Source organism: Mustela nivalis (assembly GCF_964662115.1).
Source record: "Mustela nivalis genome assembly, chromosome: 1".
NCBI lineage: Eukaryota > Metazoa > Chordata > Mammalia > Carnivora > Mustelidae > Mustela > Mustela nivalis.
The window spans coordinates 170,469,623-170,613,801 of record NC_139020.1 but is presented as its reverse complement, the minus strand read 5'-3'; the positions used below and the strand labels follow the sequence as shown (position 1 = coordinate 170,613,801).

Sequence of the window (144,179 nt, the reverse complement as noted above, 5' to 3'; positions counted from 1 at the left end):
TTGAGATTTTATTTATCCATTCATGAGAGACAGAGAAAGAGGTAGAAGCAGAGGGAGAAACAGGCTCCCCGCCAAGCAGGGACTCAATCCCAGGACCCTGGGATCATAACCTGAGCCAAAGACAGGCTCTTAACTGACTGAGCCATCCAGGTGCCCAACACAGATGCGAGTTCTAATGATGGGGATTACAGGCCTCGAAATCAGACACTGGGGAAGGTCTTTTTGGAGAAAAAGAATACCACAATATTCCTCAATTCATACCTAAAAATCACCTACTCGCAGCGATGACCTTGATTTTAATGCACTAACATTTACTGAGATGATGAAAAAACAGCTTTTTCCACTGTAGAATTCATTTCACAATTTTTTCCTTTTTGGAACATCTAAAAATAAGTATAAATTATCAACATTTTTCCAGAGATACTTTAATCAAGTTAGCTTGGGCATTTGAGTAGAATTCTTTGCATCAGTCTTTGTTTCTTTGGTTTCATTTCCCTTCTTCCAAGTAACCAGAATTGGAGCTGGGAAGCTAACAGAGTGAAGATGCTGACAGAGGTCTGACAGAAAGTTGCAGTAACACAGAATTAAAGGAAGCTGAAATTTAATACAATTCCTAAGAAAAATCCTGGTGTCAGAGGATACTTGAGGTCATCTGGTGGAAATTATCTTGTAGACTCTTGCAGATGTGGGCTTAAGTGTTCTAGGTAGATTTCTCTGCAACAAGACATCTGCAGCACTAAACTTCAAAGGTATCTTTGCTTTCAAAACTAGGAGTAGAAGAGGCTGGTCCTTGTTCCTTATTATAAATGAGCAGAAAGTAGATCTAGTACTTTTTTAAAAATCATGATGTCCTGCTTATGGGTGGCATCCTTCTAAGTTATATGTAAAGCTACGTTCCCAAGTCAAAATGAAAATGTGTGAACTTAACTCCTTGAAAGGCTGTTGCAAACAAGTTGCAAACAGAGCAATCTGTTCTCACAGACTTGGTAATAGTATTTGAATATACCTGGTAATAAATTTGGTCATATATCTTCGACAAGTGAAATTAATTCCCTGCTGGTGACTTTCAGGTTAAACAAATACATAATTCTCTTCTTTCACTTCTTTATCTATTATCAAACAATCCCCATTTGACTGCATATCATTATGAGTTATTATTCTGTAATAATCTATCCTGGATATTTACAACTAAAGTACTTAACAATAACAATACTCTGATTGTGATTATATCTTGCTGCTTTTTGTTGTCATGTCAATGAGGTAAGTTATGGATTTCATTAAACTACAATGATAAAAATATAGAACATGATGCAAGTTTTTTATTCTCCTAAACTATATATTTACTAGCTGTCTAATCAAAAAAACATGAGCTACTGTCTTTTAAAAAGCACAAATAACACATGGCCATAATTTTGTAAACTACTGCTCTCAAGTTATTTTAATCAATAGCCATATTTTTTCTTGCTGCAGAATGATCCATATGCCATCCATTTTGACATACAATTTCAGCAACTAAGAAGACACATTTTCTGAATAATTTCCTTCCTCTTCTGCTACCTTTTTACAATATTGGGCACATATTATGTATGCTATGACTCATATATAAATTATATGGTTTTTTTACTATTTTTGATATAAATTTCTATTCATATTATCTTGGGGAGGCATTCTTTAGTGTAAAACACATCAGAAAAGCAAAGTGTTAAAAACAAAAATCATAACTTACCAACTTATAAAATAAACAAAAATTCATAGATATCAAGTAACTGCTATACAGAGCAGAGTAGTTGATTATCCAGCCCACAGTAATAATAATGGTAAAAAATAATGGTATGAATAGTACCATCCCTTTCACTGGTCTAAATTCTTTGACTACAGTAACAGACACCACACTGACTTAACCTAAACCTAAAGGAAGAATTTGTTATAGGAATACAAATATGTTGTGTGAATTAAAAAGGAATCAGAACCAGAAATGGCCAGGTGACAGGAACAAAAAAATCCTCTCACCTCACTTACTTGCCTTGTTCTCCTCTTCGAAGACTTACTTATCTCTGCCTCTCCAACAATATACTGAATAAAACTAACTCTTGCTCCCAAAAAATATATAGAGTTTTAGATGAGTTTGGGGTGGGTTAAGCCTCTACCTTTGGCTCAGGTCATGATCTCAGGGTCCTGGGATGAGGCTCACATCGGGCTCTCTGTTCAGCAAGGAGACTGCTTCCCCCTCTCTCAGCAGGGAGCCTGCTTCTCTGCCTGCCTCTTTGCCTACTTGTTATCACTCTTTCAAATAAATAAATAAAAATCTTTAAACTTTTTTTTTTTTTTTTAAGTCAAAAGCATGAGTCAAGGCTTAGGGGTTATGTAATAGAAACAGGATTATCAGCAAGCCTACCCCACGGGATGGACTGGGGCAAGGGGAGTGGCATATTCTTAGAAGGGAAAGAGTTAGTGAGTTGTAACAGAAAAGCCCCAGAAATCTCAACTACTATGCTTTGTTCTCCTCTAAATGATTTCATTTACACAATCTTATTTGATATGAGATCCAAGTGCTACTTAATTTCTAGTAGTGATAGTTATAACTGGTGCTAAGATTTCCAAACTATTCTATTCAAGCTGTCATTAACACCAACAAATACGTAACTTGTGCCTACTTTAGGCCTGTCATTACTGGCTATAAAGTATACCCCCAGATTAAACTCAGATAACACTAGTAAGATGAAAAAATGGCTTCTTCATACAAAATCATGCAGAACTTCATTAAAGCACTAGCAAAAAAAAAAAAAAAAAAAAGATAAAACTATCTTAGTTACAGTCTATTTTGTTAAAAAATAGAAAGGTTCATATAGTTACACTCCATAATTTAGGCAAAGATAATTCAACCTACATAATACTGGAGTTTTACTATATTGCATTATTTTTTTATTACTAATCAGATTCGTTTTCTTCTGCCAATGAAAAAGCCACAAGAAATTTGAATAATCGGTGTAATATTCATATTCAAGTCTTATTTATAGCAGTCAGTGTGTGGACAATTAATTAATGTCCAGGAATACATTTTTTCCCACCATCTAGCTAAAATAGTTTTCAGAACAAATTCTGAAAATCCAGGTTTCCAGTAGTGAAGAGCAACTGTCTAGAGAAAATAAGATAGATTTTTAGACCTGGCAATGATGAAAGGCTAACTGCTTGGTACTTTGAAGATGTATCAGACTGCAAACCTCCTCTCATTATTTTAATCTCACACTATATAAAATACTTCTGTATCCTTTGCAAGCAAGATAAAAACAAATTAAACTGAAGGGCTGACATGAACTGAATATCTTATTCAGGAAGCACCTTCACTGACAACTTCAGGAAAAAAATAAAACAGATCCTTCGAAATATTATTCCAAAGAGCAGGCAATACTACCAAGAAAGAGTAAAAAAAATAAAAACAGCATGATAATCTCAAATACAGCAGAGTGGTTCTTCTCATTGCTCCTATAATCATTTATTCATAGCATTCCCAGGTCTCAATAATTTTGGGGTTTATGTAATTATTTGTTTGCTGGAATGGAACTCTCCTGGGGCATCATGTCTTCTTCATGAGTACATTCCCCAAACTGGTAAACACAGCGCTGTGGATATAAACGTAGAATTTAAAACAACGTAACCATGGGATGTGCACCCTCAAAGACTACAGAAGCAGCATAAAGGTGGTGTGAAATCTTAGACTTGAAAAAAATTACTTCAAGAATCCGAAGAAGAAATCAGAGCCTGAGACTAAGTACAAAGGAATGAAAATGAAAACATTACAAAAGTAGAATCAACAAGATTTTGCCAGGAAGCTTGTAGTTACAGAGGTCTAAGGCGAGGGAGAAATACAGGGAAATGCTTTGGTTTGTTGCTTTAGTAACTCTGGCGATCATGGACAAGTTTTTCTCCCAGGTTTGTTTGCGGGAGGGGGGGGGGGTTATTTTTGTTTTTGAGAGAGAGACAGAGAGGGAGGGAGAGAGAAATAAACGAACAATCAGGGAGGAGGGTCAGAGAGGGAGAAGCAGACTCTGCGGAGCAGGGAGCCTGATGCGAGGCTCTATCCCAGGACCATGACAGCAGGATCTGAGCCCAAGCCAGACGCTTAACCAACTGAGCCACTCAGGCGCCCCCATCTTCCAGTTTATTTTAAAGGAGAAAAGGAAGATGTGCATTAGAATTAGTCCACTCAGGTCATTGTGAGCTCGTGGCGTCCGTAAGACAGAAAGGAGAAATGTGCAGTCCTCAGTCGGCAATCCGCAACCCCTGCGAAGCGGGTACCTGCGACGTCTGAGCCGGAAGCAGAAGGCCTGATACTTTGTAACAGTATCTGAAGCCCGTTCGCGAGATGCTATTACTGAGGAAGCCCGGACACTGCGACACAACAGCCTGGGGCAGAAACCTCTGTGACACCCACCAACATTTCAGCCAGGAGGGCGGAGGACGGGCGGCCCGAAGGCCGTGCCTCCCGCCCGGTGCCGCAGAGGCTGCAAGGACACAGGCTTTCGAGTGGAAGCGGCAGGACAATCGGGACAGAGACCTTTGAGAGTATTCATTCCACTGGATTCGGCAATTTTGAGGCTATCAGAATCCTTTGGCGGGGCCGGGTTTTCTTCTTTTCTAAGAAAGGGGAAGCTGATAGATAATCCCGGAGTGGGCGTCCCCACACCTGCCTTAGAGCGCCCTACGCCGCTCTTCTGCCGCCTGAGAGCAAACCCTGTCACGTGCCACCCAACTTCTACGCAGGTCCCGGGACTTTGGAAACCCTGGTGTGAATTCCCCCCCCTCAGCTTGGGGCGCGCCCTTGCCCTCACTCCGGCCATCTTCCCGGGCCCTCTGAAACCTGGACAAATGACCTCACCTCACAAACCCTTCCTGAGGCTCACAGGAAAAATTAAAGCACTTCATTTTGTATTTCCATATGTCCGTACCTTCCAAAGCTTTGTATTATTTGTTGTGCATCTGGCTTAGAAAGGAGTGAGCCAGACCAAAAAGTCAAGGAAAGCTGAGGGTCGAGGATGGAGACGCCTCACAGGCCACGTGTGAAAGGAGAGAGAAAAACTACGACTCCCGGGAGGCGGCGGGGCCGCGAGACCGGCGATTCCCAGCATCCTTTGCGAGGCCCCAAATCGTCTAGGTGGCACGCTCATAGAGATGGCGCGAAATGTCCAGGAAAGCTGTAGAGAGGTGGCCGTGCGAGATGGCAGCGACTGAGGCCCCTATCGAGCGGCTAGATGTCGCGTGCGGCTTGGAGAACGTGCCTGTGAGCGCGTGGCCCCCGGGGGCGGAGCCAGAACCCTTCCAGGTAGGAGGCGGGGCTCGACCGCCGAGAGTGCGGCGCGCGGCGGAACCGGCGCCCGTCTGTCCGGGGGGAGCCATGCTCTGCCCGCGCACTGCGCGCGCAACCACTGGGGTGGAGCTGGCGCCCGGCCAGGTAGGGGGCGGAGATGGATGGCGGCGAGGATCCGGTACGCGGTTCCCCGATCTTGCAGCAATTCTGTGGATGACTCTCGTATCCCAAGTTGTGTCCGTATTCTCGACTTAGATTTTTCTTACCCTGTCGGAGAGCTGTTTCGCGCAGGAATAGCTCTTAAATACACAGGTTTTAGTCTTGTTCTTTTAACCCTCCCTATTGACCTTAACAAGAGTGACGGGATTGCTCTTTTCTCCCCACAGACGGGCAGGTCCAAACCAGGTGTTTCGTGAGGTCCCTTGGAAAAAGCCCTGAGAACCTAACTTTTTTCCCCTGGCTCTGTTCTCAGAATTCACTGGGGGGGGGGGGGGGGGGAGGGCAAATCATTTTACCTTTCCGGTTGCCGGTGCCTCCTGCGTAAGATAAGGCATGGGCCCTATTCATGGATCTCAGCCTAGTGTTAGGGTTAAAAACTTAGACCCTAGAATGAGACTTGGCTGCTGTGAGCTTTTGGGCAAATGACAGACTAGCCTCAGCTAAGCCTTCCGTGCGCGGTTAAAATAATAGTGCCTATCTCCCAGATTGCTTTGAGATTTGCAAGTAAAACACACTTCTTGGTTTGCTGAGAGAACCCAGTAAGTGTTCACTGCTTTTACCACATCAAAACCCACTCCACTCTACCTTTCCCACCCTCTGACCTTGGCCTCCTCCTTGTCTATGGAATATGGCCGAAAAAACAATGATGTTGGAGTGAAAGGAGCACTTGGCCTTGGAGGTAGGAGAGCGAGGTGCAGGGCTGAGCCATCTTGACTATTTCTTGGAGTCTGAGCTTCTTCATCTGCAAAATGAAAATAATTAAAAATTTATAACCTTGGTCACATACACCAAGAACACCCAGCTATCTGTGTCCATCCTTCCTTGGGTTGTTGTGAAAATCAAAAAACATAGTAGATTCAATAGTTTCAAAGAGTAAAGCAGGATATTAATGTCAGGAAAGGTTATTTTTCCTCAAACTACCTTAGGGCTGTTTTATGGTTAATAATACAGTTGACGAGGGGTACCTGCGCAGCATAGTCCATTAAGTGTCTGCCCTTGGCTCAGGTCATGATCCCAGGGTGGTGAGATCAAGCCCTCTGTAGGGCTCCCTGCTCAGTAGGAGGTGAGAAGTCTGCTTCTCCCTCTACCCCTGCTCCTTCCCCCCTGCTCATGCGTTCTCACTCTGCTCTCTCTCAAATTAATAAATAAAATCTAAAAATAATAATAATAACACAGTTGGCTAGCACCATATTAAACACTAGTCCCTAAAAGCTTATTTAACACCAAATATCGCTGAATGTCTGGTCAAAAACACTGATAAATGTTTTCTTTATTCAGCAAGTAATTACTCAATTACTTGTGTGTATAATGTGCTAGGCATTAAGCTAGACATAGAAGATAAAATAGTGACAACTTTGCCTTTGAGCTTACAAGACCATATAGAAAGCAACTTAGTTGCTGTGGGGGCCTGGAGAGGGGAAAGAGGAAGCCTTATGATTGATATTTACATGTACAGTTGATAGACATAAGTGAAAATCTCGAGACTAATACTCAGTCCCTCAGTATTCTAGCTGCCTGGCTGGCTATATGCATAGCTCTGGGTAGAGTTAGAATTACAGAAAGAAGGTAAGATCCTTCCTCAAGGAGCTTATAGTCTAACCAAGAAGATAAAACATGCTTGAAACGTATTTATGATAAGCCTTAAAGTGTCTTTAACTAGTTTGCTTTCCTATATTCATGCGGCACACAAAACCTGCCTTATAAAAGGTCAAAATAGCTTTCTTACCCCAAGCCCTGCCTTCACAAGCATATGCACACATAAGAATTAAGGCATGAAAAACTCAAGGTAAAAATAACTTTGTGTCTACTTTGCTTTTGAGTACTGTGTGAAAAGGCAAAAAGAACATTCACATGTTCACATTGGAAACAAGCCTATCATAAAGCCATCTGTGTTGAAAGCCAAGTAGAAAATAAACTAATTGATTTTCTTGAACGGAGAGTTGAATCTAGCCTTTTTTCAGGTTTCTGAAACCAGCCTTAACATATTTTTTTAAGATTTCAACTTGGCCTTGACAAGAATTATCTGGCTCACAGGCTCTTAATAGCTGCTTGGAGCAAAAACAAACTCATGGGGTAGAGGCCAAGTACAAAGATTCATGTAGCTGGTGTTTCAAAACAACCAAAAAAGGAATGAAGATTTTCACAGCACTTCCTTTAAATTCAGAATCAAGGCCTAGGTTTTAAGCCCAAAATACAACGCGGTGTCATACTTAAGTTCCTGGGGCTTTGATACAGAATTTGACTTAGAAAAGTCAGACTTTTGGTAAGAAGTTAGCAAGAGCTGCAATCAAGCAGTCAAAAAATATTTCCTAAGCCAGCTGCTCTGTCCCCAGTACTGTGGAAAGTAATCCAGCCCCCATTACCATGTCATACCCCAAACCACATGACCATTTCCTTGACACATGTATTTGCTAGAAAGACAAGACTTGCAATTTAGATCCCAAAGTTCATGCTATTAATACGTGCAAATCTAGTTCCGAAAAGAGAGAAATTATGTAAGAATATAGCCAAGGAGGTATATTTGCTTTTCAACATGCTGTCGCCTGGTTTCCATTTCAGCTTCTTGAGTGACCATGGTTTATTAAAAAAAAAAAAAAAAAAAAAGGTTTTAAGTTTTCTGTCAAAAAACTTGAAATCTCCACCCAGTTCTTCAAGGGTCTGGTTTCTGTTATATTGTTTTGCACTGGTCTTTTTGCATTTATTCCTAGCTCTTGTGTGATCAGTGTTTGCATTTTGATATATACCAGGCAAAGGTCATTTATGTTATTATGATACAAAAAAATGATAAAAATCCCACTAACTGGTTCTTTCTAAATCCCAGAAAGATTTATTTAAATGCATCTAAGAAGCAATCAGGCAGTATATGTGGATGAATGAAAGAAGTCTGTGCTGGATCAATTTTTAGTCGTCCCCCCGCCCCCCTGCCCGAGATGGATAAGTAATGGAAAATAGAAATATATTCATATTGTCTCCTAGACAAAATTTTGGTTTAACTGTATTTGAACTTGGAAAGTTTTAACTTCAGAATCTGTTGTTTTCATCACTCTGCCAGATAGCCTACATAATTTATATTGAACGCCTATGTGCTAGCCACTAGAGTAAGCTTTTTACATGTATTCTCTCTTTTTTTTTCCTTCATAGCCACCTGTGACATAGATAGAAAGGAGATATTTAAGGAAATGAAGTAATGTGCCAGAAATATATGATGTTGTAAATATAAAATCTAGAAATAATATCTAGACGCATTTAAGGAAGCTACTGTTCCAAAAGTATAAACTGCCTGGCACACAGTACAGTGTTAGTTATTTAAATTTAATAATACCTGGGGTTGGGGGGCAGATACAGGTATTATTCCTGTTTTATAGGTATAAACCCAAAACTTAGAAGGTAACTTGCCCTAAGTCACAATGCTAACAAGAGCCTAGTTCTGGGGCGCCTGGGTGGCTCAGTTGGTTGGACGACTGCCTTCAGCTCAGGTCATGATCCTGGAGTCCCAGGATCGAGTCCCACATCAGGCTCCCAGCTCCATGGGGAGTCTGCTTCTCCCTCTGACCTTCTCCTCGCTCATGTTCTCTCTCACTGTCTCTCTCTCAAATAAATAAATAAAATCTTAAAAAAAAAAAAAGAGCCTAGTTCTGTATGTGTCTCCTTTAGAACATTCTGTGTCCTACATTAAGAAGTTCCCCATAGGGGTGCCTGGGTGGCTCAGTCGGTTAAGCAGCTGCCTTCTACTCAGGTCATGATCCCGGTGTCCTGGGATGGAGCCCCACATCAGACTCCTTGCTCAGCTTCTCCTCCCTCTCCCTCTGCTTGCAGCTCCCCCTGCTTGTGCTCTTCTCTTTCACTACCTCTTTCTCTCTGTCAAATAAATAAAGTCTTTTTTTTTTTAATAAAATAAAATAATAAAAAAAATTTCTTTTTAAAGTTCTCCATTGGTTGTCCAGTGTTCATGCCTGTCACAGGTCTGTCTGGCCTCCTGCACACTTTGTGTTAGCCTCAGTTGAAGACCTGAATCTTCATTAGCTATTTATATCTTTGACTCAATTTTCTAGCCATTTCCTGGAACAACTTTCAGCCTTCCACTGTGGACATATCAATCAACAACAGTTGTTTGCAAGAAATAGAAATACAATACAAACTAACTCAAGCAAAAAAAAAACCAGAACGAATTGCCTTATAACAGCAAAATCCAAGAGTGGTTAACTATAGGCAGAGTATAGCCAAAAATGGCTATACTAGGGAATAATCTTTTGAAAACTATGGTCTAAATTAAGATATGATTATGTAATTATTCAGCTTTTCAGGTATTTTTCTAAGTGAGGTAAAATATCTTTCTAGAGTGGCATTTTACTGACTTAATGGAGGAGAAAATGGAAATATATGGAGATAATATAATTTGTGATAAGTATTGGTATCAGGGCTAAGTATTACATCCATCAAGGGAAAACAAATATTCTCTTTAAACAGGAAGTTTATCCAGAGGTCTCTATTATCGTTTGGAAAGTGTTTGCCGCTCATTTGGAATTAGATACTCTTTATAATCTATGTCTCTAAAAGATCTTAGATTGTGCATCAAGTTTAAATTCCAGAATCATTAAAAATGCTATCACTAGATTTTCCAATGTCTTTTTTTTTAATGTTTAAATAAAAATAAGCAAATAACAGTATTTTTCCAAACCTATCCATAGCCAAATAAGTTCAACAGAATAATATGCTCTTCTGGGTAGCAAAATACAGTAAGTCAGACTTGATTTCAAAAGGAGTTATGTGTGTCCAAAAAAAAATCACTTTGCAGTTTAGTGATTTATATAGTATATCAAAAATGCGTATGCTTTTAAGAAGAAATCAATTTAAAAGAATTCTTCATGAAAAGTTTAAAAAAGAGATTGTAAAATCTTCATTTTACAAGTGCTTTTTAAAATGTCTCAGTGACCATTTCATTTCAACCTTGACTCTTAAAAGCTGGAAGTAGATTCTGTCTCAGACAGCAGTCATTGAATTTGACTGATAGGGCATCCTTTTCTAAGCCATTCTTTATCCCTTTAGGACATCTTCACTAAGCTAAAGCTGTAAGAAACGACAGAAACCAGAGAAGCTATTTCCGCTCTCCACCCCCAAATCACTTTTAAGCAGAGTGTTGGCCTTTCCCCGCTGGTACTCCCACTCATCCTCCTCCTCATCTTTCACAAGAGGATGTCAGTCCTTCCCCCAGCTCAGCGTTGTTTAAAATAGAGGGTTTTGAGCCTAACTGCACAGTCCCACCGAGGCCTCCACAGGGAGTGGAACCACACGTTGTTTAATGCTTTCTCCAGCTCTTGGCCCAGAGATGCAGTATGAATGGATAATCGACTGACGGCTACTCGGTTCAGGCTTTCCTCTAGATACTCTAAACTCTCTCCCTGAATTAAAGCTTGTGCACCTGGTCCTGTGTAGTACGGCTCTTAGGGACTGCGCTGTGCCAGCAGGCCAATACCTTTATTGAGAGTGAGAATGAAAAACAGCCCATGAAACTGTTTTCTGGAAAAGAATGGTTTAGACAGACACATTGGTGAAATTCCTCTCCAGCCTCCATATCGGAAAAAGTCAGTGCTGCTCCTGAGCAGGGAGATTATCCCTATGGATAGTGCAAGCCCTACATCTGATCGTATTTCCCTCTTGGCAGTGGCTGTGCTCGGGCAGAACCAGACGTCCAGTTTACTTCTACACACTGTGCGTCTAAGCTCACTCAACTGGCTCCTGTGTTTCTCTTCAGCTTACATTTCTTATGTATTGTTCATTTATCCGAACTCTTTGTATGTCTCATTAAATCCTCTTAGGAACAAAGCAGATGTGATACTGTGATTTATTTAAAGAAATCTATATTTGGTCTCTGTCCCCATTTCTGGCACAGAGCTCCTAAAACCCCTGTTATTTACTAAGTGATGAGAGCAGCAAAAAGGTATCTTTTGTTATGTTAATGAGGCGAGTTTTGATGAGATCTGGTTGCCCCTGGAGTCAACCATTTGATTAGAGTGTTGGAACTTTCAGTACCCTCACCACTTCAATTGGGAGAGGGGCCGAGAGGTTGGAACATATGCAAATAGTAGCCAGCGATTTAATCAGTCCTGGCTAAGCCTTCGCAAAAACCTGAGAAAACAGGGTTTAGAGAGCTTCTGGGTTGGTGAATGTGGAGGTCCTGGGAGTGTGGCATGCCTGGAAACAGTGTGGAAGCTCTTCTACATTTCTCCAAACCTTACTCAATGCATCTCTTCCATCTGGCTGTTCCTGAGTTGTATTCTTTTATAATAAGCTGGTGAGCAATTCTCTCAAATTAATCAAACCCAAGGAAGGGATTTTGAGAACCTCTGATTTACACCCTGTTGGCCACAAGTTCAAGTAACAACCTGGACTTGTGACTAATGTCTGAAATCCAAGGAAGAGGTCATGGGAACTTCCGGTAGGTATATAGCCCATCAGTCAGTAGCACAAATGACTGGTGTCCAAAGGAGGGTGGGGGGAGCAGTCTTAGGACTGACCCATTAAACTGTAGGGTGTGATGGTATTGGATAAGGTCAGAACTGAGCTGAGTTGTAGAATACTCACCTGGGAGCATTGCTCGTTAGAGGTGTGGGGAAACCCTCTAACCCCACCACCACATTGAAACTGGGTCCAAGAACACTAATAGCAGGTATAAATAAATGAGTTAGGTTCTGTGTAAGCAAGAATTATTCTGTGCATAAAGACATATGCTGGGTTCATGAGAGATACTTTAATTTTCAAGGTTTAGAAATACGCTTCATTATGCTAAGTGAAGAAATAACCAGACATCAGGTTTCACAAAGAGATTTTAGACTTGGGACTTTCTTCATTTTCTCTAATGTGAAAAACTTTCTCCGTATTATCTCTTTATCATCTAAAAAAGTGGGATTTCTTTACATATATGTAGTACATCTACATTTATTAGTATCTGTATAACAAATATGATTTTTGGAATTCTGTCCACAGTTTCTTGGCTAAGGCCTATTCTTAACATTATGAAAACTAAAAACTCTAAAGTAATAGTGTCTTTTTTTTTTAATAAGGTCGCTTTGATTCTTTTTTTTTTTTTTTAAAGATTTTATTTATTTATTTGACAGAGATCACAAGTAGGCAGAGGCAGGCAGAGAGAGAGGAGGAAGCAGGCTCCCCGTGGAACAGAAAGCCCAATGTGGAACTTGATCCCAAAACCCCAGGATCACGACCTGAGCCTAAGGCAGAGGCTTAACCCACTGAGCCACCCAGGCGCCCCAATAGTGTCTTTTTTAAACATCAAAATATATTTAGGAATTTAGGTAATCTTCAAATTAAAAATTCCTTAAATTAGTGGAAGACTGTCTTACAAAGGCCATTTTTTATTAATTTACTTATCATTTGTTACTTTTTCTGCAGTGACTCATAATAAAATAGACACAGGCATTTATATTGTCAGATCAATGTGAAAAGATCAAGAGCCAAAGATAAAATACTTGACTGCATTCAAAAACTAAACTCAGCACTGATTTTTCTGATATCCAAAGCTAAGAGAAAAATGAAATTAATTGTAAATCTTTCAGTTTCTGATAAGAGAAAATCCTTTTTTTTTTCCTTTCGTGACCCCATACCTAAAATGAAACCACAGAATTTTCATCCAAAAATTAACCTTATTTTTTAAATTGAAGAGGTGTGTTTTCAAACAATAGTATATAGTGTTTTGTCAGTTTCGTTTTAATCTATTTTTATATATGTTGCAATTAGGAAGTGTCTCATCCAAAAGCTGCCTGGAATATATGTGAAATACATAACAGACCATGCTGACTGAGAGTATTTCTGTTTTTTACAGTATACTCCTGACCATGTAGCCGGACCTGGAACAGACGTTGATCCCACACAAATAACCTTTCCTGGATGCATTTGCCTCAAAACTCCCTGCCTCCCTGGTACTTGCTCCTGTCTCCGTCGTGGGGAGAACTATGACGATGAGTCACGCCTTATAGATATAGGATCTGAAGGAAAGTGTGCCAAGCCAGTTTTTGAATGCAACATCCTGTGCCCGTGCAGTGACCACTGCAGGAACAGAGTGGTCCAGCGGGGTCTGCAGTTCCAACTCCAGGTGTTCAAAACGGACAGAAAAGGCTGGGGACTTCGTACCTTGGAATTGATACCAAAAGGACGGTTTGTCTGTGAATATGCTGGTGAAGTTTTGGGATATTCTGAAGTACAGAGAAGAATTCAGTTACAGACAATACACGATCCAAATTACATTATAGCTATCAGAGAACATGTTCACAATGGGCAGGTCCTAGAAACATTTGTCGATCCTGCCCACATAGGAAATATTGGAAGATTTCTCAACCATTCTTGTGAGCCAAACCTGCTGATGATTCCTGTCCGAATTGACTCAATGGTACCAAAGTTGGCACTTTTTGCAGCCAAAGACATTTTGCCCGAAGAAGAACTCTCTTATGACTATTCAGGCAGATTTCTTAATCTAATGGACAGTGAAGACAAAGAAAGGCTAGATCCCGGGAAAAGAAGAAAACCTTGTTATTGTGATGCCAAATCATGTTCTGCTTTCCTGCCTTACGACAGTTCACTGTTCTGCCCCTTAGAAAAGCCAAACATCGGTTAGAAGCAAAAGGCATGGGAGGAACGCATTAAGCCTCTTCCGGTGGGTGACAGTGAGAAGGAACTGAACGGGTTTGGCTCAGCCCCTTCCCAGATCCTCTCTTACAAGCACTGTAGCCTCTGGGTAAGGCTCTGCTCTGTTAAGCGCTTGTGTTTCATTTTAGGGGAGGGTGGTGGTTGTCAGGTTCCACCTCTGGCTGCAGAAGTTTAACTCAGGAATATAGCACAGACTATAAATTGCCTAGCAATATCTATTCTCCCTTTCTATAGTGGAATTCTCAGTTTTTAGCTAGGTACTTTTCCTAGTTAGATGTGGCTAAGTGACTATGTACTAGCTAATGAGATAGCAGCAAAAAATGGTGTGTCTTTAAATGGAGACATGTTTCCTTATCCCACTCTTCCTGTTGGCTAGAGCGTCTGCATATAGCTGGAGCTGGGGCATCTATCCCAAACCCCAAAATTACCTTAGAAAAGGAGGCCATTCATAAGTAATGAACAAACTTAACAGGAGACTGAGTGCCAAATACTCTGGAACTCTGTCATTCCTGATCTGATACCTCTGGACTTTTAGGTGAAAGTCCCTTCTTTATGCCACTATTGTCAGTTTTCTAGCACTAGCACCAAACCTCATAATGATTCAAGGAAATCCTGTGGCTATATACCGAAGCCTTGCTTTCCAATTAATTTAATCAGTATTAAAGATGATGTTTTCATTTTCATTTCTGTGACTCCTGCATCTTATTTCTCATCTGCATAGAAACACAAATCAAGGAAAAGGGCCTGATTGATTATCACCTGCTAAAATTCTGTAATTACCACCAATAGTGAAAAATAGAACCAGGATGCTGACTTCCATGAACCTAACCAAAAAAGTCCTAACCAAACAAATTAAAAAATTTTTGCCATATATGGGCTATATTCCAAGTCTTTGAAGTTGTGCTTCAAAACTTTAAACAGCTTCAATTCTTCATGTGTTAGTAATATGAAAATCACCCTATCAATACCACAAAAAGGGATGGGGGTTTTATAGCTCCATTCAAACTTCTGGAGAAGCAAACATCTTTAACTTCCTTCCTTAAAGCAAGGATGTCGAAAAACAAAGTTAATATGGAGATTTATCAGATATTTTGAAAGCTAAAATAATCATTTGGCTCCTATAGTATTATTTAATAAATTCTTCAATTTCTTCTCTACCACATTTAAATCCAACCACCAGGAGGTCCTACATTTTATAAATTAAAGGGATCCATATTATACCTATTTCTGTATGATATCATAAGTGAGATAGTTGTATACTTTAAATGAATGAAATGTATGGCATATGAACTATATCTCTATAAGCCATTCAATAATGAGTATATTAGGGTTTGCATGTTTGAATTATATATTTTCCAAAATGATGCCATGCGAACAGGGGATAATATAGGGTACTCGTGAAATATTCTATTGTCTAAAACAACAAATTTTTCCTCCAATCAAATCATTTCTCCCTGCCAACCTTCCTCTAGAACTTTGCTTTCTCTGAAGGGGTCCTGCTTTTGGTAAAGCAGTTTGTACCACTCATTTCAAGACGGCCCTACTTCTCCTCACAAGCACTAAGATACTTATGAAGCAGTAAGGAAGTAGCCAGAAGGAAAATGTTTGGCTCACTGTTTAACTCTACAGATACCTTTCCTACTTCCTTCAGCCCTTTCTCTATTTAATGTCACCATCTGTGAGTCAGAGATACCCACAGAGGACAATCTTCAGTTCAAAGACATGAGCAGCATCTTCCTCTTCGTGCCTCTGCCAAAGACAGAACTCACTGAACATAGACCCTTGGAATTTTCTGTACTCATGCCCAAGTTTATTCTTAAATAGCACATAAACTATTCTTAAATAGTTTATTCTTAAATAGTCCTGGAAATCAGATTCCTCATGTAAGAGTCAAAATAGTCTATTCTGAGTTTTTTTTGTAAACACTGAGCTAACTGCATTTACTTTATTGCCATGTTTTTTTTTAATGGTGACACTTCTAATTTTGAGAACAAACTTTAAAAGATATACTTCTGTTTAACTATTATCTTAATAAAAATATATACATTTTATAGTTATAAATTACTGCAAATTAAGAGAGTAAAATGTGGCATATACCTTCTTGGAATATATAAAAAATTATCTTGGAAAAAAAAATTGTCTTTGAAGTCAATTTCCACTGACTTCATTAAGAATGTAGAAATGTGGGGTGCCTGGGTGGCTCAGTGGGTTAAAGCCTCTGCCTTCAGCTCAAGTCATGATCCCAGGGTCCAGAGCCCCTCATCAGGCTCTCTGCTCCACAGGGAGCCTGCTTCCCCTCCTCTCTCTGCCTGCCTCTCTGCCTACTTGTGATCTGTCAAACAAATAAATAAAATCTTTTAAAAAAATGTAGAAATGTATATCTTGGAAACAATTTTGCCTCAGAATAATAAAGATCATACTTGGAAAATAAAGCTTTCCAATGTCTTTAAAATGATTTTTTACATTCCTAATTATTTACAAATTATCAGTGGTTAAATGGAAAATTCTGATTTAATTGAAAAGATTCCTTTCTCCCTTTTGTTCTCAGTATTAATACCAGTACCAGTTAGCTCTGCAGCATAAGGGAGGAGGGGATTCAGGACATCCACAGAAGACTAACTGGGATAAAACAGAAGATTTTAAACTCAGTCTTGTTAAAAAGTGGGGAGGGAGGTAGAATTTGCCCTCATTCTTTTGAGGTTTTCAAAGAGTCTTACTTGTGTAGAGTATTTCTAATTACAGCTTTGGCACTGTTCAGTTTATTAGTGTTGAGCAAGTTACTGAATCTCTCGAAGCCTACTTCCCTTTTCTGGAGAGCAATATTGGGAAGATCAAATGAGTGAAGGGTTTAGCACAACAACTCAGTACAAGGATAGCTACAATAAAAAAGACAGAATTACAAGTGTTAACAAAGATGTGAAGAAATCCGAACTTTGATATGTTGCTGGTGGAATCATAAAACTGCGCAACTATTCCTCTCTCTCTCTCTGCCTGCCTCTCTGCCTACTTGTGATCTCTCTCTGTCAAATAAATAAATAAAATCTTTAAAAAAAAAAAAAAAGAAAGAAAGAAAGAAAAGAAAAAGAAAAAAAAAAAGGGCGCCTAGGTGGCTCAGTGGGTTAAGCCGCTGCCTTCGGCTCAGGTCATGATCTCAGGGTCCTGGGATCAAGTCCTGAATTGGGCTCTCTGCTCAGCAGGGAGTCTGCTTCCTCCTCTCTCTCTCTGCCTGCCTCTCTGCCTACTTGTGATCTCTCTCTGTCAAATAAATAAATAAAATCTTTAAAAAAAAAAAAACTGGACAACTATTTTGTAAAGCCTTTGGGTTAATTTCTTAAAACATTAGATACAAGGTAACCACATGTTCCAGTAACTCCATTCCTAGGTATAGATCCAAGAGAAATGAAAACATGTCCACAGAAAAACTTGTGCACCAATGTTCATAGTGGCATCATTCATAATAGCAAAAAAGTTGGCATGCCCCAAATGTCCATTGACTGAGGAATAAGTAAACAAAATGTGGTATCCTTACTGTGGAATATAATTCAGCCATCAAAAGGAATGAATACTGACATATGCCCCAACATGGATGAACCTTGACAATATTATGCTAAGTAAAGGAAATCCTACACAAAAAGCTACATATTGTATGACTCTATTGAAATGAAATGGGTGGCTCAGTCGGTTAAACATCTGTCTTCAACTCAGGTCATAATCTTAGAGTCCTGGAATCAAGTCCTGAGATGGAACAGGGAGCCTGCTTCTCCCTCTCCTATGTATACCCACCTAGCCTTGTATACATTCTATCTCTCTCTGTCAAATAAATAAATAAAATCTTTAAAAATAAATAAATAGGGTGCCTGGGTGGCTCAGTGGGTTAAGCCTCTGCCTTCGGCTCAGGTCATGATCTCAGGGTCCTGGGATCAAGCCCAGCATCGGGCTCTCTGCTCAGTGGTTAGCCGCTTCCCCTGCTCCCACCTGCCTCTCTGCCTTCTTGTGATCTCTGTCTGTCAAATAAATAAATAAAATTTTTAAAATAAATAAATAAATAATATATATGAAATATCCAGAATATGCAATTCCATAGAGATATAAAGTAGATTAGTATTTGCCAGTGGCTGGTAGGGAGGGAGGTATAGGAAGTGATTGCTCATAGGTACAGGGTTTCTTTTCAGGGTAAGCATACTAAAAAGCCCTCTCCGGGGTGAATTTTATGTTACATGACTTATACCTCCATTAAGCCGTTACAAGAAAAGGAAAAAAGACGCGGGTGCCTCTCCCTTGGAAACTGGTCGCAGATAATGGCTGAACACTGCTATAGGGAAGAACTCAGAGAGACACTTCTCCACTCACCATATGTCCTCAAAACAAAACACAAGTGTGCTAAATCCTGTGATCGTGGCCATTACCACTAACAGAGATGTGCACTGCTTCAGGGTGTGGTGAAACTACGAAGAACGGAAGCAAATGCTTAGTAAGAACAGAAATGAATCAATTAGCTTGCCAGATCGTTCCTCTCAGATGGCATGAAGGCAATTCTTGAATAACAAAATGTGGCTCCCTTGTAGGGTTGAATGTCAATTTTCTTGCTTCTCTGTTTGGAGTTCCAGAGGTACTCACACGTCACAGGAAAGCACACTGTTGTCATTACAGTTGCACATGGAAACAGGAATATTTTGCAACATTAACCAAGCCATACCACTTTTCATCTTGCAGATGTGTGGTTCTAGAAGTTTGATATTGGTTCTGCACGCTATTTCATACTAGTTGGTTCTCATTACATTAAGAAATAGTTAAAACGGCAATTTAAGTGATAGTTGTTTATTGATGAAATTAAAATGGGTTCTGCAATAATAATTCATTAAATGAGATCTCATTATGGCGTTTGAACAGGATAAGTAAATTTCATGGTTTATTTTCAACTCTGTGTTTGCAGAATGAAGCTTTTTCAAATTGAAATTAATAATAATAATAAAAAACTACCAAACAGCTATACTGACTCAAGAAAGATGGTCTCATTTGATATCATTGTTAAGAGAACACCAACTATGTGAAAATCTTGCTAATAACAACACAATTTATAATTTTACTAAAAAGGAAATAAAAAATCAATTTTTTGAAATAAATATGTAATGATTTATGACTCAGGTCATAATTTTATTATCCATTTAAACATTGCCAGCTCGGTTGGATGCCCAGGCATGAACAAGGATAATTAAATTTAGTCATATTTGATATTTTGCCAATTTTCAGTCATATAAAAAATACAACTTTATACATGCTTTCCATTCTTGTGGTGATGAAGATATTTTTGTCAAAGTTAGGAAGATAACTTGGTCTGTAACTTTTAAGTATCTTTGCATAGCACCAGTGGCTCTCCCACAAGCTGTCCCAGCCCTCACACTTAGAAGGGAGGGGAGAAACGGTGTTCTCTGGCAAGGTTCACATGAAATAATGGAGGCAGATAGGCTACTAAGTACCATATAAATTTAGATATCATTTCAGACACATTTCTGGGTTAACAGTTTGCTATGCAGAACACTAAAGACAATATATTATCATAGACATCTTTGGTTACCTCAAGATTCATTTAGCTTCAATGTAACAGTAGGTCTGTTTTGGTGGTATAGGTTATAGACACATTAGAATGCACTCCCAAAAGAATCTGGTATTTATTTAAATAAAAGGATACCTGTCTTTGGTCATTTAAGTAGAGCTAAAATTATAAACAAAATCTGAAGTTGGAGTTCCCTTTTGCTTCATAACTATTAGAGATTTCCCTGGGATACTAAAAATCCCCTCTATTCTTGTGTATGTTGTTATTTACCGTTAGTTTTCACGTCATTGCCCAAAGCTACAAGTCATCCTCCTCCTCTGAACAGGTAATCAACCACTAAACCCTATAAATTCCCCACGCAACACATGTCTAAAATGTGTTTTATTCACTCTATTATTGTTTTATGCCATGCATCCATTATTTCTTCCCTCAACAGTCCCTCTGCCTCCAGCCTGGTCATCTCTATGCAGTCTCCCCAGGTCTAAACACTTCCATGACTCCTCAGCACACTCAGGAGGCAGCCCAACCTTCTCAACATGACGAGAGGACCCTTGACGGCCTTTCCACCTCATCTCTCACTTTTATTTCTCTGAGGCCCTCTTTGAAAAGCCATGCCCTCTGTCATCCCTCACCTTGACAATTGCTATTCCCTTCTGGAAGAAGCTTAAGGAAGGAAGTTGATTACCTTTGTTGCAGAGGGAATTAGAAGAGGGGCATGGGTGTGTGTGTGGGGGGGTGTGTTTATGTGTGTGTGTGTATGAGAGAGAGAGAGAGAGAATTTACATTATTCTTACCCTTGCCTTCTTTGTAGAGAATACTCTGGATTTTCTTTATCCTGAAATCTTTTTCAGGTATTGCTAGAATTTCTTACTCTCCATTTCCTATGTTGGTTTTTCACATGCACACTAGGTAACTAAAATAACAAGAGGGCCCGCAATATATTCTATTTCCCCTTCACTTTGCTCTTTCTTCCCTCCTTCTCCTGTTTGTGTTTGCGGCTAGCTATTCACCACTTCCATCAGCCTGCTCTCTCCTTATCATTCATCGTCCTCCATCACCTGCCCTAGCCTTGTCTTCAATGCCACATTCCCATGGTTGAACTGGGGAAAATACAAATTACTTGATTTATCGTATAACTATCCCTGCTGTGTACTGCTTTGCTAACTTTGTTAATTCTCTGGTCCAGGCAGATTCAATGCTTTTAAGGGCAGTCAGTTACAGAGTACTGATGCCACTAAATGCAACACAAATGTCCCAGGGCCTTGGGTCACCATGCCCCACCTCTAACCAGCCCCCACTCCACCCTCCCTCCACCCCTTGTCCACTTCTGTCTTCTTTTCCTAAACTTCTGCCACCTCAAAGCATTTGTGCATAGAAGGTGAACAAAGAAAAGTACTTCCAGACAAATCAGAGACCAATTTCTCCTAGCCTATATTTCAACATAATTGATTCCTCTCAATTAGGGCTCCTTTTGCCCTCAAGAAGTTTTACAAAGTGCATTTGTTTATGCTGTTTATATTAGAGGTGTTTGCTTTGTTATCCATCTGTTCTTCCTATCTTCCCCAACTCATGAAAATAACCCCGTCCCCCCTTCCTCACCTCCTTCTACCCGACCCCCAATTATAGACTCATTGGTATACAACCTTGGCTCTTTCAAGGGTGGTAGTTAAAGCCAGCTCAAAGATTAATCCTTGACCTTCAACAAACACTAAAACTTCCCACTATCCTAGCTAGCCCTATAGAAATTGCTCCCAAAATTCTGACTAGTTTAAGACAATTTTATCTACTAAATTATTGACTTTATTTTGTAGTGAGAGTATTTCACTGATATTGACTATCACTGTCCTTCCAGAAAGAAGTCATTGTAACACAGGGAAAAGGGGTACTTAATCACTTGAAATCTCCTTGCCAAGACCAGCACCTGGGAAGTAGTTCTGGCTGAACTGCCTAGTCCTCTAAACAATTCTGTTATTCATTCACTCATTCAATTCATTCATTCTTTCACTCGCAAACAATTGTCAAATGTCTAGTTTGTGCTATGTGGTGTGAAGTCAACTTTCTGAGCTCATAATTCATTCAGCAAATGTTTCTGAGTACCTAATATGCTAAGTTCTGGAAATTGGGACAAAAAGCAATCTTCATTCTCAAAGTATTCACAATCCAATTGGAAAAAACAGGAACAAAAATTAGAGTGAGAGGGTCTCAATTCAGGATCAACATATTATGTCTATACTTCATAGGTCTTTGAAACATTTAATTTGGGGTGTGGGTGTGTGTGTTTGTGTGTGTGTGCAAATTTGACATTTGTGCACTGGTGTATGTCTAGCTCCCCAAGAGACTATGAGCTCCGTGAGGACTGGGACCAGGTCTGTTTTTGCTCACTACTATCTCTGCAGCACTTACTGGCCATTGTTGAGTGAACAAACTAATAAATATTAGTGTGATGAATCTGACATTATCTTTAGGATAATGTCCAAATTTCCTACCAAGGCACCTTAATTCTTCCACAATCTACTCTTTGAGCAAAGCCTCACAACTCCCTTCTCATTTTATAATCTAGCCCATCTGGGTAGCTCTACATTTTCTAAACAGGCCTGAGGATAAATTTGGCTCACACTGCTTTCCTCCCTTGGGACATCTCCCATCTCAGATCCTTCCACTCCCCTTCATTGTGTATTGACTTCTTTCCCAACCTTCTTTATTTTTTTAAAAAGATTTTATTTATTTATTTGACAGAGAGAGCAACAGCGAGAGAGGGAACACAAGCAGGGGGAGGGAGAAGCAGACTCCCCGCTGAGCAGGGAGCCGACGTGGGGCTCTATCCTAGGACTTTGGGACCATGACCTGAGCCAAAGGCAGACTTTCAATCAACTGAGCCACTCAGGTGCCCCTCCCACCCTTCTTTCTTTCTTCCTTCCTACCTTCCTTTCCTTTCTGGAATTCTATTTTTAATTTTTTAAATTTAAACTTAATTAATTAATATATGATGTATTATTGGTTTCAGAGTTAGAGGTCAGTGATTCCTCATTTATATAATCACATTGCTCATTACATCATGTGCCCCCTCCCCTCACCACCCTCCCCTCCGGCAACCCTCAGTTTCAACCCTCAGTTTCCCAGTTTCTTTCAAGTCTCAACTCAAATCCTATCTCTGTGAAGCATATGTTTGAGTTCCTTGGGAAGGAGACTCTGAGAGGAAGGTGGGAGTGTGGGGAGATTACGAGTGGGTGCTGTTGAGCATAGCACCTGTGGAATAGAAGGAAAGGAAATAGACTGGGCAAAGAAGAAGTTGCTCTGCTATGAAATCTCAACAAAGACCACAGCCTACCCAAGGAGCTCTGAAGCTTCGATGGCCTTTCAGGGTTGCCTCTCATCCTAGTGCACTGTAGTGTGGACTTTTTTTTTTTTTTTTTAAAGATGGGTTTATTTATATGAGAGAGAACACAAGTGTGCACATGCGAGTGGGGGGAGGGGCAGAGAGAGAAGGAAAGAGAAGCTCAAGCAGACTCCCTGATGAGCGTACAACCCCATGCGGGGCTCAATCCCAGGACCCTAAGATTATGACCTGAGCTGAAATCAAGAGTCAGTCACTTAACCAACTGAGCCACCTAGGCACCCCAAAGTGGGGCCTTTAAATTCCTGTATCAGCAGGTCACCTGATGCAGACTGTCTTTGGAAAGGGGTATGGTCTTGGGTGAGATGACTGACAGCACTCTTAGCAGCTAGGGAAATAAATCCTTCTGTCCCTCAGGGGGTAGTGGGCACAGCACACAGCATTCACTATACCAATATTCTCAAGTTTCAGCACCCATCAAAATCACCCAGAGGGCTCCAAATCCTAGAGTTCCTGATTTAGTAGATCTGGAGTAGGACCTGAGAACTTGCATTCTAGAAATTTCCAGGTGATGCTGATGCCACTGAACTGCAGACAACACACTGTGACCACAGAAAGCCTCAACCCATTCATTTCTGACCTTTTACATTGCTCTCACCCCTTGCTGCCTTGTGCCATGTAATTTGGGTGTATCATCTTTTTCTGAGTCTCATCCTCTTAAGAATGCAAAGCTCTATATGCCATGTTATGGTTGATGTTTGTTATGGACTGAATATTTGTATTCCTCGAAGTTCATATAGCCAAGCCTTAACCCCCAATGTGAAGGTATTACCTCCTGGCAGAGAGTAATTAGGTTTCAATAAGGGCCTAAAGATGGGGCCCTCATGATGAGATCAGCACCCTTATAAGAAAAGGAAGAGATACCTATGTCTATCTGTGGGGTCTCTCTGTCTCTCTTTTTCTCCAAAAGCACACACCAAGGAAAGGCAATGTGAACACACAGACAGAAGACAGCTGTTTATAAGCCCCAGGGGGAGAGCCTCGCCAGACACTGAACCGGCCGGCTACTCAGCTCAGACTACTCAGACCCCAGAACTTCAAGAAATAAATATCTGTTGTTTAACCCATCCAGTCTATGGCATTTTGTCAGAGCAGCCCAAGCCCACTAAGATAATATTCTTCCTGAAAGTACATGGAGCTGGAGTGGAGCAAAATGGGGACGTGACCGCATTTGTATCTCTAAAAGAAATGGCCCTAGGGAGAAGAACAGACTTGGGGTGGAGGACAGAGGGTTTGCCCAAGAGGATCCAGGGATATGGATTAAGGGATTGTTTACAGTAGTCCGAGGGAGATCCGCAGCTTGACTCTGGAAGGCGGAGAAAAACAGATCGAAAAATGTATTTAGGAAGCAGCAGCGCCCAGCCCTGCTGAGGGACGGGATGTGGGAGATGACAGAGAGGGAGAGGTCAAGAATGACGCTGCAGGTTCTGGCGCGAGCACCTGGGGGTACTGAGGAGCATTTCCTGAACACTGGCAGAGAATCAGTTCACAGGGTCTCAGGTACGGGGCTTTGACAAAGTTGGGAGGTTTGTTAAATACCCAAAGCATACAATTACGCATACTTTCAAAAAAATTAACTCATTAACTTGCTTCATTTTTCTTCTCCATAAACCGGATTTTTCCACATAATATTCCCAGTGTAAGGAGATGTATGTGATTTGGCTTTTGTCTTCAGGAATGCTTCTTTGCATATTTGACCACCAACAACCAGTTTAAACCCTCATAAGAGAACATCTTGTTCTGAACGGGCTGTACCCAAAAGAAGGACAAAGAACATCACATGGTCTGGCATTATTGCCAGAAAGCATCAGCATCTTACCAAATTTGTTCTCCCATCTCAGATACAAGCTCTGGCTAGTCCGGTAACAAGAGAAAAAGGAGAACAATGGGAAGGATGACCTAAAGCAGAATATTACCAGGGTAGATACCAGGGATTCAGTTCAAGCAGACCTCCACCATGAAGCAGAGGTGTTTAGAATAATGATACATTTGGGATACTAAGGGCATTTTGTTTTTTCAGAAGGAATTTTTTTTCCCATTTAAATCACTTTGTATTATTTTTTCCATTTATATCAATCTGTATTATTATTATTCTTTGTATCATATATCTTTAATGGTTTTAATATTCAATACTTTAATATTTAATATTTTGTGGAATACATATACTTTAAAGACTTTATTTATTTATTTGACAGAGAGAGACACAAGCAGGGGTAGTGGCAGGCAGAGTGAGAGGGCGAAGCAGTATCCCTGCTAAGCAAGGAGCCCAATGCAGGGACCCTGGGTCCAATCCCAGGACCCTGGAATCATGACCTGAGCCAAAGGCAAGACACTTAACTGATTGAGCCACCAGGTGTCCCTTGTGGAATATATTTTAACATGACAAGGTGGGAGAAAATAAATATGCCTTCACTAGTCATTTCAAAAACATGGGTAACATTCTGCCGTATTTTTTAAATCTACGCTTTTATCCCTCTTCCTGGGTTTTTTTTTCCTTCACTGAGATACAATTCATGTATAACATTGTGTAAATTCGATGTGTACAACTGTGGTAATTTGAAATATGTGGATAACATGTTATAGATTGCAATATGATCACCACCCTCCTGCTGCCTAACACCTCCATCAAGTCACATGATTACCACTTCTTTTTTTGTGGTGAAAACACTTAAGCTCAAGTCTCTTAGCAACTTTAAAGTATACAATACAATATTGCTGATAATAACCACAACGCTGAGCATTAGATCCCAGAAGGAACTCATCTTTTAACCTAAGCTTTAACCTTTAAGATTTAGGAGTCTCTTTATCATCCTGCTATAAATAAATATTAAACAAATACATAGCTTTTCTCTTTTTTTTATTATAATACCAGATAAAATTAGGTTTTAAATTTTCAAAAGATCAGGAGACTTACAAGGCTACAAGCCAGGGAGATTTTTTTAGAAGCTATTATTTGAAATAGTTTAAGGTACAACAAGCATTCCTTAAGCAGAGATTCCTGGGCAGAGATCAAATGGGTTCACTAACATTTTTTTTTCCCCTAGAAAAAGACTCTATTTTTTTACCAACACACCTTTTTTGTGTGTGTCTGATTAGGCACAATGTCCACCTCCCCCACCACTGCCACAAAATATCAAAGGTGATGACAAATGCTATTCTCACTTTTTTTTTTTTTTAACAAGAAGAAATTCAGTTGGAATTCTCCAGTTGCAGTTCCGGTTTATTCTTTTATAAATAGTGCCACTTGGAGGATCCACAAGGCAATAAATAATAGTTGATCCTCTATCACGAAGCCAACTTGGTTATTAGGAGTGTTGCAGACATTCTAGGACATGAAAGGTCTAAGCTCCAAGTTTAAATGGCCAAATCCACAGGTCCCAACAAAGCACATGCACCGGGGAATCAAAAGGCCACGCACCACTGAGAAGCTGCTAGAGGGCTGACTTTAGGTCCTCACTTCTCACGCACATCCAAAGCTCAGGTCATTTAGCGAAACTTTTTGAAGCAACCATACATACCAGCTGTTGTTTCTGTGCTTCAAGACTACATTAAGCTTTTTCTTGTTTTTGCTTGTTCTGTTTGAAGATTTTACTAAGTCATCTCTATACTCAATACGGGACCCACACTAACAACCCAGAGATCAAGAGTTGCATGCTTTCCTGAGCCAGCCAGTCACCCCACTTTTGTTTTTTTTAAGCTACCATAAAGCAAAAGCTACTCCTTAGTTTTATGCAGCTGATTTTACCTTGGTTTTCACTTCACCCAGGAATTCCCATCACAAAATTCCAGAATGGAATTTCACAATTCCTAGAAGATTGTGAAATGAGGGATGCCTGGTTGAACCACCAGCTAGCTCTTGGTTTCGGCTTAGGTCATGATCTCAGCATCCTGGAGTCTACAGCAGGTCTATGTGAAGGGAGGCGCATACATTTTTTCTGTCTTACCTTCCTCCCAAATGGTTTACTATTATTCCAGAAGAGTCAAGAAATAGAGCCTAAAGCATCAGTGTCTCGGGAACAGGGCCACCAGATGGACACACCAGTCACTTCCAGGAGCAATTGTCCTAATCTAACGCTTCCAGGCAGAATTTTCCTGACAACCCTTTTCTCCTTTCTCCTACAGAAGAGCTCAAATAATTAAGTCCCTTGTTTTATAGATAATGCAACTAAAGTTCCTAAGGGGACTAAGGTTTAGGGGGTGAGAATGGGGACTTGGAAAAGTATCTAATCCCAGGACTCAATTAATCCCTATTCACTTCTTGGGGAGGGCTTGGGAAAGCGCGTTTTTGTTTTTGTTTTAAACAATCTCCCCCAAGTAAGTCTCTTTTATTTTTTTCTTCCTTTCTTCCTTCCTTCCTTTCTTTCTTTTTCTTTCTTTCTTTTTTAAGATTTTATTTATTTGACAGAGAGAGAGCACAAGCAAGGGGAGAGGCAGAAGGAGAGAGAGAAGCAGGCTCCCACCAAGTAGGGAATTAGATGGGGGACTCAATCCTAGGACCCCAGGATCATGACCTGAGCTGCAGGCAGCTGCTTAACCGATTAAACCACCCGGGTGCCTCCTCCCCCCAAGTACTTCTAATGTAACAAGCCAGGTAAGGCCCAGAGACCCACTCAGAGGCCATCAGATGGAGAAAGGAAATGGGTGAGAAGAGGCTGGAGAGATTAGCTAACATGTAAGGTTCCTGACCTTCAGACTCTGATTTTTTTATCTTTCTGGGGCACATGAGGTCAGAAGCATCCCCAACCACATTATGCTTAGGAAAAGTCAGAATTACTAACTCAGAGGGGCTCCAGATCACCAAATAACTAGGAGAAAAATGACATGGTAATTAGAAGCAGTGAAGAGATCACTGTGGATTATGGGCAGGGGTGAGGAGTGGAAGCAAGTTACTCCTGAAAACTGATTTCATTAACAGTCACTTTTTGCAGACCAGAGTCATTTGCCACCAAGATTGGACCAATCAGCACACGCCAGGGTGTATTTCAGCAACGGACAGCCAGGAATGCTATAATGCTGAAGCCCATAAAGACCTCCTTGATTTTATTCGTCTCCGCTGACAACTATTTTTGAATCCTACAGATGAATTTCCCCTATGCTGAACTACCTTGGTTGTTCTCAGATTCATTTTCGGATAAAAAACCACTAAAAAGCTGCAGATTCACTGTGCGTGGGACTATAAACTGGTACAACCATTTTTTTAAGCTGTCAATCAGTATCCATCACAATTTAAAATAACCATGTGCCTTGATACAGGATTTAGAATCCTAAGAATTTATCCTACAGAACTATCTGTACAAATTGGCAAAAATGCACATAAGTACAAATAGGTTTACTGAAACATTTTTAAACAATGAAAACTGAAAATAACCCAAATATTCATCAATAGTGGAATGCTAAAATTAATTTAGTTAATTCATCTATTTTAAGATTTTATTTATTTGAGAGAGCAAGCACACACAAGCAAGGGGGAGAGGCAGAGGGAGAGGGAGAAGCAGGCTCCCCTTTGAGCAGGGAGCCTGATGCAGGACTAAATGCCAGGACCCAGAGATCATGAACTGAGCTGAGGACAGAAGATTAACTGACTGAGCCACCCATGTGCCCCTAATTCAGCTATTTTAAAAAGATCTAGACCTATATAGTACTTTCTTAAAATGTACAAAATAGATTAAATGAATAGTGTTTATAGTATGAATCCATTTTTTAATAAAAACCAAATATAAGTTGTATATACTGTGCCTGATTTCTGTATATATATGTATATATTTATAAATTGTTTATGTTATATATATATCAATATCAATGCATACATGTATAATATATGTTTTCAAATGCAAACAAACAAACCAAAAATCCGGGAAGATACAGTGACTGTTGATAGTAGTTACCTGCTGGCCCAGGTTCAGGAAAACAGAACTCACATGAAGGGCTTCTAAGGACACTTTTTGTGTATTTTTGAGATTTTCTAGGTTTACCCTATGTATTTTACTGATCTTAAAACTAAAGATATACTAATGAGTTTTCTTTTTTTTTTTTTTAAGATTTTATTTATTTATTTGTGAGAGAGAGAGAGAGTGAGAGCGAGCACAGGCAGACAGAGTGGAAGGCAGAGTCAGAGGGAGAAGCAGGCTCCCTGCGGAGCAAGGAGCCCGATGTGGGACTCGATCCCAGGACGCTGGGATCATGACCTGAGCCGAAGGCAGCTGCTTAACCAACTGAGCCACCCAGGCGTCCCACTAATGAGTTTTCTAATGAAACTTGATGGGTCGTTATTAATAATATAATTGTGAATAAAGGCAGTAGAAATTCAGAACCTCCTGCAGGTCGCGTTCATCATCTCCATCTCCTCTAACAAGCTAGCCCGATTGGGAAACCTGGCTGGCTCAGTCAGTGTAGCGTGTGACTTTTAATCTTGGAGTTGTAAATTTGAGTCCCGTGTTAGATGCAGAGATTACTTAAAAAAAATTTTTTTTAAGATTTTATTTATTTATTTGACAGAGATCACAGGTAGGCAGAGAGGCAGGCAGAGAGAGAGAGGAGGAAGCAGGCTCCCCACTGAGCAGAGAGCCCAATGCAGGGCTGTATCCCAGGCCTTGAGATCATGACCTGAGCTGAAAGCAGAGGCTTAACCCACTGAGCCACTCAGGCGCCCTTAAAAAAAATTTTTTTTTACTTAAAAAAATATAAAGCTAGAGACTGAGATGGACAAACATTTTAGAACATTTTTTTCTTATGGAAAAGAGGTTTGCAGGGTGCCTGGTGGCTGAGTCCTTCAGCTCAGGTCATGATCCTGGGGTCATGGGATTGAGCCCCGCATGAGGCTCCCTGCTCGGCAGGAACTTCCTGCTTCTCCCTCTCCCTCTGCTGCCTCCCCCTTCTTGTGCTCTTCACCTCCCTTTTCTGTCCCCTTTCTCTAGCCTTCCCAAATCCAGAGTACCCCTAAAGTAAAAAGGTGTCCAACTCGAGAGCGTTTGTATGAAAACAGCAAAATCAAAACAGAGTCTGGCCACTAGAGGGGGAACACTACACATAAAACTAGTTTAAGTTGCCACCTCACATAACAACATTCCCACAGAGGGAGGTACAGGGCTGGCTCCAAAAGGGATTGTCCAAAGCTAATAGGCCACAAGCAATAATCAATGTGACTCAGCCTTTGGCTTGCCTAGTATGTCTTGGGGGGGTGGAGGGGGAGGTTTTGCTAATAAATTAAACAATGTGAATGTGAATGTGGTTCCCATATTAGTGAGGTTTTCTTCCCGCCCCCGCAGAACTGAATATTTACAAATGCTCTGGAATGGAGGTAAATGTTGAGTTGGAAGCTACGTGCAGTTTTGAGCCCAGCAGCGAGTTAGGAGAGAGTGAGGAACTTGAGCTTAGTTTTCACAAGGACAAGGGGATTTCATCTTCTCAAGGAAGCCCTCTCCTGCTTTTTCACGGGGCCATTTAACCAGCCTGGAGCCAGACACTTTTCCTTTCATTCTTCACACATGATCTCAGTGGTCTTTATCAGCTGTATTCTTTTCATGGATTTGAGCCTAGTACAAATGAGCTGATAATGCACCTTTGATCATTATTTCCAGACGATCAGTGTTTTCCCAAACCCCTGGTCTCCTCCCGCCCCCCTCCACCCCACCAAATCCACCTCTTTATGGAGACATAATCATTTTACAAAAAGAAGTGGCATATTCTCTGGCGGGGAGGATATGATGAAAACTTGCCTTTTGAAAACGTGTAGCTTTAACCTCGGATAACTCATTACCATATGGAGAATGGTGACTGCATCAACCTTCCAAGTCTGGAACGGACGTAAGACAGGTCAAAGGTTTACAGACAGATAACCTTCTTCTCACTCTGAAGCCTTACTGCCTCCACTTCTACCTCTTCTAGAAGTACTTCCACTTAATTTTGAAATCTGAAAGGCAACTAGGTTTAGAAACCTGCCCAAAGTCACAATACCAGCAAGTGGTAGGACCAGAATTTAAACTAGACAGTCTGCCTCCAGAGTCCATGTTCTTTTTTTTTTTTTTAAAGATTTTATTTATTTATTTGACAGAGAGATCACAAGTAGGCAGAGAGAGAGAGAGGAGGAAACAGGCTCCCTGCTGAGCAGAGAGTCCGATGCGGGACTCGATCCCAGGACCCTGAGATCATGACCCGAGCCGAAGGCAGTGGCTTAACCCACTGAGCCACCCAGGCGCCCCCAGAGTCCATGTTCTTAACCACGAATCCATTTCACCTCCTTGCTCAGGGCTTTTTTTCTCCCTGAGGCCACTGCCTGCCCCAGTATTCTCCCTTCTTCACACCCACCCGGCACTCACAATAAAACCCATGATTTAATGGTGCGGTGCCGAGAACCCAAGTCTCAAAGCTGGTATGAGGGCTGGGTCGGCCTCATGCAGCTGTTGTTTCCTGGGCACCTTGCAAATACTGCAAGTCCTACTTTCCCAAGTGCACACTGGAAATACCCAAAAATAACTGGTTCCTCCCAAGACTGCCTGCAGATTAAATTAGCCCGTGTACAGAATGCACTGAGCACAGTGCCCAGCAAAGGGGTGCCTGAAATTGTTGGCCAGGAAGACAAACCGGCCAAGAAAAGAGGCAGAACAATCACAGTTTATGCCAAAATGAAGACAAAATCCACCAGGAGAAAGTGCGCTGTTCCATGAAAGTGAAACTTTGATCTTTCTCACTGGCTTTATGGTACAACTGCCCTCTGAGGGGGTGGACATGGGTGACATGGAGGGTCCCACCACCCTGTCACCTTGAGCAGAGACTGCACTAGTGGGGGCGGCGGGGGAATCTTACACTACAAGTACCTAAACTTGTGAGGCCCTTTTGGGGAGTCCTAGATCAAAATGATTCCAAGGACAGGACTGTTCGGGTAGTCCACACAGAATTGTTTTTCGAAAGACCTGAGTCCATCTCACCTGTGCATTTCATAGATCTTCCAAAATGAATACACATGCTCCTGAACAGCTAATCTTACTTTCTTTAGTGGTCGTTTAAACTCAGTTCTTCTTGACTGTCGGAGAAAGGCTGGTCATTATTCCCATAACAAATTCAGACACTATCAGACCTTGCCTTTCTCCTAGAGCGGCAGCTCCCAAACTTTCTGCTCTCAGGACACTTTGACATGCCTACAAATTATTGAAGACCCCAAAGAGGATTCTTCATCATGTGGGTTGTTGTATCTAGAGACATTTAGCTTATTAAAAATTAAGACTGGGACTTTTTTAAAACATAAGAAAGTATACAAGCTTATGTTTTATGTAGTCCTTAGAAAATCCTACCATACACTCAGGAAATCATGAAAATTAAAAAGGCAAATAACATCTTAATACTAGTATGAGGATAGTTTTGACTCAACCCCTTGCAAGGAAGTTGGGGATCTCCAGGGGTCCACAGACCATTATTTGGAGAACTGCCCACTACACTAATGCCTACAAGTGCTGTCTGCCAAATCCTCAACTAGTCTCCTTTGGACATCACATTGATTTTTAAATCCAATAATTTATGAAGTGAACATCTAGATCCTGGACCAAAACCTCAGAGAAGGATTCAATGAGACAGAAGAATTTTAATGACTAAGTAGAATTTCCTAAACTATTATTATCTAAAACTGAAACGTAAGTTGTTTTCTATAGCATTGAAAACAACTTAAAAAATGTTAATAGGCTGATCAACATATTATGGGCCAACAAACTGCCCTCCCTTTTCTATTTTCCTTTTATTATTATTATTTAGGGAGGCACGAAGCACAGGGGTGGGGCAGGGGTTAGAGAGCATCCCAAGCAAACCCTGCCCTGCATGGAGTAACGCCGGGCTCAATCCTACCACCCTGAGATCCTGATCCGATCTGAAATCAAGAGTCAGACATTTCATCAACTGAGCCACACAGGCGTCCCTCCTTTTTAAGCATTGTCAAGAATAATTATGGAGTTATATGATATCCAAGAATGCTATTTTCATTAATATTAAACCTAGCAGAGGTTCTTTGTGAGGTGGATTCAAGATAAAAAGCTTAAGAATTATATAGTTTATGTCACAATAACCAGATCTCCTTTAATGAGAACTTTATAGGACAGATGGACCATGTAGTTTTAGTTATTTTCAAATTCAAGTATTAACAGAGATTTGGGGATCAATCACAACAGCTTTTTTTTTTTTTAATGTTTAAGATAGAGGTCAATTTCATGCTTTTATATTCAGCTTCTTCATTCTTTGTTATTGCTGGCCCATTATGCTCTCTGTCCTACGGCAGTAACCCCTGGCTGACCAGAACCCTCTGATAGTACTTTCTTGCTCCTCCACCTTTAATAATCATATTGATAATAGGAACAAGTACCTAGTAAACACTTATCCAAGTACTTTGTGCTAAACTTAATTTTCACAGTATTCCATATCTTTACACAACCCCAAGAAGTAGGTACTCTTACTACCTCCATTTTACCTCAGAGGACATTGCTTATCTTTAGGTCACACAGTTAGGTATGTGGAGGGGTATGGGGATACGATCCCAGACAATCTTATTCCAATGTTCTCCTCACATGATGCTCAACTGCCTTATAGTCAATAAAGAGATTGAAGAGATTCTTCCATGTCACTTAAAAGTATATAACCACAATTTGATTTGGAATGTCTGAACCAGAGAAAAATTGTGGCCTTCAAAAAAGCAACCACACAGGGTCCTTCCTCATTAGCACCAAACTAAATGCAGGTGAACCTTTTATCAGTGCCACCTGGCAAGGCTCGGCTTATCTCCTTTCCCCATAGTCTGCTAGCTGGTTTCACTTTCCCCAAAGCGTTGACACAGAGCTTTTAACATTACCCCGTTAAGGTGCCAAACTGACATGTTGGAAAAGAGTTGCTCTGATCAGTCTCCCATTTCCTCAGCAAAGAAAACAGGAGTTTGTCAAACACGGCCCAGATCGGGGAGCAGGGGAGCAATCCTATCTGACCTTCAATTACTCTGAAATGGGATCGCCTTCTCGCCTGACCACTGTGACTAATTCCAAAGGCCCAACCAGGCTTCTCATCATGATGACTTGGGCGCCAATTACCATTTGGGGGCAGATTAGAATCTGAGCTGAAAAATTCCACCCCTTAATGCTAATCCCCTGAACTTTCCAATCCTAAATAGGGCAAGCTTCAGAAAAGAGCAATTCTCACTTTGTATCCTACCTGAATATGATCTGTAATGATTTCGGTTAATCAAAAAAATTAAACTCCTGCTCTCATGGTCGAACTAAACACAAGAGTCAGAGGAAGGAAGAAGTTCGGGCCAGCTGCCAAGGCTCCATCTGAGGCTCTGGGAGTTAATAATTTCCATGGTGTTTCAAGCCTTTGAAACAACAAAGGCCAGCTTTCACTAATAGCACAACTGACTCCAGCAAATCTATAAATACGAGGCCTCTTCTAGGGTAGTTTGTATTACAGAGAATTAAGTTTCAATAAATGAAGTGAAAACCAAAGGTGAGAAAGAGACATTTCTGCTATTTTCAGATAGGAATCTGCAAACTCGGTAGTAAGCGAAAGCTAATGGGAACAGACTGTCGGGGGGGGGCACAGAATTTCAGGTGGGATGGGGTGGGGACGGAGGAGAGGAGTCACATGAGGAGCTCCTGGGTAACATGTCCTTAGGTCCAAGCACTGCCCTTTCTAATGCTTGGACATTTCATCCGTATTTTTCAGATAGAAATACATGAGATTTTGTGTTCCATGAAATGAATCCAATTTTCATAATTTAGGTTGAAAAGTGGCACCCCACAGTCCAAATCTGGCTACAGAAACAATTTAGTAGGTCTTTGCTGTATACTTTCTTTTTTTTTTTTTTTCATTTGAGTTGGTTGGCAACATAACTCAAAGAAGACTTCACATGATAATGAAGGTATCCAGCTACCCTCGGAAACGGGACAAGTGAGCCACTCTGGACTCCTATTTCCAACATGGCAGCCTCTTTAAAAAGGGCATCACTCACACTCAGCCTGCATCTTGCCTATGGTCCGAGTCCCACAACAGCCCTGCGCCGTACCTCCTGTTTTCCTCCAAAGAGCCAGCCCCCTTGTAAGAAATATTGCTAATGGTATGGTTAGTATTTGCTGGAATGAGAGAGGAAGAAATGCATGCAAAATGTCATGTAAACAAAACAAAAACAAAAACAAAACCCTACCAGTTTCTTTAATTCCTAAAGTCTCAGAAAACACCATATTTCCATGTGTTTTTCAAAATACTCCTTTCACTGTTAGCTACTACATGCAACAATTCCATGTGTAGCTTGATTTTTGCTGAAGAAGTGATTAGCAAGAGGACTAGAACGCTGAGATTCTCACGGATCCCAGGCCCACTCCCTTATTTTATGTCAACAACAGATTTGTCAGTAAAGAAAATCTGGGAAAATAGTATTTACCAATACACTAGCTTGGAGCCACAACTCCACCAGGCCCCAAATCAGTACTTACTAAAATAACTGGCACCTTCCATTTCTTCAGTGTCACAGTGACAACAGAGAGGCTTTGTACCGCACCCCCCCCCGCCTCCAAAAAAAGCAGGAGGGAGAAGAGAGGAAGAAAAGAAATGTCTAAACTAATGGAGATCTCTATTTCATTTTAAGCTACAGGCTGAACCACACAAAGTCTGAGGCATCCATGTAATTGGACATTTTCCACAAAGGAAATACCACAGTTGATCACCACTACCATCACTGTCCATCCCCTACCCCCTTCTAATCATGTTTACAGACTTTTTAAGACTTTATTTATTTATTTAGAGAGAGTTTGAAGGGTGCGGGGGAGGAGGGAGGTAAGAGGAGGAGAGGGAGAGGGAGACAGAAACTCTCAAGTGGACGCCATGCTGAGTGCGGAGTCTGATGCAGGGCTCAATTTCATGACCCTGACTTCATGACTTGAGCTGAAATCAAGAGACGGGTGCTTAACCGACTGGGCCATCCGGGCACTCCTAATGATGTTTACAAAGCTTTAAATAAAGAAGACATGACTTTTTTTCCCACTCAGCTCATCTGGTAATAGTCCTGAAAACCAATTAAGATTGTCCAGGCAGGGGGACCAAAGCCAATTTAAGCACAAACCTCAAATTCCCTCCATCCTTCGATGGGGCAAGAAATAGGGAGTTAGAAGCACAGACCTACTATACCAGCTCTTTCAAAGCAGACAAACAAACCCCAGATTTTCAGTATTGGTACCAGCACATCACCCACATGGTCTGTACTGCTACAGTCAATATTTCTGTAGTGAGAATAAGTGGCTGGTAGGCAGACGATGGAAGACAGTAGAATGTGGCAGTCATGTTGGGGCAGGTGCCATTCCAAATCTGTTTTGTGATAGCCAGGGGTAAACTTCCTTGTAGTTTAAGAGAAAACTTAGCAATATTTGAAAACTTCAGAAAAAAGCAATTAAAAATCTCATGAGGTGCAAGCAGTGGTCTATTTGGTGGCTGTAAGAATTGCCACACCTCCTTGGGCACCTGGCTGGCTCAGTGGGTTAAAGCCTCTGCCTTCAGCTCAGGTCATGATCTCAGGGTCCTGGGATTGAGCCCCGTATCGGGCTCTTTGCTCAGCGGGGAGCCTTGCTTCCCTTCCTCTCTCTGCCTGCCTCTCTGCCTACTTTGATCTCTGTCTGTCAAATAAATAAATAAAGTCTTTAAAAAAAAAGAAAAAGAATTGCCACACCTTCCACCACATTAAGCAAGCTCTCTGAAAAGCTGAGAGTGCAGATAAAGATGTTATGAAGACACTGCCCACACCTCTTAAAAGAGGAGCAATGAAGAAGTACACACCCCAGTCAGATTTTGACTTTTAAGATTTCCTTATTTAAGAGAGAGAGAGAGGGAGTGAGAGAGAGCAGGGGGAGGGGCACAGGGAGAGGGAGACAATCAGACTCCCTGCTGAGCAGGGAGCCTGACCCCAGAACCCTGAGATCATGACCTGAGCCTAAACCAAGAGTCCCATGTTCAACTGACTAAGTTCCAGATTTTGACTTTTGAAGGGGCCTCCATGAAAAGCAAATGTCTTTCAGGACTTGTATCTCGGAGAACGAAGTAGGAACCCCAAAGGTGTAAGTCTGCAAAGAGCTGACTGGCTGGGAGGCTGGCTGTAAGTGCCATTGGAGATTTAAGGTCATAGGATAGTCATTACTTTTGTTAATGCTCTAGTTACAAAATTCTGTAAGTTTCGAGCGCTCTGCCAATCACTCTCTTGTTCCCTTATGTCCCCTATGTTTTGCGTGGAGTCTGGCAGAAGTTGAGGTCTTTCCGGACTGCGTGGACCACCTTAAAGCTCAACTTACTCCACTGCCATCTTGCCGGTCTGCTCACATGTCAAGAGGCAACAGTATTCAAGTGTAGCAGTCATGGCTGTCTGGAGTTCCCTACTCTTGTTGTCTGGTAACTTAGAAATGCGGTTCTTAAATGAAAGCTTGTTAGGATTTCATCTCAAATGCTTTCCAATATTATGCTGCTGCTAAAAAAGCAATTCTGAAGACTAAGCCAAAACACACCCCAAAATATTTATGCTATATCACATTCATTAACAAGAGAAGAATCTAAACATACACACTAAAAATATAACCATGTTAAAAAAAAAATACAAGCAGGTGGGAGGTAACAAGTAAAAACAAAAACTGCATTAAGAATAAAATACCTTAGTTTTTACACTTAGCTTTTTCAATTAAGCAAATGAAATTTTTGTTTGTTTTGCCTGGAATTTATTATCAGTTGGTAAAAGTTTGCAGGGAAACATTTTGTATCCACAAAATGACAGATTAACAAATGTAGCTGAACGCCCCAGCAACACCACTGGTTTTTTTTTTTTTTTCCAAGAGAAATATTTTAATGTTAGCAGGCCATGCACAAAAGTAGCAATCAAGTGTTGGCTGAATACTCATGAATATTATCTGACTTAATTTTTGAACAACCAACATAAAATGAGCAATTTGTTTCAAACGATGTGCTAGAAATGTCTCAGGGGTCTTCAAGGACCAGGGAATCATGCTGGGCTCCTAATGACAGGGGCATCTGGTTAAAAGCCATCGCTCTACAACAAGGTGCTCTCCTACACGTGAAGCAGCTGTCAGGCTTTACCGGGCCACCAACCAAGGTCAAGCCCTTGCCTCTGCCTCATCTACTGAGGCACAAAGAAGCAGGGTTATAATAAGGTTCCTGGCCAAATAGGCTGGCTTGCTGGAATAAAAGTTCCCACAAACTGCTCACACATCAAAGTTATCAAGTAGCTAATGGACATGAAAGCTTTATAGCAAATAAAACACATACGCATCACAGACTTTTCCTTAAAACAAAACAACACAGTGGAGAGGAACAAAAGGAGAGTGAAGCCTGCTTGAGCAGATACCAGTTTATTCGACATAGTGCATGATTCAGAGCATCTGATATTCCACAATCAACAAGATTTCCTACTTCCCTATTATAAAATACTGGACACCCTGAATAGAGTTCATTCAAGGTTCTTGTTCCTCTTCTCCATCTAGAATTAAACAGGTTTCTGTGTAGTACACATTTCACATTCACCGAAGGCTTTGGGGAGAGGGGGGTGAAGGGCTTCTAACCACCCCCCCAGACCAAAGGCACTTAATGTTAAAAGATAAAGCACGGTAGAGTCACCCCACAGACATTCCTGCGTGTTCAGTGCTGAACTTGAGCACACCACCAGGGGCCCATGTGGGATTCATCCTGACAATGTAAAAGACACCGATTTCCTTGAAAACACAAAGTGCAGTATGAATATAAAGACTCATCACCACCACCTCTTCCACCATCCCATCCTTTTCTCAAAATAATACATAAGGGACCTCTTATTTTACATGATTAGTATCACCCAAGTTCACACATGGAAAAAAATAGCTAAAAAAATCATCTGTCATAAACTCTTACTATGAAACCACAATAGACTCTGATATATGCATAAACTCTGTGAGCGGGAGAAGGCCTCAGAGGTCATGCCACGCATCCCCTCACTGGACAGAGGAGGTCACCGAGGCTCCGGAAGGTCAAGTGTGGGACCCTGAGGTCTAGCCCCAGTGGCATAGCCAGGGAAGAACACATGCCTTCCAAAGTTTCACTCAGGGTCTCCTCCACCCACATCCCCTTTCAAAGACTCTCCAAAGTAAGCACAGCAATGATCCCCAGAAATGCGCCACACAATAAAGCACGTGGGCTGACGCAGGTCAGCGATTTGGTCTCCCAAAGCGGTTCCTTTGGCCACTGGGCGGGTATGAAACCCAGAGTGGGAATTCTTCACTCGAGGCCGTTCAACATTCTGAGGAAAGCCGAGGGCAGGTCAGACACAACATCTTGGATTTGGGAAGGCTCATCTCGGCTCTTAGCCCGTGGTGGGCTGACGGTCAGCAGCACAGCGGAACCCCAGGTTGGAAGCCGAGCTGTCCGGCGTGTTCTGGCTCCGAGCAGCACAGCGGTACCTGTAGCAGTAGGACTGGCCAGAGACAGAGAGAAAGGTGAGTGTTCTCAGATTCATGAAAGGGTCTCAACTGTCAGATTCATGCTATACCCAAGCAGAAGCTCTAGGGAAGGCATGACCACCAGAGACAGCACCCTCCCCAGCCACACACACAAAACACCCAGTCAGCACATATGTTTTGGAAAGGGCCGCACATTCAGAGTTCACCACATAAAATCCAATGTTCACCTTAGAAACTATGGTGTAAAGATGTTAGTGCCAGCATTATTTAGAACACTAAAGAAAACCCATGTAACAAGCAATGACTACAGAAGTTATGCTCATCCACATGTGAGATTACTAAGCAACCCTTAAAAGCCATGTTTTTATGTAATACTTAATGACACAGGAAATTCTCATGATTCACTGTTAAATGAAAAGTCAGAATACAAAACTGTGTGTGGTGTGATCGCAAGCTATATAATTACATCTGTCAAAGAAAAAAAGACTGCAGATTCAAAATGCACAATGCAAACAATAGTTATATCTGAGCAATGGAGTTTCAAATTTCCTATGATAAGTATATATTACTTTCCTAATTTGAAAAGTTATTTTTACATTTAGAGTACATGACATTAAACCAAATAATAAAGCTAAATAGCAATTGAGAAAATATTAATTATGAACAAAATTAAGATATTATTTAATATTCAACAGAGGAGCAAAAATTAAACAGCAAGCCTAGGAAGATAAAGAGTAGAAAAGGCTGTGAAAATCATTTTTTGAAATATGTTAGTTTGAGGGGAGGGCGCCTGGATGGCTCAGTCGGTTAAGCATCTGACTCTCACTCAGGTCATGATCTCAGGGTCCTGGGATCAAGCCCCACATGGGGCTCCTGGCTCAGCGCGGAGTCTACTTCTCCCTTTCCAGCTGCCCCTCCCCTTCTTTATAGACTCTCCCTCAAATAAATAAAATCTTAAAAAAAAAATACATTGCTCTTGGATTAGCTATAAAGCTATACATTACTGTATGAGAGATGTTTTATTATCTAGGAGCAGAGAACCTATACATACCTGAGCACAAACACACACAGACATTGAGCGCCTAGCACATGCCAGGGATGCGAGGCACTGCAGGTGTCATTTCATTGAATCAGAACAACCCAGATAAATTAAATGGGTTATCCAAGATGACATAGTTGTTGAGGTAAGTGGAATTTGAGCCCAGCTCTGTCTGGCAGAGCGCTTGCCTCTGTAGCAAAATTCTATACTCCTAGACGGAAAGACAGCACATCTCATGCTTCTTTCCCAACCCCAATACATCTGTCCTGCAGGGACATATCTACTTGCCCGGGTAAGAAAGCAAGACTCACCACCGGCCCCCGAAGTAGATAGTCAGTGAATAACCACAGATTACTGAATTTACATCAAAACTTGCCATATTCCCAAAACTCTTCTATCCTAGGATGGTACTTTGACACAAAATAACAGAGAATGAGAATAAAGTAGTTACCCACTGTAGCATGAGCATTAATGTTGAGATGACCCAGTGAAACTAAAGTCCCTGTTAAGGCGGCTAAAGAAACTGCACAAAGAATCACGTAGAGTAACTTTGGGACTCATGAAGGAGAGATCCTTTGTGGAGGGGAAAATAGGTCTGTCTGAAAGAGGCTGTTTTTATTTTTTCCTTAATTCTTATTCTTTTTCTCATAGAAGTTGAGTGTTTCTTATCTTCATAGAAATTATCTCTAAAACTGCCACAGAAATTGTCTGTGACAATTTCTATGTCAAAGACATAGTGGTTTGTCTTCTACAGATAGTGAAACAATAGCAACCAATTTTCTCATTTTCCCTGTGGCCAGTGAGGATTATAACATATTATCACTATTCAGGCAGAGGAAGATGAATACAAAGTAGGCCTGAAATAATGAAAAAACTGATGGTATCTGCTACACGGCCGGTGCCTGCCATGCAATGGAAGCCCTAAAATGACTAGCGGTCATCCCATAGGAGGACGTAGCAGCCTCATCCCAGAGGCGCCTGGGTGGCACAGTTGGTTAAGCATCCAGCTCTTGGTTTCAGGGCAGATCAAGATCTCATGGGTTGGGGGATCCACCCTTACATCAGCCTCCATGCTCAGCAGGGAGTCTGCTTGAGATTCTCGCCCTCTGCCCCTCCTCCAACTCATGTACTCACACATTCTCTCTCAAATAAATAAATCTTAAAAAAAAAGAAAAGAAAAGCAGCAGCAGCAGCAGCCACCTCATCCCACATAGACCCCACTCACCCAGATGCTGTGAAGCAATAGTGCTTTGGTATTTCCAGCCTAGAATGCCAGTGGATAATTCAGGGCCCCATGGTACCAAGTGTGCATAGTGAATTCTACACTGGAGCAAAAATTGAGTTCACGGGCAGGCAAGCATCCAGACATGGACATTCTTGTTCCATAACTGTACCACACATGACAAAAAACAAACAAGCATCTCCTGATTGCCTGCTGTGCACTCCCATAGAGGAAGCCTGACTGTGGGCATGGTCCTGTCCCGCTGGACATCACAGGCTGGCTGATGAAACAATGACAACACATCAGACAGCTACAAAACATGCTAGGGTTAAAAGATTCTGAGGTTTTTATTAACTCAGGTAAAGGAATGGTCCCTTGTAGAAGGCCAAAGTCTTTAGGAAAGACTTTGGAAAGACTTAGAGAAGGCAAACCTTGGCCATAGCTGGATTTACAGGATTATGGCAGTGGTCTTCGGACTTGAATAGCCTGAACAGCTTAAGAACCTATTCCTAGGCCACACACCCAAGGATTCTGACTCAGTCAACCTGGTGTGCAGTCCAAGAATTCACATGTCTGACAAGCTTCTAGGTGCTGCTGATGCTATGGGACCCAAGAGCTGCAGTTTGGGTAGAACTCATTTATAGAATTTAGAAAGGAGGAAAGAAGGTATATTAAGTAGAGAAAACAATGACATCAGAGGCATGAAAATGGAAAAACTCAGGCAAGTTAAGGGGATAGGAAGGCCATAGCCTGATCATGTCAGAGCCCAGTTTATTTATTCATTAAATATTTGAGATGTTACAACATGCTAGATGCTATTCTGGGCATGAGGGATGAAAGGTAGAACAAGACAGAAAATCCACCTGCCATCAGAAAGCTTACATTCAACAGGGATTAGTCAGAGAACAAATAAACTGATAAATTCAAGACTGTTCCTAGGAGCGGTCAGCTTGGAAGAAAGTAAAATAGGGAGAGAGGAGTGGGAGTGAGTATGTGGCTACTTTAGACAAGGCAGCCTTGAAAGGCCTCTCTGAGGTGGTGCCAGGTGAGTTGCCCAAAGATTTAGAGAACAGTAATTCCAGGCAAAAGTAATCACTGTACAAAGACAGTAAATGATAAAAAGCAGGAAACATGGGTAGATAAAACAGGATGGTGTTACATTACAGGCAATCTTCTCAACAGAAAGAATTTGGGCTTGATACAAATGGAAATCGTGACAACCATTGTGCTAATTTACTCAGCAGAAAGAGAAAAATCCAGCTATTTAACCTCCAGCAAAGCCTTTCTGAATCTATTCCCCTGTTGATGAAATGGGGCTATTAATGAAATAATGTCAAAGTGCTTTATCTCATCTTTACATAAAAAAAGTAAAGCACTGGCTACGTGGAAGTTTTTGTAACTGTTACTTTATAATGAACACAACAGGGGCAACTGGGTAGCTCAGTCAGTTAAGCTTCTGTCTTCAGTTCAGGTCATGATCTCAAGGTCCTGGGATCAAGCCCCACATCGGGCTCCCTGATCAGTGGGGACTCTGCTTTTCCCCCTCCCTCTGCCCTTCTCCTTGCTTGTGTGCTCTGTCTCTCTGTCAAATAAATAAAAGGAATCTTCAAAAAATATATAATGAACACAACACTCTTAATTATAGAAACTAACGCTGACTGTCTTATTGACATTTTGGGGTTAATCTGCTTCCTCACTAAAACAAAAGCATTAGCCAGCTTCCCCACAGGTCTTAACTAGCTTCTGTTGGAAAGAGAACACTGCCAGTATCTGAATGTGGATTTACAGTTGACCCTTGAACAACATGGGTTCGAACTGCACTAGGTCCATTTACATGCATTTTTTAAAAAAAGATACAGTAAAGCACTGTAAAGGTATTTCCTCTTCTCCTTATAATTTTAACATTTTCTTTTCTCTAGCTTACTTTATTATAAGAATACAGTATATAATACATATACAAAATACGTGTTAATCAGCTGTTTACATTATCGATAAGGTTTACAGTATACAGAAGGTTATCAGAAAAGTTTTGGGGGAGTTAAAGTTTTATGTGGATTTCTGATTGAATGGGGAGGTGGTGCCCCAGCTACTGCAATGTTCAAGGGCTACCTACACACAGAAGTTATTTGCTACATAAATGGGAAAGATGAGGACTATCTCTGGTAACTAAGGCATAGGACTAAGGTCTTTGTTGGATGGCATATTTCTTATGCAACTTATCTCTCAAATTAAATTAAAAAAAGATTTTAAAATAAGATGCTGCTCATATGCCACAACATTCAGGCCATAACAACTCAGAAAAATGGTGCCCGACTGGAGGACCATATTCAGAAGGATTGTGAGACAGCTGTGACGTAAGACAGTAGGAAAGAGACCCATAACATAAAAAAGATTTTTGCCATAGCCATATTTGAATACCTTGGCACACAGAAAATAATTCCATCTAGGAGGAGAAAAGAAACAAGAATGCACTAATAAATGTGGGCAAAAAACTAAGGACAGTTTACTTAGGAAGCAGGATAAGTGGTTTTTATTGTCATTTTTATGTTTATTATTTACTTTCTGATTTTTACACATTGAATTTTTTTTTTGGTAAAATAATAAAAGCTTAAAATCAGTGACAACAAAAACAGCTATTACTTTATGAGATCACAGCAGACCCTAAAACCTTCCATTAGCATAAACAACTGTGTAGAACTAAACCCTAAAAAGCAAGTCCCATCATGAGTTAAAAGGTGGGAGGTCAGGACCACCGTAAGAGAGTCAATTCACATCGTCATTCCATTTCAAATGAACTCTTTGACTCAGCAAACACTTATTAATAAGTAGTTCATTTTCAATTCCAATAATGGGCAACTAATAGAACACATAATTAAAAGGGAAAATGGCCTGATTTTAAATGTCCTCATTGCTTTTTCTTTTTTTCCAGCTCTACTTTTAGTACCCAAAATGGTTGCTAATGATGTTAGGTCTTTGAGTGGCTAAAATATGGGTCATTTTACTAATTAAGAACATGGATAGTGGGAAGGGCCCATTTTAGCCCTTTTTCATCAAAATGGATAATTACTATATGAAACTGATCTCAATAACTTCACTAAGAAAGTGATCCTGGACTCAGCAACAATCCATTTAAGATAATGACTTACCAGCCTTGGGGCTCTGAAGTCAAGAGGGACAGCGAGATGGTTTTTATGAGATGAAGACTTCCAGGGATAAAGGAAAGTATAGCTCATTGTGAAAAAAATCATTATGTAAAATCACACAGCAGAAGCCGGGGTTCTCAATTTCACATCCATTGCTCTTGCTACTGACACTACATCAACTCCTTTCTTAGTAATCTTGATGTAAAATGGAAGGAAGGTGAGGATTTCCTTCATGTTATAGGTTGGGTTAAAGATCCCACAGGGATTAGTCTAACAGTATTCAAGAACAACAGCTAGTATTTCTTGAGTACTTACTGTATGAAATGTTCTAAGAAATTCACATGTATTGGCTCACTTCATCCTCCCAATAATCATCTGAGGTAAGTATTAGCATTTGCACTGTATACATACAAAAACCTGAGGCACAGAGATGATGCTAACAGTGTGCCTAGGGTCACCTTCTATTGGCAGTGGATCCACGATTACAACTTTTTTGATCCCATTTCAGAGTCTGGGCTCTTAACCCAATGCTATGTTGTCGCCAGTTTTTCTTCCTGTGCTCTCTTCTCATTATCGAAGCTGTACTTGGGATAGACTTTAAACAAGTTACAAGTAACCATCAGAGCTTATGTTAGTCATGCAAGCTAGCCCTGGTCCATGATCAAAAGTTAAGTCACCTTTCAAGCAAGGTGATTCTTTTCAAAATGAATTACATTTTTTCCTTTATATAGATTTCCTTTCTTTTACTGTTTTTACCTATGCTACAAAAATCATTTCAAGGATTCTGCCTCTCTAGTTAGCTCATTAGTTGACTCCTTATTAAAAAAAACAAAACAGGGGCGCCTGGGTGGCTCAGTGGGTTAAAGCCTCTGCCTTCGGCTCAGGTCATGATCTCAGGGTCCTGGGATCGAGCCCCGCATCGGGCTCTCTGCTCTGCGGGGAGCCTGCTTCCTCCTATCTCTCTGCCTGCCTCTCTGCCTAATTGTGATCTCTGTCAAATAAATAAAATCTTTAAAAAACAAACAAACAAACAAAAACAAAAACAAAAACCTGAAATACCAGCCTGATGTTAAATACCTACATCATCTGCAACTAGCTTGATGAAGATCCTAGAGCTAATGTTCTTTTCTGGAAAATCCTATGGATCCCACAGTTTTATTACTCTGCTATTCTTTCTTCTGGAATACTCTCTTTATCACTCTGGGCATGACTAAATGTTTTAATTTAGCAGATTAAGAAAAGCTAAAGATGCGTAATATAAGCTCTAAATGAACCCTGAAAATTTTAAAACAAAGAGTTTTAGGTAATAAGCCAAAGGACAGAAAATGGAGTGATAAAAGATGCTTAACTAAAGAAGTGAGAGAAAAGGAAACAAAGAACAGATGAGACAAAAACGACTACAAATATCAAGATGTCAAATTTAAACTCAGCAATATCAACAACCACATTAAGTGTATATGGTACAAACAGCCAATGGAAAGGCAGCGATTATGCCAATAAATTCAACAACACAGTTGAAATGAACAAATTCCTTAAAAGACACAAACTCCCAGAGCTTAATCAAGAAGAAAGAGATATTTGCATAACCCTGTTAACTAAATTAAACTTATGGTTACCACTCTACTCCTAAATGGTTTCCTTGGGAGAATTCTACCAAGCATTTAAGTAAGAAATACTGCTAATTCTACATGAACTGTTCCAGAAAATTCAAGATGAGGGAATATTTCCCAATTCAATATCTAAACACAGCAATACAATGATACCAAAACTAGATAAGAAAACAACAGACCAATATCCATCATGAGTGTATATGCAAAAATGCACAATATTTTAACAAACTGAATCCAAAACATATAAAAAGGTTAATACATAATAACTAAACAAGCACAGTCTTGGAAGGCAAAAATGGTTTAACATTTGAAAACTGAAAATCTATGAGTGTAATTTACCATATTGAAAGACTGAAAAAGAAAAACCATACAAACATCTCAACAGCTGCAGAAAAGGCATCCAGCAAATTTACATCCATTTCTGATAAAAATCACAAAAAGCTAGGAATAGAAGGAAACTTCCTTGGACTTACAAAGAACATCTCCAAGAACACTACAGCTAATATACCTGATTTTTTAAAAATGTTTAACCCCTTATGATCAAAAATGAGGTAAGAATGTCTGTTCTTACCATTCATATTCAATACTATATTAGACATTCTAGCCAATGCAACAGAGCAAGAAAAAGTAGTTAAAAATATTTTAAAGGAAGTAGAATTGTCTATATTCACAGATGCTATAACCACCAATGTAGAAAACCCAAAAGAAGTTACAAAAACATTACTAGTATAGCTGAATTTACAAAGGTCACAGAACACAAGATAAGCCAATTAGATCATGTAAATGTATTTATTAATAACATATATTAGGTTAAAAGATATTTTAAAAGAATAAGCTGGGAAGCTTATGAAAATACAGATTCAAAATAAGCAAAAAATATGAAATGTTAAGGTAAACACGTTCATATGCACAACAATGGAATACTTTTAGTGTTCATGCTAAAAATGTTTTTTATAAGCATCATTTTCTCTATTTTCTTGGGGAAAACTCTTCTGGTCCTCAAATCTTACAGAGTAGGGGCACCTGGGTGGCTTAGTGGGTAAAGCCGCTGCCTTCGGCTCAGGTCATGGTCTCGGGGTCCCAGGATCGAGTCCCGCATCGGGCTCTCTGCTCAGCGGGGAGCCTGCTTCCTACTCTCTCTCTCTCTGCCTGCCTCTCTGCCTACTTGTGATCTCTCTCTGTCAAATAAATAAATAAAATCTTTTAAAAAAAATAATCTTACAGAGTAAATGGATTCTCAATTTTTTTTTAAAGATTTTATTTATTTATTTGACAGAGAGAGAAATTACAAGTAGGCAGAGAGGCAGGCATAGAGAGAGAGAGAGGGAGAAACAGGCTCCCCGCTGAGCAGAGAGGCCAATGCGGGGCTCGATCCCAGGACCCTGAGATCATGACCTGAGCTGAAGGCAGATGCTTAACCCACTGAGCCACCCAGGCGCCCCTGGATTCTCAATTTTTAAAAGTGTCATATGTCAGAAACACAACTGGTGGTAATTAAAGTTGTGATATACTATTCTGCAAAAAGAAATTTACCTGTTTTTCATGGAAGTCTATTTCCCTAGCAAAAGTCTATTTCCCTAGCTAAAGACTGATATGTATGTGAACATTTAAAAGTGCTGGGATGGGACACCTGGATGGCTCAGTCATTAAGTGTCTGCCTGGTCCTGGGATCGAGGCCCACATCAAACTCCCTGCTCGTGGGAGGCCTGTTTCTCCCTCTCTCACTCCCCCTGCTTGTGTTCCTTCTCTCTCTGTCAAATAAATTAAAAAATCTTAAAAAAAAAAAAAAAAACTTTAAAAGTACCAGGATGACCTAGGGCAATGCTTTTAATTTCAAATTAAAATTAGAATTGTAAAGATAAATTTGCCTACATCTTATCATAAATGTGGATGTAAAGCATAAAGTAAACTCAAATATAAACTTCCACTTAAATAACTGGATTTAAAAATTTTTAAAAAATATTTTATTTATTGGGGTGCCTGGGTGGCTCAGTGGGTTAATGCCTCTGCCTTACCTCAGGTCATGATCCCAGGATCCTGGGATGGAGCCCCGCATCGGGCTCTCTGCTCAGCAGGGAGCCTGCTTCCCCCTCCCCTCGCTCTGCCTGCCTCTCTGCCTACTTGTGATCTCTGTCTGTCTTTTTTATTTATTTGACAGACAGAGATCACAAGTAGGCAGAGAGGCAGGCAGAGCGAGGGGGGGGGGGGGAAGCAGGCTCCCTGCTGAGCAGAGAGCCCGATGCGGGGCTCCATCCCAGGACCATAGGATCAAGACCTGAGCTCAAGGCAGAGGCGTTAACCCACTGAGCCACCCAGGCACCCCGGGATTGAAATTTTTAAGAAATACAGAAGACACACACGTTCTCTACAAAGATTCTCTTTAGACCAGTGGTTTCCAATTTTTGCAGTATATTTTCATCCCCGAGACCCTTAATATCCTGATGCCCAGGCCATACTCCAGAGAAATCAAAATGAGATGAGGGGAGAATAGGCACTGGTCTTTTATACAGATCCCAGATGATTCTAATGTGCAATAAAGTTTGAAAACCACTGTCTTAATGTAAAATTTGATAACACACCCACTGTCAAATTAGTCACTTAATTTGAAGCTCCTATAGGTTGTTTTAAGTCTCTAACTGCCTGGTCTAACTGAATTACCATGGAAAACTTCTCGTAATAACCATCTGCAAAATGCCATCTTTGCATAGGGATAGAAAGAAGCTGAAGTGTTGAAGATACTAAAAATACATGATTTAAAGAAAAAAGGGAGAGGTGGTACTCAATTTCCAAACTCCTCAAAAATTTTACTCATGAAACACCAACTCACACTGATTACCCAAGAACAACCAGTTCTGACACTGAAATCAACCCAAAGAGCAGACACACTTTGAGACTGATGCTTATTTCATAAACCACATACATTATACCTAGAACATTCGTGATGTTTCCATCCTAGTATACCGTAATCCACCCTCCTCTTCCAACTCTCATCTTAACCTCAACAGAGGAGCCGAAATTTACAGAAATCTCAAATAAATGAAGGGTGTACTTCCAGACAGACATGCTGGAAAGAGTACACAGCCACCCTGGTTTATGGGACAACAAAGGTCTCTCAAAGGGTCAAGATTTAACAGATGGAAATTGGTTAACAAGAGATCATTCACAACCTCTGCTTCTTTTCCCCATGCCCCATATCCAAATCTGAAAAGAAGTCTTTTGTTTTGTTTTGTTTTGCTTTGTTTTACTTTGATGAGGGTAGGTATGTATTAGCAGAAGTGAATGAGGGGTATTTTAGGGCTAATGTTTACACTGGAGTTTAATGACTTGACTTACCTTATGGCACATGTAGGATCCACCTTTCTTTACCCGGTCTTTTCCAGAAGGGGGGCCTTTCTGTGGATGAAGAGGATGCATCAGTCCAGAAAGCACAGATGTTCCTCATCAATTGGCAGAGAGTTCATTTTAGTCCAACTAGTTCTTTCATATCTGCCTTTACTCTCTCCATGTTTTTCTGCCCCTGGGCCCTGAATCTGCACCCGTACACCCTTCCAAATGCCCACCTCTCCAAATCTTACCCAGGCTATATACGGTCCGCCTCAGGTTTCCACTTTGGTGAAATCTTTCAGACTACAGCAACAATCCCCCTTCTAAACCTGGTAATAGCATTTCTCACCTAGATGACTAATAAGCAGCTTGGCAGCACTCTGATATCACCTTCTCACACTGATAAGCAAGTTTATGCTGCATAACAACTGGCTTGTTTAAGTGGACTGGCTCACCTTCTGAATTATGTTTTTGTAATCCCACTGCTTTGTATCTTTAAAAAAAATGGGGGTCAGGTTGATGGAGGTATAATTTACATACAATGAACTTTAATCTTTTTAATGCTTTGTAAATACACACATTTGATGAGTTTTGACAAATGTATAGGCCTGTAAGCACTACCACAATCAAGATACAGAATACAGTTCATCCTTTTCAAAACAAGTTACATAGTGCTGCTATGAACCAAGCGTGGATGCGAATATTAACCCATGTAATCTCCATAACTTCCTTTTTTTTCTTTAAGAATTTATTTTACTTTTAAGATTTTATTTATTTATTTGACAGACAGAGAACACAAGTAGGCAGAGAGGCAGGCAGAGGAGGGGGGGAAGCAGGCTCCCTGCTGAGCAGAAAGCCCGATGCGGGGCTCGATCCCAGGACCCTGGGATCATGACCTGAGCCGAAAGAAGAGGCTTTCACCCACTGAGCCACCCAGGCACTCCTAACATTTTATTTTTAAGTAATCTCTACATCCAGCATGCGGCCTGAACTCACAGCCCCGAGGTCAAGAGTCACGTGCTCCACCCACTGAGACAGCCAGGCACCCCTCTCCATTCCAAGTTCTGAGGTAAGATAAGCAAGTGGCAGAATAAGGATTCACACCCAGGCAGTCTGGCTCTAGTCCATTATGCTACCCATTTAGAGATCAGGAATGTAGAAAATTGGGCAATGCCGACAAGGGGACAAGAAGCAACTGTGGCTACCACCATAACGGAAACTGAAGCCTGAAACAGGCAGCCAAGACGCAACTCTTTTTTCTAGGGAGGGCTTTCGATAAAAGTGTACTGGAAATGAACATCCTAAAACTTTAGTTACCAGCATAAGGGCCTCAACATCAGATGAGTCATGCAAAGAACATCTGAGAAATACCAATAGCCTCCTACAAACCAGAACCACATATGGCAAGTTTGGGGGCTTACAAGGACCTTTTTTTTTTTTTTTTTTTTTTTGCTTTTCCTTTGTTAGGCAAAAAGTCAATTAATCATGCAGCTGCCTGCTTTTTGTCTCCTGAAAATGAGACAAGTTCGAACAATGACGCCTATCTTAGTTTTCTTTTTCTTGTCAACTACCTAGAGTCAAGGGCTCAGACTAAGTGGCAGAGCCATGTTTTCTCCAAGCCTGGCGAACACACTGACCTGCAAATGTCAACTATGTGGGCAGAAGTTCATGCTTTCTAAGCACTTCCAGGTCTTTAGAAAGGGTCACAGGCCACGCCACTGACTATTCTTCATTCCACGGCAGGGCCCCCGTATTTCCATGGCCTTAAATGCTTAATGCTATGCTAATAAACTTTCCGCGGTTAGAAATGGGCAAACTATAAGTGAGAAAAGCTACCTGCGGGAATAATGAGGGCCAGCGCAGCCTTCTTCCCAGGTGTGTCTGGAACCTGGCAGACACTGCATTACAATCTTCTCTATTATTCTAGAGAAGTCTGGAGCTGAAAGGAACACACTGCGGTCTGTGGAGCTACCCTACATAATGGCCACTGTCTCCTACCCGAACTTTCTCGCTGAGGAGGTTTTGCCGCACACTCACTGCTTCCTTCAGGTGGCTCTCGGTGCGCTGGGTTACAATGACCCAAATGACAGCTTAAACTCTGACCGGAGTATCTGATATCATGCAAGATTAAATTCTTTTGTTAGGTTACATCTAAGGACAAGAAGGAGCAGACTTGCCAATAAGAATGAGTGAGAACAAAATCAGTCCCTTTCATCACCATCTCCAAGGAAGTGAGCCTGTAGTCAATAAATACGACAGCCATCAAAGGGACATGACCACTAATAACAGTCATCCTGTATCAACATAACTACAACAATGAATGCCGGCCTCAACTGAGGTGACTGCTCAGATGATTCTTGTAAATAAAACTGTTTTTGCCAAAAAACAACACAATGTAGGATTAGCTATGACTGTTTGAAATGCTTACCACTTTGCAAAACCAACCAACCAAAACCAAAACAAAACCAAAAAAACAGACCCAAAACACAGAAAAATTACTAGGGAGGGTGTAGCAGTTTGAATAGTGTCCCCCCAGAATTGACACTCACTTAGGGCCTCAGAAGGTGAACTTATTTAGAAACAGGGACTTTGGAGATTGGTAATTTTCATAATTTAGGGTAAGGTCGTACAATATCATGGTGAGCCCTAAATGCAATGACTGGCGCCCTTGTCACAGGAGGAGAGGACACAAAGAGACACCTAGAGGAGGCCATGTGAGGATGGAGACAGAGACTGGTGTGACACAGCTACCAGGCGAGGGTTCCCAGGACCTGCCAGAAGTTGGGTTCTCCCCTAGAGATGCAAGTGGGAGGATGGTCCTGTTGGAACCTTGATTTCAGCCTTGACTCCAGAATTGTGAGAATAAATGTCTGTTGTTTCAACCACCAAGTGTGTGGTGATTTGTTATAGTAGCCCTAGGACACCAGTACAAAGAGGAAATGTCCTCCTTTCTATTTGATAAAGAAAGGATCGATACATCAATATTTAAACTGTCTCTCATGATCAAGTTTGTGAATGCAGGTTAAAACCACTTAGGAAACTACCAACACTAGTGCCCGAGTGCCTCGTATTTCTGCCTCTTACCCTCACAAGAATAGAGGCTGCCGTGTCCCATCACTTATACTGCCTACATTAAGAATCTAAGTAAAAAACCACACACAGGGACTCCACCCAGAAACTGACAAGGACTCAAGTGACTGTTATCTCCCAAGGGACTATCACCCAGACCTGCTCTCCTCCCAGATACCAAAATTTTAACGCCTCTAATGCTTGCAAAGAACAGAAAAAACAAACAAACAAAATATGCAAGTTTCTAAATGTCTGCCCCAATAATCTCAAAAGGCCAGGAAGCAGCTAAGGTTCTCAGGAAAACAGATAAAGAAGCAATGCTCTGAGTGTTAGTGCAGGGAAATACACCCCCATTTAAAACACGTGGAAAGGCATAAAAGTTGTCAACAATGAATAACCCACACAAGACACCACAGAACCCTCATCAGTAAGACTGGCTTGTTGAATGAGAAATAAGTCTGCAGGAAGGACAGTGGCCAGCCTGTTCAAAGCTGCAAGGATATATTTCACAGGAGCATTAACAATAACATTTTGTGTAGTTAAGAGAGATACTACCCTTCCTCTCCTTTGCACACCCAACATGATGACAAGGAAAGCAACAGAAGGGAGAGAGAATCTGACTCTTCCTCAGTCAGCAAAAAGTAAAAAAGCACCTGTTAAACATATTGCTTGATAACATTCCACAGTGTGGAATACTACGTGGCTGTTAAAAAGAATGAGGTACATTGAAGAAAATATAAGGCACTTCTGTCAGAATATACTGCACTATCATTTTTGCTTAGACAATAATATGGAATCAAGCATTTACTCTGCTTTTCTTATACACTGAGTCCCAGTGGGGAGTTAGTTGCCTGGAACGAGCGGCTGGCCCTGGGGAACAGGAGGGCGCCACCAAGGGCTGCTCCTCACGGGTAATGCACTCATCCAATTTTCTTTCTCATTCTATTTGATGCACTGTTTGATTTACCTCGGGGCTTGCCTTGTGACCTAGGGATTATTTAGCAGTATGCTGTTAGTTTCCAAGTGTTCGGAGACTTTCCTATTTTATTTCTATTCTTGATTTCTAGTATGATTCCATTGTGGTTGGAGAGCATACTGTGTACAACTATAACTTTTAAAAATGTACTGAGGTTTATTTAATGGCCTCAGATATGTTCTCCTTTGGTATACATTCCATGAGTTCTCGAAGGGATATTCTGCTGCTGTTGGAACAGGACCTGATTAGGTCCTGTTCATTGGTGGTATCATGGAGTTCTCTTAGATCCCTACTGATTGTCTATGTAATTAATTATACTTTCAGTTGTTGATGAGGTGTGAAAGTTTCCAACTACAATTGTGGATTGGTCTATTTCTCCTTTGAATTCTTTGTTTTGTTTTGTTTTGTTTTTAAAGATTTTATTTATTTATTTGACAGAGAGAGATTACAAGTAGGCAGAGAGAGAGAGGAGGAAGCAGGCCCCCTGCTGAGCAGAGAGCCCGATGCGGGGCTCGATCCCAGGACCCTGAGATCATGACCTGAGCCGAAGGCAGCGGCTTAACCCACTGAGCCACCCAGGCGCCCTTGAATTCTTTGTTAAATTAGTTTTTGCTTCATATGTCTTTGCTTCATATGTATTCATTGGTGCATGCATATTTAGCATTAATATGTCCTTTTGTTGGTTTACCCATTCTATCATTACAGAATGTCCTTTGCTGACTCTGGCAAATTGCTTTGCTTTGAGGTCTACTTTAATATGTGATATTAATACAGCCATGCCTGCTTTCTTTTGATTAATGTTCGTACATCTCTTTTCCCATCATTTTGTTTTCAATCCTCTTATTTCATTATATTTGAAATGAGTATATTTTGTAGACCGTCTATAGTTAGGTTTTATTTTCAATTTACATGGCCAATCTAACTTTTAATTGATATACTTAGAGCATGTGCTTTTAATGAAATCATTGATAAGTTGGGACTTAAATCTGTCATTTTCTTGTTTTCTGTCTATTCTCTTTGATTTTGTTTCTGTTTGCTTTTTTCTCCCTTCCTGGGGATTACCCAAACATTTTTGTTAAGAAATCCATTTTTATTTACCTATAGAGTCTGAAGTTTACACTTATATATATGTATGTATATTCCCACAGTTTTATACAGAGATCACAGTTTCTTATATATAGATCACAGTTTTATATGTAGATCACAGTTTATATATTCTCACCTATATCTATATTATATATAGATATATAATATAGAAACATTAATATATATAATTGTGATGATAAAACATCAGAGTCTACTGGTGTTATTTTACCAGTTCTAGCGTGGTACAGAACACTTATCTCCTTTTATATCCCTTAAGGCTCCCAGGTTTATAATGTAATTGGAGGAAAGACATCCTCTAAATATATTTAGAAACACATCAGACAATGTTATAATTTCTGCTTCAACCATCAAACAAAATTTTTTAAAAATTGAGAGATAACATTTAAAGATATCATGCCATTTCTTCTGGCCTTTATTAGTGTCCATTGTCATTCATACTGGTTTTTTCTCTATAGCCAAGATGTTCTTTTCTCTGCCTTAAGATTTGTCTGTCTTTTATTTTCAGAAGTTTAATTATGATGTCTTGGTATGGATTTCAATGGGACAGTGCTGTCTGGGGTTCACTTAACCTCTTGAAGTTATAGGATTAAGTCTTTCTCCAAATCTGGGACTGGTCAGCCATTACTCCTTTGGGTATCCCCCTTAGACAGCCCCCTTCTCTCCTCCTCCAGGGCTCCCAGAACACAAATGTTATGGTCAGATGGGTCCCTGAGGCTCTATTCATTCATTCATTTATTTTCTATTTTTTCCTCTGTTGTTCACATGGGATCATTTCTTTTGTTCTAGTTTCCAGTTCACTGATTTGTTGTTGTTGTTCAGTCCTTTCCATTCTACTTTTGAGCCCATTCCCAAAGCATTTATTTTAGTTATTCTATTTTTCATTTGGTTCTCATCTATATCTCATTTCTTTTCTGAAACTTTCCTTTGTTTTTTTTTTTTTTTCCATTTGTTCCAAACATATTCATAATTGCTGGCTGGAGAATCTTTATCATAGCTGCATTAAAATCTTGGGTGGATAATTCTAATACCTCTGTCATCTCAGTGTTAGCATCCATTGTTCCTTTCATTTTGTTTGCTAACTTCCTGGTTCTTGGTATGATAAGTGATCATTCAATTGAAACCTGAATACATTTTTATTATGTTACAAGACTCTGGATCTCATTTAACCCTGTTTTAGCTGGCTTTCTGTGACCTCGATGGCAGGGGAAGAGAGGGAGCTATCTTCTTACCAGGTGAAAGCAGTAATCCAGGTTCCCCACTTGGCCTCCCCTGACACCTCAGGAGGGACTCTTGTTACTTGCTCCTGCATGGAGGTGAGAGCTCTGGCTCCCCACACAGACTCCACTTACACCCCTGCTGTCATAACTGCTTAGCAGTGATGAAAGGCCTTGCTCCCTACTTTACCTTCTCTGCTACCACCCTGGCAGGGGTATTATGGCACCTCAAACACAGCTTCATGAGGGTGCAAATCTAGGCTCCCCACTTGGCCTTTGCAGGCTTGGTTGAGGACATAGTTTTTTCAGTACTTTGGATATATCAGTCTAGCATCTTCTGGCTTCCATTGTTTCTGATGAGAAATCAACCATAATCACATTATTGTTGCCCATGTGTGATAAGATGTTTTTCTCTGTTTCTCAACAGTATGACTACGAATTGTCTTGGTGTGTTCTTCTATTTATCCTATTTGAAGTTATTTGAACTTTTTAGATGTCTGTAGATAACTTTCATTAAATCTGGTATTTAAATAATTTCTTCAAAAATGTTTTTCCCTTGGGGTGCCTGGGTGACTCAATCAGTTAAGTGTTTGACTCCTTCTTGATCTCAGCTCAGGTCTTATTGATTTGCCTTCAAGTTCACTGATTCCTTCTTCTATTTCTAATCTATTAAGTTATCTGGGGGAATCTTTTCTTTCTTATTTTTTTTTTTAAGATTTATTTTATTTATTTATTTGACAGAGGAGAGAGATCAAAAGTAAGCAGAGAGGCAGGCAGAGAGAGACGGGGAAGTAGGCTCCCTGCTGAGCAGAGACCCCCCCCAATGTGGGGCTCAATCCCAGGACCCTGAGATCATGACCTGAGCCGAAGGCAGAGGCTTAAGCCACTGAGCCACCCAGGCACCCCAATCTGGGGGAATCTTATTTCACTTGTTATATCTTTCACTTCTAGAAGTTTCACTCGATTCTTTTTTTATCATTTTAATCTGTTTATTAGGATTCTCTGTTGACAGACATCATATTTCCTACTATTTCTTTGAATATATTTTCCTTTATTTCTTTAAATATAATAGCTGTTTTAAAGTCTTTGTTAAATCCAACACGTGGACCTACTCAGAGTCAGTTTCTGTTTAACTAATCTTTTTCCTTGTATGGGTCACACTTTATTTCATTTGCATGTTTAATCCTTTTTAGGTAAAAAATAGACATTTAACTTATTTGCTCACATATGCACACAGCTAGTTGCTCTACATTTGATTGAACCATGACTGGCAAGTGTTAACAGATGCTGAAGCTGAGTTATGGGTACATTCTCTCTGCTCTACTTATTACCATTTCCATAATAAAGTCCTTAAAACCCCCATATATTCATATATGCTAACATAGACTCCCTTTATAAAGAGAGTCATTAAAGAACTATTAATGTTGCCTGAGAGGAAAAAAGCATTTGGGACACAAGGATAGAAGTTGTATAACTTCTGAAATCCACATTCACAAATTATTCATTTTTTAATGAGAAAAAAAAGGGGGGAACATTTAGTACAATAATAAATAAGATGCTCTGGCAGATATTGGTTCCATTTCACTGACAGAGAACACTGATTATTAAAGCCTAAAAGTACCTTTTATTTTGTATCCACCATCTCCTCATTATAATCAATTTTTAATACTAAATAGCACAATACATTTTTTAAAGCAGGACTAAGAGTTAGCCTCTGAAAAAGGCTTACCCACCTTATCAGAGACTTTCCTTTTTACAATCATCATCCTTTTAGGAACCAAATGAGTTAGGTACCACTCCCATGGTATTCAGATGCTAGCTGACTGTTAGCCTTTCAACTATTGTCAGAGTGTGGGCACATTTGGAAAGACCTTTCAGTTTAAAACTAACAAGCCTCTTCTTTTTAACACTGAAGGTAATCAGAGCTGAGCAGAAAAGTTGGGAGCAGTGGATTTACTCTTGGCTGGCAAAATCTACTTGTTCAAAATCAGAAAACGCTTTTGAGATCATCTAGTTCAGAAGCTCCCTGTCTGAGCCCTTTGGAACTGAGAAAACAGAAATGGGATCTCTTGATCAAGTCGAGATTTCAAGAAGACTCTTTAGAGACCTCATAAAATTATCAATGAAAAAACTGGTCTGGATAACCCAAACAGGTATTTTTTAAGGCCCTCTCTCTTTCTGGTCTTACCAGCACTATCAACATTATTTCCCATCACCACCCCCCAGAACAATGAGGTTCTCATGTTCCCTGAAATGACACTAGATTCTTTTTGCAGAATATGCCATTAAACTTCTATTTATCTTGTAAGATCCACCTCAAATATTATCTCTTAATGAAGAGCATTAGATATGCAGTCAGACAACCTGCCTGGGTCTAAGTCACAGCTCTGACCTTGACTGTGAAACTAGTTTAAGTCTGGTAAGGCAACCCTTCTACATCCCAGGTTCTTCCCCAGCAAAATGGAGATGATAGAGATGATAACAGTATCTATTTCACTGAATTGATGTGGGGATTAAATAAGATAATGCACAAAAAGTACTTAGCAAGTAATAAATGACAAATGTGCAGTTGTTGTTATAACTATTATACAGTATTAGTTCATGACTAACTCAGGTTTCCCAAAAGTACCCATAAACTTGATAATCCAGGGGGAATGTAATTTCTAAAGAAATTCCAAAATCAAGGAGATCACTTGACCCAATTTTTCAAAGGTCAAACCCCCAAAGGGAGTCCAACTTCTAATAAAATAGCTGACATGTTAATAACCATGTAGAAGGAAAACAGACTATCCTATTTTACAATGAGATTTGCACAACGAGTCACTGTGTGCAGAAGTCACCGCAGCATTACACTCAGCAGAATGTGAACACTTTCAAATGGCAAAACCAACACAAAAACATTTTGGGAGCCACAGAAGGAGTGGAGTGAACGTCACCTCAAAAAGTATTTAAAATTGGGCGCCTGGGTGGCTCAGTGGGTTAAGCCGCTGCCTTCGGCTCAGGTCATGATCTCAGGGTCCTGGGATTGAGTCCCGCATCGGGCTCTCTGCTCAGTAGGGAGCCTGCTTCCTCCTCTCTCTCTCTCTGCCTGCGTCTCTGCCTACTTGTGATCTCTCTCTGTCAAATAAATAAATTTAAAAAATCTTAAAAAAAAAAAAAAGTATTTAAAATTAGCTTTTGAAAACGTGATTTGCCTCTGCACTACTTTCTCTCCCCCTGCCTGGCCCAAAGGATACTATAAATACCTGAGTAGAAAACTGAAATTCATTATTTTCAATTTGACAACAGCAGCTAGCCTGTACTTAATATCATTCCTGAGAAGACCCAGTAACACTAAATATCTTAAAGTGCTTTATATACTGTGTTTTTGTCTGCAGATTAAATCCTGCTTCAAACCAACCAATGATACTGACAGCTTTGAAAAAGCAATGGACATCCAGTGAAGGAATGAATCAGAAAAGGTCATACATAACTACTCCTCAGTGAGTCTCCTCCATTTTACCATACTCTCCCCCTGTGCTCATGCTAGACTCCTCAGGAGTAATTCTGGATTCCTAGCTCTCCCTAAACCCCACCCCCAGCTGATCTGATTAGCTCTATCTCCAAAGCAGGTCTCTCACTGATATTAGCTATGATCTCCATGGTAACCAGTCTGGTCCCAACCACCATTTCTCACCTGGACCACTACAATGGCCTCCTAATGGGTCTTGCAGTTTCCTACATGGTATCTAATTAGAGCGAAATAATATTGGTAGAATAGGGGCGCTTGGGTGGCTCAGCTGGTTAACTGGCTGCCTTCAGCTCAGGTCATGATCCCATCCTGGGATCGAGACCTTTATTGGGCTCCCAGCTCAGCAGAGAGTCTGCTTCTTCCTCTCCCTCTGTTTGCTGCTCTGTCTACTTGTGCTCTCTCTGTATCTCTCTGTCAAATTAATAAATAAAATCCTAAAAAAAAATAATATTGGTAGAATTGATAAAAGACTATGCCATGGTGAAAGAAACTGGAACCCCCCCCCCAAAAAAGTATGTACTTTATTATCCCATTCACCTAAAACTCTAAAAAATACCAACTAATATGCAGACACAGAAAGCAGATAATTGCTTGGGCAGGGGAGGCAGAGAGGGGCAGGATGAAGGGATTACCAAGGCACACAAGGAAACTTTTGGGTGATGGATATGTTCATTGTCTAGACTGGTGATATCATGGATATATGTGTGGCACATACTTTCTGATCTGTGTTTGTATACACACATACACACGGATGTATAAACTTATCAACTGGTACATTTTAGCTTTGTGCAATTTATGCCAATTGGACTACAGTAAAACTGTTCTTTAAAAATAAAAACAAACCAAATTATATTCCTAACATAAAGTGTGGGATTTCTTCAAATAATCCAGAAAAAGAGGGGAGCAAGGATTAGTGGGTAGAAATACAGGTGAAACAATATTAGACATGAACTGAAAATTATTAAAACTAGGAACTAAGGACATGGGGGTATCATATACTAGTCTCTTAACTTTTGCATATTTGAAATTTTCTATGATAAAAACTTTTTTTTAAAATATTCTATTTATTTATTCGACAGACAGAGATCACAAGTAGGCAGAGAGGCAGGCAGAGAGAGAGGGAGGAAGCAGGCTCCCAGGTGAACAGAGAGCCTGATGCGGGGCCTGAGATCATGAGCTGAGCCAAAGGTAGAGGCTTTAATCCACTGAGCCACCCAGGCACCTCAATAAAAACAACTTTTAAGTTAAAGGAGAGAAAATCATAAACCAGGATAAACTAAAAGAAGAAAAATACTACGCCTTACAGAGCCCCAGACTGCTAGGAGTCCAAGACTTCCTTAGAAGTTTAAGCACAGGCAAATGTGGAGTTTAAAAGGACAGATTTTAGGGGCACCTGGATGGCTTAGTGGATTAAGCCTCTGGCTTTGGTTTAGGTCATGATCTCAGGGTCCTGGAATCAACATCTGCTGAGCAGAGAGCCTGCTTCCCCCACCCCACTCTATCAAATAAATAAATAAAATCTTAAAAAAAAAAAAGAGGACAAATTTTAGTCTCCATTCTATAAGCCTGAGAAGTGGCACATTCCTTTGAGAGCTAAGTCCTCCTTTCCCTGGTTGGCTTAAAGCTAGGCTCTCTTGCACACTTGACTTCTAGTTGAGCCTTCAAGCTGGATATATGTGTGGCACATACATCCCACAGATAGGGTTCCCACAGATAGGCTCCCACAGATAGGGTTCCAGCAGCCTGAAGTTTAGGAAGAAAGACAAATCAGCCAGCCCCCCATCTGAAGGACCTCCTACATGCTGAAGCAAAACCCTGATAAAAACCAAGCACCTGCCTCAACAGGCAGCTCAGAAGCACACAAACATGAGCAACATGTTTATCTTCCTTTTTTCCTGACACCTCCACTCACAGATCTTCTAAAAGGAGTCTCAATCACCTCCACCAATGCTTAGAGAAAGGAACTCCCCAGCCAACATCTGCTCAGAGCATGTTAACTCACCATCTCATCTGAGCCCTACAGGAAGCTTGGGAAGCAGCAAGTGTTGTAATCCCCATTTTAAACCCAAGAAATATAGAAACTCAGATACATGGAGCACCCAAGGTCCCACAACCAGCAAGTGATGGGGCCAGGAGTTGAGATCCATCCCACCTCTGTGCCTGTCCAGCTTGATTGTCCTCTAGGCTCAGCAACTCTGCCCAAAATGCATGTATGAAGGAAAGTCAAATCCCAATAACTCACTCTTTCTATCCAATGTCAAACATGTCAAAGGATTTTAAGAGTAGGCAGATGAAACCATTCCTTCAAATAAAGCTTTCTCAGGTATAATTTTTTTATCCCTTAGCACAAGGACCTATGAAGACGGGACTGCAATTAGCTTTAGTTAGACATTGCATGAGGAGAGGAAAGTCATGATGTCCAAAGAAAGGTCAAAGAAAGAAAACTTGGCATCAGACTGGAAAGAACAGCACATTAAACACAAAAACCAAATTAACAACTTCCACAGTATTTTGTCTTTCAAACCAGCATGCCTCGGGTGGTGATTAGCCTGTTAGTGAAATGAATGAAAACAGCCATTTCTTCCATGCTATTTGTTTCACCCACACTAGGTTAAAATCGAAGAGAATTTTCAAAACTCTATTAAATTTGCACAGATGGTGGTGATGTCTCCATTTTCCAATAAAAAATGTCACTTCAAAGCCCAAGGTCTACAGTAACAATTCTTACTTCTGGGGTAATACATAAAACCGGTATTTAAAACACTGATTCTAGGTATAGCAGCTAATAATAGCAACTAGGACTTAACTGAGCACATATTATAAGCAGATATTTTTTCTAATGTTTGTAATCTTTAAAATGATATTCTGATATAGGTTTGATTATTGGTAGGGCAGCCATATAATTTATAGTCCAAGGAAAGATACTTCAGGGAACAAAGTAGGAAAGCTATTAACAATTGCTCTGGGCACAGCCACAGACCACAATGTTTAGACACCTAATCATTAGCCTCATTTGATACAAGGAGATGTAAGGAGCAGAAAGGTTAAACACCTAGTCCAAGGTCACATATCTAGTAAGCCAGGGTTCGACCCAGGTCATCTGGCTTGTGCCCCTTGTGAGCTGACACAGTATCAGATTTTTTTAAATAAATCATTTCACTGTTCAGTTTGAAGAACACAAACCTCTCCATATTTCACAAGTTCACTGGATGAAATGACCAAAACCCCAGGAGAACGATGACTCTGTGGAGTTTATATATTTAAAAAATGAAGACACTCATTCAATCTTGGATATGCAGGTAAAACATGTCCCTTCTCAGATATGCTTCTCTCACCATAGACTATGTGCTTATTTCACTCAGGAATAAATCCACACCTACCACAAATCCACAGCTACCACAGCAGCACCTACCACTTGAACACACATACCACAGATGCTTTTAGTGGCTTCACTGACTCAAACCACCCTGGGTTTGGGGGTTTTAACCTTATACATAGAAGCAACCGTTCCATTTCACAGACCCACTGTGTAAAATCTCACCTTCCCTTCTGTATTATTGGAAAGGGTTTCAAAAACTTCCAAGGAAAAAATCATGTCACAGAAATAAGGTGTGAGATGAGGAACAACATGGCAGAGGAGTAGAAGACTTAAATATAATAAGGTCCCAGGAGTTCGGCTAGATAGTTATCAAACCATTTTGAACACCTACAAACTCAACAGGAGACCACAGGGAAGAAGAGCAGCAATTCTAGGAACAGACAAATGACCAAGTTCTGGAAGGAAGGAAATGTGGAGAAGGGAATCCAAAGGGATGGGAAAGATAGACCATTGGGGGAGGGGCCGGCTCCTGCCAAGTGGTAGAACAGCGGAGCACAAAATCAGAACTTTTAGAAGTCTGCTCCACTGAGGGACATCACTGCAGAGGATAAGAGGTGGGTAGAGCCCTCGTGGGAACAGTGTGGTCTCAGGACCAGCACGGTCACAGAAAGACCAGGTGTGTCTGGGTGTGGCAGAGCTGCCAAGTATTGGAGCAGGGAAGCCAACTACAGAGACAGAGCTGAGGAGTGGGCTTTCAGCTCAGGGTTACCTTAAACTGTGATCTGAGGCACAGTTGGGCCACTGCTCTTCAAGTAGGGACCCCACAGGTGGCAGATCTGGGGAGACCCCTCTTTCCTCCTCTGGAAGGAATGGCGCAGGAGTGCGCTGCAGGAATCTGTGGGGTTTGGAAAGTCCGCATGGGGCCAAGCGTCAGAAATAGAAACGCTCGGTCACAGGCTGGTTGAGCACAGAGTGCGGCTGGAGACCAGGAAGATATAAGGATTGACTGCTTTTCTCTGAGGGCGCACTGGGGCATGGGGCCCCGAGCTCTCAGCTCCTCTGGGCCGGAGATGGGATTTCATTCCCATCCTCCAGAGCTCTATGGAAAGTGTTCAGGGAACAAAAGCTACCGAGAGCAAACCCGAGCACATTACTTAGCCTGGTGCCTGGCAAGGGCAGTGCAATTCCACCACGGGAAAAGACATTTGATACTCACTGAAACAGGCCCCTACCCTAGAAGATCAGCAAGAACAACCAGCCAAGACCAAGTTCACCAATCAAAGAGAACTCCAAAACGTAAGAGCTATGGGAATACAGCACATAGAATTCATGGATTTTTCCCCATGATTTCTTAGTCTTTCAAAGTTAAATTTTTAAAATTTTTTTCTAATTCTATTTTTTAACTTTTCTCCTTCCTATTTTAATGTTTTTTTTTTTTTAAAGATTTTATTTATTTATTTGACAGACAGAGATCACAAGCAGGCAGAGAGGCAGAGAGAAAGGAGGAAGCAGGCTCCCTGCTGAGCAGAGAGCCCGATGTGGGGCTTGATCCCAGGACCCTGAGATCATGACCTGAGCCGAAGGCAGAGGCTTTAACCCACTGAGCCACCCAGGCGCCCCTATTTTAATGTTTTTTAACTATTTTATCTTATCAATACCTTTCTAAAAAATCTTTTAAAATGTTCATTGTTATAGTCATATTCTATTGTATATGTAGAATGAATATGTATAAATACATATTCATTGTATTTGACCATATTTTTTGTATACATATAGGGTTTTCTTTTTTTTAAATTTTAGGATACAATTTCTTCTAACAGATCAAAATATACCCTAAATCTAGCGCATGACTTTGTTCTATTCTCCAGCCCAATCACATTCTTTCCTCGTTTTTTTTTTCATTTTTCAACCAACTTCTTATATTATCAATTTCTTTTTTACAATCTTTTTAAATGTTCATCTGTATAATCATATTCAATCCCTTCATTGAATTTACACTTAATTTTGTATATATGTAAGTTTTACTTTTCTTAAAATTTTGGGAGGCAGTTTCTTCTAACAGACCAAAATGCACCCCAAATCAGGTGTGTGGCTCTGTGTTATTCACCAGTTTATGTATGTACCTGTGTGTGTGTGTGTGTGTGTGTGTGTGTGTGTGTGTGTGTATTTCTTTTTTTTTTCTTTTTCTTTTTCCTCCTTTCTTCTCCCCCCAGTTTTGGGTCTCTTCTGATTTGGTTAGTGTATATTTTTCTGGTATTGTTGCTATCCTTTAAGTATTTTGTTCTCACATTCATCTATTCTTTTCTGGATAATATGACAAGGCAAAAAAAACCCACCTCAAAAAAAAAAAAAAAAAAAAAAAAAAAAAAAAACAGGGAACAAGAGGCAGTGCCGACAGCTAGGGACCTAATCAATTCCAGACACTAGTAATATGTCAGAACTAGAGTTCAGAATGATGATTATCAAGGTGCCAGCTGGGCTCAAAAAAAGCATGGAAGATACTAGAGAATCCCTACCTGGAGAAACAAAACCCCTTTCTGGAGAAATAAAAGAAAAAAATTTTAAAAATTTGAAATCAAAAAAGCTAATGAGGCGCAATAAAAAATGGAGGCTCTTAACTGCTAGAATAAATGAGGCAGAAGAGAGAATTAGTGATATAGAAGACCAAATGACAGAGAATAAAGAAGCTGAGAAAGTGAAAGATAAACAACTACTAGACCATGAGGAGAGAACTCAAGAGATGAATGATACCACACGATGAGACAATATTAGAATAATTGGGATCCCAGAAGAGGAAGAAAGAGAGAGAGGGGTAGAAGGTATATCGGAGAGAATTTCCCTAATTTGGAGAAGGGAACAAGCATCAAAATGCAGGAGGCACAGAGAACCCCTATCAAAATCAATAAAAACAGGTTCAAACCCCATTACCTGATAGTCAAACTTACAAATCTCAGTGTCAAAGAGAAAATCCTGAAAGCAGTTTGAGACAAGAGGTCTATAAAATACGATGGGATCAATATTAGACTGGCAGTAGACCTCTCCACAGAGACCTGGCAAGCCAGAAAGGACTGGCATGATATATTCAGAGCACTAAATGAGAAAAATATGTAGTGAAGGATACCATATCCAGCTAGGCTGTCACTGAAAATAGGAGAGATAAAAAGCCCCCAGGACAAACAAAAACTAAAACTATTTGTGAACACCAAACCAGCCTTACAGAAAATATTGAAAGGGGTCCTCTAAGCAAAGAGAGAGCCTAAAAGTAACAGACCAGAAAGGAAAAGAGACAATATGCAGTAACAGACACCTTACAGGCAATATAATGGCACGAAATTCATAACTTTCAACAGTTATCCTGAATGTAAATGGGCTAAATGACCCAATCAAAAGGCACAGGGTATTACTACGGATAAAAAAACAAGACCCATCAATATGCTGTCTAAAAGAACTCATTTTAGACCCAAAGACATGTCCAGATTTAAAGTGCGGGGATAGAAAACAATTTACCATGCTAATGGACATCAAAAGAAAGCTGGGGGGCACCTGGGTGCCTCAGTGGGTTAAGCCTCTGTCTTCGGCTCGGGTCATGATCTCAGGGTCCTGGGATCAAAGCCTGCGTCGGGCTCTCTGCTTGGCAGGGGGCCTGCTTCCCCAAACCCCCCACTCTGCTCTGCCTGTTTCAGTCCCTACTTGTGATCTCTCTCTCTCTGTCAAATAAATAAATAAAATCTTAAAAAAAAAAAAGCAAGCAAGCAAGCAAGCAATCAAGCAAGCTGGGGTGACAATCCTTTTATCAGATAAATTAGATTTTAAGCCAAAGACGACAGTAAGAGATGACGAAGGACACTATATCATAATTAAAGGGTCTGTCCAACAAGAAGACCTACCAATTTTAAATATCCATGCCCCTAACATGAGAGAAGCCAATTATATAAACCAATTAATAACAAAATCACAGAAACACATCGATAATAATGCGATAATAGTAGGGGACTTTAACAATCCCTCGGCAAAATAGATCATCTAAGCAAAAGAACAACAAGGAAATAAAGGCTTTAAATGACACACTGGATCACATGGGTATCACAGATATATTCAGAACATTCCATCCCAAAGCAACAGAATACACATTCTTCTCTAGTGCACATGGAACATTCTCCAAAATAGATCACATCCTGGGTCACAAATCAAGTCTTAATTGGTACCAAAAGATTGGGATTATTCCCTGCATATTTTCATACCACACTGCTTTGAAACTAGAACTCAACCACAAGAGGAAAGTTGGAAAGAACTAAAATACATGGAGACTAAAGAGCAGCCTACTAAAGAATGAATGGGTCAACCAGGAAATTAAAGAAGTAATTTAAAAAATTCATGGAAACAAATGAAAATGAAAACACATCTGTTCAAAATCTTTGCAACACAGCAAAGGCAGTCCTGAGAGGGAAGTATACAGTGATACAAGCCTCAAGAAACAAGAAAGGTCTCAAGTACACAACCTAACCCTACACCTAAAGGACCTAAACCCAGCAGGAGAAGAGAAATAATAAAGAAGAAATAATAAAGATCGGAGCAAAAATCAATGAAATAGAAACCAAAAGAACAGTAAAACAAATCAATGCAACTAGGAGCTGGTTCTTTGAAAGAATTAATAAGACTGATAAATCCCTGGCCAGACTTAACAAAAAGAAAAGAGAAAGGAGCCAAATTAATAAAATCATTAAGGAAAGAGGAGAGATCACAACCAACACCAAAGAAGTACATACTTGGGCGCCTGGGTGGCTCAGTGGGTTAAAGCCTCTGCCTTTGGCTCAGGTCATGATCCCAGAGTCCTGGGATCGAGCCCCACATCTCTGCTCAGCGGGGAGCCTGCTTCCTCCTCTCTCTCTCTCTCTGCCTGCCTCTCTGCCTACTTGTGATCTCTATCTGTCAAATAAATAAATAAAGTCTTTTAAAAAAAAAAAAGAAGTACATACTTATAAGAACATATTATGAGCAACTATACGCCAGCAAATTTGACAATCTGGAAGAAATGGATGCGTTCCTAGAGATATATAAACTACTAAAATAGAAATAGGGGAAGAAATAGAAAACCTGAACAGACCCATAACCAGTAAGAAGACTGAAGCAGGAATCAAAAATCTCCCAACAAACAAGAGCCCAGGGCCACATGGCTTCCCAGGGGAATTCTACCAAACATTTAAAGAAGAATTAATACCTCTTCTCCTGAAACTGTTTCAAAAAAACAGAAATGGAAGGAAACTTCCAAACTCATTTTATGAGGCCAGAATTACCTTGATCCCAAAACCAGACAAAGACCCAATCAAAAAGGAGAATTGCAGACCAATATCCTTGATGAGCAGGGATGCAAAAATTCTCACCAAAATACTAGCTAATAGGATCCAACAGTACATTAAAAGGCTTATTCACCATAACCAGGTGGGATTTATTCCTGGGCCACAAGGTTGGTACCACATCCGTAAATCAATCAATGTGATACACTACATTAATAAAAGAAAGAACAAGAACCATATGATACTCTCAATAGATGCTGAAAAAGCATTTGACAACGTACAGCATCCTTTTTTGATCAAAACTCTTCACAGGGTAGGGATAGAAGGTACATACCTCAATATCATCTAAGCCATCTATGAAAAACCCACAGTGGGTATCATTCTCGATGGGGAAAATCTGAGAGCTTTTCCCCTAAAGTCGGGAATGTGGTAGGGATGTCCACTATCACCATTGCTATTCAGTGTAGTACTCGAAGTCCCAGCTTCAGCAATTAGACAACAAAAAGAAATAAAAGGCATCCAAAACAGCAAAGAAGAAGTCAACCTCTCACTCTTTGCAGATGATGCGATACTTTATGTGGAAAACCCAAAAGACTCCACTCCAAAACTGCTAGAACTCATACAGGAATTCAGTAAAGTGTCAGGTTATAAAAATCAATGCACAGAAATCAGTTGCATTTTTATAAACCAACAGCAAGACAGAAGAAAGAGAAATTAAGGAGTCAGTCCCATTTACAACTGCACTCCAAACCATAAGATACCTAGGAGTAAACCTAACCAAAGCAGCAAAGAATCTGTACTCAGAAAACTATAAAGTACTCATGAAAGAAACTGAGAAAGACACAAAGAAATGGAAAAACGTTCCATGCTCCTGGACTGGAAGAATAAATATTGTGAAAATGTCTATGCTACCTAAAGCAATCTACGCATTTAATGCAATTACTATCAAAGTACCATCCATCTTTTTCAAAGAAATGGAACAAATAATTCTAAAATTCATATGGAACCAGAAAAGACCTCGAATAGCCAAAGGGATATTGAAAAAGAAGGCCAAAGTTGGGGGCATCACAATTCCAGACTTCAAGCTCTATTACAAAGCTGTCATCATCAAGACAGCATGGTACTGACACAAAAACAGACACACAGATCAATGGAACAGAATAGAGAGCCCAGAAATAGACCCTCAACTCTATGGTCAACTAATCTTCGACAAAGTAGGAAAGAATGTCCAATGGAAAAAAGACAGCCTCTTCAATAAATGGTGTTGGGAAAATTGGACAGCCACATGCAGAAAAATGAAACTGGACTATTTCCTTACACCACACACAAAAATAGACTCAAAATGGATGAAGGACCTCAATGTGAGAAAGGAATCCATCAAAATCCTTGAGAAGAACACAGGCAGCAACCTCTTCGACCTCAGCCGCAGCAATATCTTCCTAGGAACATCGCCAAAGGCAAGGGAAGCAAGGGCAAAAATGAACTATTGGGATTTTATCAAGATCAAAAGCTTTTGTACAGCAAAGGAAACAGTTAACAAAACCAAAAGACAACTGACAGAATGGGAGAAGATATTTGCAAACGACCTATCAGATAAAGGAGTAGTGTCCAAAATCTATAAAGAACTTAGCAAACTCGACACCCAAAGAACAAATAATCCAATCAAGAAATGGGCAGAGGACATGGACCAACATTTCTGCAAAGAAGACATCCAGATGGCCAACAGACACATGAAAAAGTGCTCCATATCACTCAGCATCAGGGAAATACAAATCAAAACCACAGTGAGATATCACCTCACATCAGTGAGAATGGCTAAAATCAACAAGTCAGGAAATGACAGATGCTGGCAAGGATGCGGAGAAAGGGGAACCCTCCTACACTGTTGGTGGGAATGCAAGCTGGTGCAACCACTCTGGAAAACAGCATCGAGGTTCCTCAAAATGTTGAAAGTAGAACTGCCCTATGACCCAGCAATTGCACTACTGGGTATTTACCCTAAAGATACAAACGGATACAACGGATACAAACAAAATGTGCTATAGTGAGTGCTGTGAAAACTAATGATTCACAGACCTGTACCCCTGAAGCAAATAATACACTATATGTTAATTTAAAAAAAGAAAGAAGATGGTAAGTAGGGAGTTCAATAGTTTCATTACTAAAAAACCACAGGCACCATAAAACTTAAGTGAGCCACAACATAGAAAGTGGATGTGTGAATATACAAGACTGGTTGCAGATGGTTTTTAAGAAAACAAAAGCCCATTCGTGGGGAACCTGGTGCTAAACCATTCGTAGACAACCTGCGGCCGCCCCCTCACTCGTCCCGCAAGATAACATGACACCTGTGTGTTTCACATCATCCTTTTTCTCGAAGCCCTCAGTAACACCACTGTCTTTTTACACTTACTGTTCTTCCTGCATCTTCCCTCAGACAACTGCAAGATTCACTTCAATGCTGCATTTAGTGTCTCCATCAGATGGCATGTAAGCAGACAGGCTGAAAGATCATGCCCTTCCTCCACCCACCATCACTATCTCTCCTCTCACCCCGCATATCCCTTTCCTCCTAGCTGTGCTATAATAAAAAAATAAACATCGGGTCTTTGTCTCTGGTTCCCAGAAAATGGCTCCTAAAATCCTTGGAAGTCCCAAGTGATGACTGTCTTTCTTTTGTAAGATAATGAGATGCTTCATTAGGGACAGGGGTTGGGTATGTAGTTACTTTCAAGATGGGGCCTGGTTGCCAGAAAGACCAACCCATTAGAGGGCTTGGAACTTTCAGGCCCACACTTGACCTCCAGGGAGGGATCTGGGGTGAGGGGACTGGACATTGGGTTCAATCACCATTGGCCAATAATTTAATCAATCATGCTTACTTAACTAAACATCTGTAAAAACATCTAAATGACAGGGTTCAGAAAGCTACCAAGTTGAACAATTGCAGGTGCCAGAAGTTGGCATACATGGAAAGGGCATGAAAGCTTTGTACCACTCCACTTCTATACCTTTTCTCTATGCATCTCTTCTATTTGGCTATTCCTGATTTGTATCCTTTATAATTCACCAGTAACCATAAGTAAAGCACTTTCTTGAGTTCTTGAGTTGTTCTAGTAAATTCCCACGCTGAAGAGGAGATCATGAGAACCCCCAAGTTGCTGGGCAGAAGTGTGCCTACTGTAGTGAGCTCATCTGGAACTGGCATCTAAAATGAGAGCAGCCTTGTGGGATGGAGCCCTTGATCTGCAGTGTCTGACACTAACTCTGGAAATAAAAAGTGTTGGGCTTACTACAGATGAGAAGCAGGAAGAATCAGTGAAAAAACTGCAGAAATCCCCCAGGATGAGCTGTGGCAGGAGGCATCACCAGGGAGCCACCACACAGGCGAGGAAGGCAGGAGAACGAGTGTCTAGTCCAGGTTCTGTCACTTTACTCTTGGCCTATGTGTCCTCCCCTGTGAAATGCAGGTGCTACACTAGAAACCCTATGAAGTCCTTTTTTCAGCACTATTCAGCACGAGATGGTGGATACATCCCCAGATCCTTCCACCTTAAAATTTCTCCAATGCAAACCACTTTGCCTCCAGGGATCCTTTCTACTAATTCTTGCCAAGACGAGAGGTAAGCAACATAACTGTCTTTCAGATGCCTTATTCAAGGACCTGGACTTTTCTTTTTTTTTTTTTTTTAATTATTTTATATAATTTTTATGTGAAATACACATAAAACTTAGCATTTCATCCATTTTTAAGTACAAGTTGACCCTTTAACAACATGGTTTTGACCTGCATAAATCTACTCATAGGCAGATTTTTTTAAAAAGTAAATTCTCTTATTCGCAGATGACATGATTTTTTATATGGAAAACCCAAAAGACTCCACCCCCAAACTACTAGAACTCATATAGCAATTCAGCAACGTGGCAGGATACAAAGTCAATTGCAGAAATCAGTGACTTTCTTATACACTAACAATGAAAATACAGAAAGGGAAATTAGAGAATCGATTTCATTTACTATAGCACCAAGAACCATAAGATACCTGGGAATAAACTTAACCAAAGAGGTAAAGGATCTGTACTTGAGGAACTACAGAACACTCATGAAAGAAATTGAAAAGATGGAAGACCATTCCATGCTCTTGGATCAGAAGAATAAATATTGTTAAAATGTCTATACTGCCTAGAACAATCTATACTTTTAATGCCATCCTGATCAAAATTCCACCAGTATTCTTCAAAGAGCTGGAGCAAATAATCCAAAAATTTGTATGGAATTAGAAGAGACCCCAAATCGCTAAGGAAATGTTGAAAAACAAAAATAAAACTGGCGGCATCACATTACCTGATTTCAAGATTTATTACAAAGCTGTGATCACCAAGACAGCATGGTACTGGCATAAAAACAGACACATAGACCAGTGGAACAGAGTAGAGAGCCCAGATATGAACCCTCAACTCTATGGTCAATTAATCTTCGACAAAACAGGAAAAAATATACAATGGAAAAAAGACAGTCTCTTCAATAAATGGTGCTGGGAAAACTGGACAGCTATATGTAGAAGAATGAAACTCGACCATTCTCTTACACTGTACACAAAGATCAACTCAAAATGGATAAAAGACCTCAACGTGAGACAGGAATCTATCAGAATCCTAGAGGAGAACATAGGCAGTAATCTCTTCGATATCAGCCACAGCAACTTCTTTCAAGATATGTCTCCAAAGGCAAAGGAAACAAAAGTGAAAATAAACTTTTGGGACTTCATCAAGATCAAAAGCTTCTGCACAGTCAAGGAAACAGTCAACAAAACAAAGTGGCAACCCACAGAATGGGAGAAGATATTTGCAAATGACAGTACAGACAAAAGGTTGATATCCAGGATCTATAATGAACTCCTCAAACTCAACACACACAAAACAGATAATCATATCCAAAAGTGGGCAGAAGATATGAACAGACACTTCTCCAATGAAGACATACAAATGGCTATCAGACACATGAAAAAATGTTCATCATCACTAGCCCTCAGGGAGATTCAAATTAAAACCACATTGAGATATCACCTTACACCAGTTAGAATGGCCAAAATTAACAAGACAGGAAACAACGTGTGTTGGAGGGGATGTGGAGAAAGGGGAACCCTCTTCCACTGTTGGTGGGAATGCAAGTTGGTACAGCCTCTTTGGAGAACAGTGTGGAGATTCCTCAAGAAATTAAAAATAGAACTTTCCTATGACCCTGCAATTGCACTCCTGGGTATTTACCCCAAAGATACAGATGTCATGAAAAAAAGGGCCATCTGTACCCCAATGTTCATAGCAGCAATGGTCACGGTCACCAAACTATGGAAAGAACCAAGATGCCCTTCAACGGACAAATGGATAAGGAAAATGTGGTCCATATACACTATGGAGTATTATGCCACCATCAGAAAGGATGAATACCCAACTTTTGTAGCAACATGGACGGGACTCGAAGAGATTATGCTGAGTGAAATAAGTCAAGCAGAGAGAGTCAATTATCATATGGTTTCACTTATTTGTGGAGCATAACAAATAGCATGGAGGACATGGGGAGTTAGAGAGGAGAAGGGAGTTAGGGGAAATGGGAGGGGAGGTGATCGATGAGAGGCTATGGACTCTGAAAAACAATCTGAGGGTTTTGAAGGGGTGGGGTGTTGGAGGTTGGGGTACCAGGTGGTGGGTATTATAGAGGGCATGGATTGCATGGAGCACTGGGTGTGGTGAAAAAATAATGAATACTGTTATGCTGAAAGTAAATAAATTAATTAAAAATAATAATAATAAATACACTGTAGTCCTGTAAATGTCTTTTCTCTTTCTTAGTAACATTGTCTTTTCTCTAGCTTACTTTATTGTAAAAATACAGTATACAATACACATAACATACAAAATGTGTGTTAATAGACTGACTAAGTTATCGGTAAGGCTTTCGGTCAGTAGCAGGCTAGCAACAGTTACCTTATGGAGAGGCCAGAAATTGTATGTGGCTATTTGATTATCCAGGGGGTCAGTGCCCCGAACCCTCTGCTGTTCAAGTGTCAACTACATACAGTTCGACGGCATTAAGTACAGTCAAATGCAACCATCACCACCATCAAAACCCGGCACTCTTTTCAGCAAGCGAAACTGAAACTCAACCCATTAAACACTAAGTCTCTGTTCTTCCTTGGCAACCACAAGTGCTAAATGCACAACAGCCATTCTTTCTGTCTCTATGAATCTGACTGTTCTATGAACCTCATTTAAGCAGATTTGTACAATATTTATTTTTTTGTGACTGGCTTATTTCACTTAGAACAATGTCTTCAAGGATTATCCGTGTGATAGCCTGTGTCATCATTTTCTTCCTTTTTATTGCTGAATAATATTTCATTGCATGTTGTACCTCATTTTCATCAACCATCCATCCATCAGTGGACACTTGAGTGGTTCCACCTTTTGGCTATGGTAAATAATGCTGCTTTGAAAATGGGTGTACAAATATCTCTTCAAGGCCGTGCTTTCAAAGTGGAACTGCTGGATTATATAGTTCTATTTTCAATATGTTGAGGAAACCTATGCTGTTTTCCACAGCAAGTCCCAGCAACAGTTGGAGCTGATTTCCAATTTTCCACATCTTTTCCACCCTTATCATTTTCTGTTTTTTAAACAGCATCCATTCTAGTGGGTATGAGGTGGCCAGGGGCCTTAATTCCTAGAGCCACTCTATCCAACTTCCTGGCAGGAAGTGGGGGTGGAGGGAGCAGCAAGGTACTAGGAAAATGTAATACTCTGACCTATTAATGGTAGGTATTTATGAGCTGTTGAAGAGGCATGGACTACAATAATTATGGAAATAAATGGTAGTTTTTAACACCATTGTTAAAGACCATGAAACATCTAGGATGAAAACCAGTCAATGTAAACATAGAAGAAGCAATTATTAAGAGAAAATAAGTAGCCTACTGAAACAATACAACAAAGAACCAACTTTCTCATCCTCTGCTCTATGGAATATGCAGATGGTTCTTTAATTTCGGGGAGCTTAACATGCTAATAGAACATTCAAGGTCTATCTAATGGATTAGTTCTAAAGTACACTTCACCCTAAATAATGCAGGGTTTACAGTGGTATCATCTTCAAGGAAAGTAGCTTCTGGGCCAACTAACCAAACCACCAATATCACAGGGTACAGACTACATTTGCTGAAAGGTTTGCTCCACACTCAACCACTTTCATCTCTCATACTAATGGTATAAAAACTGTTCAGCCCTACTTACAAAGTCAGATATGGCTCTAAACATTGCTTGAAGTGAGAAAATTAAAGAGTAGCCTTCCTAAGGATTTCATTTATCACCTTCTCTTCTCTCACACCTTCTGTGTTCTTCAGTGACAACTCATTAGCAAGTTACAAAGAGAGTATAAGCAATTAGCTTGTGCCAAATAGTATTTATAGGCAGACATTATTTTCAAAGAATACTTGAAGACTTCCATGATTTTATTTTCAACATCTAGAAAGTGGACCATTGATAAGGCCCCAATTCTGTAAGTTCTGTTGCCTCATTAAAAGCAGTGTGTACTTCCTTTAGTGGGTATGAGCTAGAAACTGTCCATGGAAAGAAGTGTTATTTATAACTGAACACTACCAGATGGCTTATCTCCTTATCACATTCCTAAAAAGGTCCAGAACAAATGTCTTCCATAGATCTAATTTCAGAGTAAGGTACCAGTTCATAGCTTGCTAACTGACTGTATTTAAATTGTCACTATACATGAAAAACACAGAGGTCATAATTAGATTTATCAAGTGCTTATTACATACCAGCCACTACATTAAAATTTTTTTTGCATTATCTTACTGAAACCTCTCAGTAACTCCACAAGGGGTGCTCCTATTTCCTTAACAATGAGGAAGCTGAGTGAGAGTTTAAGTGACTTAATGTCACCGGCTGAGCTAGAAAAACAGGTCCAACCCAAAAAATGCATGCTTTCAACCATCATGTTATACTTCTTCCGTACATAGAATTTAGTACATACACATGTATACGTAATTAGGTAAGTTTGCTTGATTCCTTAACATCTGCAAGCTCCGTGAGGGCAAGGGAATTGTGTCTGTTGAATTCCCAGAATCCAACATGTGAGTCTGGCACTGAGTGGGCTGCCAATAAATTTTCCTGAATGAATATAAGTATATACTTATATAGAAATCACACATGTGGATATGTATATGCCTATATTATAAATGTGTCTACATATCCACATGAAAAGAAATTCCCAGAATAACCTGGCAAAAAAGATGACTTAACTGTTCTATTTTTCTCTTCTCAATAACATGGTTTTATTTCCAGATCCTTAGGAAAAGAACAAATGAGTCACACGATAGCATAGGGAGTCAGGGAAGGTAAGGCTATAGAAATGGAAAACAACACTATATTACTTTTACAATTAATTAACAAGTCAAATGTTAGGTACAAAAGCTGATTTGCAGAATCAGTAATTTTTAAAAATAATTTAGTGGAAATAACAGATTAGGAAGGTAAGGACATAAAGTTGATTTAAAATCTCAAGATGAAAGGAACGACAGACATAATTCCCTGCCTCTCCTTTGCTTTTGGAAGAAGCCACTGCATGACACAGCAACTCACATCTCCTAAATTATCTTCCATATTTATAACACTTCCTGAAATTCCGCTTTAATGTAGGCAGTCTGTGATAAAATACTATAAGGAAGTAAGTAGCCTTTCATGTTTTGTTTCTCAAATAACATCTGGAGTCCGGTAAACACTATATATGTCTCGAGATCAGAAGACCTGGGATTTAATCCTGACTCTGAAAACCAAATTCAAAATCTGGGGCAAAGTCAACACCTCTCTCTATGAATTATGATAAGAAATGAGTCTTAAGACCACATGCCTCCTTTTGCACAAGCAAGTATATTTTGAGGATATGAGAAATAGAGGCAGAGAGACTGACAGAGAAAAAGCACTTTAAGGTCTTCAGGGGGAAAAAAAAAAAAACCCTAAAGATGTAAAGAAGCAGCACTTCAATTTGACTCCTCCCAAAAGCACTAGGGCGCAGCCTGAGGTAAAGTTAGGGTGATCACACCTGGATGACAGGTCTGAGGCTTATCTCTTCTTTTGGAATCCAAAACACACTTTACACTAATAATCTAGAAAGCTAATATGGGAACGGGTTTGGGTCACTGTCTTCAAGTTGACAGAGACCCCACTTTTTCTTTCCAAACAGGATTCCACCTCTGACTGAGAAGTACCATGGGAAAAAGATTTATGAATATGGATGGTTGTGTGTAAAAAACTATAAAGACAAGAACTATTCTGCATTGGGGAAATACACATATGTTAAATTGGCTTTTGCTGACTGCCAAGCATGATGAGATAGAGGCCTTGACTGAAAATGTTGGATAAGGGGAGAGTATTGGGAGAGTCATTGTAAAACCAAAAAGAAAACTGTCCGGGGAAGCCTAAGTATGCAGAAGATGGGTCAGAAGCTCGTAGAACGGAAGACAGAATGTCATGTGTGGTTGAGAAGGTTAGGTCCTGGAGGGAACATCAAAGCTTCTGGCTACCAATTCATACCCCAGAGCACACGGAGACAGGAGATTAAAATGTCTGCAGAGGACCCATTATGTAGGCCTACATCCACTAGAATTTCACCAAGTACCCCTCCTCTGGCCAGAAAAGCTGCTCAGACCTGGTCTTCCGGCTTTGGACCCAGATAAATAAGGGGGCATCTGCAAGCCCTACCACACTCCTTTCTTCCTGGCCCTTCCCAGGTAAATAGCCTTACACTAATAAGGACACATAAGTACACAGAGGCACATGGAAAGAATAAACAACCTTTGAGAGGAAGCCAGAAACCTGGGCTTTGGTTCTGACTTCCCAAAAGTCAGTGGGGAAAAAACTTGCTATTACCACAGAAGAAAGGGACCATAATTAGGGATTTTGAAATTCAAACTCTCTATAGGCAAGAACTATGTTGTTTAGGCCTGCCCCTAGCACGTAGCACATGCTCATTAAATGTTTATGAAATAAATGAAAGAAAAAGAACTTAAACTGGTCCAATGAAAAATAGGAAGAAGTGCTGAAAAGGAAAGGATTTTCAAAAAAGTAAATGTTCCAACTGAGAGGTACCTGGAAAATAAGAAGTGGCTCTAGACTATGTGGCAGGTGCAATGCTAACTGCTCTAATCTCTTTTTAATCCTCAGAACAACCCAGGGTCCTTAAATGTGATTGTTACTCCCATATTACAGATGAGGAAACAGAACTGAAGGATGCCATCCTCTTCCTGCAAAGCCCCCGTGCCATCAAGTGGCAGAAGTAGGACGTAGACTGGTCTGGATCATTTTTAAACCAGTCCTCTTAACCACATTGCTTCCAGCTGCTTCATCCATCATTGCCTCCTCTCCAGACACCGGGGCAGCAGCCCCAATTTATTGTGCCCTAGAAATCGCTTGCTACATCCCTAGCAAAATGTATAGATGAAGCATAAGCCAGATAAGGGCGAGATGACTCACCTAAGGCCCACGACATTTTCAAGTTCAATCTCAGACGGAAACCCAGGTTACTGACCTCTGCTTTCATCACGTAATAATGGATCTGCTATTCTATGTAGCAGGAAGAGCCTGACTGAGGATGGCAAATAATCACAGGAGCAAACTCTTCACTCTTTCATTTAACACTTCTGTTATAACCCTAATCCTTTATGCGGACCTTCTGCCATCCTAATCTTAGAGCACGTGGCTTTTCCTTCCCAGGAGTGTCATACACTGTGAAAAGATAGCTTATCAAAGCCCTTTTACTGAGCATACCAAGCTAAGAAAGACAATTTACAAGTCATTCTCCAAAGACCTTAGCTGGTTAGGTAAGAGAAATTCTTTAAACAGCTCTAATACTCCCGTAAGGATGGGGAAAATACACTTTAGCAAAATTAAAAGATAAGCACACGTGCACACAGGTGCATACCTACCTACACACACACACACACACACACATACACAACTCACTATTTTTACTTTTACTCTGAGCTTGCAGAGGGCATGGTGCTTCAGGACTGAGGGGCAAGTGCAGGGCAGCTGAGACTCAGGGTCCCAAGAAAATGGAAGCAATAGAGAAAGAAGAAACAAAACTTCTTCTCTGCTTACCATGAGTTTCTCAAAGGGCTGTGCCCTGCCTTTCTTACATTTGGATGCTGAGGACCTAGCATGGTGACTTCACCGTCTTACTATCATTCTCCTCCAAGGGCACCTCCTCAGAGAAGCCCTCCCAGCTCCAGTCAGCAGGGAAGAGGCTCCCACTTCTACCACATAAGCAACAATTCTTACCACAGGGCCTCTTGATGGATCTGGTCCCTACCCAACCTCTAGGCTTCTTAACAACCAGGCCTGTCTCACTCATCTTTGCATCCCCGAAACAGCCCTGGAGCATGGGAAGTGCTCAGTAAATATTGACTGGGCCCCTGTTCATAGTGTATCAATGACAAAAACAAGGCCAAATCTGCTGATTATAAGCTAGAAGGGAAAGCTACTATCATAAATAATAGTGCTGACAGACAGTGATTTCTTTAGGCTGTCTCTCAAGGTTGAAACCCATAAAAAATTGAACTTGATGGAAAGAACAGATAGGCTTTGCATGAAGTTTCAAAACATAGCTATAAACATAGAGAAAATTCAAAAAAGTTTTCCTTCAAACAATTTTAAAGAAAGTTACATAAAAAACAGCTCTATGGCCACAGTACCTTGGGAGATGTGGCCTAAAATCATTATATACCGAGGAAAAGGGGGAGGTTTTATTTGGCTACAAGCTTTCTAGGAGCCAAAAGTGAGACACTACTCTTCCCATTGCTAACGCACTGCTCATAATAAGAGTAGTAGGGCTCTTGAAAATAGTGCTCGAGTACTAATAATGATTAAAACTGAAGCTGCCACATATTATATGCTTGCTTTTTGCAAATATCGTGCTGGGCGATACAAACATTCTTTCTGTCCCTCACAATTCTCTGAGGTAAGATTTATTATTCTCACTTAAGAAGCAAACTGAGTCCCAGAGTAGTGAAGGAACTCGCCCAGTGACATACAATGGTAAGCCAAAATTATAGCAACAAAATTCAAACCCAGTGCTATTGGATTCCGCACAATCTGACACAATCTGAGATCTGACGAGAGAGAATGAGGAAAAAGGAATGCCCCAGTGTGATTCACACAGATCAGGAACATCCAGAATGCTAAGTATGGTTCTAGGTGCCCATTTAGAAAAAGGGACCTGTACTGCACCCCCCCACTCATGTTCTTCAGAGGAATGTAATCCGGGTTGCCTTGGATTGGAAACCAAGTTATTCAAGGTGCACCTGAAGGTTGGGGATGGTTATCTAGAAAGAGAAAGATGAAGGGGCACAGGCTGTGACTAGCTTTCAGGGATCGGGAAAGCTTTCATGTACGAAGCAGAGAGAAAATGTGTTCTGTGTTCTCACCAAGTGCAGGATGAGATGAAGCTGCAGGAGAGAAAACTTTGGTTGGCCAGAGGAACCTGCCAACAGTGAGAACATCTGAGAACACGACAAGTTGCTACAGGCACTGGAGAGGCTGCAGGACCACAGCCCCCAGGGGAAGCAAAGAAGGGATTCCTGCAGAGGTAGAGGCTGGAGGTGTTCACTTCCCACCTTTCAGATCCACTGATCCTCCACACTGAGAGAGGAGGTCATGATACATCTGAGTGTCCTGCTCTATTTTTCAGGAAGAGTCAAGAGTAACATGAGGCTGTAAAGGTAATTTTATTGTAAAGCAGAAACAGTGTTTTTATAATCTTCCAAATAGCAACTAGAATTAGCATTCACTCTTTTCAAGCAAAAAGCAAGTGTTGAGATAATGTGTTTGAAAGTGTAGTTACAGGATCTAAATATCTCAGCCATATACATTCAAGCTTATTTCTCTCCCTCAGCAGTTTTGTGGCTGTTGCTGGATGATCAACCTTGCTCCAGAGCCACAAAGAAAAGTGGCAGTGGATAAACATGAGTTTTTCCTCCAGAATTATTTCCATCTTCTACTTGGGAGAAAAAGATAAAATTCTTCTCCTAAACATAGTCCCAAGATGGTGATGTTTTGATCACCTTGCTTTCCTCCTTGGCACATACAGTGTAAACCATATCAATTTATCATCAAATTTAACTCAACTTCATTAACACTTAAATGCTTTTTCCATTTTTAATACTAGTTACTTCTCCTTCAAACTGATTTACTCATGTCCCTGAAACATCCTCACTAGGAGCATGTGAATGAGGTCCTTAGAGCAGGTAAGAGTCCTCAGTTAGGTAACCCCCGCACAAGCTGGTAGTCTGGTGACTGCCTGATGCACTGATTAGCCTGCTGTGGGGGCGGTCGCTGGGGGTGGCAGGCTCAACTAAGAACAATGACGTGCTACTAACTGGATTTTTGCCAGGCTGAAACAAGGACAGTCACATGCCATTGGCAGAGAAAGACTATGAGACAGGCTAAGCAGGGGTCTAACATTTTTGCTACACAAAATTCATTCATTCATGCAGTGGCGGAGGCCAGAGGAGGGGTTACTGGGAAAAGGAGCAATCAAGTGTGGAAATTAGAAGATGGACCAGGAGCGCCTGCGTGGCTCAGTGGGTTAAGCCTCTGCCTTCAGCTCAGGTCATGGTCTCAGGATCCTGGGATCAAGCCCCGCATCAGGCTCTCTGCTCAGCAGGGAGCCTGTTCCCTCCTCTCTCTCTGCCTGCCTCTCTGCCTACTTGTGATCTTTCTCTCTCTCTGTCAAAAAAAAAAAAAAAAAAAATCTTAAAAAAAAAAAAAAAAGGAGATGGACCAAAGCCATGTAAGTCCAAGTCTCCGTCCCAGTCTCCAGGGCCATCATCCAATGGAGAAGGAATGTGTGAGCAAGACTGATGAGTTTGGCACCCTCCAGCAGGTTGTCCATACGAATCTCAGGTCAACGCGAAGGCGTGTGCCATGTGTGATGGGCATGGCTCAGAGCGTCATTCAAAACCAGCTGAGCAGGGGCACCGGGGTAGCTCAGTCGTTAAGTATCTGCCTTCGGCTCAAGTCCTAACCCCAGGGACTTGGGATGGAGCCCCGCTTAGGACTCTCTGCTCTGCGGAATACCTGCTTCTCCCTCTCCCACTCCCCCTGCTTGTGTTCCCTCTCTTGTTGTGTCTCTGTCAAATAAATAAATACAATCTTTAAAAAAAAAAAAACCCAGCAGCGTATAAACTCTGCAGACAAGGAGAGCTTACAGCCTCCCTGGGCAATTCTATACAGTGACAAAGCAGCCTTGCAAAACAGGACACATTTACAAAACTGTCTAGAGCAATACGATCTAACTGAACAACCAATTCCACACTGACAAAAACAAGACAAAACTCAATCTCCAGCTAATAGAATTTGGCAAGCAGTCAGGATTTATTCAAAGAAGGAATTTTTTGGAAAACTTTATTCCCATGGGACTTGAATGAACCATGAAGCACTAGCAAGTTTTTCATTGTAAGGATGACTACGGGATATGCCAACAAAAAGTATAAATAGGAGGAATATCAAGCGCTCATTATTTATAAATATCACTTTCTTCTCTTCTACTTCCCAAAGCAACATTCCTCATCAATTCTGCTTCACAGGACCATATAATAGCCCAATTAGGTAGCCAAAACATAACTTAAACAAAAATAATAAGCAACAGTACTTTAAAGGTATAAAATATTTAAGTGCAACATCATCAAATTTAATTTCACAAATAAAATTACTACCAATTTATATTTTAGGAAAGGTAAGATATTCTAGGTTTAGAGAGATTCCTTCAATATTAAGTGGCAAAGCTATAATCCAAGTTACTTCAACTAATTCCAAGACCAGAGCTCTTTCCCTCAGAAAGCAAGCTGCCCAAATGAAACCATCTACCTCAACCCACACTTCATATGGTCAAATACCTGTCAGCCTCTCTCGGGACTGTGTGTACAAAGCACACAAGATGTCTCTACTACCTGCTTTTGCTATAAATAACTGCCCAATAAAATAAGCACCAATGATTAACTTTTGCTCCCTGGAAGTCACTGAAAAAGAAAAAGATATTCCCTGACTAGCCTTTGCATACAGTGCCCTGACTTTTCTTAATCTCGCCAAAGAAGCTTTAGAATGACTTGCCATTATGAGTTAATCTTGGAGCTAACATACTATGCATGAGACTGAAGAGGTCAATTCCTGGGTCAAAATGTCTTAATAATCGCCTGGATATTTCGGTTCGAAACTCTCCCTGAAAATCTCTTGTTTCCAACCAGCCTTTGCTTTTGAAATACCTGAAATACGGATAGTGGTCAAACTCCCTCAATTCTAGGTATCTGAACTGGCTTTGTTCCAGGACCAGCTATTATGCACCACATTCTTTGCCCAGCACTGGTGACACACAGGCCATTACGGAAAGAGGGCAAGTAAGCGAAGACCTCAGTGAGAAGCAGGAGTTTTAACCAAACCAGATGAGGACTACTGCAGCTATGAGGAAGTGCAGGGCTCACATTCCAGAGCAAAGGGAAGCCCAAAGGTGAGCCCTTCCCACCCTAACTTAGTTTCACCTCGGGGTCTGTTGATTCACAACAGCTCTAAGGTTGAGAAGCTGAGCAGAACTTTTTTTTTCCTTAAATCAGGCCCCCAAATTATCCACACCTCTAACCAATTTGGCTACAAAGTCAGAGTTTCTGGCACTCCCTCCTCAGTTTTGGCAAATTGCTAGAATGGACTGCAGATCTTAGGAAAGCACTTTATTTACATTTACTGGTTTATTATAAAGATACAACTTGTGAACAGCCATAGGGAAGAGATTCAGGGGGCCAGGAACGGGGAAGGAGCACGAAGCTCCCTCGCCCTCTCTGGAGGCAACGTCCTTCCAGTACCTCGTAGTGGTCACCAACCTGGAAGCTCTCCGACTTTTGTTCAATAGTTTTTACAGAGCTCCCTCTCCAGCCCACTCCACCCTCCCAGAGGTCAGCGCGAGGGGCTGAAAGTTCCTAGTCCCCTATCACTGGCTCTTTTAGATGATGGGTCCATCATGAGGCCATCTAGGGGCCCCCTCTAAGCTCCAGTAGCATAAACTCAGGTGTGATGAACAGGGCCCATTATGACTGGCAACATCGGTCCTATCGGGAAATTCCAGCATTTTTGTTCTTCCTTGCCAGGAACTGGGACAAAGTCCAAATATATTTTTGTATTATACTGCAGTATTAAAATATTTGAAGTGGGTTTTCAAGGGGACACAAACAAGGTACTGTATACTTTCATTGGGGGCAAGTAGTCAGGGAAAGGTTCAAGACAGGAAGCCGTGGCTGCATCCTAAAACAGGACAGGTGTTCACTGTGTAGAGGAAATGACAGGGAACCAGAGACTGGCAATGGCCCAGCACAGGACCTTGGAGGACCAGCTCATAGGGACTACTACAGGAGCTCTGACTGGTCTCCCTGATTCCTCTGTGGCCTATGCTCCACCCAAAAGTCAGGAATCGTTTAGAGATGTGCACTAAATCTTATCACCAGTTTGCTTTCAATTCTCCAAGGACTTTCTGTCCCACATTAAATAAAACCCAAACCCTTTGCCCCAGTCCAGCTTGATCAGGCCCTGCCTACTTCTCTGTCCCAAAGTAACAACATTCTCCTTCCTTTGGAAGCCCCATTCTAGCCTGATCAGCTCTGGGGCAATTCCCCATATACTCTCACTCCTTTCCACCTGGATGATTAATTTTACGTGGACTTGAGCAACCACAGGCTGGGTACCCAGTTTAAACTTTATTTCTGGATGTGGCTGGGAGGGTGTTTCCAGGTAAGATGAGCCTTTAAAACAGTGAACTCAGTAGACTGTACTTCCTCATGGCGGGGTGGGGTTGGGGGCGCATCATCCACAATTTGCTAAGGGCCTGAATAGAAACAAAGGTGGAGGAAAGAGGTATTCACCACTTTTTTGTTTCCTGTCTGCCTGTTGAGCAGTAACATCTCATCTTATCTTCTCCTGCCCTCAGACTGCGGTTTATACCATTGGTTCTCAGGTCTTCAGACTTGGAATCAATTCTAATGCCTGCTTTCTTGGGTCTCCAGCTTGCTGATGGCAGACTGTGGGACTTCTCAGCTTCCATAATCACATGAGCCAATTCCTCATAATAAATCTTCTCTACATAAATAAATATACACATAGAGACAGACACCCATCTCTGACTGGTTCTGTTTCTCAGGAGAACACTGATACACTCTCCCAGCAAAGTCGTGCCTATGGATCCCCTTGTGGGCAGCACAGGGTCTCGTCCATGGTGCTAAGAAGTCTGGAGGCAGAGTGATGAAGTGATTGACAGCACAGGTTCTGACATCAGATTGCCTTGGTTCATGCTCTCGCTGCTCTTATTAGCTGTGTGAAATTATTTAACTCCTCTGTGCCTAGCTTTCCTCATTTGTGGGATGGAAGGACTAAATAAAAATAAAAATTTGTGGGATGGAAGGACAAAAAAAACCCACAAAAAACAAAAAACAAACTCCATCTATGGAGTTATTGAAAGAACAGGTTAGTTCTTAACAAAGCTTTTAGTATTTGGCCCACAGAATAGATGTTGTGACATTTCTCATTTTCCTACAGGTGAAGGTAGAAGGCTTGAGGGTGTTAACCTTAAAAATAAAAAACTTCTAGGTGCTTTACAAGCAGAAATGGGTTTGTTTAGAAATAAAAGGACTGTACTTGAGGAACAAACAAGCCCCGGCAAAACCGTAGGCAGGTATGTAAGGAAAACTTTCAATAGACTCATGGCCTAAGGAAATAAAAAACAGGATTTCAGAGCCCTTCAAGGAAGAAGGGCCACAGTAAACCCCCTGACTTTTGGGGTCCTAAAGAACTATATACCCAGACTAGCCCTTATAGGGGCTGAAGTTCAGTTCAGAACATCTCAATTACTGCCTGGAGTAAGCTCATCAGAAATAGAAGCTTCCAGAGGCAATGGTGGATCCTCTCTAGAGAAGGATCACACTATCCAGACCCTCTATCAGGGTCTACATCTAGTCTTTCACATACACTGTGTGGTACTCGTTCAAACACAGCCAGGCATGTGAGGAAACAAGATGTGAGCCCAAACCAAGAATGACAACAGAAGCAGGTCAGTGGGGTAGCCAGATACCAGTTATCAGATGCGGCTTTAACATACAATGACTAAAACCACAGTGAGATAGAGCTACCCCTTGACCAGAATAGCTTAAATTAAAGATATTAACAATCCCCAGTGTGAACTGAGAGAATAGTTTCTGTTCTTATTCTCTGGTTAAGAGAAATATAGTAAATACAGTAAACTGTTATCATATGTGAAATCTAAATGGTAGGTATCTATTATACTATTTTCTGTACTTTTCTGAATTTTTGTTAAATTTTATAATTCAATGTTTAAAGAAATAGAAGGTATGGCTAAAAAGAGATCAGCAAGGATTGCATTATGTTTGGCCTTTAGAAGCTGTGTTCAGAGCCTGTACTTTCTTTTTTAGACACCAAGGAGCCACTGAAGGGTTTTAAACAGGGGAGTGGCCGCATAAGACTTGTTCTCTGTAGAAGTCATCGTGGCTGCACAATGCAGAGAGAGGGAAGAGAGGGCCCAGCTGGGAGGCTGGCACTGTCCTGTGGATGGGGGATGCCAGTGGCACGGGAAATGAAGGTATTTGTAAAGATTTGAATGATGGAGTCTGAGTTTTCTAGGAAGTTGGGATTTAGTTCTCCAAACAGATGAATTTTATCCCAGTCAAATCAGGAAGCAAACGAGGCCAGTGTGACACAGAGAAATCTAAAATGAGAACAATTTATAGAGTAAGGACAACATCTAAGACAGAGCTGGGCCTGGGGGAAAAGGAGAAAAATGTGAATTTTTCTGTAAATCCTTAGAAGAAACACAAGCAGTTCTAAGACGGAAAGCTAATAACACTTAGCTCGACAACAGATGGTCAGATAGATACATTCACAACTTGCCAGAATTCTGAAGCCTTGTGCACCCCCTTCCAAACATGCAGATGCTTTTATGTGATGGGGGGAAAAGAAAATTCTATTTCTGATTCTGATAGCAAATGCCAAGTCACATCTTGCCAATAGAGAATGGCGTCTCCAACCACAAGCCTACCGAGAACTTCACAACCTTATTATCATTTTGGAGAGAAAAGAGTCTCTGACCGCTACTTCTACCAGCCCTGCCAGAAAGTACAAGGGAAGTTGGGGGGGGGGGTGGCGATAAATGACAGTTTCTGGAGAACTCAGCTTTTTCATCTACACCCAAGAAACTGGGTTTATGTCTCCAGATTATTCATGAGCAGACCACGTGTTATTCTGTGAGGGAAAATCAAGCATATCAAACAAATGTATCCTCATATTCTGAAAAGTGGCCTGAGGCACAGAGTCTGACAAGCTCTTCAATTACTCGAACTGCTTAACCCTCCACTGAGGAGAGACCAAAGAATTAATTTTCTTTATCATGACTCTTTGTGCCTTTTCCAAAGGTTAAAGATTAAAATTGAGCATATTAAATTCCCAATCTAGCTAGTTTGGGTATAAATATATATTCTTGGGTCTGACTTGTGAATGTCTAGTTTGTTAGAGATAGGATTTTTAAATGGTTCTTTCCCCCTAATCTGTTCACCCGACAAAAAATATTCAGACACGTTTTTTTTAAAGGAAGTACTTCCCACCTACATGCCCATGTAGTGTCTCAATTTTTATATACTTTGCTGGGAGAGCTTGCTTTTAGGGGCAGAGTATAATACTAGTTGTATTCAACATTCTTCCTGAACCAGAGTAAGTAAGACTTAGATAAACATGATTGTCTTAATTCCCAAGGCATATGATGCATTGAACTGACATACTGCAGAGTTCAGGAAATAATCACCAAATGACTCAACTTCCTGACTCAACGTTCACCAGAAAATACCCTTATTTCATTTTCACTAAATGATACCCCTGAATCAAAATTTCAGCCAATCAAAATTCAGGCAATTAGTTGCATGATAAATACTATCTAGCGGATCTCACTGGTTATTACTAAAACATTAATGAATTTTGCAGAGTTATTTAAATATCTCATTCCAATCAAATTTATAAGACTAAATATAATTTCTGAAATTATAGGCAGATTCCCTCAAATTATCACCATTGTAATCCAGCAGCATATAAAATGCTCACAGACATTCCTTCACAGTGCTTTAAGATTGAAATACTTAATATATATTACTTAAAATATCTCTTTGGGGGGAATTCCAAGATGAATTTCAGCAGCACACAAATACTCCCCAGAAAACACATGAAATTCTTGCCACAGAGTGTTTAGGGGATGAATGTAACCTTCTCACAATACATAGTCTGAGAATGATACTCACTGGGTTAATCGTTTTTTCAACAGAATGGTGAACGGTCCACCAGTCTGAAGTCCATTCCCACGCGTTCCCTACTATATTGTATAAGCCATAACCATTGGGAGGAAAGGCGTCAACCTAAAAATTAAAAAAAAGGGAAAATGCTGTCAAACTACTCACCTTGTTTCGAAAAGATCTTTGCTGCAGATATGCATTAAAAGAATTAAAACTTCAAAGTAGGAATATTAATTTTCATCCTGATATAGTCAAAATGCAATTTGGCCAATGTAAAAACCAAGAAAGAGACATTTTATGGCTTTGAGTTCTTAAGGGGCGCTTAGAAACCTAAGGAGAGACTGTATTATTGGTAGAAGAGCCAATAAAACTATTCCTAATACAGAGACTAATAATGACCATAAGTTGAATCTGCAATTAATAGGGGACAGGGTAGATGATATTTAAACTCTCAAAAGCATTATAGAAACATCACATTAGACCCAGTATAAATCTTGTCCTCAGAGCTAAGGTATGTGGGCACAATGTCTTCTAGCACTCAAAGCCGCAAAGCACTTCTGTCCTCTCCACCAGCCCCTTCCAACGATCTTATCTTTAAGTACCAGGTTTTATCATCAAAACACTGAGGGGACTTGTTTTTCTAAGGAAAATGTGAATTCATTATCAAGCATATTTATAAGAGAATGTTTGCAGTCAGTCTCCGGAATCTGGAAGTATGAGGCCAACTGTACGGGTTCCTCAGCAAGCAATTATATCACATTTCAAAGGCAGGTCAGACAGTCTGTCACATAATATTGTCACAGACACATAACCAAAGTATAAAGCTTTTTTTCAGAAGGAGGGAGGGAAGAGGGATGAGGAAAAACAAAACAAAACAAAACTATGAGCCACAATAAGTACAATTATGCTATCGTGTATATTCAACTTAAAATTTTTTCCCAACATTTTTCTAATGGCAATTTCAAACATAAAGAAAATTTTCATTAAAAAATATCAAGTTACCTAAAAATTTTTTAAAAGATTTTTATTTATTTACTGGAGAGAGAGGGGGGGGGAACATAAGCAAGGAGAGGGGCAGAGGGAGAGGGAGAAGCAGACATCCTGCTGAGCAAGGAAGGGCTACACAGGCCTGGATCGCAGAACCAGCGGGAGATCAAGACCAGAGCAGAAGGCAGACGCTTAACCCACTGAGCCACCCAGGGGCCCCTTAAAAATCTTTTTTATAAAAAATAAGATATAAAAATAAAAATATTTTTGTAAATTCATGTTTCTCCCCTACTAATAAAGTAGGACTAAAGAAATGAATAAACTAAAATTCACTTTTATTTGGCTTTGGACGGTTTCAGGCCAACATATAAATATGGAAGCATACTTGGGCAATTCAGAGCCCTTCAAAATTATGAGGCTACTCCTTAAGAGAACTTCGTCTGGATGAGCTGGAACACTAGACAATGTTACCACGCTGCTTCATACTCAGGATTCATTATGGAAACAGCAGCTCATTCACTGCTTTACTCAGTAAGTCCATGCATGTCGACTGAAGGCAGGATGGGTTCAATGATGTAAGACATCAAAGAGCTGAGAGAGAAAAAAGAATATGCCCAAAACAAAAAATCCAATTCTGTAAGACTCTGTACTGAGTAGGGAGGTTGGAGGGGGAAGTCTCAGAAATTCCCAAGAGGGACAGGATTTCTGGCTGCAGAGATTTCTGGTTGTACTCCCTCTACAAAGGTAGAGAGGTGGCTTTTTAGAACCAAGGTCAGAGTTCCAAATTCAGAGAGACAGTAAAGGCAGAGAGACCACCGGCATGAGCTGTTCTTTCAAGAAGCTGGAGATGACGAGAGAGAGCAAGGTGAGACAAGAGCTGGAAGGAATAGAAAGAAAAGGAAGAAATTCATTTGTTTCGGGGGAGAGAAGCGAAGGAGCCAGGGGCACAAGAGCAACTGAAAAAGGAAACAAACATTCTGGAGGAAGGAATCATTTCTCAGGCTCAGAGAACACATGGGTGGAGGGGCTCTCCAGTCCATCTGGCTGACATCCTTTCTACGTGCCCACACTTGGCAGCTACTGAACAAGGAACTTGATTGACCCCGCTGGTGCTGTTACACCGTGAAGGTAAGGAAATAATATCTACCCGAAGGTTTGGGGTCTTCTTCCCCCTTTAAATAATCTGAAGTTTAAGTGAGGTAATACCCCAAAATCACCATCTGTGAGTATGCTATTAGGGAGGAAAAAAACACTTATAACTGCTCATTGTTAAATTAACTGCACTAATCAAAGCTTCCAGGAACCTCAAAAGAAAACAAAAGTGTGGGTGCCTGGGTGGCTCAGTGGGTTAAGCCACTGCCTTCAGCTCAGGTCATGATCTCAGGGTCCTGGGATCGAGTCCCACATTGGGCTCTCTGCTCAGCAGGGAGCCTGCTTCCCTTCCTTTCTCTCTGCCTGCTTCTCTGCCTACTTGTGATCTCTGTCTGTCAAATTTAAAAAAAAAAAAAATCTTAAAAAAAAAAAAAAGAAAACAAATGTGTATGAGAAATATTTCAAACCCACTTATTTTCAAGTGAATGAACTGATATGCATTAAAACCGAAACACACTAATGGCTGTGTAACAGCAGCCTAGTGAAATAAAAATCCAATTCTACAGATTCACGGTGGTCAGAACAGTGTTGTGTTCAGTCCAGACCAGAAGTAATGACACCCATCAAATACAGGTGAGGGGGCCGTTTCACCACAGCCCATCCCAACACTAAAAATAAATTCCTTCCCTCAACAGACCAGAGCTTGTGGACACAAGAGCAGCCAAGGTGGACGTTGAGATAATTCACTGGGAATTTTAGTCCCATTTTGTTGAGTCCCATTTTGAAGATACAGATCTTGTTATGTCTCGTTCAAGCACAGGTGGAAGTCGCCTCTCTGGGGGCTACTGTTTCTTTCTCCCCAGGTCATGTTTCTCCAATTACTTCTTGAAGGGTCCCCGCTAACTGTTCTAATTTTATTTTGAGAACTTCCATGGCAGCTTCTTCAGGTGAGTTCTGCTGAATATATCCCAATATATAGACATTTGCTGCACTCCCAGTTAAATGTTCCATCACTAAACATCTGTAAAGTGTCCTTATTTCACAGGAACTTTGTGCTTTCTGAAAAGGGGCCCTGACTTAAGGATAAATTACTATTTTCCTTGGAGGCTCAAGTGCTTAAATAGGATATGAAATAGAGCAGTAAGCACTGTAAACTATCTATAACTGTCCAATGCACCCTTCTCATGGCCCTTTACTAAAACTGACAGGCACTTGTATAATTTGGCCCATCAGAAGCCTGTGCCTTAGGATTCAAGGCTTGTGGTAGTGGCCCTCCTTCTGACAGCCTAGCATCCAGGAAGGGAATCCAGGCTGCTGAGGCCCCTGTCGCACCAGCCTCTTTTTTTTTTTTTTTTTTAAGATTTTATTTATTTCTTTGGCAGAGACAGATCATAAGTAGGCAGAGAGGCATGCAGAGAGAGAGGAGGAAGCAGGCTCCCTGCAGAGCAGAGAGCCCGATCCCAGGTCCCTGGGATCATGACCTGAGCCAAAGGCAGAGGCTTAATCCACTGAGCCACCCAGGCACCCCTGCACCAGCCTCTCTTGTGTGCTCACTGCCAAAGAAGGCCAGCAGTGTGCCATCCACACTCAGGCTTAGCACACTGCAGGTGAGCTGCTGCTGTAGGGTCCACACCAGTGTGGAACACTTCAACGGCCACAGTCCTGCTGCCTCTACCGGAAGCTTTCTGGGGGTCTCATGAGCATCCTTACCGATCACCGCCACTGATAACCCTGTCCATCCTGAAGGCTATTTCTGCTGATGAAAAGTGGCCCCTGGGGCACTGACTGGGCTTCTCACTCATGTGAGATCTGAGAAAGGGTGCAGCTCCTTTAGTCCCCAAGACCCCGAATCAGTCATTTTGCCGAATACAACTATGGGCTTGCAAAAGTAGCAGCTATTGGGAAGGAAACTCTGGAGGAACCAACTTTGAGACCAAATGATTAGACTTTTGACTCCACTGGGTAGTGCTTCATTTCCCATTGGTTTGTGTTGGTTCCTTTATCACATGCTTAACACATATATATGGAGTTTCATATGCACACACACGCACCCCATACCGATTGGAAGACTCCCTATTCTCATGGAATATATTATTTACATTAATTGCCAAAAAATGAAACTAAAATGTTTTAAATACAATAGCTCAAAATATTTTTAGATTTTTGCTACATCAAGTGTCTCCTCATCTTTTATCTTTTTCAAAAATGTCTTGGTCTTTCTCTCTCACTACTTTATTTTTTCAGTTGAAGTTTTAGAGTCATTTGGCCATCTTCCAAACGATGTATCTGTGTTACATTTTTTAAGTAAATTTTGGAAGAATTATTTTTGTGTGAAACAAAAATACAAATATGAAAAAAAGTGACAGCTGTTGGAAAGAGTATTGAAAGAAAATTATTCTCTGCAACAACAAACCCAGTAAGTTGCTATTTACCTACCACAAGATTTCTTTTCTCACTGTTAAGGGAAAACGAAAAGTTTGTAACATTGCTTCATTAGTGTACCATTTTACCAGCAGAAAAGCAATGAGAAAGGAACTCGCATACACTTCTGGAGAGAAACAAGCCACATGCACTCTGCAAAACAGTATATCTCTAAAACCTTTATGAAGAAAGTTTTCTAGTCTTCAACTCATTAATTTCATTGCTGGGAATCCATCTTAAACAAATCATCAGAGATACAACCAATCTATCATCTATCTATCTATCTATCTATCTATCTATCTATTTATTTATTTGACAGACAGAGATCACCAGCAGGCAGAGAGTAAGGCAGTGGGGGTGGGGGGGAGAAGGCTCCCCACCGAGCAGAGAACCTGATGTGGGCCTCGATTCCAGGACCCTGGGATCATGAACTGAGCTGAAGGCAGAGGCTTTAACCCACTGAGACACCCAAGCACCCCTTCAGAGATACGATTTAATATTGATGTATAAGATACTCCTTGTTATATTATTTAGCAAAAAAAACCCTCCATAAACATCCCAACAGATATAACCTAAATGTGTGACTTATTAAGAAGAGGCAAATAACTTAGGGCTCAATCAAATATAAAGTTATTCATCTGTTAAAAAGATAGTATCTTTGGGACGCCTGGGTGGCTCAGTTGGTTGAGCAGCTGCCTTTGGCTCAGGTCATGATCCCAGGGTCCTGGGATCGAGTCCCACATCGGGCTCCTTTCTCGGCAAGGGAGCCTGCTTCTCCCTCTGCCTCTACCTGACTCTTTGTCTGCCTGTGCTCTCTCGCTCTCTCTCCGTCTCTGGCAAATAAATAAATAAAAATCTTTAAAAAAAAAAAAAAAGATAGTATCTTTAATGATACTATCTTTAATGATAGATAAAAAGTTTCTGATATTAAGCAGGGAAAACAGGATTTTAAACACTGTATTCAGCATGCCCCAAAAGCAACATGTAAAAAATATGTAGCTAAAAAAAAAGTACATATATAAATATATATGGTATATATACCATATATTTACACATTTCATATATATGAATGTACACACATATAAGTGTATATATATGTATATACATATAGATGTATTTATACATTTCATATATATATGTGTGTATATATATATATCTACATAAACACCAGAAAAATATACACTGGTATATATGGGAGTTAAGAGCATGGGCTTTGGAAAAAAACCGACCCAGTTCAACCCAACCATGCTGCTTTCCAGCCTGTGTAACTCTGGGAAGTTAGTTAACCTCTCTGTCCCTGGGAATGCTCACCTGGAAAATGAGTATAAACTAAATGGTACCTGCCTTACAAAGTTGAATCAACATTAAAAGAGATAATTCATACACATGGTTTAGCACCAGGCCTGTTACACAGCAAGCACTAACGACTAGCCATTCCTAGCATGAGGAGGAGGAAAGGTACCAAAATGCTAACAGGGGTCATCTCTGGGTGGCACAATTCCAGGTCCTTATAATTTCTCTTTTGAACTTTTCCTGTTTTCCAAAGTTTCTATTAAGTATGATGGAATCAGAAAGAAAACTGTGTCATAAAAAAACACGTGGTTAGCTATTAGCAGCTGCCATGTGCACGAGTGGATGAAAGCAGCAAAAGGACAGCAGACGGGTCAGGGCGTGAGCAATGCCTTCCACTCCTGTCCGCGCTCTCAGGAGCTGCTGCCCACCTTCCCAAGGCTCGTTACTCACAGGGGCAGTTCCTCGGAAGCCGTCCTCCCCGGTGTTGGTCACAGGAAACTCGCCCTGCCAAATGTTGGCATAATGCTGGCCTTTTGGCTGTAGTTTGTTGCCCCAGGGGAAAAGTCTGTCAGAAGAGACACAGGCATCAGCCTGTCAAACAGGCACAGCTTCTGGATTAAAGTCAAGAGGAGGAATGCAAAGAACGAAAGAGCACGGCTCACTTGTTCCGAGTGAACTGTGTTTTACATTTCAAATATATAAACAAACAAAGCTTTTAACCAGGACTTTTTTTTTTAAACTTCCGCACAACTAGCTTGTATCAAGTTCACAACAAGCTCTGTGTTTCCCGAGTACTCAAGAGGCCTGAAATAAATCACGTAGCTGAGAGAAGGACTTATCGAAGGCTGGGAAAGTGGGCATCGTTCTGGACTTATATGGTAGCACAATCAGCCGGCATCACACCACACTTTTTTATAAAGCCTCTGCTATTTTAAGGAGCCTTTCCTAGAAGATGTGACCCAAACATGAATTTTCTGCCTCATGGCTCTAGAAGCAGAGAAATAGCACTGCTTCGGGAGCTGTCTAAAGTAAGAAAATCCTAAAGGCAAGGCAGCCTGCTGATAGGCTCTGAGGAGGACTATGTAAGGGTGGAGGGCTGAATGTGGGGAGCACACTTTGGGGCTGTGGGGAGCACACTTCACCAGACACTGGGTGACCCATGCATCAGTGCCTCCTAAGTAAGCCCATCGAGATGAAGAAAGCCTGGGAAGAAAAAGCTGTTATTTTTGCTTAAAATCAACTTTCTAGCCAAAATAGGTGCCACAGATTTAGAAAAAGGTCATGACACAGATCATAAGGATAATACCCTCCAAGTACCTATTTTGCAGGCCTCCTCGACAGCTGTACTCCCACTCAGCTTCCGTGGGCAGACGCTTTCCGGCCCACGTGCAGTAGGCAACAGCATCATTCCAGGAGACGTGGAGGACCGGGTGGTCAAGCCTGGGACACAGCAAAGGCAGAGTGAGGAGGGGCACAAACAGTAACAGGAAACGGGAACCGGCTGCAGCGAAGTGCCCATAATCCCCCTCAGCTCAAGCCAGGACACAGAGGTAGTCCTGGACCCCAACTCAAGCCCCAGCTATGCCACATCTGTCACCTTCCACCACAGGTCTAGTTCCAAGAGGGATTAGAACCCATTTGAGGCTGCAATGTCAAATGGGTTCTAATCCCTCTTGGAACTAGACTCAACACATTTCTTCTTCTCTTGTGGGCAGGCCTGGACCCCCACAGGATCTCACTTGGTGAGGTGGATGTGGAGATGTACCACCCGCATCGCCCTCTAAGGGAGGAGTGCTGCTCCAGCTGCTGGGAGTGCTCCCTCAGGGCTCTCCACAGCTGCAGAGAACCACCAATGATTAACCAGTCCTTTCGGCCTACCACAGCTCCATCCCTATTTACCCCAAAGCCACTAAGGGATCAGTGGGGACTTCTTGGGCCTGCACTGTTGTCTTGGCTTCTCCCTCTGCCCAGTCCTGCTTCCTCCCCTTCCTTTGGGAGAGGAAGGTTACTTGGCTTTAAACTTTGTGTCTTTCTACAGCAGATTAACTGGCTATATGTGCCTCATGCTAGCAGATTCCAAATTAAGATTTTATAAGGGCATAGAAAGACAAGGAGGGTTAGGGGAGAAGTTTGGAGAATAAGAAGAAACACACATTCACATAGCACTACATAGCCTTAACTCGCTGTTCATGCTTTTTCCAGTGGACTACACACTCCTAGTCCATTCCTGAAACATCTTTGAATTCCCTATGGCAATTCCACCAGGACTTTCATTTACTGTTTCAACAAATGTTTACTGAGTACCTAATATGTGTTAGTGACTGTTTTCAGCAATGATGAGAGATGTGCTTTTCTAAGAAAATGGACTCAGTCAGTGGGTAAAATACAGTCCCCTCTGGGTTTTCCTACTGCCTTAGCTTTTTCTTCTATTAAATTCATGAAAGAAAATGTCACTTGGGAGCTAAGAGGCCCGTCGACCTGAGGTACCCAAGAATCCTAGGACTTTCTGTCTCACAGTCTATTTCTACTGTGAAGGCTGCCGGCCTCACACTTGGCAAGATTTCTGCCCTTTGTCAAGGGACTACAGCCCTAAAGCTGAACCTCATGTACACTCAGCTCCCTGGCAACAAGGGCAGTAAGCAGAAACGTTGTCAAAAATAGAGGCTCAAAACTCCCATCAGAAAAAGTGGGTTAGGAGAACAGTTTTCTTGGGCTGTCGAGATGCTGAGTCCTGACCCAACCTTTCTCCATCTCCGGGGCTTAAAGTGCTACTCTATTTTTGCCTGAGATAATTATTTCCTTGCCACCCTGGAGACTTGCTGACCGACTTGCAGCTCTGTGGTTTTTCAGTCAGATGGTGGCTTCAAAGTATGTCAGTCCAAGCCTGGAGATCACAAGAATCCTATTCCCAAGGCTGGAGCTTCCACAGCGACCACCTGGCCAGACACAACTACTTATCTGTAAGACAGACGGTCTTCTTCCTCATAGTGACCCGCTCATGAGAGAGAGCAAACAGACAGGTTGTGAAGATTAAATATGTCAAGAGATTTGTAACAGGCCTGTCATAGGGGGAAAAAAATCTTCAAAGGCAGCTCTTCGGCTAGCCAAATGAGGAAGGAAGAAGCCACCTAGTAAGAACCTTCTGTGAGTGAGGCACAGTGTTTGAGTCTTCACATATATTATTCCCTATTTTATTTTCCTACCAACCAATTAGAGTTTGTCATTCTCACCCTTTTACAGTTGAAAATGGCCACTGGGCTCCTTTTCAATGGTACAGTAATCTACTTGGCAATTAAACATGTCCACTGGGGAAAGAGCCGCCAACCTTACCTGTGTAGAACAGTAGAGTCGGGCCCTTCTGGGTGTCTCCAGTTAGCGCCTTTAACAGGTAACCACCAGGGAGCAGCTGCAACCTCAAAACAACCCAGAAAAGCTGAGGTTAGCTATGATGACTCTAGAAAAACACTGACCCAGTATGTGCAAGGGGAAAAAAACCTCATGATCTTCAACTTCCATTTCAGTTATCAAATACTTTTACCAGAGTATCAAAAATAAAGATTTATATGGAAGTAAATCTTCAATAAATGAGTATTATTCCATATCATAAAGCATCACAATGACTAAATAGATATATATTTAAACGGTGTGTATCTCCAAGAATTTTTATGTTTTTAAAGGATTTATGTATTTATCTTAGAGCGAAGTAGGGGCAAAGGGAAAGGGACAGAAAGAATCTCCAGCGGATGCCCGCATGAGTGCAGAGCCCTACAACGGGCTCGATCTCATGACCCTCGTATCACAACCTGAGCTGAAATCAGGAGTTGAGACACTCAACCAGCTGAGCCATCAGGTACCCCCTCCAAGAATTTTTTTTTTTTTAAGATTTTTTTTTTTTTTTAAGATTTTATTTATTTTGACAGAGAGAGAGAGAAATCACAAATAGGGAGAGAGGCAGGCAGAGAGAGAGAGAGAGGAGGAAGCAGGCTCTCCTCGGAGCAGAGAGCCTGACGTGGGGCTCGATCCCAGGATCCTGGGATCATGACCTGAGCCGAAGGCAGAGGCTTTAACCCACTGAGCCACCCAGGCGCCCCCCCTCCAAGAATTTTTAAAACATGCAGTGCTGGCTAATCCTCTATAATCTCTAAGAAGTAAGAGACAGGCTGTATGGCTCCTACTTAAAAGATGGGGAAACAGAGTCAACCGAAGTGCTGGGCTACTAACTAACATCAACTAACGTGGTCATATGCCAAGCACAAGCACAAGGAAAAAGCTGGAGTGTGTTTCAAAGACTCTCCTTCAGTTTCCAGCCCAACATCACCTGTGTGGCCCAGAGCAAGCACACTGCTTGTCTGGTTCCTGACAGTCCTCATCTGTGAAATGGGAGCAGGACCACTGCCTCGCCTACCTCAGACTACAGAGGAGGCTGAATTCCATAGGATTGGGAAGTGCTCTACCAAATGTTCCCAAGACCTTAACTCCTACTTTACCGTTCTAGTAATAACCCAAGTAACAAGAGCAAGTGGCCCTCATTTAGTGACTGGTTAAGAACTTGGCTTTGGAGCCAGTGAAAACAAGATTCAAATCACTCATGGTGTGACCACTGGCAACCTACTGAACCTCCCAGGCCTGTTTACTCACATTTAGATGGAGATTGTAATAACAGCCACCTCAGGGGTTATGACAAGGAAGAAATATAACATACACAAAGGGCTGACAAGTCGAGTGAAATAAGTCAAGCAGAGAGAGTCAATTATCATTTGGTTTCACTTATTTGTGGAGCATAACAAATAGCATGGAGAACAAGGGGTGTTAGAGAGGAGAAGGGAGTTGAGGGAAATTGGAAGGGGAGGTGAACCATGAGAGACTATGGACTCTGAAAAACAGTCTGAGGGGTTTGAAGCAGCGAGTGGAAGGGGTGGGAAGTTGGGGGAACCAGGTGGTGGGTATTATAGAGGGCACGGATTGCATGGAGCACTGGGTGTGGTGCAAAAATAATGAATACTGTTATGCTGAAAAGAAATTAATTAATTAATTTTTTTTTTTTTTTTTAAAAAGGGCTGACAAGTACTACCTAGCACTAGCAAGCACTTGCTAAAGAGAACTAGCCTCAACTGTGGCTTCATGACTGGAGGAGAGCCATAAAAAAGTCTTCATCCTCACTCTTGCTAATACTATCTAAAGAACAGAAATTTGCAAACAACTCTTGTAATATATACTACATTAGACTCAAGGTTATCCCCATGATAATGCTACTGTCAATCCTTTGCATCCTGATGAGCTGGGTTGAGAAGATAGAGAAGGGGGGGATGGTGTTCCTGTTAATTACAGCAATCACTGAAAACACCCAACTTTGTTCTTGTTCTTTTCTTCACATCAGTACAACCAAAACATTCATGGTATTCCAATGACATTTTGATGGGAAAAACCAAATTCTCTTATATTTCAACAAAAAGAGGTATAGTGTCCTTAAGGACACCACTGCAAGGTGTTTTATTTTTCAGAGACCAGGAGAGGCAAAAGGTACAGCTTATTTCTATTTCATCCAGGGATTTTCTCACTGACTAGATTGCTGAATGTTTAGGGTCCGGTGACAGATAATTCAATCCATGCCAAGGGAAAATGTGTATAGAAAGCCCGGGTTATCCCACTCTTGTGTTTCAGTATCTTCAGATCACTCACCCAACCCCAACCCACCCCAACACCGATGAGATGGGCCACCAGAAGGTTGTGTCTTAAAATAATAAAAGAACTAAAGACAAATATGACAAAATGTTAACCTTTGTTAAATCCAAGTGGTAGAAAGTGGAATGTCTGTTTTTCATGTATCCTTTTGTGTTTTGAAACATTTCATCAGTAGCAATTAAAACTGATTTATTAATCCCTTCTACCACTGATGGGCATTTGGGTAGGTTCCAGTTTGAGGCTATGATGGATAATATTCACTTCTATGAACATTCTAAGGAGCTCATGACTTTTAGCAAGTATACATATGCATTTCTGTTGGCTGTACACTATGGAGTGGAAATGCGGAATCACAGGATCCGCATAGGAACAGCTGTAGTGAAGACAGCCAAACACAAGCTTTAATGGCCCATGTGTTCCAAGGTTTCCCACCCCTTTTTCGGGGGAAACTTGCATGGAGCTGGCTGATGTAAACCAGACCCTGGTGGGGCTGCTCCAGGGGCCTCCCTTTTCCTCTCCTCTTCCCCTCAATTCACTCTGGCTACAAATATTTGCTGAGCACTCACTATCTGCCAGCCACTGACTCTAATTCCTAAAAGAGATCTTTAACTCCCAGGAATCCACAGAGCATGACTTAAGACAGTTTATTGATAGTGTTTAAATTATTTATTTTACATATTTATCAAACATGGTTAATTGCACAAAGTTGGGAACAAAATATGGATCTAGTCACTTCATTTTCCTTCAAAAAAGTCTACAAAACTCCAACTGCTGGGTCTAGGGACCACCTTACACACACTAGTGCTAGAGTTCTGGCTCAGTTCCTCCCCCTACCCATACACACTTCCTTCATTTTAGATATTCGCTTTCATTTCTCCCAGGATTCCTCTTTTCTAAAATCTTTCTCATGATCTTAGCAACCCATCCTAAACAGACCACCAGCTTACACAGCTAGAGTTACGGAGCTATGCAATGATCAATGATCTCAGTGATGTGTGCTGTGAGACAGGACAAACAGACTGACTCCAGATCGGCCGGGGGGCGGGGGGCGGGTTATAGGAGGGAGTACCACGGTTAACACTGTCCTTGTCCAAAGGCCACTACCTAGTTTTTCTCCAAGATATTAAGATCTAAAGTACATAAACAAAGATATATCTACAGTATTATATTACTTCCAATTAAAACTTACAAAATAACCCATACTTGGCACCCAATCATCCAAAGGAACACCATACAGTTATCAAAAAACACTCCGAAGTGGAAATAATGTATATAATATCTTATGAAGCTAGCCTATAGAATAGAATACATATTTGATTCTGTTTGTATAAAACACATGCACATGAATGTACGGTAGTATACTCAGAAGAAATAAACTTAGAAGAATATACTTACACTCACAGAGGTCAAGACTACGGGAAAAGTATATTAATAATATACTTTTTAAGACTGAGCATGTATTACTATAGTAAGAGTTCACAACTTCAGAACTACTGACATATTAGGCCAGATAATTCCCTGTTGCAAGGGGCTGTCTTGTGTACTGTAGGATGTTTACTAGCATCGCTGACCTCTTCCCACTAGACGCCAGTAGCACCATCCCCCTCCTAATTGCAGCAGCCAAAAGTGTCTCCAGACATTGCCAAATGCAGAATAACCACTGCACTATGATAATCGGGGAGTGGGGGGAGACTGTCTTCCTTAAATGCTAATATATAGTTCATAGAGGCATAGCAGTAAGCACATCCAAGCCTAGAACCAGGCTACCTGAGCCTGAAAAACAGCACCATGTTTTACAAGCTGCATGATCTTGGACTTCTTAGTTATCCTTTCAAGGTCTGTTTCCTCACTTGTAAAATGGGACAGTAACACTTCTATCCACTTCTCTGGGCTGTTGTGAGGATTAAATAAAGAAATGAACATAAAGAGCTTAGAACACTACCTGGCACAAAGTAAGAATGACACAGTGTTAGCTAACATTATTACTGTTACTCACTTGTTATTGCATGTTGCAATATTCTCTTAGAGCTTTCAAAGAACATACATTCTAATCAGTGAAAATCTTCCCTCTAATACTTCTTCAGCATGGGCCTCAGCCAACCCTCAGTTCACCCTTTTCAGAAGAAAGATCGGCTGAAGAAAGTATTAGAACATGTGTCATTTCCAAAGAACTGTCAAGAAAAGTGTATAGTTGCCATTTTCCATCACAGTCATGATGTGAGAACCATCTACACATAAACTAACCCATTCCCTAAAGCAAATAGCACCACAGAGGGGGGCAGGGCAAGGATGTGATGGGCATAGCAGACGCAGGAAGAATCCATATTCACCAAACGCTAAACCAGACAAAGCCTAAGGACCTGTAATAGTACCTACATCATGTGCCTGTCTGCCAAGAAGACTGCAAGTCCCCACTGTAATGATCAGACACACAGTAAGGAACCATTTCCGCATCTGACACACAATGAAGAAAAAGAAAAGGTAATCAAGGTCACCCCACAGGAGGACTGATGCGATGAGAGGTAGGACATCACTCACCCTGGGAATCAGGCCTTAAGAAAGCCACGATGTTTCCCAGCCCAGTTTACGTCACATCCCAATGTCACCAGGTGCCTTCCTTTTCCAAATGTCACTGTTAACATTGTGTTTTTAAAAACTTGTTCTTGAACTCCTGGTTAGTGTTTTAAAAATAAATGCTATCCTACTATGTTTGGGAACTTGTGAAATAAAATAACTTCGGAGAGTCATACATGAGCCAGGAATCAAGGACATACTACAAATCATGAAATCTCTAGTACTCTGGCTTTCACAGGAAGAGTCTTCCGCAGTATTGCCTGCAGAGTAGCAGAAGCAACATGAGCGGACTGGCATCCATGATGAGCCTCATCCTACAAAGAGAACGTTATTTTTTTTAGTGTGGTTGCCCACCTACAGATTTTCTGTTCAACTGAGACAATTCCAGAGTTGTTACAGCACTTCCTTATATCCAGGGGGGAAAGGACTTTAACTTGACCTATTTCTAGTCAACCATCTCCATAGCAACTGCCTTGGGTTTTAAGTTGAAACAGCTGTACCAGACAGCCAGTGACCAATTACAATGTAAATAGGATCCATGTGAGTATTGATGTCCCCTTGAGAAATGGACTTCCCAGCGCAAAGACAGCTTTTCTCACCTCTCCCTGGGGATATAACCAGACTTGTAGTAACAGTTGAAAGACAAGAAATGGAGACGATATCAAAGGTATCTTTATTCTTGCCAGAGGTGGTAAATCATGCTTTTTATACACACATAGCCTAGAATAAAGTCGGCACAGGGGATAGAGCACTGTGTAATTATGCATATTAAAGCGTAAAGATGTCAAGTTCACAACTTTACAACTGTTCTCTTAAAAATTAAATGCATTTAGACAAGCAAATTAAAAAGATGGACGTTTCTTGAAACGTAGTATAAACATGACAGTTACCCTATAAAAAGAGCCTGGGAGAATTTTCAACTGGCACCTGTGAACAATGAGAGATTACAGATCTGTTCAAATTCATGAAGTATAAATAAAACTGGAGGAGAATTCCGAAGGAATCAAATGGAGTAGAAAAGTACACAGTGAGTAAAAAATCTCTTCCTTTGGCACTCAATACAAATGTGGAAAGTAAAGAACCAGGTTTGAATAAAGAGTAAAAAGAAATTCATCATTAAAATAGATAGGTAGTAAAAAAAAAAAAAAAAATAGATAGGTAGTCAGGTCTGACAGCTTATGTTAAATTAAATCCTAAATTAGGTACCTTCACTACTTAGTAGAATTTGTGCAGGAGAAAAATGCATCCTTTTTCAAATAGAGTACAAATATTTATGAAACCTAAAATGTAACTGAAAATTTTTAACAACTTTTGCTTCAATTCTTAGTGAAATCCCTCAGGCTAGGAAACACTGAATTCCCATATGGCAACAATCAGTACACTCTATAAACATTCATTACACATCCTTAAGACAGGAGTGGATGCACAGTCACTCATTATACCCAATGTGCAAAAAATGGCCCAAGGAATGTTTGGGCTCAAAGAACCATTAAGAGTGATGGAGTTTACTTGTTGTCAGTTGTATGGGGAAAGCTGATTTGGGAGTTGCCTCAGTGAAAGAAAAAAAGAGAAAAGTACTTTTGAAAAAAATAATTTTTTACTTCTTTAGGCAAAGAGGTGATCATGTAAATTAATATAACCTACCTTCAGAGCAATCTGACAATACTCAGCAAGAGGCTACATCACATGCATATGCAGTGAGGAGACTGCCTGAGTCCCTTGTTTGTACATCCATATGAAGGAATAGTACTGTCATTAAAAACTATATGTGGGGGTGCTTGGGTGGCTCATTCAGTTAAGCCTCTGTTCTTCGGCTCAGGTCGTGGTCTCAGAGTCCTGGGATGGAGCCCCCTATTAGGCTCTCTGGTCATCAGGGAGCCTGCTTCCGGTGGGGTGGGGGGCATGCATGCCCCCCATCCCACATGCCTCTCTGCCTACTTGTGATCTCTGTCTGTCAAATAAATAAATTAAATCCTTAAAAAAAATTATATGTGGGGAAAATGTAATTGTTGGATAAATGTTTGCCCTTTACAGAAAGTGAAAAAAGTCACTTACAAGTATGTGTGTACAAGTCTACTTAAAAATATTTTCCTATAGACACACAAACACTGACACCCCAAGAAAAGATTAGTTAGTACACATACTGAAATGTCTGCAATGGTTATTTCTGAGTGTTGAGATTATGCGTGATATTTAATGTTCTTCTGTAGGTGCCATTTTTAATTTCTAAATTTAATTTCTAAACAAACTTTTTCAGATTTTCTAAGTTTTATATTTTTAACAGAGCTAGGAGACTTAATTTTACATTGAAAAAACAAAAATAAATATTAAAAATATTTATTAATTTAATCAAAAAATACTTATATTCATTATCCTACTGTAAACTTTTAAAAATCATCTTCTAGTTTCATCAATAAGCATACACATTTTAACATATTTTTTCCAAATTATATATTGATCATTTTCATTAATTTTACTAAATACTTTCCTGCTTAATGTGAATTTCACAATAAACATTTTTAGTGGCCACACATAATATTTTGACATGTGGCTATATCATAATTTACCAAATAATCTTCTAACATTGAAACACTCAGGTTGGTTTTGTTTTGTGTTTTTTTGACTATTATAGATAATAATACAGTGAACATCTTCAAACATCTTCACTTACATTTTTTATTTTTTTGTTTCTGCTAAATTTCCAGAAGTGGTACTTTAGAGTTTGTCTCTAATAAGCTCTTGCTAAAACTCATGTTCATAAATCCACGATGTAATTTTTTTTAATCTATAACATTAATAGATTTTGTGGCTAGTTACCCTCGGGAAAGAGGGCTGAGCATACATAAAAGTTCACGGCACTCTAGAGCAAGGTATTTATTATAATTCTTTACATGGAGACTCCATTTAGGCCTCTTAAATTGCTAGTGGCTTGCTTAGATCTTTTTCAGTGTATAAAACAGGGAAATAATTCATTAAGTCTGAATGCAATTTGATTGATTCTGTACTTTTTCCTTCATGCCTTACAAGCTATGAAAATTCTGAGAAAAAAAGGCAAAGAGAAGACAGAATATAGTAAATGCATCCAAAGAATGGAAAATTCTCTCACACAGGTTTTTTGGAGGGAAATCAGAATCTGAATAATCCCACCTAGTTTTGGTAAGAGAGAAGAAAAAGGGGAGAGTCAACACCCCAAAGAGCATCATGACAAAGAGGACAGGGACTCTTGCTGCCAAGGCAGCCCGGTGCACAGCCGGAGATGATCTACTTCCCACCTGATGTTGTCCCGACACGCCTCTGCAGAGGGCCACACGGCACGATGGTTCAAGTGCGGCCCCTTGAAACTAGAGGCTGGCACTGAACATGCCCATCTCAGCCTAGGGCTGCAGGAGCACAGAAATTCTGAAAGCTTCCCAAGGCTGACTTTTTCAGGTTGCCAGCCTGACATGAACATTTCACCCAGTAGCTAGACATTGGGCCAGCGACAGGAAGGTTGACTGCTGATTCTCTGTGTGGTGACAGCACACAGAGTAGGAAACATATGCAAATTTTTTTAAAAAACAATACTGTGTGTCTTGCAAAGCTCTGCAAGAGCTGGTGAAGCAAACACAGGCTTGGCAGGGAGTGGAAACCAGGCTCTAACACTCAGGTATGCCAGGCTTCCCCAGTATGGCTGCACGCTGAAGGCAGGCCTGCTTACGGATGTTGCAGAGTTTTAAAGGTGGGATGGTTCTGGAAGGCTATCTATTTAAACTTCCTCATTTTACAGATGAAAAAGTGAGCCCCTAGGGTGCCTGGGTGGCTCAGTCAATTAAGCTTCTGCTTTCAGCTCAGGTCAGGATCCCAGGGTCCTGGAATGAGCCAACCCCCTCCCCCAGACTCCCTGCTCAGCCGGGAGTCTGCTTTTTCCTCTTCCTCTGCTGCTCTCCCTGCTCATTAGTGTTCTCTCTCTCTCTCTCTTTCTCTAATAAATAAAATAAAATATTTTAAAAAAAGAAAAAAAATGAGCCCTGGAAAGGTGGTAGGCAGAGCCAGGAAAAGAACCTTACAACTGGAGATTTTCAGTTCATAGCTCTTTTCCACCATACAAGCATTTCCCAACAGTTTACGACAAAATGTTGGTAGGTAAAGGGGAGGTGGTGGTGGAGCGGTTCCACCGTCATAGCAGTCTACGTAGTCAGGAAGACACTGGGCTAATCAGGTTAAACTAGTTTTTGTTTGTTTGTTTTATTGCAGAACTTTTCAAAATCTTCAAACATGTGGTTAAGTTTTGAGGAAGGAGACACAGTATGCACTGAACCAAGCAGTTCACCAAGTGGTTAGTGGGTTCCAGTCCTGCCTCTCCTCCTAATTACTAGCTATGTGACATGGGAAAAGTTACTGAACCTCTCTGAGCCTTGGTTTCCTCAATCAGTAAAATGAGTACAAAAAAAAAAAAAAACCCTTATAGGGCGCCTGGGTAGATCAGTGGGTTAAAGCCTCTGCCTTCGGCTCAGGTCATGATCCCAGGGTCCTGGGATTGAGTCCCGCATCTCACTCTCTGCTTGGCAGGGAGCTTGCTTCCTCCTCTCTCTGCCTATTTGTGATCTCTGTCAAATAAATAAATAAAATCTTAAAAAAAAAAAACTTATATAATAGGCTTGCTGAGTAGATTTAGCGTAATAAACAGTGAAGAGATACATACTCTTATGCATACGTGGGTGTCAGTATATTACTGAAAATCTATAAAAACCAATTTACGGTGACAATCTTCCATTCATTCATTCATTCATTCATTCATTCAACAAACATTCCACGAACATCTGTCCTATGCCAGGCCTGTGCTGGAGCCTGGGGTACAGAAGCGGGTCATACAACCTGGGGCTGAAGACAAACAAATGAGTAGATGATTTTTAAGCCTGCATTAAGTACTGTGACCAGGAGGAGCTCAGTGAGCTATGGAAGCCCAAGGAGGGGCATCCATCAACAGTCAAGGGGTGCTACTCTGCAAATGCTTCCCATAGAAGGTAAGAAGGAGGAATGAGTGAAGGGCAGGGACAGGGAGGGCATCCCACACTGGAGGCTGCCGGTATTGTAAGTACACTCCACTTAATCAGAAAAGTTAGGCATCAATACTTACTGTTAAATGAAACACACCAAAGATCTTCAGAACCTTAGTTCTGAAGGGATGTTAAGAGGTCCCTTTGTTTCAACTTATACCGAAAGGTATCCTTTCTACAGTGTCCCTAGGATGAACGGGTGAGGCAGGAGAGACACTGGTCCTCACGTGACCAGGGCAATCCAGATTTACACTTGTTATCTAGCATAATTAACAGCACCCCATCTCATTCTCAAAAATGCCCTGATCTGGACAATAAATTACATGATCACCCTACCAATAGATGGTCTCCCTGTCTCAGCCTTAACAATTCGGGTGACCCTCCTCACTTCCTTGCAGGCAGTTTCACCTGTGCAGATCAAAGGCTAAAATGAAATGTTTCCCAGATGTTCCAACTGCTGGCCCTCATTAGGTTCCTAAGGATCACATGGAATAAATCAAATTCCTTTCAGATCACCTTTCAGATGTCTGTAGAAAAATTATAATCCACTCAGTGCTTAGACTTCTCTAGATTCAGTAATTTATTCAACCTTCTCCAAGCTCTACCATCTCAAAGGAATCACCACCTCCCCAGTTGCTCAGGCCAAAACCCAGTAGTCATACTTGAGTCCCCCCTCTCCTTTTCCCCTTATGGGCTCAGATGCACTTCCAAATATCAGACCACTTTTAGCATCTCTACTCCTACCACCCTGCTCCATGGCCCAAACAAGTCTCACCCACTATGACAAAATGTATGAAGAAGCCAGAGCATGCCCTTTAAAATGTTTAAACTAAGTCCAACAACTTCTCATGCACTTAAGAAGAAACCCAAATTTCTCTGAGCTACAAAGCCCTATGTAATCCACCTGCTGCCTACTTTTCCAACCTAACCATCACCCTCCCACCCCCACCCCAATCCCCCTTGTTCATCCCTCTTCATTACCGGTCATGCTGGCTCCTACTCCTCATCTAGGTTTCAGCTCAAGTGTCAGAGAAGCCATCCCAGACCCCACAAATAGAAAAGCCAAAAGAACCCAACCACACTACACTGCGGTCACTTTCCATCCTGGTAAGTCTGTTTCATTTTATTCACAATTGTCTGTTAGACTGTTCACTGTTAGAAGTTCACTTGTTTAGAGTCCTATAGAGTTATAACCTCCAAGAGAGTGAAGACTTATACCTAGGTCCCTTTTGTATCCACAGCACTCAGAACACTGTCTGGCCCACAGCACACACAAGATAAAAATTTTATAATGAATAAATTCACGTGTTCCTGAGGTTTCCATGTTTTTGAAACCCCTCCCCACTTTGGGTGACATTTTTTGGATAAATACCAATTGTAGATATAGTCTTTCAGTGGGATATCTTTTTGTAAAGATGGAGAGAGACTCAGCCCCTGGCTTATGAGTTTTACACCACAGGAATAGTGCTAGGATGGTTCTCCAGTGCTAAAAGGTCAGTGCCACCCTCAACATTATCTAGAACTGAGGGAAGACATTTCCCCTCCTGGGCCATGGTTGCCTCATCTATAAGAGGAAGATTTTTTTGCGAGATGTTTTTGAAATTCCATTGATTCTAAATTCTCACTTTTACGTAAATTTTTCTTAAAGCTAGGTATCTCCTGGGCATGACTCCCCTACTTAATAGTCAATCTTTGTCTCACTTTACAGGTTTACAATGCAAGCAGCAACATCTGGGAGGTACAGATGTCAGAATCATTATTATCATTATTACTTCATCCAAGTCAGCTCTCAAAAGACCTATGACTTGACAAGAAACTTAAGGACTCCTTAAAGAGAAATTTCAAATCTGAGCATCTGGAACACCAGCATGCCTCAAATTCATGCTCATTCTAATCAGATGCCTTACTTTGGAGCAAGCTGGAAAAAAAAAAAAAAAAAAAAAAAAAAACGGGCCCTGTTATCCTATTATATTGGGTTCTCACCTTCCAGGGTTATCAAGCTTTGCTTCCTGAGCCTACACCACACGCTGGCTCCTAAATTAGATAGCCAACTACTCTTTTCAAAAACAGACACAAAATACACTTGTGTGACTATGTTTTCTTCTTATCTTATCCAATCAGCCAGCCCTGGACTGCCCTTCCCAAATAACTCAGTTACAGTGAACCTACTTCAACCCTGATTGACTTAAAAGTCAGTGTTCTCTTGCCAAGGAAAAGCAACTTTCCAACATGAGATCATTCACACCAGGTCTGAGCCCTGCAGCTTTCAAGAACTAAATGCTCCAACAGATGATACCCCAATGGCATTCTTTCTTTTTTGGGGGCAGGCGGCAGATATTTACTGCTTATTAAGTGACAGTTACCATGCTGGGAATAGAGTGGTAGATTACATTCTCTCCCACCATCACAGAACATACTTGGGAAAGGGAAAGGCATTCAACAAATACCTACATAAGTAATCATGAGTGAAATAAATGACATAAAGAGAAAGCACAAGAAACCACAAGAACAAATAAATGGAACAACCTGAATCTGGAATGTGGGACAAAAGAGGAGCATTTCGAATGGACTTCCCAGAGTAAACATAGCTAACACCAGACCACACAAAGCAAAAAGCTGAGTGGCTAGAGTGTAAGGATATAGTGGGCCCTTTACCAGATGCTTTTCTCTACTTGATCCCAAAATGAGTTCTTCCATATCTGCAAGGTTCCTCTTAAATGTCTATTCCACACACAGGCCTTCTCCCCTTATCAACCTAACAAAGGTAGCTCTCCAGGCACCTCCCCTAACTCTTCCCCAGCACTCCTTACCACAGCACCTGCCAACGCCCTTTCTAATTCTTTTCTCCATGTTATTTCATGCTACCTCCAGGACACTCCAGGATGGTACAGATCTCATATACTCTTATAATTTTATTTTATTTTAAGATTTTATTTATTTATTTGACAGAGAGAGACACAGCAAGAAAGGGAACACAAGCAGGGGGCGTGGGAGTGGGAGAAGCAGGCTTCCCACTGAGCAGGGAGCCCCAATGTGGGGCTTGATCCCAGGACCCTGGAATCATGACCTGAGCTGAAGGCAGATGCTTAATGACTGAGCCACCCAGGCGCCCCTACTTTTATAATTTTAATACAAGTGATGTATGTGTTTTCCTTTTTATCTCTCTAAAACATTTGATATAAAAAATTCATAAATCAGGGGTGCCTGGGTGGCTCAGTGGGTTAAAGCCTCTGCTTTCAGCTCAGGTCATGATCTCGGGGTCCTGGGATTGAGCCCCACATTGGGCTCTCTGCTCAGCAGGGAGCCTGCTTCCCCCTCTCTGTCTGCCTGCCTCTCTGCCTACTTGTGATCTCTCTCTCTGTCAAATAAATAAATAAAATCTTTTTTGAGAAAATTCATAAATAAGAGAAAACATTGAATTTTGGTTTACCACATTCCTTAAACTCTGAGCACCTAAAGAGCAGGGGGGAAGGCTATCTTTCATCTCTGTATTCTCAGGAATAACACAGTATCTAAAAGACAGTAAGTAGAACATTTTTGATTGTTTGCTAAACAGACCACATTTTATACCAAAAAGCAAACTTTCAAACATTGGGAGGTAGACTCATTTCCATCACTGGAAGAAGTCAAAGAACATACCACAGGGCTAATGGCTGATAATCAATGAGGCATGAATCCAAACAACTCAAACAATATGTCACTGTAGATACTCAAAAGAACTGAAAGCGGGGACTCAGACACTTGAATGCCAATGTTCATGGAAGCATTATTCACAAAAGCCAAAACAGCAATTAGATGTTAAATAGCTGGAAACAATACAAATGTCCATTAACAGATGAATGGATAAAGAAAATGTGGTCTATAGAAACAAAGGAATATTATTCAGCCTTAAAAAGAAATGAAATCTGATACACGCCATAACATAAATGAACCTTGAAGACATCTGCAAAGTAATGTATGCCAGACACAAAAGGACACTTCCATGAGGCACCTAGAAAAAGGAAATTTATAGAGACATGAAGTACAATCAAGGTTCCCAGGGGATGGAGGGAAGTGAGAATGGGAAGTTATTGCTTCCTGGGTAAGAGAGTTTCTGTTTGGGATGGTGAACAAACTCTTGGAATGTATAGTGACGATGACTGCACAACATTCGGAATGGACTCAATACCAATGAACTATACATTTAAAAATGGTTGAAATGTTAAATTTTATGTTTTTGTATATTTTACCAACCCCAACAACAAAAAAAAAAGAATATGTCAGAAAAAAAAAAAAAAAAAGAATATGTCAGTTATGTCACTGATACTCCTCCAGCCAAGGGCTCTGAGATAATCCAAGAAGATTTCTTCCATAATAGCAAATCCTTTCAAAATATTGCAACTTGGCATAGTGCTATATGTGACATTATCAAATCTTACAAATGGGGAACAGTAAAGCAAAGCAAAGCAAATTTAACTCAATTTTCAATTAGAGACAGTGCACTGGAAGAAGCCACAATAATGACATTTACTAAAAGACTTTTTATGTGCTAAGTACTGTATTAGATGGTTCTTCACACATTACTTAATTTGGTCTTTACAATACTCTCGACTAGGTAGGCATTATTATCCTTACAAGAAATTGATTAAAACAAGCAAAATGCTAGTTACAGTGAAGAAAAAAAAAATAACCACGGGGTTGTGCTGGAGTAAAAGGAATGAACAAACAGAACTACAAAATCATTACTAGCAGTAGTCAAGGCAAAGCTTGTGGTCTATACCTACCATGTTAACAGACTGATAGCCTAAAAAAAAAAAAAAAGTCAATGTTCTCCTGAGAATCAAAACAGGACCTGAAACTCAATAGTGAAGGGAAAAGAAAATGAACCAGTACCTACCCTCTGATGACACAGATGTTAGAATTATCAAAGATTTTAAAGCAGCTGTTATAACCATCAGCTATGAAGTAAAGGTGAATATTCTTAAAATGAACAGAAAGAAAGATAGGCATTCTTAGCAGAGAAACGAGAACTATATTTTAAAAAGAAACTTTAGAACTGCAAAATACAATATCTGAAATTAAAAGCTGACTGGATGGGGGCACTTGGGTGGCTCAGTGGGTTAAGCCTCTGCCTTTGGCTCAGGTCATGATCTCAGGGTCCTGGGATCGAGTCCCGCATCAGGCTCTGCTTGGCAGGAAGCCTGCTTCCTCCTCTATCTCTCTGCCTGCCTCTCAGCCTACTTGTGATCTCACTCTGTCAAATAAATAAATAAAATCTTTAAAAAAAAAAAAAAAGCTGACTGGATGAATGAAAATGACAGAAAAAGGAGGAAACTTGAAGACATATCCAGAGAAAGTACACAATCTGAAGAACAGAGAGAAAAAACCATTTTAAAACAATGAGCAAAGCCTCAGGAACCTGCAGGATAATATCTAACATTCATGCAATGGAGTTCTAAAAAGACAAGAGACATGAATGCTGAAAAAAAAAATTTGACATAATGGCTGAATACTCCCCAAATGTGATTAAAGACACAAATCCACAGACACAGGCACCTCAACAAATAGGATACTCTTTAATATCCAAGAAAACAATGTCCAAATGTTTAAATCATAATCAAACTACAAAGACAAGATTTTTTAAAATCTTGAAAGAAGCCAGAAATTAATAATACCAATATGTATAAGAAAACAGTTATTCAAATGGCTGAAAACATGTGACCAGAAAAAAATGAAAGTACATTTTCTAAGTGATGAAAGAAAAGAGTGCCAACCCGGAGCCCTGTACTCAGTGAAAATAGCGTTTAGGAATGAAGGGGAAGTAAAAACATTCTCAGATGAGGGAAAACCAAGAGAATTCATAGATATAATACTTGTTCTCAAAGAAATGCTACAGGAAATTATTTAGGCTGAAAGGAAACGATACCCAACGAAAACAGGGTGCTTCTGGAATAAAGTAACAGAAATGGTCTGGGTAAATATAATATATCTCTTCTTTTCCTTTTTTTTTTTTATATTTTATTTATTTATTTGACAGAGAGAGAGATCACAAGTAGGCAGAGAGGCAGGCAGAGAGAGAGAGGGGGAAGCAGGCTCCCCACTGAGCAGAAAGCCCAATGCAGGACTCCATCCCAGGACCCTGAGATCATGACCTGAGCCGAAGGCAGAGGCTTAACCCACTGAGCCACCCAGGCACCCCAATATATCTCTTCCTTAAATTAAAAATGTGTGTGTGTGTGTGTGTGTGTGTACGCACGTGTGTGTGTGGATGTTGCAAGCAAAATGTAACATCATCTCAAGCCTTTTCAATGCATGTAGACACACCACTTATGACAACTACAGCAGGGGGTAAAGGAACATATATGTTTACAAGGCACTTACATTTACTTGAAGTGTTAAAATATTAACTCTTGGGGGGTGCCTGGGTGGCTCAGTGGGTTAAAGCCTCTGCCTTCAGCTCAGGTCATGGTCTCAGGGTCTTGGGATCGAGCCCCGTATCAGGCTCTCTGCTCAGCAGGGAGCCTGCTTCCTCCCTCTCTCTCTACCTGCCTCTCTGCCTACTTGTGATCTCTGTCTGTCAAATAAATAAATAAAATCTTAAAAAATATATATTAACTCTTGGGACAGACTATGAGAAATTAGGTATACATATAGTAATCCTTACAGCAACTATTAATAATACTAAAGATAAAGCCAAAAAGCAACAAATTAAAATGAAATACATGGGGTGCCTGGGTGGCTCAGCAGGTTAAGCCTTTCCTTCGGCTTGGGTCATGATCCCAAGGTCCTGGGATCGAGCCCCACATCAGGCTCTCTGCTCAGCAGGGAGCTTGCGTCCCCCACCCTCTCTCTGCCTGTCTCTCTGCCTACTTGTGATCTCTGTCTGTCAAATAAATAAATGAAATCTTTAAAAAAATAAATGGAATACACATCTATATGTTCAAAAGTGGGTTTAAGAGACATAGAAGAGAGACTGACAAAGGCTGACCAATGTCTAACTGGAGTCCCCAGGAGATAGAGAAGTGAGGACGAGGGAAGGCAGTATTCAAAACAATAATGGTCAAGAATAGTCTGGAGCCGTTTAAAAAAAATGTCAGTTCTCAGATCTATGATGCCCACTGACACTCGGGCCAGGTAAATTAAAGAAATCAACTCCTATAAATATTATAGACCAACTATATAATAACAAAGACAGGATTTAATCTTAAAAGCAGCCAGAGTCAGGGGCACCTGGGTGGCTCAGTTGGTTAGGCATCCAAATCTTGATTTGGGCTCAAGTCTTGATCTCAAGGTCATGGGATTAGCCTGGCTGGGGCCAGGAGCTCCAAACTCTGCAGGGAGTCTGCTTGAAGTTCTCTCCCTCTCCCTCTGCCCTTTCCCCCAACCTGTGCAATCACACATGGACACACACTCTTTCTCTCTCTCTCAAATAAATAAATACATCTTAAAAAAGGAGGGGGCATCCAGAACCAGATTACCTACAAAGGAACAGAAACAGACTGTGTATGAATGGCAACAAGAGAAGACAGAAAGCAGTGAAATCATCCTTTCAGTGTGCAGAGAAAACATACTGCCAACCTTAAGTTTTTACTAGGTGAAAATATCTTTCAATAATAATACACAATTAAAGATATTTTTAAACAATTAATAACAAGAACATTTACTACCTAAAGATGTCCTGTAGTCAAAAGATACATTCTGTCTGAGATGCAGAAAGGAAGGCAGAGATGGTAGTAATGATAGCAGCAACCAAATAAGGTTTAGACGGAAATGGATTAATAACTAAGCACTGGAGGAAGAGAACAAATTAGAATGAAATAGTGGGTATCAGAAATAAAGAAGTTGGATGGGGATGATTCCAGCAAGGTCCTAGTATTAAGGGACTAAAATTTGGACTTTAAATGTGAGCATTAAAATAGATAAACTAGTAAATGAAGAGACATACAGTATCTAACTTCTAAGGAGATAAGTCAAGTTAGAATAAGAAAGAAATGGAAAAATATGCAAGAAATTGAAGAAAAAAGAAGAGAAAAAACATAAAGACAAAGCAAAGAATAAAATGGAAGAAATAAAGCCACGTATATCAGTAATCATAATAAACTATACATAAACACAAATAAACTATCTCTTGACTGAAAGACAAAAACTGTCAGAATGGACTTTGTAAAAACAGTCATATACTCTTTACAAGAGATATACCTAAAAACATAAAGATATAGAAAGACTGAAAATGAAGAGATGAAAAAGTATGTATTAGACAAAAGAAAACTTATACACCCACACAGATAATAAAAAATAGATCTGAAGATAAAACATATTAGACAAAAGGAGAATCCCTATATGTCAAAATTCAACAGGAAAGACATACTTCCACACTTCCACAGTTACACTTCCAAGCTTAACAGCAAAGTTTTGAAAGATACAAAGCAAAAACGAACAGAATCACTAAGAGAAACAGTAATGGACATTAGAAAATATTAAGATACAAGCAATTACAAATGTATTACAAAACTTGTGGAACTAAAGAGATCATTTAGAAAGAAATCCGTAGATCAAATGCTTAAAAAATATGGCCCCAAACATTCAAAACGAAGCAGCGAACTTGAGAAGTCCAAAAGAAAAAAAGCAGCAAAGAAGGGACTTTTCTCAAAACCAGCTGGTGAACGGCTGAGTGGAGATTTAAAATCAGGTCTCCTTCACTCAAAGGCTGTGATCTTTTCCTCATGGCTTTTCTGAATAAACAAGCCCCCAAATCATTTTGAGAAAAAAAGTCTTGGTAAAAATGAAAATTCTTCAAGCTGAACTGAGGTTGTCCAAGGAAATGGTGGTTAAGCTACCAGAAAAGTAAAACTTCTAACATCAAAAATGAGGCTGAGCAATTTATCCACCAGGCACATGTTTTGAGTTATTTTAATTTACTTTTCCTACATACTAGAACTTGCCTTTCTGAAGAGTTTCTGGCTTGGCTTATATTATTTAACTTAGTAAAGCTTTTCTAAAAATTATTTTTGAGGTATGACCTCAGAATCTTGCTGGGCCCCAAGGCATTTGTCATCACAATCCATGTGCATTTAGGTAACTGAATCACATCCTTACTAGCGGCTCTCTTTCTAGCTTGGAGTCTTCACCCACTGGTGATTATGTAAGAGACCATCAGGCTGCATTATTTCCTGCCTTTTGTCCTGGTCCAGCACCATCCAAATAACGCTGCAGCCAGCATTTACTTGGGCAGGATATGGCTGTCCCAAAACTGTGTTTTACTTAAAAAAAAAAAAAAAAAGAAGAAGAAGATGAGTTGGTAATTCTGATTCCTCACGGAAATTGGTTTTCAGTTAAAAAGAACTTCTCAAAATAACCTAGCCTCCTCTTTTATCAAGGACACCTATTCAAAAATTTGTTTCATTAAAGTGTTAGCAAATTCAGAAAGTGTCAAACCACAAACCAAGAGATAATCATTGTTTCTCAGGCTCCCACCAAGAGCAACTGTTTTCTCCCCACCTCATGGCCATCCCTCATGTCAAAGATTTATGAGCTATTTTAATAACATACTTATTAAAATGAAGTATACTTTTAAAATATTAAATGTTTTAAACACTACCTTTATTTCAACAATAGGTTATCTTGAGTAAAATACCAATACTCCAAGACAAAAACAACACAGCAACCAAAACTAGCCTTCATCCTTTCTAGGATTTAATAGCTATATACCTTTTAAGATTAATTAAAATTAATTAAAATTAATTAGGCATTCAAATAATAATCACAACGAAGAAAATTTCAGCATGCACATAAGCTGTTTTAAACCATTAAATTCACACAGTTTCAGATATTTTTGTCAGCAAACCCTAAAAGCCAGTTCAATGTCTTGCCTTAGATCTTTAAAATTAAAAAAAAAAAAAAAAAAAAAAAAAACTACCTAAGATGACAGCCACAGTAGCATCGTTTTTGGATCTCGCCAAATGTATGCATAAAACCAGACAGAATAACTGAATAATAACATCAAAAACCCAAGAACAATGTGCACAGCCAATGCCATTATCTGAGGTCTTGCCATTGGGCTCGAACTGGAGTCTGATCAGGCCTGTGGATCCAGCTACCAGCTTGCAAGAAATGCAGAGAAGAGGGAAAACAGGTGAGCTGCAGCAGGAAAGTCCATAGGTTAATCACCCTGGATTCTTCCAGAGATAAATTGTTAGGGATAGAAAAATCGGGGAGGAGGATGGCGCAAGGGAAAGGTTAAAAGAGTTTTTGTTTTGTTTTTCTTTTCTAAGATTTTCTTATTTATTTCACAGCAAGATAGAGAGAGCCAGAGAGCACAAGCAAGGGGAATGGCAGAGGGAGAGGGAGAGCAGTCTCCCTGCTGAGCAAGGATCCCAACATGGGGCTTGATCCCAGGACCTGGGATCATGATCTAAGCTTTAAGCAGAGGCTTAACTGACTAAGCCACCCAGATGCCCTAAAAGAGTCTTGAAAAAGACACAAATTTACCCTCAAATGGATAGGATTAAACCACAGCCTTGGGATGTACACTTGGTGATAATACTATAAAGAAATTCAAGGAAGGATTTACTTTAAAGCAGGATAATGGCAACTCTAGGAAAAGAAAAGGGCAATAAGGCTGTGGCTCATGGAGGGGCTTACTGGGGCAGGCAGAGAAATTCTAATTCCTGACTCAGGTGATGGTTACAAGCATGTTCACCTCAGGATAACTCAGTAAGCTAAACATTTGCTTTGTGTGGTTTTCTGTATGTGTGTTGTTTTTTGTTTTGTTTTGTTTTGTTTTGTTTTTTTAATGGAAAATTTGTATCACTGGTATAACCTGTCACCAAAAGATTTATGACATTTAAAATAATTTACATTTACATAAAAGTTATATGAAACTTTTAAAATAATTATATGAAAATAAACAATATTACAAAATAATTGCATGGAAGTAAACAATGTTACTAAATTCTAGTTAGCTACTGTAGCCTGGGGAAGGTTCCAAGGCCGATTTTGTCTGTTTAACAGGAGACTAACAAGTGCTGCTGAGTGTTATTGACATGCTCCGCCTGAAATGAGACTCTGTCCTGACTTACACAGGTCTTGAAAGAGATCTGAAAAGGGAGTAATGTTTTCACTCCGTGATTCAGGATTATTTTAGGTTTTGCCACATACTACCTGAACTCACCTCCTGTTTCACTTCAAGTCTTCTCCTGGACCATCCCTGTCTTGTGCTTCTGGAAACACCAGGTTAATAAAAGGTCTGGTAGGGGTGCCTGGGTGGTTCGGTAGGTTAAGTGGTTAAGCACCTGCCTTGGGCTCAGGCTGTGATCCCAGGGTCTGGGGACTCCCTGAGATGGAGCTCCTGTTGGTCTCCCTGCTCAGCGGGAAGCCTGTTTCTCCCTCTCCCTCTGCCCCTGCCCCTGCTCATGCTCTCTCTCTCTCTCTCTCAAATAAGTAAATAAAATATTTAAAAAAAAAAAAAAAAAGGTGTGATGCATGCGGGTATGTTAGACCTAAGAAGGGATTGAAAAACAAAAACTTAGCACTCTCAAATCATCAACAGATGCATTTTATTCATTCCAGCCCTTTCTAAACACACTTAAAAGGTTTGCTTTTCCATTATGAGCATTTAAGCAAGAGATGAGCACTAGGCTCCTGTGAGAACTACTTGTTATCGTCCTGGTTACAAGCACACACACTTCGCTGGGTACTTACAGGGCACCCTCAGAGCCTAGCAATAATCTGCCTTTGCCTTTATGCCTAATGTGCTTGGAGGTTCTCGAGTGACAAGAGGCCCTGTATCCGAAAGAACAAATTACAAAAATGAGTACAAAGGCCCTCCATCATCTGAACTCTGTATCTTAAAACAAGGCACCACATCCTGAGCTGCTGGCTCATCAACACTAGGCCAATGTGACCTCAAAGCCCCTTAAAAAAAAAAAAAGGTGTATCGGACTACATAATAAAATAAAAACTTGTAATGAGCAAAAAAACTCTCAAATAGCTCAGTCGTGTTTTAAAAACATTTATGTAAAATACATATTAAAAAATGGCCTGATTCTCCTGTAAATGAATCGAGAGCAAGTCTGGTTGTATCTCCTCTCTCCCTGACCACCTTGGCTACAATCATTTGAAGAGAAAGAAAAACAGGAGCCGGACGGTTTCATTTTTCTGGCACTGCTGCTTACAAGAGAGAAGAACAAGAAGAGTGAGGCCAACACATAAAGACCAAGCTCAGGCAACTGAAAGGGAACTTGTGCAACAAAGGAAGATTAGGGTTGAATTCCTGTCTTCAATCTCTGTATCTTAATCAGTCTCCCTTGAAAGGAAGGCTGACCCCATTTCCTCTCTTCTCTTACTACCTCCAGCCTCTTCTGCATTTCCTTCCCTCTTTGTTTTTTTGAACCCTCAAACTCCTAGCTTATCCACAATTTTTTGTTTTTCCACCTCTTTTTTTTTTTTAAGATTTTATTTATTTTTTTGACAGACAGAGATCACAAGTAGGCAGAAAGGCAGGCAGAGAGAGAAAGGAGGGAGCAGGCTTCCCGCTGAGCAGAGAGCCCGATGTGGGTCTCGATCCCAGGACCCTGGGATCATGACCTGAGCTGAAAGCAGAGGCTTAACCCACTGAGCCACCCATGCACCCCTATTTTCCACCTCTTTATGAGACTTGTATGTAAACAAATTCTTGAACATATGGAAATCCAAAGTTCCGCTCACCACAAAGGTGCTTATGGAAGCTCAGTCCACTGCTTCCATGACTCCTGAGAAAAACACACCTAATTCACATTCCCTAGATCCTCTTTGTTAAAGCAGGTATACCCTGGGTAGTCAGGCCAGCTCCCAGGCTCACCTTCCTATGAATATCCAGAGCAAGTTCCCTTTCATGAATGCTTCTCCAACTGTAGGAATTCATGAATCAGTTTAAATAGGAAACTCTCCACACTCACGCCTGAGGAGATCAAGACTTACAGAAGTTAAAGAAAATTCACATTTAACCCTCCATTCTAAAATGACTACAAGTGAAGAAACCCAGAAATGTCCAGGGCTCGGCTAAGCCCTCCATAGCGACAAAATGTGTGACTCGGGTACAGAAGACAGAAACTCAAGTCAGACCTGACACTTTCCGCTCCATCCTGGACTTGTGTCATTTTCCTCAAGGCGTGGGGCCCTGACCCACAGGCCTGCTTTTGTGGGCCCATCTGGAGCAGGACTGGTGAGGGGCTAGGGGGCTGAGGAGTTGTGGCCCTTATGGCTTCGAGTTTTAACCCAGCCCCTTTCCAACAAACAGCAGAGAAATATGAGAGCCTGGTTGGACATTACTTACTGCCTGCTGGATATCAGTCTTCACTTGCTCACTCAACATGCCTTCAAAGACAAAGGAGTCACCAAACTTCTCGGCCTGAAAGGAAAGAAGGAAATAAAAGTCCAGAATGGTTGTAGCAACGTGTTTCACATGGAGAGTTTTCTCTGTGCGTAAAAGTGATTCTTCTAGTCCAAATGAACTTTAGTTATTCTTATGACTTCCCAGAGGATTCGGAGATGACTTAAAAGCATCTGGCTTCCTATTAAAACAGGTTAATATCAATCACTTACAGAGATCACGGTCTTTTCAGGCTCATTTAGCTGATAAGAATGCAGACTGGAAGAGATTAGCTTTTGAGAATGTGATTGCTCTTGTTGATGGAAACACATCTCCACAAGTATTTCAAATGACTTGGAAAATAACAGGATTCTTTACAGGTCAGTTTACATAACCAACCTTTGTCCTTTGCTCTGCTCCTGCAATCTAGCTAAAAGAACTGAATGACATTGTTGGCTGATATTCTGATAGACTCTGGCTCCCCAAAGGGATCAACTGTGTTTATAAATCTCAAGTGGCCAATTGAAGCAACAGATGGAAATCTGTATTTTTATTATTTTCATTTAACATTACTGCCTCGAGTCCTCATCTATCTCATTTTATCTGTTGCATCGACCTCATACTGCAAAGGCCCACATTAACCCCTTCATCTCCATGACTCTATTCTTCTAGTTTCCCTCCTCTTTCTAACCTCTTACTCATCTCCTGAAATACAGGGCTCTTCTTCTAGCCCCTAGAATGCTGTTGCTCCCTAGTGCTCTGCCCTGCTTCTTCTTTCTCTTCACCAGTGGCTCTCAGGCTTTGTGTAGCGGAGATCACCTGGCCAGTTTACCAAACTATACGTTACTGCCCCGCAACCCCAGAATTTCTGATTCTGGAGGTCCAGGGTGAGGCCAAAGAACCTGCACATGTCAACAGCTCAGCTGGTGACTGGTGGTCCAAGAGATCACACTTTGAGATACACTGACCTACTGACAGACAACTTCCTCCAATCTCACTGCTATAATGACCAGCAGCATGTACTTCAAATGACCGTCCCATCTCCACCTCCATCCAGGCCAGTCCTGTCCTCACTAAATGATATGAACTGCTTACTGGATTCCTGTAGTTCAGGCCTTACAAAAATACCTCGAACTCCTTTCCCTGATCAGAGCTTCTCATCTTCTCTTCACCCCTGCTCTTCCTCCTCTTTCCTTTGTGGGAAAGTGCCTAAGCACCCAAACCATCCCTTCATCCAATGAACAAGTTCCAAACATGTTGCCCTGTTTGGGCAGCCTGAGTGTGAACTAAATGACAGAGATACAAGGTCAGTATTAGGTAAGCACAGTCCCTGTCTTAATAGCACTTACATGTGGGGGCACAGACAAAACTCAAGTCAAAGAAAGGATGGAAGAAAATACTTATAACTTTACTTGACCTTGTAAGGTAAAGGGTATCAAGAAAAGCCTCTTTTCAATAGCGTGGGGAGAAGAGGTCTCCTTGAGAAGGGGCCATTCAGCTGCAAGGACTCAGAATGAGAAGGGATCAGCCATAGTAAAAGGGAGATGCGCATGGGGAGAAGGAAATTCCAAGGAGGGCAGGGATGTGAGCGGAGACCTCCAGCTGGAAAAGAACGCTGAGTTTTCAAGGAATCGAAACAAGACCAGCTGGGCTTGAACATGGTAAGTGGAGTATAATATAAAATAAAGTTGGAGAGATAGAAAAAAACCGTGAAGTATACTAAAAATATGAAACATTTATCCAAAGTAGGAGTTCTTAACACTTTTCGTACCCTGAACCCTCCTGGCAGAATGATGAAGCTTCGGGGCCTCCTTCTCAGAATGAAATGTTTAAATGTTTAAATACATAAATAAATATTTTCTTTTATGAAGAAAACCAGTTATCTCAAAATAGTAATAAATGTATAGTATAGCAATATATACATGCTCTTTATTAATATATTAAATAAGATCTAGTGGAAGGTCTCAAAATTATCATTTCTAAAGGAAGGATGAATGCAAACAATATTTCAAGATATCTACAATAACAATAACGTGCCAAAAATGTTTGTGATTTCTACTGGTGACAAAGTTATAAATACTGCTACTATTACTGTCATCTGTCTCATAACTGAAGGAAATGCCATACTTGCGTGAAAGGGTAGTAAAAAGCCAGATGTCGTTCTTCCCCATCCACATTCCTGAATGCCCTAAATGCTGTTTATTCTGTCTTCTTTACGAAGAACCCTAGTCTGAGGGAAGCTTGTCTTCTCCCTTAAGTAGACTATCTAGGAGACTGACCTAAAAGTATCCTATGAAACAAAAAGAAGAGGGTCTTCTGCTTAATTCCTATAAACAGGTACAAAAGAGAAAACTGCTTTGTATATTTTAGGAAATTCCGAAGAAATGTGATGCTGCAAAACCAAATTTGAACACATTTTTGCTTTCAGCAATTACTTTTTTATTTAAAAGGGAAAAAATGTCCTTTTGGGAGCTGGGTGGGGGGAAATAAAACAAGGATTCCACAAACTGAAGGCAAAGGTAAAGTCCTTTGCTGAGAGAAAATGACAAGCCTACAAAACAGTGTATTTTATCTTACTCTATTTTATTTCATTTTAAAGATTTTATTTATTTTATTTGACAGACAGAGATCACAAGCAGGCAGAGGCAGGCACAAAGAGAGGAAGGAAAGCAGGCTTCCCACTCAGCAGAGAGCCCGATGCGGGGTTTGATCCCAGGACCCCGGGATCATGACCTGAGCCGAAGGCAGAGGCTTTAACCCACTGAGCCACCCAGGCGCCCCTCTTATTTTATTTTTTAAAGATTTTATTTATTTGACAGAGACACAGCAAGAGAAGGAACACAAGCAGGGGGAGTGGGAGAGGGAGAAGTAGGCCTCCAGCTGAGCAGGGAGCCCAATGTGGGGCTTGATCCCAGGACCCCAGGATCATGACCCAAGCCAAAGGCAGACGCTCAATGACTGAGCCACCCAGGCACCCCCAAAACAGTATATTTTAGACACTTAGAGAAAGTTTCATAAACTAAAAGCCCCCTTCTTCTTACTCCCTTTTAGAAGAAACATCAAAAAAAAAAAAAAAAGAAGAAGAAGAAGAAGAAGAAGAAGAAGAAGAAGAAGAAGAAGAAGAAGAAGAAGAAGAAGAAGAAGAAGAAGAAACATCCATTTGCAGAACCTTGCTTTGGGATTCAGTGACAAGAGAATAACTTGGAATTGCTACAGGAGAGTTTATGAGTTGTCAGGCATTAAAATAAAACCACAGGAGTGCCTGGGTAGCTTAGTCAATTGGGTATCTGAATCTTGATTTCAGCTCAGGTCATAATCTCAGAGTCATGAGATCAAGTCCCACATCAGGCTCTGCACTGGGCGTGGAACCTGCTTAAGATTCTCTCGCTCCCTCTCCCTCTCAACCCCCACCAACCACACGTTCATTCTCTCTCTCTCTCTCTCTCTCTCTCTAAAACAAAAGAATAAATGAAAAAAACCACAAAATTTGAAAAGCTATACTTTTCTATCTATTGCTTAAGGAAATATGTAATGCTTCTTGAACAACCAAAGTGCAATTTTTAGAGAGGAAAAAGTGGCCTTACTTTAGATCCTATCTGCTATGTCAAAAAGCCTAAGAAGACAGTGGCACTCTCTGGTATATTACAGCATTGATATTACAGCATAATGGTTAGAAAAGAGACCCTGGCATCTCACTAGCCAGGCTTGAATCCCAGCTCCACCACTAGCCAGCTTGGCAACTCAGGGCAAGTATCTTTTCTAATCCTCAGTTTGCTACCTGAAAAATAACCGGCCTCCTGGTGTTGCTATGAGAACTGGATGAAATATATATAAGCTGCAGAGCACAGTACTGGGCACATAATAAAAAAAATGGTTAATCAACATTAGAAAAGAACAAGTTCTTCCTTCCCATCCCAACCCTATTACCTCTGTCAAATAGCCAGTTGAGTTCACAAACTTCTCAAATTCAGCATTACTGACTTCATAGGCATCCATGTAAAAGGCATCGATAGCAACTCTCCTGGCAGGTGCTTCCCCATCTTGCTTTATCTGAGGATCATCTGTGCCCATTGTAAACACTCCGGCAGGGATGAGGACCATCTGCAGCGAAAGGGAAGACGGAGAGTCATGCCGTCACAGCCAAAGTGGGCCTGTTTCAAGGACAGAGTGCCTAGCACACAGTAAGCACCCAAAAGTTATTACATACCCACCACAGAAATCACTGCACAACCAGTAAAATCACTCCACACACCCAAGAAAGGGAAGGATTAGTCTCAAAAAGAAATGAGAATTCTTGCTATGCCTGGTGGGCTCAGTTGGAAGAGCATGTGACTCTTGATCTATGGGTCACAAGTTCAAGACCCACATTGTGTGTAGAGATAAATAAATATTAAAAAGGAAGGAAGGAAAGAGGGAAAGAAGGAAGGGTGGGCTCGCTCCTGGGTGGCTCAAACTGTTAAGCATCTGCCTTTGGCTCAGGTCAAGATCTCGGGCTCCTGAGATCAAGCCCCATATTAGGCTCCCTGCACAGTGAGGAGCCTGCTTCTCCCTCTCCCCTTGCTGCTTCCCTTGCTTGTGCTTTCTCTTGCTCTCGCTCCTGCTCTCTATTAAATAAATAAATAAAATATTAAAAAAAAAAAGAAAGAAATTAAAATCCTCTTGGCAAGTAGTTCTTTAGTCCAAACTCTACTTGATACATGCCATGGAAACAGGTCTGGAACAACAGTCACCAAGCTGCTGATGGCTCAAGTACAAAGGCAAGGAGATATTCTACTTCTTTATACATTTGAGTATGTTTTTCCTTTAATATGATCTCATTTCTTATAATTTCTCATTGAATTACTTTTAAAATCAAATGCAAAAATGCCATATGTAATATTCCTAAAAACCACTGAGTGAATGTGCATCTCCAGTAAAACAGAAAATACTTAAATCACTGAAATAGAATATCTAAAAAGTTTAATAAGGGGCCATGTCTTATTCTTATTATGTCCTTGTCCTTAACTGATTCCTTATTAAAACTCTAACTGCAATTACTTTGCTCCTATATACTGTCTCACATAAACTCTAAACTCTAAGAGACCATTGGATTGCCTTGTTCATATCTGTATTTCCAGCACTAAATATAGTGCCTAGGATTGCACCAAAAATATTCAGTTAAGAAATGTAGGCCTATGCTCAACATCATGACTTGTTAGGGAAATGTAAGTAAAAACTAAAAAGAGATTCTACTTCATGCCCACTAGCATGGCTATAACCCAAAACATGGACAATAACAAGTGTTGACAAGGGATTGCAACCTTCATACATTGCTGGTAAGAATGTAAAACGATGCAGCTGCTTTAGAAAACAGTCTCTTGGTTCTTCAAAAATCTAAATAAAGCATCACCATATGATACAATTTTACTCCTATATATATATCCAAGATAAATGAAAACAAACATCCATGAAAAAAACTTCTTCAAATGTTCATAGCGGTAATATTCAGAATAGTCAAAAGTCCATCAAATGACAGATAAACAAAATGTGGTATATGCACTAAATGAAATATTATTCAGCCATAAAAAGGAATGAATTAACAATACATATTACGATATGGATGAACCTTGAAAACATTATGCTAAGTGAAATAATCTACTCATAAAAGGCCACATATTATATGAGTCCATTCATATGAAATGCCCAGAACAGATAAATCCAAGGAGACATAAAGTAGATTAGTGGTTGCCAGGGGTTGGAGGGGAAAAAAAAATGAGGAATGACTGCTAATGGATATAGGGTTTTGGGGGCGGGTGATGGAATGCTCTGGAATTACTGATGATGGTTGACACCTTGTGAATGAGCTGGGAAACACCGAGTTGTTCAAGTTATAAGGCTGAATTTTATGTTATGTCATTCTATCTTAATTTTTTAAAAAAAGAACACAATCATACCATCTGTAGACACAGTATCTTACTTTCTAATCAGCTGAGTGAAAAAACAATTCATTGACCTCCCAGCAGCGTAAGAATTGTGAAGCCTCTAATCTATAAAATAAGGGTTCAAATTGAGGAGGGAAAAAAAGAAAGCCAAAGAGACAAAACTAGTTGGAATAAAAAGAAAGAATGTGACTTATCAATAACAGCAGAAGACCTAGAAAAACAAGATTAAAAGAAACAGAAAGTAGCAATCAACAATCACTGAATCCTACTATTTCCATTGACTTCCATTACTAGTGACTGTCTTTAATTCTGTGCATCTATTTCCCAATGAAAATGGAGCTCTTTTTCTATGACATATGGGTAATAAATGTCTTATTATTTGTTCAATGTATTACTATTACTCTAAGAAATCATGTTTGACTACTCCTGTTCCCTAATCCCAGCATTACAGAGGTCACTCCATCTTGCTGGATTTCTCCCCTCCTTCTATTCCCAGAAACCTGCAAGAGCCTCAAACCAGTCACCCTGACTCCAGTCTCATCCTTTCACATCCCTCCTTGCTCCTCTGTTAGCCATTTATCTTCTATTCAGTCATTCATTCAACATATATTTAAGTACCTACAGAACTTTCTGAAATGTCAGCCCTTGGAATCCAATGTAACTTATTACAGCTTTGTTTTTAACAGAAAAAGACTGGCAATAAACTAAATGCCCATCAGTAGTGGAAAGGTTAAATAAATTGTGGGCTATCCACACAACAGAAAATTAAACAGCCATAAGAAAAGGAAATTTATGACATTTATAAATATAGAGTAAACACAGTCGATTAAACACTTATAAAAGCTAGTATGAAGGTTCAAAGACAAAAGTAGTGAAAACAACTCATTACAAGAATTAGTTAAGGGATGAGTTAGATGAAAAGATATATAAAGAAATATCAAAAACATGAAACATGGCAGCAGGGAGTAAAAATATTAAGCCTTAGAATGCAATCAAACCTAAATTATCTACATAAAAGTGGGCTGTATAGATATAAGATGTTATATGTAAACCTCATGGTAACCACAAAGGGAAAACCTATAGTAAATATACAAAGAATAAAGGAAAAGGAATATAAGCATACCACTAAAAAAAGCCATCAAATCACAAAGAAGGAGAGCAAGAGAATAAAAGATGAACAGAAAGACATAACCAAAAAAGCCAGAAAATAGTGAACAAAATGGCAGTAAGTACATACCTATCAATAATTATTTGAAATGTAAATGGACTAAGTTCTCCAATCAAAAGACACAGAGTGGCTTAAAAACAAGACCCATCTCTATGTAGTCTACTAGACGCTAACCTGAAATATAAGGACACACGGAGACCGAAAGTGAAGGGAAGCAGAAAGATACTCCATGAAAATGGAAACCAACAGGAAGCTGGTGTAGCTATACTATATCAGACAAAACCAACTTTAAAATAGAGACTACAGGGGCGCCTGGGTGGCTCAGAGGGTTAAGCCTCTGCCTTTGGCTCAGGTCATGATCTCAAGGTCCTGGGATGGAGAACACATCAGGCTCTCTGCTCAGCGGGGAGCCTGCTTCTCTCTCTCTCTCTCTGCCTGCCTCTCTGCCTACTTCTGATCTCTGTATGTCAAATAAATAAATAAAATCTTTTTAAAAAATGAAAAAATTTAAAAAATTAAATAGAGACAACAATAAAAACAAGGAGAACTACATAATGATAAAGGGACCAACCCAACAAAAGCATTTAACATTTGGAAAAATTTATGTAGCCAATATAGGAGCACCTAAATAAGTAAACCAATATTTCCCTAGAGGGAAAAACAGACAGCAACACAATAATAACGGGGGACTTCATATCCCATTTACATCAATGGATAGATCACCCAGACATAAAATCAACAAAGAAAGAGCAACCTTAAACAACATGTTAGACCAGATGAACTTAACAGACATATACAGAACAACCCAACCAAAAGCAAAAGAAATACATATTCTTCTCAAATGCACACGGAACAGTCTCCAGGACAGATCACATGTTAGACCACAAAACAAGTCTTAATAAATTTAAGAGGACTGAAATCATATCAAGCATCTTTTCCAAGCACAAAAGATATGAAACTAGAAATCAATTCCACAAAGAAAATAGGAAAATTCACAGATAGAGGAAAATTAAACAATTTGCCACCAATCAATCAAGAAATCAAAGAAGAAATTTTAAAAAATTAATACAATGAGACAAACAAAAATGGAAATAAATCAAAATTTATGGGATGCGGCAAATAAATTCTAAGAAAAATTCAGAGCATTAAACACCTATCTTAAGAAACTGGTTCTCTGGGGCACCTGGGTGGCTCAGTGGGTTAAAGCCTCTGCCTTCGGCTCGGGTCATGATCCCAGGGTCCTGGGATCGAGCCCCGAATCAGGCTCCCTGCTCAGCAGAAGCTTGCTTCTCCCTCTCCCACTCCCCCTGCTTGTGTTCTCTCTCTCACTGTGTCTCTCTGTGTCAAATAAATAAATAAAATCTTTTAAAAAATTAACTCAAAATGGATTAAAGACAATCTGAGGGTTTTGAAGGGGCGGGGAGTGGGAGGTTGGGGGAGCCAGGTGGTGGGTATTGAGGAGGGCACGAATTGCATGGAGCACTGGGTGTGGTGCAAAAACAATGAATTCTGTTACGCTGAAAAGAAATTTTTTAAAAATGGATTAAAGACTTGAACATAAGACCTGAAATCATAAAATTTCATAAGCAGTAAGCTCCTTAACACAGGCGCTGGTGATGATATTTTTGAACCCAACACCAAAAGTAATAAAATAAAAAATGAGCAAATGGGGCTATACCAAACTAAAAATCTTCTATACAGCAAAGGAAACTATCATCAAAATAAAAAGGCAACCTAAGGAATGGTAGACATTTTTTGAAAAACATGTATCTGATAAGGAGTTAATATTCACAGTGTATAAAGAACTCATGGAACTCAACAGCAAAAGAACCAAAAAACAAAAAACAACTCTGATTAACAAATGGGCAGAAGATCTGAACAGACATTTTCCCAAAGAAAACATACAGATAGTCAAAAGGTACATGGAAGGATGCACAACATCATTATTATCACAGAAATGCAAATCAAAACCACAATGAAATAGCACCTCACACCTGTCAGAATGGCTATTATCAATATGCCCCAAATCTGTTACAGTGGCTACTATCAATAAAACAAGAAGTAACAAGTGTTGGCAAGAATGTGGTTAAGAGAAACCCATGTGTACTGTTAGTGGAAATGTAAATTAGGGCAACCACAATGGAATCCAGTATGGAGGCTCCTCAATAAGTTAAAAAATATTATTTAAAAAACTACCACATAATTCAGCAATTTCACTTCTGGGTACTTACCCAAAGATAACTAAAATACTAGTACAAAACACTAGTACACTAGTACAAAAACACTAGTACAAAACACTAGTCTTTTTATTTTTAAGATTTTTTTTTTTTAATTTAACAGAGAGATTATAAGTAGGCAGAGAGGCAGGCAGAGGGGGGTGGGGGGGAGCAGGCTCCCTGCTGAGCAGAGAGCCCGATGCAGGGGCTCGATCCCAGGACCCTAAGATCATGACCTGAGCCAAAGGCAGAGGCTTAACCCACTGAGCCACCCAGGCGCCCCACAAAACACTAGTTTGCACTAGCACCTCAATGTTCAATGTAGCACGATTGACAATAGCCAAGCCATGAAAACATCCTAAGTGTCCATGAATGGATGAACAGATGAAGAAATTGTGGTATGGGGACGCCTGGGTGGCTCAGCTGGTTAAGTGTCTGCCTTCAGCTCAGGTCATGATCCTGGGGTCCTGGGATCGAGCCCTGTGTTGGGCTCCCTGAACAAGAGGGAATCTGCTTCTCCCTTTCCCTCTACCCCTCCCCACCTCATGCTCTCTCCCTCTAATAAATAAAATATTTTTTAAATTGCGGTATGTATGTAAGTATGTATATATGTGTGTATAAATATATGTCCTTTTAAATCATATGCATCATATATATATATCATTCAATCATAAGAAAGAATGAAGTCTTGCCATTTACAACATGGATGGACTTTAAGGGCATTATGCTAATGAATAAGTCAGAGAAGACAAACAACGGTAGATCTCTGTTCTATGTGGAATCTGAACAGACAAAAACCAAGCTCATAGATACAAAGAACAGATTGGTGGTTGCCACAGGCAGGGGTGGGGAAGAGGAAGAGGTTAAAAAAAAAAAGTGGTAGGGCACCTGGGTGACTCAGTTAGTTAAGCGGCTGCCTTTGGTTCAGGTCATTATCCCAGAGTCCTACATCTGGCTCCTTGCTCAGCAGGGAGCCTGCTTCTCCACTACCTGCCACTTCCCCTCTCTCTGTGTCAAAGAAATAAATAAAGTCTTTAAAAAAATTTTTTTAAGAACTGATCAATTACATATTAAAAAGAAATTTTTTAATAAAAAATATTTTTTTAAAAGACTGGTCAGCTCCAGAAAGGCATGGCTTTTTATTTCTCTAAAAAATACCGTGTACTTTTTGTCAGTTCTATAAGGAATCAGGTGGAGACCCGAGTTAACCAGTACAATATTTCAAATTTATTCTAGTGATGTTTTTAGTGCATCTTATAGATTACTGCTTGGACAATTCAGAGCATAAGGCTGTTTTTGTTATCGGTCTTGTTTTACAAGGAGAATGGAAACAACTTTACCACACCATCTAAAACCTATTTTAAAAATTGTTAAATAGATTGCTTAATAAACTGTAAGCTAAAGATCCTTGTAACCCCCCTCCATGAAAATATCTTGTTAGTCACTCCAAAAGCCCTTCCTATGCCCATCTTGAACACAAATCCTCCCCCTCACCAAAGAGAAAAACCACTGTCCCAACTTCTAACTTATTTTTAAGATACCATGGATTATAAGACATTATATTAGTTCCAGGTATACAACATAATTCAATATTTATATATTTTATGAAACGATCAACACAAGCCTAGTCAACATTCACTACCACAGTTAAACTGTTTTCTTGTGATAAGAACTTTTTTTATTATTAACATAAATTGTATTATTTGTTTCAGGGGTACAGGTCCATGATTCATCAGTCTTACACAATACAAAGCAATCACCACCACACATACCCTCCCCAATGCTGTGATAAGAACTTTTAAGATCTCTTTTAGCAACTTTCAAATATATAATATTATTAACTACAGTCACCACACTGTACTATCCTGACTTTTATATATTGTTACCTTATTTTATTTGCACTTTTATTTAACTCTGCATCCTTAAACATTATAGTATTTTTTATTTTTTCAGTGTTCCAATATTCATTATTTATGCACCACACCCAGTGCTCCATGCAATACGTGCCCTCCATAATACCTACCACCAGGTTCACCTAATCCCCTGTCCCCTCTCCTCAAAACCCTGTTTGTTTCTCAGAGTCCACAGCCTCTCATGCTTCATCTCCACTTCCGATTTCCCCTAACTCACATTTCCTTTCCTTCTCCCAATGTCATTATAGTTGTTATGGTTTTTCTTTTTTTGTAAAATATGGCATTTAAGAATCTTAATCTATAGGTTCCCCCATTACCTCTTTTTTCCCTTGCAATTTATCTGTTGAAGAAACTGGGTCATTTGTCCAAGAGAGAATCCCACAGTCAAGATTTTTGTTAACTGCAACTTTATAATGTAGTTTATCATTATCCCCTGTCCTCTGTACCTCCTGAAAATTGATAGCTGAATCTGGAGGCTTTATCAGATTCAGGTTTGGTTTGGGGGGAGTAAGGCTCCTCTGTAGATGGGGTGGTCTTCCTCATCAAGAAGCATGGAAAGTATGGGTTACTCTCTTCTGATGCGTTACTCTCTTCTGATGCTAGCAGCCATCGAAGTTCAATTCATCATGGGTTGCAAAATGATATTAGAATTCTATCACATCTTCATTTATTGCTGAAATGCTTCTATAGAGAAACTTCTCCTACTCAGTTATTTAGCTACTAAGTGGTATATTCATGGGAAAGGCAAGATAAATTCTTGACTCTTTCCCCTTATTTACCAGCTTTCAAAAAAAAAAAAAGAGCCAGTTCCCAAGAATAATCCCAAGATGACGAAAACAAAACAAAACAGAACAAAAAATAAAAATAAAACTGGGAAAGGGGTCAGGCTGTGCACTATCTCCATATCTGGCAAAACACTGGATCTGCAAATAGTGTTACCAAACCAAAGGAAAGGTATTAATACAAGGCAAGGTCTGATGAGACTATTCTTACTAGAACAATGCTGCCCTTCATAATCCCCAGTCACTGTGGTCGCTAGCCAGTATCAGGACTCCCAGAATTCCATAAGCCCTCAAGATCTTTCCAACAAGTCATAATATGCTCACATTAGCAAGAAGGAATTCATGGCAGTTGCCTTCAGTCCACTTCATTTGATGCAGCATTCAGAATTCACAGCAGGGGGAACTAGCATCAGAAACAGATAAGTCAGGGGACAGAGCCTGTGTACATTACCAGAAATGTCAGTGATTGGAAAACTTCTTCTTTTATGATATAACGAATTCCATCTAAATCTTGAAAATCTCTTTCCAGTATTATGCTAAATCTTCTTTGCCATCACACATTAAATAGTAAGAGATTATAAAACTAAAATAGATCATTTGTGACTTAGGCAAATAGATTTCACTGAACTTCTTGAGATAGAAACCAAACTACAAAGAGCTGGAGTGAGAAGGGGGAAGTGGAAGTAGTTGGTGAAACAGGAGAGAAATTACCTGCTAATTTGAGGGAGTGGCCAATCTCAGAGAATGTTTTATTTTTTTTTTAAAGAGAGCATGGGTGGGGAGGGGTAAAGGAAGGGAGGGAGAGAATTTTAAGCACGCTCCACACCCAGCTCAGAGCCCAAGCGGGGCTTGATCTCACAACCTTGAGATCACGACCTGAGCTAAAATCAAGAGTCAGAGGCCCAACCAACTGAGCCACCCAGAAGCCCTTCAGAGAATGTTTTAAAAGGCAGTGGAACCCAGTGTGTTTTTTGATGAATTGTGAGGAGGGGGATTAAACAGCCCTAAGAAAGGAAAGAGATTGAAAACAAGAAAAAAAAAAAGACACTTGTTGGGGCGCCTGGGTGGCTCAGTGGGTGAGCCTCTGAGCCGAGCCTCTGCCTCTGGCTCAGGGCATGGTCCCAGGGTCTTGGGATTGAGCCCGGCATCGGGCTTTCTGCTCAGCGGGGAGGCTGCTTCCTCCTCTCTCTCTCTGTCTCTGCCTGTCTCTCTGCCTACTTGTGATCTCTGTCAAATAAATAAATAAAATATTTTTTAAAAGAAAAGAAAAAAGACACTTGTAATAAATTAATATGGAGAGAGATTGCCAAGACAAAGAGCTAAAAAGACCAAAGCAAGGTGTACCATAGTAAGCAAGGCATGCTATCATTTATGTGAAAAGGAGGTGGAGGAAGAATACAGATTCACTTATTTTTGTATTTGCTTCTATTTGCAGAACAGAGCTCTGGGAAGACATATAGGAAACTCATGTAGTGGTTATTTGAGAGGAAGGCTATCAGGTAAATAAAAATTTTTCACTATACACCCTTCTCTAATTTTTTTTCTAAACCATATAAGGACACTGTCTGTCCAAAAAATAAACAGTAAAATAAAGTGTCACTCTGATCATACCACTTACTTACTTAGATTCCTTAGGCATCCTTGTCACCTTTCAGGGTAAAATAAAATATCTAACCACCAAAGCCTAATCTCTCACCGTCTCCCTCACCACATGTTCCACCTACACTTTGTCTGTAAATAATCAATATTCAAGATCCCCTCTTCCAGGCCTTTACTGCCTGCACGTCTGTCCTCTGGCTGGATCATATGCCCCTCACGTGGGTTCCTCTAATAAATACCTCTATCCATCCTAACATGACACACACATATTTTAATGATGGGTTTTCACTTCCTTAGATCCTAGGCTCTTTGGGAATCACAAATAGAGTTTTCATTTCTATATTCCTAAGACTTGGCATGGTGCATAGTTCAGTGTAGACACTAAAAACAAAACAAAACAAAAAAAAAACCATTGACTGATTGAGTGAGATCATGAATACGATGAGAAATTTGCCACGTGAGTTATTCATAATTGCAAAAATTCTTATTCTATCAGTCCCAGACATGGACAGCATGTTTGCATTGTAGTGAAACCTGTTTAAAAGACTCTGTGCGAGGACTGAACTAGGTTCACACATTATTCTGATTATCCTCCAAATGTCTGAGACACGGGGTTCCTCAGTCCTTAGAAGTCAGAATTTTAAGCAGCTCTGCAGAGAAGCAGAAACATAGAAGACTTCAGACAAAAGCTTCAAGTGTAGTTTTAACATGATTATGAAAATGATCTAATCCAAGGTTTCATAAAGGACTTAAAGCTAAAAAAAAAAAAAAGCTTGCCAGCAGCAGACAAGTAGGTCCTACTCTGAGAACAGGTGTTCAGTCCTTGGCATAAAGAGAAGACATACAGAAAACTGTGCCCATTGTGCCTAATGAAGTTTTACAATCGCCTCATTTTTTTCATCCTCTTCTCCCTCAAGGTGAGTACCAGCAATGCTAATACAATCACAACTTCCATTGTGAACTCCTGGCCTACTTTTTTTTTTTTTTCCTTCTTCTTTCCTTACCTTCAGAGATAACCAACACTGAATAAGTCAAGTTTCCATTCTGGATGCTATAGATAAAAATACCTTGCATTGTTCTGAGTGGATCATAATTTCCAATTTACACGAATAAAATGAAGTTTTCTGTCCTGCAAATATAAAATGTTGTCCTAGTGAAACCCAGAGTATCAGCTGTTTCACCTACAAGACTCTGAACCAAATAATAAGAACGACTTGAATCAAGTCTTTACTGAAGTTCGAGTCAAACAATCCATTCCTTCTTGAAAGTTAAAATCCCCTTTGCTACACAAGTCTGTGCCATTGCCACTCAAGTCAAAAATACGTAAGTCAAAGTGACTCTATTGCCATTAGAACCGTATTTGGGGGGCACCTGGGTGGCTCAGTGGGTTAAGCGTCCAACTTGTAAGCTCACCTCAGGTCATGATCTCATGGGTCATGGGATCAGCAGGGAGTCAGCTTGGGATTCTCTTTCCTTCTGTTGCTCCTTCTCCCAACAGAGAGTGCTCTCGCCAACCCCCCCCCCAAAATAAATGAAAAAATCTTTAAAAAAAATAGATAGGGGGACGCCTGGGTGGCTCAGTTGGTTAAGCAGCTGCCTTCGGCTCAGGTCATGATCCCAGGGTCCTGGGATCAAGTCCCACATCAGGCTCCTTGCTCGGCAGGGAGCCTGCTTCTCCCTCTGCCTCTGCCTGCCTCTTTGTCTGCCTGTGCTCGCTTGCTCTCTCTCCCTCTGTCTCTTACAAATAAATAAATAAAATCTTAAAAAAAAAATAGATAGGTAGATATTTGGGCTACACATTCTAGGCAGGTACAGTGGGCATCTATTCCTGGTGCCCACCCAGCCCTTCCTCCTTCCTGTTCTTTTTTTTTTTTTTGTAAAGATTTTATTTATTTATTTGACAGAGAGAGATCACAAGTAGGCAGAGAGGCAGGCAGAGAGAGAGAGGAGGAAGCAGGCTCCCTGCTGAGCAGAGAGCCCGATGCGGGACTCGATCCCAGGACCCTGAGATCATGACCTGAGCCAAAGGCAGCGGCTTAACCCACTGAGCCACCCAGGCGCCCCCTCCTTCCTGTTCTTATCAGAACAACTGACACCCCTTTGAAAACCACGTGTTCAACTCTCTACATGGCTCAAGTAGAGCTGGTGACTCTACTCCACCTCCCGTGACTCAGGCATGGCCAACTGTGGCATTCTTTTGACCAAAGAGATGTTATTAGGGATAGGCCCATGACCCAGTTGAAGTTAATCTTAAATCTCTGGCTGGAGCTGGAGAAAAGGAACACTCTCTCTTCCAGCTACTTCCTTGGTAAAAAGAGACACTGCCTGAAAATGGAGCAAACATGGAGAAAGAAAAACCTAGGAGACAGACAAAGAGGAAGACCTATCCAAGGCCCTCAAACGTGGTATCTGGGGCTGTATCTACTCTCAAACTTCCCCACTCTGAGAGTCCATAAATGTCCCCTCTCCTAGTTTTTTCTGCTTAAGCCAGTTTTGTGTTTTCTTTCACTCACTACTGTGATGTTTTTGTCTTATATACAAAAATGAAATAAACTTACACAAATACTTTTGTGTAGCTCTTCTCCTTTTTCCTTCTTTTCTCTCTTAAAACTAAGATAATACATTAAAGGCTCAGAAGAAAGTGGGGTGAACAAGAGAATCATCTTCTTTGGATCTGTCCATAAACGGCTGCCTTGGCTGTCTGCACAAGGCTTACCCATCGAAACCATTCTCCTATTCTAGGGCCTGCAGAGACAGATGCTAATTGTAGATGGAACAGCATTAAAGTTCCTTCAAGCCCTAGGATTTATGATTCTATTAAGCCTCAGCAGCCTTACCTGTAAAGAGGGGAATAATATCTTTTACTGGATTCTTAGGAGGATAAGATACAGCAAAAGAATTTTACAAAGGTTTCTTTAGAAAGTACCGGATATTCTTTGTTCCCACAGCAGTTTCTCATATTGTATCCACCAAAAAAAGGTAACAGATCATTCAAGAAATTGTTACAGAATGTCTAAAATGTGTAGGACACTGGGCAAGTGTGGGGAGGGGATGGATATATAGATTTATAAAAGTCTAAAAATGCTTCCCATGTAGAATATCAAACAGCTACACATATAACAGGAAAGAAAACATGCAAGTTGCCCTCAGACAACAATAAAATGTTGTGGGAATTTAGAAACAAGGAAAACCACTTCTTCGAGGAAAGGTTTCATGGAAGAGATGGCATTCAATTCAGTCATGCCTTGACACTTGGGTAAGCATTACCTAATCTGAAACATTCTCAGATAGGAATTTAGGACTGAAATTACCCATACATACAGAGATGGTACATACAATTGAATCATCCCATGATTCTAAATGCCCTTCAAGCAACTGTTTTCAAAGATTCATGGAAATCAAAACATTTTGCCACCTTGTACAAAATAACCTGTGCAGAAACTGCTAGGATAATTTTCCCATTGAGAATTTTATATATATATATAAAATATATATATATATATATATATTATATATATATATATGCACACACATACATACACACACACACACACATACATACATACATACACTAGAAGGAACTTGAGTAAAATTTTAAAACATCTAAACTGCTTCCCATACATTTTTTACTGCTGTAACTTTCCAGTGAAACTGTAAATTCTTGAGGGTAAAGCCCAATGCTATTTATTTCTTTGTGTACCTCATCTTGCCAAGTGCTCATTAAATGAATTAAAATACAAAAAAAGACTCACAGTTGAAAAGTGTTACATTAAAAAGTATGAGAAGTGTCACCCCCAGAAACCTTAAATTACTAACATTTCCCAGAACACATCATGCACTTGTACAATACTTTGTTTGTGCCCATGCTATTCCCATTCTTGGAATGTCCTTCAATCTGTCCTTCTATCCCTAGCTTCTGAAAAATGTCTCCTTCAAGCCCTAGCTCTAATGTGACCTTTTCTTTGAACCACTTCCTAATTTATACAGGACAAATGAATCATTTTTTCCTCTCCAAGTACTTTGTTCAACTCCTCCTGTAGTACCATCATTATGGAAAAATGATCCTCATAGGTGATTGTGCAAGGAGGGGAAGGGAGACGGGGAGAGAGAGACAGAGAGAGAGGAGGACATAGGAAGGAGAGAGAGGAAGGGAGTAAGGACGGGAGAGACACATACCATGAGAGAACATACGCCTACCAGAAGGTAGATGGCAAATGTCTTGAGGGAAGAGCATATGTCTTTTTTTCTTCCTTATATCCAAGACATAGGACAGTGCTATAATATTTGTATACCAAATAAACATGTGTTATATTAAACTAAATAAACAGAAAACAACAAAAAAAATAGATTTCATACAACCCCAATCCAAATCTCAGAAAGTTATTTTATGGATATCAACAAACTGATTCAATGCATATATAAATGGGCAAAAGACCCAGAATGGCCAAGACAATACTCGAGGGGAAAAAAACGATGTTAGAGGACTGATGCTACAACTTGAAGAGTTACTGTAAACTTAACATAATCAAGACAGTGTGCTGGTGAAAAAACTAAAAGATCAGTGAAACAGCGCAGAGAGCCCAGAAAAAGACCTCCATAAATATGATCAACTGATCTTCAACACAAGGGTGCTTAGGCAATAGAGTGGAACAAAGACCGCCTCTTCAACAAATGATGCCAAAACAAAATGGATATCCACATATAAAAATAGTAATAATAATAATAGACACTGAACTTCCACCCTTCACAAAAATTAACTCAAAATGGATCAGACCTAAATATAAAATGCAAAATGGTATAACTCTTAGAAGATAACATAGGAGGAGACCCAGATGACAAGGGGTATGGTGATGACTTTTTACAAACATCAAAAGCAACAACCACAAAAGAAATTGCTAAGCAAGGTTTAATTAAAATATAAAATTTCTGCTCATGAAAAGAGAATGTCAAGAGAATGAGGAGACAAGTCAGACTGAGAGAAATTTGCAGATGAAACATCTGATAAAGGACTGTTACCCAAAACAAAGAACTCTCGAAATTCAATAGTAAGAAACCAAAACAGTTTGATTTAAAATGGGCCAAAGAGGGACGCCTGGGTGTCTCAGTTGGTTAAGCGGCTGCCTTCAGCTCAGGTCATGGGATAGAGTCCCACATCGGGCTCCTTGCTCGGCCTCTGCCTGCCTCTCTATCTGCCTGTGCTCACTCGCTCTCTCTTCCTCTATCCCTGACAAATTAATAAATAAAATCTTTAAAAAATAAAAAATAAAATAAAATGGGCCAAAGACCTTAACAGATACCTCACCAAAGATACACAGATGGCAAAGATGCTCATTGTATATCAAGCAAAAAATGCAAACTAAAACAACAGTGAGATACCACTACACACCTTAGAATGGCCAAAATCTGGAACAGTGACAACAGCAAATGCTGGTGATGGTGTGGAGCAACAGGAACTCTCATACATTTCTAGTAGGAATGCAAAATGGTAAAACTGCTTTGGAAGACAGCTTTGCAGTTTGCAGACAGTTTTGCAGTTTCTTAAAAAACTGAGCATACTCTTGCCGTATGTTACAGCAATTGTGTCCCTTGGTATTTATGAAAATATCTGGTACTTATCCAAATATCCATATGCAAATCTGCACACAGGTGATTACAGCAGCTTTATTCCTATCTGCCAAAACTTAGAAACAAGCAGGATACCCTTCAGTAGGTGAGCAGATAAATAAACCGTGGCACATCCAGACAATGGATATTATTCAGAACTAAAAAGAAATTAGCAGGTAAGCTATTAAAAGCCATGGAAGAATCTTAAGTGCATATTACCAAGGAAAGAAGGGGTGCCTGGTTGGCTCAGTTGGTTAAGCACCTGACTCTTGATTTCCACTCAGGTCAGGATCTCAGGTTTGTGAGTCAGCCATGCTTCAGGCACCATGCTGAACAGGGAGTCTGCCCCTCCTCCAGCAATCACATGTGTCTCTCTCTCCAAAATAAATGAATAAATTATTTAAAAAAAAAAAAAAAAAAACAGGGAAGCCTGGGTGGCTCAGTGGGTTAAGCCACTGCCTTCGGCTTGGGTCATGATCTCAGGGTCCTGGGATCGAATCCTGCATTGGGCTCTCTACTCAGTGGGGAGCCTGCTTCCCCCTCTCTCTCTGCCTGCCTCTCTGCCTACGTGTGATGTCTGTCAAATAAATACATAAATAACGTTTAAAAAAAAACAACAGATCAGACATTGTTAGTGGGGACCAAGGGGAGGAATGAAGAGAGGGACACAAAGGACTTTTAGGGGAATGAAAATACTACACTATATGGTATTATAAGGATGGCTATACATCATTGTACACTTGTCCAAACTCACAGAATGTAGACCAAGACCATAATTACCATGGACTTTGGTAATTATGATGCATTAATATAGACTCATCAACAGTAACAAATGTACTATTCTGGTGGAGTATATTGACAACGGTGGAGACTGCATTGTGTGGGGACAGGAGTATTATGGGAGATTTCTGTACCTTCCTCTACATTTCGTTGTGAACCTAAAAATCCCCTAAAAAATTAAGTCTTAAAAAAAAGAAGAAAAAAATTTTTTTTAAGATTTAAGGAAAAAAGCACTATCACTACAACCATGCACCTCTCCTGTAATATTGAACTTCCTGAATTCAGAATAAATGTCTAATGTCAGAATTAGACCAAAGTCATCTACACATGAACCAAAAAACTTAAAACCAAGAAAATCCTTTTATGAAGTCTTTTGTCTTGACAACAAAGCTACTTGGGGTTCAGTCATTAAGTTGAGTCCTTGAAGGCTTGTGATCTGTGCTCTCAGCAACTGCTAGTTTACTAATAGCATGGGATGCCTCCAAACATAGAAAGTGCATTCAAGTGAAAATGAGCATAAAATAAAAACATATAAGGAAGGAAGGAAGAGGGGGTGGGAGAAAGGAAGAAAATGCAAAAACTGGTCAAAATGACCCATACAATACCTAGTCTAGACACAAAACCACTCTGAAGAAATGGACAAAATGTGTATCTTATCAATGTAATTAAAAAGATACTGGCACCATCATCTCATTTTGAAATCAAAAGGTAGAGCATTTAAAATGCAGAATGTTCTGTACTGGCCAGAAGGTTCTAGGGAAAAATTTGATACAGATCAATGTGTAAATGCAATAAGACATCCACCCTGTTAGTTACCAAGTACCTAAACAAGACACAGGGCTTCTTTCTTTTGAAGTAAGGACATGATTATCCAATATCACAAAAGGTAGAAAGGAATTAAAATCATGTACGGTCAATACACACTACAAAAATAACCAGGGTTCCCACCAGACAAAAGATAAACACTAATAATGCAGTGCATCCTCTGAGGGTCAAGAAAAATTTAAAAGGCCAAAATTACACAAAATGGAGAAACAGAGAAGCCCAGCCACCAATTCCCTAACACTATATTAGAGACACAAAGTTATAGTCCTAACCCCTACCACCCTCACTCCCTATTTAGGTAAAGAAACTGGAGATAAGTATCTTTGGTAACTGTAATGTCAGAGCAAAGAGCTTCTGTGGTGGCGGCATATGGAAATACTTCAGGGAAAGAAAAAGGAAGAAGTCTAGTACGGTCTGCTGGAGAACATTACCTCTCACCTAAGCCCTGAATATTGTTCAGAATTAAACCACAGGAAAGAAAAGTGGGATTAAAGAAATAAGGAACGAATGTACTCAATATACATGGAGCACTACTTTAGGATCAAACATCTTGGTTCTAGTCCCTCTAAATTTTTTCCACAACCATACCAATATGCAAAGTACCTGGAGAGAATGGAGTAATCATTATTACTCATGTTATTATTTATGTATGCTAACAGTTAACACATCCGTGCACTATAAAAGGCACGGATAAATAGCACTAATAAAGCAACTACAGTTGACTTGGTCCTTCCTGTGTGCTCAAGTACTAAGGATAGCAAGATAAATAGGACAAGTTCTTGCCCTCAAGAAAGTCTACTAGGAGGGTCCATCGATTAAAATACCAGAATTTTAAAGACACAGAGACCCACTGTCCTGATTCCTTCAGTAACCACAGGAACCCAAGATTAAGGAATCTGCAGGCCCTAAAATTAAAAACCCGAGAACCTCAGGAGGAAGAGAGTGGAGTGAGGGTGGAGTGAGGAGGAAATTAGGGTGGAGTGAAGAGGAAATAAGGAGTTGGAAGTAAGAAAAGGAGGGTCAACTGTTCTCAAACCAAATTCCCTAAAGTGCAGGATTAAGTTGACCCCCAACATCCCGCGGACTTTGGAAGCAAAGAGAGGAGAGGAACTCTTCTTCAAGTAGGATCAGCATGTGCCCATGCTGATTTGCGGTGTGGTTATAATCTTTACTTGCGTTCCTGCAAACCGCTTGCCTTGCCCATCCCACCCTGTGCAAGAACCCCGCGGACTCCACCCGCCTTCACGGAATCAAGAGAGCACCTTGGTGGGCGCGAGCGGCCGCTCTCCCGGGACCTGGCCGGGGGCGTTCGCTTCCCGCGAGTATCGGTGCGCCGCCGCCGAGGCGCCATGGTCCCCGCGCCGCTGGGGAGTGCCACAGCCGCAGGAGCCCGCGAGGGAAGCCGCGCCCGGGCCCGTACTGGCCTCTTCGCCCCCAGCCGCCTCGCGGGGCAGCAAGAGCAGCGGCAGCAATAGAAGGAAACCGAGCCGGGGGTAGCACCCTCCAGCTGGCCCTACTGAGGGCGCAGCCATGTTGTCCCGGGAGCCATGTGACCCGCCAGGTCACGTGGCCCCGCCCTCCTTAAAGGGCCCAACCCTGGGATGATTTTTGAGGTGGCTTTGGAGTTGCTCTCTCCCATTTTTTCTACGTACCTCTCCTTTAGAGCACCTCACCTTGGCTTTGCTGACTTTGAAACACAGAACCCTACAAAACTCAAGGACCTCCAGATGGTTGTGAGCCCTATTTTTATTTCTCGGTTGAAAAACGATAATCGAATTTGTTGAGCATTTGGTAAATGTTAGGCAGTATGCTAAGCAAACACTTAAATTTTGGAAATCTCATTAAGCCTCACAAGGACCCTATAATACTGGGTTCACCAAGCAGTTAAATGACTTGCCCAAGGTCACATAGCAAATAAATGTCAAAAACGAGATTTAAACCCAGGGAATCTAACTTAAAACCTGAGTTTGGCCATTATGCTGTACTGTAAGCAATTAAATAGCCTTGCCTTAACAAGAAATAAGGGGAAGATGAACGTGTTGAAAGACTTCTCCAAAGGATACACTTAGGGAAATCCTAGGTACAGCTAAAATAGATACAACAGTGGCCCTCCAACAGTCCCAGACCAGCGAGCATCAGCATCATCCAGAACATGTTAGAAATCCAGTA

The 144,179-nt window shown here is 40.5% G+C and overlaps 2 protein-coding genes across 3 annotated transcripts; one reads left to right on the top strand and one right to left on the bottom strand.

Annotated features, from left to right (window-relative positions):
* The first annotated feature begins 4,323 nt into the window (after positions 1–4,323).
* On the top strand, positions 4,324–14,865 carry LOC309863738 (histone-lysine N-methyltransferase SETMAR). The gene is made up of 2 exons (XM_082728911.1): positions 4,324–5,320; positions 13,362–14,865. Exons 1-2 carry the CDS (start codon positions 5,180–5,182, stop codon positions 14,148–14,150), a joined length of 930 nt encoding a protein of 309 aa, XP_082585037.1. The 5' UTR covers positions 4,324–5,179; the 3' UTR covers positions 14,151–14,865.
* A 23,611-nt stretch (positions 14,866–38,476) lies between these two features.
* Positions 38,477–143,571, bottom strand: SUMF1 (sulfatase modifying factor 1). 2 transcript variants are annotated; one of them, XM_082728896.1, is made up of 9 exons: positions 143,273–143,571; positions 125,130–125,303; positions 121,167–121,241; positions 97,914–97,996; positions 95,901–96,023; positions 95,034–95,148; positions 88,800–88,913; positions 49,920–49,979; positions 38,477–39,586 (listed from the first exon to the last, which is right to left on the bottom strand). In XM_082728896.1, exons 1-9 carry the CDS (start codon positions 143,540–143,542, stop codon positions 39,476–39,478), a joined length of 1,125 nt encoding a protein of 374 aa, XP_082585022.1. In that variant the 5' UTR covers positions 143,543–143,571; the 3' UTR covers positions 38,477–39,475. The 2 variants fall into 2 exon arrangements, with proteins under 2 accessions (XP_082585022.1, XP_082585023.1); XM_082728897.1 differs by lacking the exon at positions 49,920–49,979.
* Positions 143,572–144,179: the final 608 nt, after the last annotated feature.

What these genes read in the sequence shown, in the direction of transcription:
- LOC309863738 (XM_082728911.1), top strand. Translation starts at nt 5,180, where the DNA reads ATGTCCAGGAAAGCTGTAGAGAGGTGGCCGTGCGAGATGGCAGCGACT. An exon ending in CGGAGCCAGAACCCTTCCAG is followed by an intron (nt 5,321 to 13,361) that starts GTAGGAGGCGGG and finishes TGTTTTTTACAG; the next exon opens with TATACTCCTGACCATGTAGC.
- SUMF1 (XM_082728896.1), bottom strand. Translation starts at nt 143,542, where the DNA reads ATGGCTGCGCCCTCAGTAGGGCCAGCTGGAGGGTGCTACCCCCGGCTC. An exon ending in GGCCGCTCGCGCCCACCAAG is followed by an intron (nt 125,304 to 143,272) that starts GTGCTCTCTTGA and finishes CTTTCGCTGCAG; the next exon opens with ATGGTCCTCATCCCTGCCGG. An exon ending in CAACTGGCTATTTGACAGAG is followed by an intron (nt 121,242 to 125,129) that starts GTAATAGGGTTG and finishes CTTTCCTTTCAG; the next exon opens with GCCGAGAAGTTTGGTGACTC.